Source organism: Halichoerus grypus, chromosome 11 (genome assembly GCF_964656455.1).
Source record: "Halichoerus grypus chromosome 11, mHalGry1.hap1.1, whole genome shotgun sequence".
NCBI classification, from domain to species: Eukaryota; Metazoa; Chordata; class Mammalia; order Carnivora; family Phocidae; genus Halichoerus; species Halichoerus grypus.
Window position 1 is genome coordinate 31,601,194 of NC_135722.1, and position 144,179 is coordinate 31,745,372.

Consider the following 144,179-nt stretch of genomic DNA (forward strand, 5'->3'; position numbering starts at 1 on the left):
GAGTATAAGATCTATGATAGGAAATATAGGATGTCTTTGGTTATTCTTGGAGTGTCTCATGCTCCCAAGGTTGTGTCTTCAGAGAGGCCCTTTAGGGTATCAGTCAGCTGTCCACAGTGGTTGTCATGAAGGATCCATTGCTTCAGTCTTCATGGTCCCTGCAGGTTTGTTGTTTCATCACCCATGAGAATCTTTGTTGAGGTGGGAACTCTAGCATCTAGGATCTAGATTCCCTGTATAGGCCAGTCTGCCTTCCCATCCAAGATCTCTCCACCTTCCTCCTATAAGGTGGCGGAGTAGGGCTTGGACTCTACTTCTCCCTTCTCCCTTCCCTGAAATGTCTTATGATTATTTGCTATGACCTCATCACTTCTCTCTTTCCCTTACCTTCCAGAGACTCTAATATAATCTAATGTCTTCAAAAGGTTTAGATATTTACAAAAAACTTAAATTTCTAATTTTTTCTCATCAGAATCCCTAAGGCAAGAAATTGCAAAGTTTGGTTGCTGGTTTGGAAAAGGTATTAGGTAGAAATGGGATAACAAAAAAATACTGCTATTTTGGGGAATTGTCCTGCCTTATTTGCATTGCTAAGCTGTTGGACTATATCCTGAAAGCAATAAATTTTAAAGAGAATCAAGAGAGAATGCTTTTAAGGAAGAGAGTGACAGATGAGCTAAGGTGATCATGCTCAATATTTAATAGGTGGTGTATGCAATAACCATTCCAACAACTATTATGGCAAGATGGGTACATCTTGGCTGAGGATCAGCTGGATTTGTATGTTGGAAGTTGATCTAGCTGTCAAGGGCAGAAGAGATGGGAGGCATCCCTCCAAGATTAGAGGGAGGCTAGGGAGGAGAGTATTACAGTAGTGTAGGAAACAGATGATGAGGCCTCTACTTGGAGAGTTGCAATGGGAATGGAGGGGGAGTGTATAGCAGCTAACTTGATTTTAGGTGTGGAAGCAAAGGGGTTAGGTGAATGATAGATGCTGAGACTGAGGGAGAGGGAAAGTCATGGATTGCTTATAGGGCTTGGGTGAGGGGGTGGCTGATGGAGTTAGGAGACAGTGTAGAGAAGCAAGCATGAACAGAGGGGAAGATGGGAAATTAACTTGGCTGGGGGATCACACCTTCTGGCTTACCTCTGGAGTCCTTCCTTTAAATGCTTAGTGAATGACTTAGGCATCCCAGGAAAGAGAAGACCCCTTATGCAGGAATGGCAGACATCTTTGCATCAAGGGAACCATTTCGTTCTGTGCAAGCCCAGCCCAGGGGGCTAGGAAGGGGGACCTAAATGTTTACTAAGTCATTTTTTTTTTGCCATCCTGCCAGCATTTTTGTATGTAGATTTTATTTTATTAAATATGGAGTCCTCCAGTCTGAACTCTTTCTCCTCTATTTTAGGTCCAGATAGTTTTATGTAGCATTTAAGATCACATGAAATCACACACACACAAAACCCTTTTCCATTCTGATTCTATTAGGAATTATGTTTTGTTTTGCTTTTTTTCCCTTCCAAAATAAGTTTTCCAAACCCCATAAAATACAACACACGACACATACTGGTTTCATTTACTGTGATTCTACAGAAAGATTTCCTGACCGGACAATGCAGATAAGGCATGTGGCAAAATTGACATTTGGCCTATATTTTGTTCTAACCCCAAATATCATGAATAATCCCTCTCCCATAAGGACAGTATCTGACAATAGTAAAATGGCCGTTTTTTGGCTATCAAAGTATGATCTGCCATAGAAGCAGAAGGCAAAGTAATAAAAAGGGAATATTTAAAAGTACTTTCTCCTCCCTCAGTGTCCCCACTTCCCCATCCTGTCCTTCTCTTCCTCCCTCTGTTCCTCCTCCTCCTCATCTTCCTTATTCTCATGGGAGTAAGCACTGATGACCATACAGTAGCCTAAATACGCTTTTCAGCCTAGAGTTCCCAAAATAGAAAATAAGGAGAGGTTAAGGGTTGCATTTATGATGGAAACTGTTAAAAACTTTTCCAAGTAAAATTTAGTTTTTCATTCAGTCCAAATTCTTTTTCACTTAAGTGGTTGGATACAACTTAGGATCTCTTCAGAGAGTAAAGTAAAATATTAAAAAGTAAGATCCTTCCGGTGATTTAACAATACAAGAGCCTGCTGTCTTTGTCTTTCCATTAGATCCATAGCCAGAGGATAGATGTGCTGAACGTGTAAATATGCTTTATAGACCATTTATTTTTATTTTTTTAATTAATAAACTAAATTTTTTAAAGCAGTTTTAGGTTCACAGAAAAATGGAGCTGAAAGTACTGAGAATTACTGTCGCTCCCTGTACTTACACATGAGCAACCTCCAATACCACAAGTGGTGCATTTGTTATAATCCATGAACCAACATGGAGTCATCATCACACAAAGTCCGTAACAATTTACATCAGAGTTCACGCCTGGTGTTGTACATTCTATGGGTCTGACAAATGTATAATGATGTGTATCCACCACTGGAGTATCACACAGAAAACTTTAGCTGCCCTGAAAATCCTCTTCCAGAAACACCTTCACACACTCACCCAGAAATAATATTTTACTAATTGTCTGGACATCCCATGCCCAGTCAAGTTGACACGTGAAATCAGTGATCACAACAATATTTGCTTTAAACATTTATATGTGTTTTAAAGACATTAAGAAAGGAAGCTCATTTTTCAGTTTACTCTTTTTACAATTTTGGATACTTTTTGCTCATTCTTAAACACTTGTATTTACCTATGCTACCAAATCCTTTCAGTCTGAAGAACTTCTTTTAGTATTTCTTGTGTGGATTTGCTGGCAATCTATTCTCTCTTTTTTTTTTATGTTCTGTTAGCCAACATATTGTACATCATAAGTTTTTGTTGTAGTGTTCAATGATTCATTAGTTGTGTATAACACCCAGTGCTCATCCCAACACGTGCCCTCCTTAATACCCATCACCCCCCTCCCTTCTGTAACCCTCAGTTTGTTTCCTGGAGTCCAGAGTCTCTCATGGTTTGTCTCCCTCTCTGATTTCTTCCCATTCAGTTTCCCTCCCTTCCCCTGTGGTCCTCCGTGCTATTATGCTAAGTGAAATAAGTCAGGCAATCTATTCTCTTAATTTATTTTACATGAAAGTGGCTTTTTTCACTTTGATTCTTGAAGATATGTTCATTAGATATAGAGTTCTAGGTTGACAGTTTTCTTTTAGTAATTTAAAGATGTGGTCCTTCTGTTTTTTGGTCCCTATAATTCTTGATAAGAAGTTCATGGCTATTTGAATCCTCATGCCCCTTTATGTAATATGTTTATCTCTGGTTGCTTTCAGTGTTTTCTCTTCATCTTTGATTTCCGTAGTTTATGATATGCCGAGATGTGATTTTTATTTATGCTCTTCCTGTTTAGTGTTTGCTGAGGTTCTTTAACCTGTGGATCAGTATTTATATATCCTCTACTATATTTAGGAATTTTTCAGTATTCTTTCGTCAAATAGGTTTTTCTTTCCGTTCTCTTTTCTCCTTTTGGACTGAAATGATCCATATGCTATCCATTTCCTTGTTCTTCACATTTGAATAATTTTGGATTGTGTCAGGACTCTGTATACTGTTTTAATGCTCCAAAGAGTGTTGATATTCTAGCAGGCAGCTAACTTGGTGAAACTCAAACTGGAAAGTCTGTCTTAACTGTGGTGGAAGTTTAAATCTCAGATTAATTCTTTCAGTTCTAGGTGAGTCGTTTGAGTGTGTCCAACTCATAAAGTTCAGAGTTCTTACACATAATTTGGGGCCCCTCTTTCTTTAGACTTCTTCCATCTGAGATTGCCTCTTCCCTTTCTGGTACCTGTGGTTTCTCTGGGATCCACTACTCAGTTCATCCGGTGAGCAGGATAGAGAGGTTTCTATCAGAGGGCCAGTCACCCTGCATCATGTTGTGACTGCAGCTTGTCCACAGGCCAAAGAAGCAAAAATGGAAAAACTCATCCTCTTCTAGTCCCTCCTCCCAAGCTCTAATATCCCTTCAAAATTTGATTCCTCTGCAGAGACCTTGGGTAGTTTTTCTTTTTGACTCTGTGTTTTCCCATGTTATGGTCATCTGTTAAAGAACTGTTTTGTTAGGGGCTTACTCTACCATAGAGAAACGTCACTTCCCTCCATTTTGACTACATTATGTTTTTCATTTCTTTCTTCAAGGGTTCACTAGATCCTGCAGCAGGTTCTCAGAGCACCAAGAGTCACAAGGCATAGGAATTAAAATACAGACTTTGGGGTAAAAAGACTAGATTTGTACAGTGACTCTCCACCTTAGTCACCCAATGACCTTGGGCAAGATATTTACCATCTGTTTCTTGACCTGTTAAAGAATAATGGAAAAACATAGTGTGGAATGCTAAGCAGAGCCTTTCACACTAGAGGTACTCAGGAAATGCTAGTGCATCTCACTTTCGGTAACTCCATCCACTAAAGGAGATTATGTATATCAGATAAATATAATGCAAAGTGAAATAACTTGATAGAGGGCTATACAGAGGAGCAATGAAGGACCACCTCCCACCATATGAAAAGAAATGGGAGAGCTTTCTGAAGCTGAGTTGTTATTTAAAAATTAATTTGTAGTTTTCATGTTTTCTCTGTAATGTCATTTGTTAAATCTTTGGCAAATATTTTTTCAGTCCATCATCTGACTTTTGTCTTTATTTGTGTCGATGTTTGCTATATAGAAGTTTTATGTTTTTGTGGTCCAATCTTCCCCTTGTCTTCTAGGTTTTATATCTTGTCTATGAAGTCTTCGCTACTCCCTGATTATAAAATGCTCTCTGATAGTTCTTATTGTATGTTCATATTTTGTACATTTATTATAACTCCAAAATCTGTTTGAAGGGTTTTGTGTGTGTATTTGTGCATGTGCATGTGCATGTGTGTGTATGTGCGCGTGTGCACTTGTGCGTGTGTGTGTGTGCATAGTGAAGTCTTGTGATAGAGATAGTCTGAATTTAACACTTTCAAAATGAATGGCCAATAGTTTTCCAATATTGGAAAGAACATCTTTCCCTATTGGCATAAAATGTCACTTTTATAATAAATAAAATTCTAGCTATGTTTCTGGACTCTACGCTATACCATGAAACAGTCTTCAATTCTTGGGCTAACATCATGGTTTCTGCTACTACAACATAGTTCTCTTTGACATCTGGTAGGATAGAAGGCCCTTGTTCTTCCTTTATTCTGTTTTTAATGTTCTTTGCTATTCTTACACATTTTATCTTTTATGGAATTTTAGAATAGCTTGTCAGAGTTCATAAATGGTCCAGTTGGAGGAGACAACTGGGTGGCTCAGTCAGTTAAGCGTCTGCCTGCTGCAGCTCAGTGCATGTTCCCAGGGTCCTGGGATCAGCCCTGCATCAGGCTGCCTGCTCAGCGGGGAGTCTGCTTCTCCTCTCTCCCTCTGCCCCTCCTCCCTGCTTGTGCTCTCTCTCTCTCAAATAAATAAATAAAAATTTAAAAAAAATGATCCAGTTGGAATTATGGTTCTAATTTCATTTTATTATGAATTAATTAACTGGAACAGAACTGACATACTTATCGCATTGAACTTTTACACCCAGGACCATCATTTATTTTTACATTGTTTAGGTCTTTCAAAGTGTGTTAGTAAAGTTAACATTGTTTTTTATTTGAATCTTTCACATTTGTTGCTAGATTTATTTATTCCTATATATTCCAGGTTTCCTTTTAAATTGCTTCCTCTCATTGGTATTGCCAATCTTGTTTTGGCAAGATTTTATTTGTCTCAGAGAAACTGATTTTTTTTAGTCATATAAGATTCTGTTATGCTGAATAATATGGTAACATTAATTCTAACTAGAAAAAAAGTACTAGATTTAGAATCACAAAAAGTGGGATTGTGCCCCATCGCTTCTCGACCTTTTGGCTAAGATCAAGTGAAGTGGGATTGTGCCCCACTATTTATTATATATAAATCATTTAACATTTTTTTTGTTGCTCTCCGTTCTCATCTGTAAAATGGGAGTAAATATTTTAACTTCATACAAGGTCATTATAAATATCCAATAAGTATCCATTTGGGAATATGCTTTATATTAGTGTAAGTTATCAGTAGAATTCTTACTTTTACTAAAATCCTTGGATAAAAGGTAAGAGTCAACACTTTTATGGATTTAAGAAGCTCTGGGAGATTCCTATAACTGAAACAACCCTACATGCTACAATATCCTTGTAAGTTAAAGAGAAATAAAAAATTGGCTGAAAACTTTTTCAAAAAGCCCATTAGAACCACTGTAGAGGTATATTTTGAGAGCTCCAGGTTGTAGAATAGCTCTCCTTTATTGGACACCTTCTATGCTTGAGTTTACACATATTATTTAAATTTACAAGATAGGTATTATTACCTCCATTTTAAAGATTCTTTCCTTTCTCCTTTCAAACTTACTGAAAAGTTGCAAGAATAATAAAAAGGATTTTTGTATAATCTTAACTCAGATTCTCTAAAAGTTAACATTATCTATTTATATAAATGTTTTAATTATTATGTTTGCCTTTTTATTCTTCCCCCTCCACATATTTAACCTATAATTGTTATAATTGTATTATTATTTTTCATACTTTTTTTTTTTTTTTTTAATATTTTATTTATTTATTTGAGAGAGAGAGAATGAGAGAGAGCGAGTACATGAGAGGGGGGAGGGTCAGAGGGAGAAGCAGACTCCCTGCCGAGCAGGGAGCCCGATGCGGGACTCGATCCAGGGACTCCAGGATCATGACCTGAGCCGAAGGCAGTCGCTTAACCAACTGAGCCACCCAGGCGCCCTATTTTTCATACTTTAGAGAAAGAACAAATTGAAGATGTAATGCCTTATTGCTCCTTAATGGAAGAACCTCTCCTACAAAATTGAAGAACCCTCTCCTACAAAATTACTGGACCATTGTTAGAGGCAAATAATATTGATAGAATACTACTATTCGAACACAGAGCCCTTGGCCCATTGTCTCAATAATGTCTTTGTAAACACATCCATTCTTTTTTCTCTAGGATCTAGGATCACCTGTTGCATTAAATTGTCGTATCTTTTTAGTCTCCTTCAATCAGGAAGAGTTTTTCATTTTTTTCTTTGTCATTCATGACCTTGACATTTTTGAGAAGTACAGGCAAGAAGTACAAGTGCTTTGTAGAATGTTCTTCAGTTTGGGTTATCTGATGTTTTCCCATGTTTAGATTAATGTTATACACTTTTTTTCCTTTGACAAGAATAGCACAACGATGCTGTGTTCTTCCTACAAGGAAGCAGATGGTGTCTATTTGAACCATCACTTCGGATGTTGACTTTCATTACTTGGTTAAGATGGTGTCTGCAAGATTGCTCTACATTAAAGTCTGCTTGATATATATTGTACTTTTTCATTAATACATAATTATATTAATAAGTAATTAATAAGTGTTTTATGGGCAGCTATTTTGAGACTATGTAAATATTCTGTTCCTCAACAAATTTTCACCTACTAGTTTCAATATTCATTGATGATTTTTATCGGAATCAGTTATTACTATCATGGCAGTTTAATTCCATTATCTCTTGCACATGATTAATGGGCATACTGAAAGGTGGAGCTTTCCATTCACCTCCATCTATTTATTTATATTAGACTCTGGAATTACTCTTATGCAATCTGTAGCCATAGTCATTTATTTGAGGTTCAAATTGTCCCACATTTGGCCAGTGGAATACCTTCAAACTGGCTCTCATTTATTTATAGAATTTCAGTTATAATGGGGCTTATTTTTGCCATCCTATTTTAGTTAAAAAAATTTACTGTATTGTCTTTTTTAGTTTGATCTAATCTCCCTAATGATAAATTTCCTAATCCATTCTTAGGTGAACTCATCCTGCTGTTTGTCTCATATATTTTACTCTTTATTTCAACAACTGTTTTTTATATGTTATTTTCCCTAACTTTTTTTTTAAGGATTTTATTTATTTATTTGAGAGAGAGAGAATGAGAGATAGAGAGCATGAGAGGGGGTAGGGTCAGAGGGAGAAGCAGACTCCCCGCTGAGCAGGGAGCCCGATGCGGGACTCGATCCCGGGACTCCAGGATCATGACCTGAGCTGAAGGCAGTTGCTTAACCAGCTGAACCACCCAGGCGCCCCTTTCCCTAACTTTTTAAATGAATTTTTATTATTGCTTCATATTACTATTATCTTTCCTTATCTCCTTAATGATACATTTTCATGTTTATTCTAAATTATTGGCCCCTTTGTTCTGGCTGGTTCTTTAGTTGCTGCTTTGCCTCTCTTTCACAGTGGTCATATCCTTAGGTGAATTGTTATTTTGTCTTGTGAGATCACATTGCCTAGAGGTAACAATTACTCTGGAAATGAGTGTTAATTAAAGGCTAAGGCCAGGCCTTCATCTCTGTCCACCTCAGTGAGTTTGTGGAGGGAAGAATGACGTCTTGCATCACTTTTAACTCTTAGGAAAAGATAGCATGGTGAGGAGGTGATGGTTATAGGTTGTAATATTGCCAATCCTGGGGATTTTGGAGGTAGAGGGTAGGATCTGGGCAGTGGTATCCATTTTCAATAATTCTTCACCCGATTAAGGCTTTTGAGCTAACTCCTGTCACTCTGGCTGTCATTGATTTGGGTGCTGAAGGAATAAGCCATGATTTCCCCAAGGCTAGCAAGACTGAGACAAGAAGGGAGTTAAAAAAGATTTTCCCCAATGGATCTCCTCACTGCTTTCCAGACCATTTCCAGCCCATGCTGCATTTACCCATTTCTTACACAACACTGGCCAAGATAGTCATCTTTCTCTCCAGGGCTTCTTGCGTTTTCTTGATGATTCTGGGAATCCACATTTCCCCACTTATGTCTGTGGTTTTATCAGGTTTGACATTTGGCAGGGAGCCAGCAGCAGCCCTTGCTGGTTTGTACTCAGACAAAAAACTTGCAAAAATATGCTCTGTATAGTCGAATGGCTATAATTTCTATTTTATAACTTCAGGTTTTCAGTGCAGATTGTACATGCAGTCTCCTAGGTTTATTTTCAGGATTTTATTCTTTAAAAAATATTGAAGTCATTCATCTATCTATAATTTGTTTTTGTGGATGGTGTAAGATCGGGATGGGGAAATTTCTATGTTTATTTTTCCAGAAAGATAGTCTGCTGTGTCATTATCAATAAATAATCCATCCTTTTACTTAAGAATTGAACTACCAAATTTGTCAATACAATAAATTCTTTTACATGGTAGGTTTTATTTTTGGATTCCCTATTACATTTCACTGATCTATTTGGCTATTTCAGTACCAATACCATAATGAATAGATTAAAGAGGCTTTGTTATTAAGGTCTTGAGCCACTAGCAGCTCCCCTATAGTTACTCTCAGGACTCATTCTGTCACAAAGGATGAGACACATATCCAGAGTCACCAATGCTGGCTATGGCTCCCTATTTTAATTGGAAATACTTGTTGGATCACTTTTTGTGTGTGCCAAAATACGAAGGATAAAATCTGCCAAAAATCAGCATTCAGTGTAGGGGCTGTCTGGTTTGGTTGGTTTATTAGATAAGTAAATCATACTCTTTTCTATTTTTTTTTAAATACCACACTGTTTTTTAAAATTAATTTAAAAGGCTACATAATTGATGGTTGCTGCTAAAGGAAAGTAAATGGCATCTTAGTCTTCCTTAAGAGGTTTTCCATTTGGATCCCGGTTCAGTTTCTTCAGAACATAATGCCAATGGGAAACAACGTGGTGGTGGTTTCAGATGTGGTCTTCAGACTTGAGATCAGGTCTTCCTTTGGTTCCTGGGAAAGAAGGTACATTATTCCTCACCACCAATACTTTTAGTTGTATCCAAGAAAAAATACAAGACTTTCTGCAGATTGTTAAATGTTAGCTTTCACTAGAGTTTCATAATTGAATTTTTGTTGAATCCAATATTTCAAAGACATTGCCTAAAATTTTAGAGCAAATTGTATAGGGGAAAAATAGAAACCACTAAATAAGTTTTCTTTAATGTGCATATTTATATTCATTGCATCTTTTCTCCCATCTGGTCCTGCCCTACCACTGGTCCAAGAATTAGGTCTCTCTATGCATGACTTAACTCAAAACAACTAGGATTGCAATTTTGCCCCAGTGTATTAGAAAGGAAATGCTGTGATTTATGTCTTACAATGAAACCACGTATCTATATGCATTGCATCTTCTCTACCCTGCTTCCCCACCACCAGCTGAAGAATTAGGTCTCTCTGTGTATGATTTAACCCAGAACAACTCTGGTGGTAAGATCTATAATTTTGCATAAATGTATTAAAAGGAAAACCTTGTGATTTGTGTCTTTAAATATATAATGGACACTATGCAGCTGGGTCAGCACTCTGATATTTCTTGGAGAGAAATCATAGCAGTATTTGGGTTCATCAAGCATCATTGACAGTGATTGTTTCCATATGGCTTCCTGAGAATGTAAAGCTTAGGCAGGGCCACTACTTACATCATACATAAATAAGCCAAAAGCACCCTTTTTGCACTCTTTGTAAATGTTTTCTCATTATATTCATTTCATCAATTTGAGAACATTTATAACCAGCATCTTCCTGGACACATCATAGGATGACCATTGGAAATGCCACTTTCTCCAAAAATGAAGGAAAACATTTCCTCTCTTCTACCAAACGTGAAATTTGAATTATTTTCAAAAGAAAAAAAATCTATACCCAAAGATGATACTTTGCTTGTTTAATCAGCAACTAATCATTGAGTATCTCCTGGCTCCCACATATACTGTGTATTGTGAACATAACAATGTCCAGGGGAAAAAAGATCCTAGATAATTAATTATGCAGAAAACCCTTTGATTACAGTGATGGTAAATGCTTCCAAGGAAATGTTCAGTTTTTAAGGAGAGTTGGTGACCCCTAATAATATACAATAGGGTAAAGAGACTGTTTTTTGCTACTGATGTACCAAAGGAAAAGAAGGGAAGTCTTGAGCAAGGAGAATGGAGCAAGTGCAGTGGCTATTAAAGGTCCCAGGGCCCTTTTCGGTCAGGACTGGAATGCTTCTTTGGGATCATGTGATCAGAACACTGTTTCTGAAAGTGTGGTCTATGGGCCACCTACAGCCCTATCCCTGGGATGCCTGTTAAATGTCGAGATTTGTAGACCTAGCCTACTGGAACCAAATGGAGCTATATCGGAAGTCAGCATTTTAAACAAGCTTCCAATGTTCTTTTTCTGCACTCCATAATTTGAGCACTTTTGTACTGATTTAGATTCTCATGTTTATTAAATCCTCAAATGACCTTTGTACCCTTTCACTATTGTCTCTGAATCATTTCTGGGATTACTTCACAGGGTCAGACATTTAGAAATAGCAAGTAGCCAGCCTAATTCCACATGAAATTGAAATACTCATAGTGTAGAAAAGTGGATAGAGAACTGAACCAGAAATCCAAACTTGTGTTTGAATTGTTCATATAACAATATATGAAGAATAATACATGTTGTTATATATGGTCATGGAAAGAAATTTCTCCTCTCCATTCTGTTTGCTTGTTCATAAAATAATCAGCATTTTCCAAACCTTGATCAGTGCGCTACCACCTCCAAAATAGTACCTACAGTATTAGAAATATTTTTCTTTTAATGGTTACTTAAGTTTCATTTTTTAAAAAGCTTTATACCATTACCATAAATGGAAACCAATCATCACTTACTATAAATTAGAAAGTCATAACTATAAAATATATAACAATTAAAAAAATTTAAAAAATCTATCCCTGAAGTTCTAAAACAATTGTACTTACTGTTAATGATATTGTCATGATACTTTGGGAAACAGTGAATTAAATACTATTTAAGACTAGTTTCTGCTTTAAAAATCTAAGTGTTTATTAGAATCTCATGCAAATGGTTATTTCATTATTCCTGGAAGAAAAGAAGTCCAAATTTATAAAGCAATTTCCTAAAAACCAACCATCGGCGATTATCAGGAGAAAATTCTATAATAGAAGCTGAGAAAAAATGACCTTTGTTCCTCAAAAGAAATGGCACTTAATGTTACTCAAATATTTAATTAAATGACTATATCAGATACACAGTATTTAAGCAAAAATAGTACATCTGCTAATTCCATCTGTTTCTTTTTTCAAATCATTAAAACTAGAGTAGAATTATAAAAAATATTACACTTTTAGCAGAAATGAAATTCCAAATCTGTTCACAGTATACTTATTGTACATCATTTTTTATCAGCTTTATTGAGATATAATTGACATATAACATTGTATAAATTTAAGATATACAATGTTTTGATTTGATGCATTTATATATTGTAATATGATTACTACCATAGTGTTAACACTTCCATAACGTCACATAATTGCCATTTCTTTTTGTGGTGAGAATATTTAAGATAGAATCTCCTAGAAAATTTCATGTATGTAGTACAGTATTGTTATCTATAACATAGAGTTTGTCTTTCTTTTCTGACTTATTTTACTTAGCATAATGCCCTCAAGGTCCACTCATGCTGTCGCAAATAGCAGTATTTCCTTCTTTCTCATGGCTAAATAATATTCTGTTATATATGTACAAATAATACAGATACATATATATAACATATGCACATATATGTATATACATATATATTATGTAAATGGAATATTATATATATTATAGTTTTATACATTATTATATAATATGTATGTTAATACATATATATATCATCTTTATCTGTTCATCCATTAATGGACACTTATGTTGTTTCCATAATTTGGCTATTATAAATAATGCTGCAATGAACATGGAAGTGCAGATGTATCTTTGATATCCTGCTTTTCTTTTCTTTTCTTTTCTTTTCTTTTCTTTTTTTTTCTGCTTTTATTTTCTTTGCATATATACCCAGAAGTAGAATTATTGAATCATATGGTATTTCTATTTTTACTTTTTTAAAAAAGATTTTATTTATTTATTTGAAAGAGAGAGAATGAGAGAGAGAGAGAGAGAACATGAGAGGGGGGAGGGTCAGAGGGAGAAGCAAACTCCCCGCTGAGCAGGGAGCCTGATGCAGGACTTGACCTGAGCCAAAAGCAGTTGCTTAACTAATTGAGCCACCCAGGTGCTCCTCTATTTTTAATTTTTTGAGGAACTTCCACACTGTTTTCCATAGTGGCTGTACCAGTTTGCATTCCCACCAGCAGTACACAAGGGTCCCCTTTTCTCCATGTCCTTGCCAACACTTAATCTCTTGTCTTTTGGTTGATAGCTATTCTAAGATGTGAGGTTATATCTCATTGTGGTTTGATTGCGTTTCCCTGATAATTAATGATGAGCATCTTTTCATGTACCTGTCAACCATTTTTTATGTCTTCTCTGGAAAAATGTCTATTTAGCTCCTCTGCTCATTTTTCAACTGGATAGTTGTTGGTGGTTATTGAGTTGTATGAGTTTTTTATATATTGTAGATATGAACCCCTTATATGAATCAGAGTATCTAAATACCTTAAGCAGATACTAAAAGCTCTGAAACAAGAAAGAGACAATAATACAATAATAGTAGGGGACTTCAATACCCTACTTCTAGCAGTGGATATGTCATCCAGATGGAAAATCAAATCAATTATATTCAAGTTGTAGCTGTCCCACAGTCCTTGGATATTCTGTTCTAATTCTTTTCAGTTTTTTTTTTTTTTTTTTTTGCTTTTTGCTTTTCAGTTTTGGAAATTTATACTTCCATATCCTCAAGCTCAGATATTCTTTCCTCAGCTGGTTCTACTCCACTTATGAGCCCATCAAAGATATTCATTTCTGTTATAGTGTTTTTGATCTCTAGCATTTCTTTTTGATTATTTCTTAGAATTTCCACCTCTCTGCTTATACTAGCAATCGGTTATTATGTGTTGTCTACTTTTCTATTAAAGATCTTAGCATATTAATCATAGTTTTTTGTTTGTTTGTTTGTTTTTTTAGAATTACTGGTCTGATAATTCCAACATGCCTATCATATCTGACTCTGGTTCTGAGACTTGTTCAGTCTCTTCAAACTCTGTTTTTTTATCTTTTAGTAAGCCTTGTAATTTTTTGTTGAAAGGTGGACATGATGTATAAGGTAAAAGGATTGGTAGTAAATAGTCCTTTAATAAGGTAGTGATAAAATGTAAGTGGGGAGGGGAAGTGCTCTGTAATCCTATGATTAGGTCTCAGTCTTTTGGTGACCCTGTGCTTGTCAACTGTGAACTTCAGTGCTTCTCAATTTGTTCCTTCTTTAGGTGGCTCAGGATGGCTGAAGGAGTCTAGAGTTGTGTATTTTATATCTTTCAGGTAGGTTAAGCTCTGATATAGTCTGATATGTTTTTTTTCTCTTAGACTTGTCCATATTGCGCCTTCAGCAGTTTGCCAATTATAATTCAGGTCTCCCTACCCTGGCACTGGTACCTGTAGAAGTTTCTACTCTGGTACATTGTGATTCTCTGTATTTGCTTTCTGTCTGTACAATTTTCTTTGTACAGACAGGGCAGCGATTCCCCCTATAGCCTCATTTGTCTGACAGATCTAAGATGAGTTGTTGATTTTTCAGTGTGTTCAGCTTTTTTACTTGCTGTGAGGATGGAGCGAGGACTGGAAACTGGAAGTTCCTTTTCAAAGTGTTTTAAATTGGTGAATGGACTGATTCTTGGAAAGAGTGGGAAAAAGCGGGAAAGCTTTTGAGGCTAAAATTTGGTATGTGCATAGGTAAAATATGTTACACAGTAGAGGGGGAGAAAGAAATGAGGTCCTGCCTGACACAAAAAGTTGAGACTTTTTTGGATGACTGAGATCCTGAGGATGGGACCTAATTTCATTGAGGATGTAAAATAGAGTACTCCACCACCCTAGTTCCCCTCACTTATTCCACAAACATTTAGGCACTGGAGAGACACAAATGAATATATCTCTGCCTAAAGAGTTCACAATATATTAGACACTGTTGGTTGCCTACCTGGCTTCTAGACTCATGGCCTTCCTTCATTTCTTCAAGGGCACCATGCTGCCTTCCATGTAAGAGTCTTTACTCTATTTGCTCTCACTGGCACGCTCTCCCTGCCTGCTTACCCCTTCCCCTAGACAAGTCTCTCTCATCTAGCAGAGACACTGGTGGTTGCCCACATGCCATCTAACCTTCATGTTCATCCCAACTTTTTAGTTATTCACTCCTTCTCCACACAATCATGTGCACCAGAGATAGAAATTACCTCTTCAGCCCAAGGGAAGGTCCTGGCTTAAGTTTGTCATGGAAATCCCATTTCCTTCTGTCAGTAGTTAGTTTAGGAGAGTGTATTTGACCTAATTCTGGTTGAGAAGGCATGAGGAGAAGCCTGTCAGAGGAGTTCTGGGAGGGTTTCTATGCTTCTAAGAAGGAGATGTAAGAAAAATCTGTTTCTTTCTTTCTCTTTCTGCAGTCATGTCTGAATATGAGACCTGGAACTTTGGTAGCCATTTTGCCAGCTTTACCAGAGGATGAAGCACACACTTGAAGGAAGACAGAGCCAAAATAGCTACACAGAGGTGGGAATGGGGATATACAGTATGGGGAAGCTTCTGGACTTCATGTTTTGTGAGATAAAAAATTTCCTTATTGGGGTGCCTGTGTGGCTCAGTCGGTGAAGCATCTGACTCTTGATTTCAGCTCAGCTCAGGACCTCAGGGCCATGAGATTGAGCCCCGTGTTGGGCTCCACGCTCAGTAGGGAGTCTGCTTGATATTCTCTCCCTCTGTCCCTCCCCCTGCTTGCTCTCTCTCTCTCTCTCTAAATATATAAATAAATAAAATAAAATCTTTTAAAAATTTTCCTTACTGTTAGATTTAGAGTTTCTGTTGAGGCCAAAGTATCATCATTGTATATCATTCTTCATCAAACAGCTCAAAAGCTGCTTCCTCGGGGAAGCCTTCCCTGAGCCCCCACTTTCTTCTTATTAGTCCTATCCTTTTATTTTATGCTCCTGTGGCTTCTTGGACTTTCCACCTATAGCATTTGCCATAATTCAAATTATTTATTTCTGTGATTATTTGATCAATGCCTGATATTCCCACTAGACCATTAACTCTAAGAGAGACCTTATGTCTGTCTTGCTCATCACTGTATTACCAGTGCACTAAATAGTGTCTGGTACATAGTACATGCTCATGAATATTTCTAGAATGAATGGATAAATACACAAACCTGTATGTAAGGCTCAGTGGAAGCCCGAAGAAAGGCCACACTTAAGCCACACTAGAAGAATAAGGAAAGGTCTCATAGTGGAGGTGAAATTTAACCTAAATTTTGAAGGAGGAGGAAGAATTTTCTAGGTTTAAAAGACAGTAGGGAAGAGTATTCCAGGCAGCTGTGCAGAGACAGCTGCAAGAGATTTCAGTTCAAATGTGTCCTCAAAATCATATTTAACATAAAGGGGTATTTTTGTTTATAAAATGTTTCCTGTTTCCTAGTTTCAATTCCTGAACAGTGAAATTACCCTCAGTGTCACTCAGTCTCTCCATGGAATTCCTTCTTTCGCATAAATTCCCTGTACCAATATTCACTTGCTCACCTTTTAGTAGTTGGCTGGAGGGAGAAATAGAGACCAGTGAAGATACTTTGTGACATGTCATTCTCGTGACCTGTGGAGTTATTCCGATTAACCAGCCAAGCAGCTAATATTCTCCAAGTCAAATCAGAGCAATGGAACAGGAATCCCTGCTGCCAAATATGGGTAAATTCCAGTCCAAGTTACCTCAGATCTATTATGAGTTTGGGGGAAAGTCAAATCTTTAGACCATTATATCCAGGAAACCCAATCATCTTTAGTCGGCACCAGCTGCCGTAGCCCATAATATGTCATGTCGTATATAACACTTCAGAAATTGTTGCAACTGCATCCAATACTTCTGTCCTTCCTTTCCAGGGCAGAAAAAATTTCTGACAGAGAAGGAAACAGCCGGGCCATGGGGTGCTGGCTTGGAATGCTGTCTTCTAGCAACAAAATATGATATGTAAGAGGTCTAGCTGAGTTTGAATATAAGCCACTGCAAATTCTTTATGTCTAAAGTGTAACTGATTCCACAAACTAGGCCAGTATCGCTAGCTTATCATCTTACCGTGAGGCTTGTGACCTTGGTCACAATCACTAAATGTCTCCAGGAAAACAAGTGATGATTTCATCTGCCATCTATATACTTTCCAAATGGAGCTCTCCATTCCAGGAGAGCTTGTCTGTCCCAAGCTGTGTGTGTGCATATACATCCTGCTGCCAAGTGGACTAACTCGGGGGCAATTCAAATTCAGTCTGTTCAAAAGTGGATTTGTTTTCTTGCCCACAATCTTGTTTCTGCTGTTGTGGTTTCTCTCCTTGTACTTGGAATCAATGTTAATGTATCTTTCCCAAGTAGAAACCCAGGAGACGTCTTAAACATCTCCCTCCTTCTTCATGTGCCATGGGTCCTCAGGTCCTCTAGACTTGGCTTCTAAACATCTCTCCTCTCCTTGTCCCTCTCCCAGGCATTCTCATTCAATCCTTCCTAATTTCTCATCTGACTGCTTGCAGTAAATAGATTCACAACCTCATAAGTGAATTTATGGTCTTGCTCATTTACAATTCCATCCACAATGTAGCCCAATGCATCTTTAAATAATGAATATCTGATCAAGCCTCTTTAGTACTTAAAAACTTTTAAATGGCTCCTCATTGCTTTCAAGATAAAAATATCTGCTCTTTAGTGCAACATACATTTCGACATTTCATGACTTGGCCCCATCTCTGTCTCCAGCTTCATATATCTCTTTTTACCCTAATCTACCCTCTTCCTCTACAACCTCTGTTATTATAACTGATAATAGTTAACATCTGTTGAGTACTTACTTTCAGCTAGAAACTATACTAAATGCTTTACATCAATATTTTTCAAACTTTTCTGATGAGGCATATCACCTGGGATCTTTGATAAAAATATAGTTCCTGGTCCTTATCACAGACCCACTGAATTATAATCTTTAGGGAATGAGTCTAGGCAGTTGTATTAAAATACACACATTCACAGAACTAGAACAAATTCTAAAATTTGTATGGAATCACAAAAGACCCTGAAGAGCCAAAGCAATCTTGAAAAAGAAAAGCAAAACAATTCCAGATTTCAAGTTACATTACAAAGATGTAGTAATCAAGACAGTATGGTACTGGCATAAAAATAGACAAACAGATCAGTGGAACAGAATAGAAAGGCCAGATATAAACCCACAAGTATATGGTTAATTAATCTTTGACAAAGCAAGAAAGAATATGCAATGGGAAAAAGTCTCTTCAACAAATGGAGTTGGGAAAACTGGTCAGCAACAAAAAAAAAAAAAAAAGATAAAAAGAAACTGGACCACTTTCTTACACCATACACAAAATTAAATTCAGAATGGATTAAAGATCTAAATATGAGACCTGGAATCATAAAAATCCTAGAAGAGAACACAGGCAGTAACTTCTTTGACATCAGACATAGCAACTTTTTTCTAGATATATCTCCTGAGGCAAGAGAAACAAAAGCAAAAATAAACTATTTGGACTTCATCAAAATAAAAAGCTTCTGCACAGAGAAGGAAACAATCAACAAAACTAAAAGGCAACCTATGGAATGGGAGAAGATATTTGCAAATGACATACCTGATAAAGAGCTAGTATCCAGAATCTATGAAGATGTTCTAAAACTCAACACCCAAAAAACAATCCAGTTAAAAGATGGACAGAAGACATGAGTAGACATTTTTCTAAAGATGACATCCAGATGGCCAACAGACACATGAAAAGTTGCTCAACATCACTCATCATCAGGGGAATGCAAATCAACACCACGGTGAGGTATTGCCTCACACCTGTCAGAATGGCTAAAATTAGTAACACAAGAAATAACAGGTGTTGGCAAGGATGTGGAGAAAAAGGAGCCCTCATGCACTGTTGGTGAGAATGTAAAGTGGTACAGCCATTGTGGAAAACAGTATGGAGGTTCCTCAAACAGTTAAAAATAGAATTACCCTATGATCCAGCAATTGCACTAGTGGGTATTTACCCAAAGAATACAAAAACACTAATTTAAAGGGATACATGCACTCCTGTGTTTATAGAAGCATTATTTACAATAGCCAAGATATGGAAGCAGTCCAGGTATACAAAGAAGATGTGTCTGTGTGTGTGTGTGTGTGTTTATATATATATATATAAATATAATATATATATAATATAAATATAAATATATAATATATATATATATTTATGGAATCACAAAAGACCCTGAAGAGCCATATATATTTATATATATGGGACTGGATGCCTAGGTTCAAACTATAATGATGACAGTTAACTGTGTATTTGAACATATAACATCTTCCCTGAAGCTTCAGTTATATATATATGACTGAATATATTTATAAATATATATATTTATAAATATATATAAATAAATATAATAAAAATATAATATATATATAAACACACACACAATGGAATATTATTCAGCCATATAAAGTGAAATCTTGTCATTTACAATGACATGGATAGAGCTAGAGTGTATTATGCTAAGTGAAATAAGTCAGTCAGAGAAAGACAAATACCATATGATTTCACTCATATGTGGAATCCAAGAAAACAAATGAGCAAAGGAAAAAGAGAGAGAGAGGGACAAATCAAGAAACAGACTCTTAATCAGAGAGAACAAACTGATGGTATGTTAACTGGAATTAAAATAAAAACTTAAAAAGCCAAAAAAAAAGGTGTATGTGTGTGTGTATATACACACATGCACACACACACATAAACTTAAAAAACTTAAAAACAACACACACACAAATCAACGTGTGACTCATTTGAGAAGTTTGGGAAAACATTGCTTTACATGAACTTTCATTTAATTCTCATAAAAATTTAATGAGATGAGAACTGTTACTAGTCTCACTTATAGATAGAAAAACTGAAGCTTCAGGGAAGATGTTATATGTTCAAATACACAGTTAACTGTCATCATTATAGTTTGAACCTAGGCATCCAGTCCCAGAATTTACGCCACTGTAAATGGTGTAAAAGCTGGTCCATGATTTTTCACTTTAAGTCAACACGTGCACTCTGTTCACTCTCAGTTCTCTGTGCCTCTTCTGTCCTTCGACTTGGACAACTATGTTCCCGTCTTTGCCTGAAAAACTACTATTGACACCCATTCAACTCAGTCTGAAGCTTTGATCAATCTTCCCAGTCTGGCTTGGTTGCCTTCCTGTGAACCATTCTGTTAATATAACGTATCATCATCTATATCCTTATCTGTTCCCCTACCAGACTATAAGCAGGCACGTCTCAAGTCCTTCTCTGTCCTTAGTCTAGCAGAGTGCATGACGTATACCAGCTCTATGATAAATATCTGCTGAATGAATAAAAGTATAATAAGTCACTTTAGCCTGGCAAATGCCTAGGGTTTAGATGCTGTAAATGGATGAAGCTAGGGTCACTACAGAAAATTATTTTTAGCTATTGAATGCTGCCTTTTAGAATCAGGCTGTGCCTCTGTTGAACTCACCTGTTCAATAGGAGTGCTTTACGAGAGATGGGATTGAGAACCCAACCCATTCCTTTTAGTTCAGAGACACTAATCATACACGATATATTACCATAACCTTGATCAGGACGATAGGAAAGGACAACAAAGGCCCAGAAAAAGGCAGGTTGTCAGGGAAAGGGGAGTCTGGGCTGGTGATGTGGACTCACTACCAGAGTTTAGAGAATCAGAGGTGTGTGCTGACGTGGGCTCACAGCACCTGTGATCTAGCCTCCCAGTGCCACGGACACCCAGTGAGTTCAAAGTAGAAGTAACACATGGATGGAAGTAGAGTTTTCATTTGGTCTTAAGGCAACAGGTAGAGCTCCACAGTGGTGACAGTCATTAACACTTTAAAAATAAAAGGGCTGGTTACGTCCCCACAAGTATCAACTAAAAATCTATGTATTACCATGATTTCAGTAAATGGTAATTTGCTTTCAGCAGGGGTAGGGAAGGACTGGGCTTAACAGGAGCAGGACGTTCATGGCTGGCAGTAACACCTGTGTTCCACCACTGGGGACAAGGAGTGGCCATAGAGGAAGGCAAGATCAGCCGGTGCAGCTGTTCTGAGGTTAGCAGACACCGTGTCTGTGTTTGGAGAGTTGCGTGCACCTTGGTTGTACCTTTCCTAGTTATTAGTTGAAGGCAAGGGATGAGAACTGATTCACAGACAGGTGTAAGCTATTCTGGAAGTCCTTAGGAATGTTTACTTAGGGCAAGAGAAACTTAACAAGACTAGGTTTTTTTCTTAATTTGACATGTTTGGGTTTGGTGTCATAATTCAGCTGTTAAAGAAAATGTTGAGATCACATGGTGTTGAGGTCTGAAAATTTGGATAATAGAAATCTATAATAAAAGTGAATAAAACAGATCTTTGAAAATATGAAGCCTTCTTCCAATCACGCTAGAGACAGTCACATGCAGTCATGAAAACTGAGATTCTACAGGCAACAGAGCAGAAACATGTTTTATTTGAGACAGGTTTTATTTGAAACACAACCTTTATTTGAAACAAAAGCTTTATTTAAAAAAGGCTTTATTTGAAAAAGTTTTATTTGATACAAAACTATTTGTAGGCATTCTGGAGACTCTCATATACAGGCAAAAGAAATTAGATCATACATGCAATAGAGCAGAAGAAATGCTTTATTTGGAAAGAACACTGCTAAAACATCTAAAAAATTGGCATTATATATGATTATGAAGAAGAGAAAACCTGTCCAAGAAAGGTGACATGTTCAATGTGAAAGAAATTAATATGTAAATGACATGGATCCTGGTCTGTGAAGACAACCTTGCCATATCTTATAACTGGAATCTTAACTGAAATGATAGACAGGAGATTCAGTTTCTGTTCTGGATACTCTGCCGTAAGATACGAAGCCTTGACATCACTACATCCCAGTCGGCATAAGCTCCTTCTAGATGGCGGGATATCTCAGTTCCTGCTTCATAGCTACGTCGGCCATGAAGTAAGCGCCAGTTATCGAAAGTAATCACATCACCTAGACAAAAGATTTTTTTCAACATGAATAATCATGAGTTTAAATGATTTGCAGAGCTAGAAAATGTAAAATGCAAAATAACATTGCTACTTTGTTCACATCAAGAAACAGTTATGTTTCTTTATTTGTTTGTCTGGGTTTTTTGTTTCAAGTTTTTATCTAAATTCTAGTTAGTTAACATATAGTGTAATATTAGTTGCAGGAGTAGAATTTAGTAATTCATTACTTTCATACAACACTCGGTGCTCATCACAAGTGCCCCCCTTAATACCCATCACCTGTTTAGCCCAGCCCCCCATCCACCTCTGTTCCAGCAACCCTCAGTTTGTTCTCTATAGTTAAGAGTCTGTTTTATGGTTTGCTTCCCTCTCTGTATTCCCCCCGCCATATTCATCTGTTTTGTTTCTTAAATTCCACAGATGAGTGAAATCATATGGTATTTGTCTTTCTCTGACTGAAAACTATACATTTACTTTTTCACAGAAATCAGGCCATTGGACACAAACTGCTTTAGACCTTTTGACATTTAAAGTACAGGCATCTGTAGACACTTTTATAGTGTCTACTTAAAATATTATCTTTGTGTAAAACTTTGAATTGTTCTTCCTTGTTGTTATTTAGCTCTTACTTAGAAGTGTTTATTTCCAGTTTAACAGCTTCAAATAATTTTAAGGATAGTGACTTGGTTTGTCTTCTGTGTTGCCAGTATTTTGTATACATTATTTCTAAGCCTCATAAAAATCCTGAAAAGAGTTTTAGCTCATCTTTTCGTGTGAGGAAACTGAGGCTCCAGGAAGTTGAGGAATTTGCCTGAGGCTACACTACCATTAAATAGTGGAGCTTGGATTCCAACTTCTATTTTTTTGGTATTTTTCTCTCCTGGTATTTCAATTTCATATGTTACTGCTCTTAAAATCAGCCTGTGGTGATATCCACTGCATATCAGTGGATTTATAGAGATTTCTAGTATTACTTTATCATGCCAAAGATCAATTCAAAAGATAATCAGAAGTTAAAAGTATCTCCCACTTGGCCAAATCAACAGTAGAGAGAAATCCTGCTTTTTACTAATAGATATGGAAAGGCTCAAGTTTGAAGTCGCTTCACTGAGTAGAGGTGGTCCCGAACAAATACAATGCTTTCTGTTCCTTTATTTCACGTAGCTGGACTACTTCCAATACTGCTTTATTTCAGGTGGCACTATCTCTGCCAGATCAGGTAAGTTAAATGAGTAAACGTGACTCATGTACTTCATGAGTGAGAATCATGGGGATAATTTTATTTGTTTACTGGGATAGAAGAATCAAATAGAAACCTCAGTTCATATTGACTGGCTATCAGGACAGAAAATAAAAGTCATCAGTCTTGACCTCAGACATGAGATTTCATTTGGCTTGTAGCTTGTCTTTCACATATTTCTTCTTTAGGTTGGAGGTTATTAAATTTCGGTGTGCTTAAAGATTCCCTAAGAGTTTGTAAAGAATGAGTATTTTTAAGTCTGGAGACGCAACAGAGCAGGGGTGGGGGCTGCTCACAAAGATTCTGTTATAAGTGTTCCACATGCCGCATTTGAGAAAAACTGCTCGAGATAATGCTCTACATGGTTAAGGTTGAAGAACATCCATGTTCTCAGTTGTTTAAGAAAATATGCTCACTGACCTGGATTCATCTTGAAAGTAAACTTGGATTCTTTACAGTTCATGAGATCAACAAACTCCTTCAGAGCAGCATAAAAAGGCTGAACTCTTTCAACAGGTACATCAAATACCGTGTCTCTGGTTGCATTATTGAAGTTGATGCGAACCACTTGGCCTTTATCATCTAATCTGTTTTTTAAAGAGAAAAAAGTTAAAAAGCCATGAAGTATTTATTTACATTTCTGAGGGTTAATTTGTCTTGGAAGATGTGTCTGAAATATAGTATTAAAGAATCCAAAAACATGTACAAAAGGTATTATGGCTATCTGTGGTATGATGTACTCATTTGTTCTTTATTCATTCATTTAGCAGTTTTTAAAGGATTTTAAATCCAGTATAGTTAACATACAGTGTTATATTAAGCTTTATGTGTATAATATAGGGATATGGCAATTCTATGCATCATCCAGTGCTCATCAAGATAAGTGTGCTCTTAATCCCCTTTACCTATTTTGCCTATTTCCCCGCCCCCCTCCCCTCTGGCAACCATCAATTTGTTCTCTGTAGCTAAGAGTCTGTTTCTTGGTTTGTCTTTTTTTTCCTTAGTCTTGTTTCTTAAATTCTACATAGTGTAATTACTGCATTGTGGGGTAATTCTATTTTTAACTTTTTGAGGAACCTTCATACTGTTTTCCACAGTGGCTGCACCAGTTTGCATTCCCACCAACAGTGCACGAGGGTTCCTTTTTCTCCGCATCCTCATCAACACTTGCTGTTTCTTGTGTTTTTGATTTTAGCTATTCTGACAGATGTGAGGTGATAGCTCATTGTGGTGTTGATTTGCATTTCCCTGATGATTAATGATGTTGAGTATCTTTTCATGTTGGCCATCCATTTAGCAGGTATTCTTTGAAGACTTACTACTACATAAATGCCAGAATGATTCAAATTAATTTAAAATAAATGTTACTGAAAGATTCCAGTTAAAATTTTTTTATATATTTCGGGAAATGAATTCATTCTTCATTTTTTAAAATAGTAGCTTTTATGTATTAAAGTATTTTTAATGTTACAAGTTCATGGGTCAACCACTTTATTAGGGTTTTAAGTATAATTTTTTTGAAGCATGATTGGGAAGAAAAATCTATTTTCTAAAAGTTTGAAATTCACTCTTCTAATTCAATCCCTAGTTTACAGGTAGGGAAACCAAGACACAGAGAAAAGAAGAATCTAGAGTGGGATATGTTTTTTGTATCTCTCTATCTATACTATGTATCTTAGTATATAGGATTCTAAAAGACCAATACTCTATCTCATTTAATGTTGTATTCTCAGCATTTAACATAGAGCCTGCACATAGTAGGCAGTTAGTAAATATTCATTGCATATGTGATTCTCTATACTTTTTTCAATACCGTGGGAGAATACCAAGGTCTTTTTAGTAATACCAAGGTCTTTTTACTTTTGAGATAGTATATTGTGATCTCTCTATCCTTCCTTAGAATATGCATCATGATCATGACAATGTAAGACAATATTACTTTCGATGTAAAAAAAATACCATTATTTTTTAATTTAAGCTATGCTCATTATTAGTAGCACAGCATGAGCACTGTCTATACACAGAAGCAAAAGGAAGATATATTTTTAAACTTATTGGGAAGGTAAACTTTCAGCAAGTCCTAAAACATCTACCAACTCTATCCTTTCTTTAGATAGAAAAAAGGAAGGATGGATAAAAACTGAAGGTGGGCAAGGATGGTGGCCAAGTGCCTAGAGTTGTTCCTGGGCCAGCCCAGGAGGTGGTAGTATGATCCTACAGCTCTCGGGGATCCAGACCTGATGGGTCAAACCACAGAGACAGTCGCATGTACCCAAGGGCTTGGTGACACTGATTTGGAGTCTAGATCACACTTAGCTGACCAATCACACAGAGTAAACCATTATCAACAAGCAGGGTATAGGAGGAAAATGTGATTGCCTGTGCTTTATAAATTGTGGCTCTCTGGGTCCCTGTGCTTTGTGATTCAGATTAATATTCAATCCTCTGAGCCAAAGGCAATTATAATGGTAAACTCTAAGAACTGGTCATTTGCCCCAACGCTTTGCATTTTGGTAGTGATGGAAAATTACCTATTGAACCCACCCTGGGGAAAGAAAGTGAAAGAAAGGAACAGGTTTTCAATAAGGCTCTTGGACTCTTAAAACCAGAATTTACATATATTGATTAAAAAGCCAATATGACTGAATAAGCAAGGAGTGCCCTCCCTCCTTCCCGCATCCTCTCCACATAGACAAAGAATACTCTGTGGCCTGCAGGTTGCGGCTTTATGAACAAAGAATCAAGGAAAAGGTCAGTCAGCAGAAGAGACTGTGGGCCTCCAGGTTTGAATGGCACAAAGGGCAGTACCTGACCTTTCAATTGCCCTGTTAGAGTTTACACTGCGGGTTTCAGACCCTTTCAGTTTGAGGCCATTTTGTCTTTTAATCTTAAGATTTTAGCCTTATGGTTCCCGACTCACTTTCCCTCCTCTCTCCTTTTTCCCTTATCCTATTTTCTGTACATATAATGATGACACCCTTTGTGCCATCCTCTGTGTTACAGACAAAGTTGTCATGACTTTGAAACTTCTTGGAGGTCTTCTGCACAAGCACTCTGGTGATCTGTTTCTTTTTTTATTTAATTTAATTAATTAATTAATTTATTTATTTATTTTTAAAGATTTTATTTATTTATTTGAGAGAGAGAGTGAGAGAGAGAAAGAGCACAAGAGGGGGGAGCGGGAGAGGGAGAAGCAGACTCCCTGCTGAGCAGGGAGCCCAATGCAGGACTCGATCCCGGAACTCCAGGATCATGACCTGAGCCGAAGGCAGTCGCTTAACCAACTGAGCCACCCAGGCGCCCGATCTGTTTCTTTTTTTAATTAACACTAGAATTCCTTGATGGAAATTATTATGCTAGTAATGAGCTCTCTCTTTTAGAGTCCATGTGTGTATCCTCACATATCATGAAAAGAATTTTGTGACTCATCAATTTAAGGAAAATCAGAATTGTGTGCCCCATGGACCATTGTATTACACTTTCATTTCCAAAGAGTTCACATATGTAGATAATAATAAATATTTTCTCTCTCTCTCTTTCTCTCTCTCTGTGTGAGAGAAAGAGAGAGAGAGAGATCAAGAGAGAAACAGTCTGTCTCCTTTCGCCTGGTGTTTACTTTCTATCTGAGAAAACAAGACACAAATTCATTATTTAGCATTTTCAGCAATGACATGAGGGGAAAAGAAAGAAAATTTAGTTTTGAGGTCTAGAGAAGACATTATTCTAAGGATTGAACAATGTTAGAGGAGATGATTGGTTGACATCTTGAAGATCAACCTAAAACGCAAACTTGAGTCTCAGTAAGCGTTCTGTGTGCAGCCACAGAATGAAAGGGAGGTCCCAATGCAGGGCTACATGCTCAGGAAGGGTAAAAAGCCTCCAAAGACAAATAGTTAAGTGGTTACATTCTAGCAGTACATAAGGGGCACACATTTAAACGTTAACGAGCAGTCTGCTGACTGCAAATCAGCAAAAGCAAAATGTCATCAGTGATGCCAACAAAGGAACCCAGTGAAAGGACTGTAGAATCATTTCCTGCAATCAGATTTGGTGCCGTGAATACTCCTTGTTAGTTACAATAGTCTGTCTCATTGAGAGTTGTGATATTTGATGGGACTACTTGATTTTGTTGTGGGTATGTCACTGTGGGGCTGCCCACCACATCACATTTTACTGGAATCTGCAGGAAAAATTTATTTCACACTTTAGAAGTATCTTGAATCTTGCAAATGGATTATGTTCCCTCCTTCCTTTGGTCTGTAGAAACTCAGAGCTGAAACTGAAATCTATCACTAGTACTTGTGTTGGACTTTATAGAATTTTAGCTAGCTAAAAAATTTATTCTGCTCTTTCAGAGCCAGGCACTGCGGTAGGGGAGTCTATCTATTGTCTCTATAATTCCCACTTTGGTTGTATGTGGTAGGCATTAATATTATGACTGTAGCTTAGCAAGTCTGAGTCATTAGACCATGACTGCACCACTAATGAGGCAAGGAGTAGGAATGGTATTCATGGGATTGAACTTGTAAGCATGAGGATGCACTGCTGTAGCTTAGTCTCACCATTATTATTTTTCCTAGTTTCTTTATCTGTTTATTTTTCATTATACTTCATTGTACCCTAACTCTGCCAGCAGCCTCCATCTAACATCTTTCAATTAATTGAAAACCCTATTCGTTTCACCCCCTGTTGTTAAAAATACATTTTTGAGTGGATTAACATTAACCACTTGATATTCTCTAGGGATATCCCCTGAGACCTGAACACTTGACAATGACCAAATTCTGGAATTCTACTACAAAAAATAACAAAGACAAATTATGATTCAGATGAGGAGCATTCAATTAATCTCACTCAATAACTAAGGGTTTGTTTATTTGTTTTGCCTTCATTCACTAGCCTTGCAGAATCTGCAATTATATTCTGCCACAACAAAATTATGCCATCTGTTGTGGATTTTTAAGGTAATTTTTGAATAGTTAAAACTGTCATGTTAAAACTAGAAATCCAAGAGTTATTTCTTCTCTTTTCCACCTTGGTGACTGACCTCTCAGAGAACAGCATTCTGAACTAGAATTTATTTTTGATGGCTATCTTTCTCTTACACCCTTCATCCCATCTGTCAGGAAAATATGCTGTTTCCCATAACACATCCTTAAACACTTCTCCACACTGCCTCTACCACCACATGGGCTACTCACGTTCAAGTTACCCTCACCTCTAGCCTACTGTCCTGCAGTGGCTTCCTGACTGGTCTTCCTGTTCCTGCCCTTGCTCTTCACCATATTCTGCACAACAGCCAGGGTGACCCATTTAAAATGTAAATAAATTTATATAAATATAAATGTCTCTCTTCTGCTTGAAATCTCGCAGCAGCTCCCTATTTCACTAAGAGTGAAAGGCAATATGTTTGTAAACAATGGATAACAAGGCTTGACATGAACTTACTCCCATCTGACCTCCTGTCTTAAAACTGCTCTACACCAGCCTCCTTGCTGTCCTTTGAACACACCAGATGTGTTCTTAGAGCGTTCTTAGGACACTTGCTCTAGCTGCTTCTGGAAACTGCTCCTCTTCTGGACAAACTCCTTCAGTCCTTTAAGTTTTTAAAGATTAAATTTTAAGATATGCTCAAATATCACCTACTCAGGAAATCTTTTCCTCACCACACATGAATAATGCAAGTTCCATCTTCCCTAAGTCTGTGGTTCTATGGATTCCCCTTATTCTGCCCTACTTCTTTTTTCTTAAATACTTAAAAAATGTTTTAACGGTCACTGTAATTTACTCATTTGTTTTAAAATCTCGAATTTCCTCTTCCCCCATTAGACTTTAAGCTACATGAAGGCAGGAATCTTTGTTTTGTCCATGGATGTATCCCAACCACCAAGAAGAGTAGCTGCTTTCAATAAAAACTTGCTGAATGAATAAATGAAGGCTATATGTTTATATAAGAAAGATGAGTTTGTATATTGGGGATTTCATTATTTGTTAAATTAGTTAATTTTCATATTATTTGGCTTCTACTAAAAGAAGAATACAAACTCAACTCTAAAGTTGGAAACATCCCTATGACCCAGCAACTGCACTACTAGGTATTTACCCAAAGGATACAAAAATACAGATTTAAAGGCATACATGTACCCCGATGTTTATAGCAGCATTATCAACAATAGCCAAACTATAGAGAGAGCCCAAATGTCTGTCGACTGATGAATGGATAAGGAAGATGTGGTATATATACACATTGGAATATTGCTCAACCAACAAAAAGAATGAAATCTTGCCATTTGCAATGACGTGGATAGAGCTAGAGAGTATTAAGCTGAGTGAAGTAAGTCAGGCTGAAAAAGACAAATACCATATGATCTCACTCGTATGTGGAATTTAAGAAAGAAAAAAGATGAACATATGGGAAGGGGTGGGGATAAGGGAGAGAGGGAAATAAGCCATAAGAGACTCTTAAAGATAGAGAATAAACCAAGGGTTGATGGAGGCAGGTGGATGGGGGATGGGCTAGATGGGTGATGGGTATTAAGGAGGGCACTTTTTGTGATGAGCACTAGGTGTTGTATGTAAGTGATGAATTACTGAATTCTACTCCAGAAACCAATATTGTGCTGTATGTTAACTAAGTAAAATAAATAAATAAATAAGATAAAATAAAAATTGGAAACACCCCAAAATTCATGAACTGAGGTCTGATTAAATAAATCAATTCCAAGAAAGCACAAGGTAAGATAATTCTTGAATAAAAGGATAAATCTGTGGCCTTTGTAGATACTTAGAAAAATTATGTTAAAATAATGTTAAATGAAAAAATAATAAAATGTCCTATGTAGGGAAATATCATTTTTGTTGGCATCAATTTAGGCAGACATTCCTGTTTCATTCTCACAAATGAGACTGACTTTGCTCCGGAGATGAACATGTAATCCAGGCATGGCCGGTTGAATTCTCTGACTTCCTGGCCATGGTGAGTGCCTCAAGGATGGACTTAAATACAAATCTGGCAGTGAGTCATCTAGTTTTGTTGTAACTATTGGGAAATAAGGGCTTTCTGTGTATGTGATTACCAGCTCTGAGGACAATGAAAATGCAGAGCTTCTCCTGACATCTTTGAAAAGGAAACCAACACAGAGGATGGCAAAGCTAAGAGATGAAGAAAAAAGAGATCAATATCAGATGACATTGCTTATCTATCAGCTCTACCTAATTTGAATTAGATTCTTTTCCCTTCTGGCTGAAGGATTCTGACTACTATAATTGTACTGATTATACTTATGTAGAACTTGTATGTGAAAAAAATCAAATGTATATAAAGTCTTAGTTATTTCTCTCATAATAATTAGGAAGAGAGAGAGTTCATGGAATTTGATAATGATTTTTTTATGGTGAAAATATTCTGTTTTTTCTTTTTCCCTCTAAAATTGGATTAAACTGTTAATAAAAAATAAGCTCTGGAGTTAATTGAAGCTTTCTTCTGTTTAAGTTTTAGGTTTAGGGTAATGAAGCTTTTGCAGTCAGCTATTTAATTGCTATGAGAAATGTATAAATAGTACTTACTCTATAATCTTGTGTTTAGATTGTACAGAGAAATCACAGTAATCCACTCCAATGTCTGTAAAGTCCACAAAAGTGGAGGACAAAATCTGGAATGCGTGAGGATTTTTTTCCTTGAGCTTTCGGCATACGTTAAACCCATCTACAATTTCTGAATCACCCCCAGTGACTGTTTGTTTTATGCAGTGCAGAAACTGAACCTGTAAAAAGAAATAGAGAAATGTGTTTTAAAATGGTAAACATTTACATTTTTTAACACTGTTAAAGATTCAGAAAGTTATGAATGCACTAAAGTCAAAAAACCTCTTAAATCTCTTTTGTGTCAGCAAGGAAAGGGACTGGAGAGAAAAAAGTTGCTTTTAACCAGTATTCTGTAGTTCAAACATTGTTTCAGTGTGAGACATGAACATAGGCATAATAATGTTCATTAGTAAACAAAAGGCACAGATCATAATAGCTGCAGGGAGCGAACACTTCATGTTGGAGTATTTACTCACTTCCTGTTGGTTTTACAGGGGAGGTGGGATTTCAACTGGGCAAAGGAGGATGGATAAGATTTTGGATATGCAGAGCAGAATGGAGAGAGCAAATCAAGTGCAGTGATAAAGGATGTGCAAAAATGCACGCCTCACTAGGTATCAAAAAGTTTGGTTGCAATAGAGGTTCACAACTAAAAAGAATAAATCCAGTTGAAAAGGTCATTGAAGCTTTCATCATGGAGTCTTGAATGTCAGATGAAGAATATTGGACATTCTCTTGTGCACAGAGGGGAATTGTTAAAGGGTTTTACATTACAGATGTAATGTAGCCAAGACTGAGTTGAAGAGTATCAGTCCAGTGGTGTTACATAGGATACATTTTTTTTAAAGGAGGGAATTAGTGAGACAGTGACTACTTGAGATTTTAAAGAGACAGTTCAGGTATAAAGGATAAGAAAGGAATGGAGGTTGAGTGTGGGCTATGGGGATGGATAAACCCAAGAAACACTGGGAATAAGAAACAAAAAGGATATTTATTTTTACTAAGATTTAGGGGGAAATGTTCAACATTATTTCATTTTGAAAAGCAAAAAATAGTAAAATGTAGAAATATATTTTTTGGATGGAGTTTCTATGACTCCTTTAGTTAGCGTGAGTGAGTGATTTTGATTACCTAAGTTTAGAACCAGACTTTCTGCTTAAAGAAATGAACACTATTCAGCTGTGACAACTTTATTCTGAGTTAAACAAAAATAAGAAAGAGGCAAATATGATCAAACATCCAGAATAGGGGGAATATGAGTGGGGAAAATATCCACTTGGTTATTTCCATGAATGGTCTAGAACAGTGCTGTCCATTCGAACTTTCTGTGGTGACAGAAATGTTCTTCTTATATAGCCCAGTATGTAGACACTAGTCCCACATGGCTATTGTGCACTTAAAATGTGGTCAATGTGACCGAAGAATTGCATTTTAAATTTTATTTAAACATAATTAATTTAAATTAAAATTTAAATGATCATATATGGCTAGTGACTACTATATTGGGTAATGCAGATCTAGAACACAAATCCTACCTTCTTCCCCAAACCGCACACATTTTCTCAATATTTTAAATCTCATACATACTTGTTCTCAAATTATGATTGTACATTTATCAATTCCTCACAACAGTCCTTAGAATTTCATACTTTCCTCTCCATTTTATGGTTGAAGAACCTGAGACCCAGAAGTGAGAAAGTCGGCCAGCTAGTAAGACCTCAGCTACACATGGCGAAACTGACATTCAAACCTTTGTCTGTTTGCCTCAAAATCATCGTACAGCAAGTTCTTTTCCTATAAAAGGGGGAAATTCTTTTATGGGACTCAATAGTTTAGTATCGTGTGGTGTGTGTATGTATGTGCTTTGTAAATTTAAATTCCCATTTCAGGTTGATTATGCCTTATTTTCTGATGTTAGGAGAGAACTGATCTACATTAATAATTGTTCCAACCTTAAACTGATGCCAGTTTTTTAAGCTTGAAAAAATATGTGCATAAGCTGACCAGTCACTGTAGAAAACCATCTCATCAGCAGGGTGATAAAGGGTGAAGCAGCATGATTAACAAGAGGATAAAATGGAAACATCAGCCTCAAGTCTACCAAACTCCAAGCAGGCAGAACAATGGCACAACTCTGTCTTTGAGAGAATCAGTGTTCTTTAAATCCTTAGATTTTGCCATAATGAAGTCACAGAATATTTCAAATATAAATCTTTAAAAAAAAGATCAATTGATGTCTTTTACATATATGACAAGGCCAAGTAATAATCTTCTTTTATATATTTATATTTTAATGCAATCTTATGAAAGAAAAAATATGATGGTGCTGGACAACACTTCTGTCACCTAATTCAAACAGTACATATACACCTGATATGTATAAAATCAAATTCTATTTCACGTAATTCATTCAGAACCAAAAATATTTTCTTTCTAGAAGTTACTTTATAGCAGCATGGGACTTTTGGCCTAAAGACAGTGAGCGAAGGAACATCTGTGTTTCTTTAAAGACGTGTCACCTCGGGGCGCCTGGGTGGCTCAGTCGTTAAGCACCTGCCTTCGGCTCAGGTCATGATCCCAGGGTCCTGGGATCGAGCCCCACATCGGGCTCCCTGCTCGGCGGGAAGCCTGCTTCTCCCTCTCCCACTCCCCCTGTTTGTGTTCCCTCTCTCGCTTTGTCTCTCTCTGTCAAATAAATAAATAAAATCTTAAAAAAAAAAAGTGTCACCTTATCTCTGCCCCACATGATCCAAATTGATGAAATTCAACTCTCAACAGGTAACTCATTATTCAGATCATTTCATCTGCAGTGAAAAGTGACTTATTCTATTTGTTATAAAAAAGCTCAAACTTTGGTACAAAGATCCCTAAATGATTCCAAATGGAAACTTGACCAATAGCACAAACAACTGCCTACATTCTAATTATTCTCCTACTACAATCTAGACATTTTAGGAATCATCTTTCACTTAAGAAGCATCTATCAGGTCACTTATCTTTGAATGTTTCATTTGCTGATGGAGACAGGTACAACTTTGTGGTGTTTCTTTGCCTCTTTACAGCATATTTTTGAAGTCTATTATGTGAAATGTGCTGGGCTAAGTCTTGAGATAGAGAGAAGTGGAAGATTCAGTTCCTGTATTTAAAGAGTTTGTAATGTCTGATGATGTCTATGCTCATCACATTATGTAAATTATGGTAATTAGAAAGTCCAACTCAAGACCAGCATGGTATGGTGAAAAAACTAACTAGTCAGAGGCCTGGGTTCCATTTTAAATGTCCTTTTATCCGATGTCACTCTGTGAAAGCATTTAACGTTGCTGTGTGTCATTCTGTCATCTAACATAAAAAGACACGATCAATCGTCTGCCTCACAGGAATGTTAAGAGGGATCAGACAACATAATATATATAGCAATACTTTGAAAAAGTAAAAAATACTATGAAAATGTCAAGCATTATATTGTACTTCAAGAATATTTACAAAGCCATGTAATCACTTTCCCTTAGGCTTTCAATTTTAACCTGGAAACAAAACCTAAACTCATAAGAAATAGCAGATAATTAAAATATTAAATTAGAATCTTTAGTTTTCTAGTCTATTATTTTAAAAGATTTTATTTATTTATTTGTCAGAGAGAGAAAGCAGAAGCAGGGGGAGCGGCAGGCAGAGAGAGAAGCAGACTCCCCACTGACCAAGGAGCCCGATGCGGGACTTGATCCCAGGACCCCGGAGATCATGACCTGAGCCAAAGGCAGATGCTTAACCAACTGAGCCACCCAGGCGTCCCTTCTAGTCTAATTTTTTAAACTTTATTTCGTCCATTTGACATTGTGCTGATTACTAATGTAGGTCTCAAGAGGCCTTTATGGCTTGCTCTCTGAAAATTCATGTAAGCCTGGTCTAGCCTGCTGGAGGATGACAGATCAAGTGGAGCAGAGACAAGCCACCTTAGGTTTTCCACCCAGGTCAATCAGCTCCTAGTAAGCCCAACAGCAGAACTGCCCAGCTGAACACAGCCCAAATTGTAAAAACATGTGCAATATTTTTTACATAAGAATATGTAAAAACATATTCTTCTATTTATTTTTTTAAAAGATTTTATTTATTTATTTAAGAGAGAGAGAGCACAAACAGGGGCAGCAGCAGAGGGAGAAGCAGGCTCCCTGCTGAGCAGGGAACCAGATGTGGGGTTCGATCCCAGGACCCAGGGATCATGACCTGAGTCGAAGGCAGATGCTTAACTGATTGGGCCACCCAGGCGCCCCAATGGTATTCTTTTAAGCCACTAAGTTATCAAGTGGTTTTCATGCAGTGATGGCTAACTGATAAGATTAGTGGCCATGTGACTTAATGGGAAAACCCTACATTGTGTTCCCTGGTTTCATTTTCTCTTTTAACTCTCTTGGGAATGGTAAATATGCAAAAGGACCTCAAGATGTACTGCTATCATAAAATTTGTCTAGACAAAGCAAAAAGTGCCAATAGTTATTTCCAAAAGGAAACAAAGAAATGTTTTTTAAAAAATACACCAAAATCTTCTATCCCTTGGGAATGTCAGGCTATTCAGGATTTTAGGCACAGAGATTTCGTGTTTGGATTATGCTTGAAGAAGGATCTATGTAGGACAAATTAGCTAGTGAAACATAGAGTCTTTAGACTCAAAATATAGGAGGATATTGGTCCTTGGATATTGGTCCTTGGCCTGCCTTGTGGAAAATATGTTGAGGCTCACCTTACCCCAGGTGGATGATGGAGGGCTGGATAATCAGTGTGAAAGCTTAGCTTCCCGGTTGTGTAAGCCACATTGTTTGCGTCAATTTTGTCTTGCACTTGCCAAGTATGTCTGTAAAATACAAGAAACATATGTTTAAACGGGCTGTCAGTAAGCCAGAGGAAATGTGTTAGAATGAACTGGATACATGGGGGAAATGGAAACTTTTCATTTTATGAAATAATTACCATAATGATGTGAGCCAGGAAGAAAGCCCAACCTTTCCTTGTCCAAAGTTACCATTTGAGAGTATGCACTCCTCCTTTCTTGTCTCTTCTCAGAGAAAAGTACATTTACACATTAGTCTATCCTACAGAGTTTATGAAGAGGTATGTGTGGGATTGTAGGTTATGTTTTTTAATAGCTTAGTGCATTTAAAATCATTTATTGAAGTGAAATTCACATAACATAAAATGAACCATTTAGTGGACAGTTCAGTGGCCCTCAGGACTTTCACAGTGTTGGTAAGCATCAACTCTATCTATCTAGGTGCAAAACATTTCCATCACTCCACACGGAAACCTCTTACCCATGAAGCATTTTCTTCCCATTCTGCCCTCCTCCCAGTCCCTGGCAAACACCAGTACGCATTCTGTCTCTAAGGATTTACCTATTTGGGATATTTAATATAAATGGAATCATACAATGTGTGACCTCTTGTGTCTGGCTTGTTCTACTTAACAGAATATTTCTGAGATTCCTCCACGATGGACCATGTATCATTACTTCATTCCTTTTTATGGTTGAATAATATTTTATTGTATGGATATGCCACAGTTCATTTATTGACTCATCAACTGATGGACATTTGCACTATTTCTACTCTTTGGTTGTTGTGACTAGTGCTGGCATAAGCATATGTGTGCATGTACTTATTTGAGCGCCTGTTTTCAATTTTTTGGGTAATGCCTAGGAGTGGAATGATGGAATTATATCATAATTCTATCTTTAACTGTTTGAGGAGGTGCCAAACGGTTTTCCACAGTGGTTGGATCACTTTACAGTCCCACCAGCAATATGTGAGGCTTCCAATTTCTTCACATCCTCATCAACACTTGTTCTTTTCTGGGTTTTGTTGTTGTTGTTGCTGTTGGTGGTTTTAACCATCCTAGTGGGTGTGACGTGGTATCTCATAGTTTTGATGTGTATTTTCCCAATAGTTAATGATGTTGAGCATCTTTTCATATACTTTTTGGCCATCTGTATATTTACTTTGGACAAATGTCAATTCAAGTCCTTTGCCCATTTTTAAATTGAGTGGTTTGTCCTTTTGTAATTTCTATGAGCACTTTAGATAGCCTAGATACTAGACCCTTAACAGACATATGATTTGCAACTATTTCTTACCCTTTCTTTTCTTTTTTTTTTTTTTAAAGATTTTATTTATTTATTTGACAGAGAGAGACCCAGCAAGAGAGGGAACACAGCAGGGGGAGTGGGAGAGGGAGAAGCAGGCTTCCCGCTGAGCAGGGAGCCTGATGCAGGGCTCGATCCCAGTACCCTGGGATCACGACCTGAGCTGAAGGCAGACACTTAACGACTGAGCCACCCAGGTGCCCCTATTTCTTACTCTTTCTGTAGGTTGTCTTTTCATTTTCTTAGTGATGATCTTTGATGCTCAAAAATTTTTAATTGTGATGAAGTTCTATTCATCTATTTTGGTTGTTGTTTGTGTTTTTGGTGTTATATCTGAGAATCCATTGCCCAATCCAAGGTCATGAAGATTTACACCTATGTTTTCTCCAAAGAATCTTATGGTTTTATATGTAGGTCCTTGATCCATTTGAGCCAATTTTTGTATAATGTGTGAGAAGGGCCCCAACTTCATTCTTTTTGCATGTGCATGTACAATTGTCCCAGCACTGTTTGTTGAAAGGACTGTTCTTTTCCCATTGAAAGGTTTCAGCACCCTTGTTCAAAATCAGTTAGCCATAGATGCATGGGCTCCCAGTTCTGTTCCATTAGTCTGCCTGGTTATCTTTATCCCAGCACCACAGTATGTTGATTACTATAGATTTGTAATAAGCTTTGAAATCAGGATATGCATCCTCCAACTTTGTTCTTGTTTTTTATTATTGTTTTGGCTATTCAGAGCCCCTTGCAATTTCATATGAATTTGAGCATTGCTTTTCCATTTCCACAAGAAAGCCATTGGAATTTTGGGAAGCATTGCATTGGATCTGTAAACTGCTTTGGGTAGTAATCACATCTTAACAATATTATGTCTTCCTATGAATGTGGGATGTCCTTCCGTTTATTAGGTCTTCTTTAATTTCCTTCACAATGTTTTATAGTTTTCATTTTATGTTTTTCATCTCCTTGGTTAAATTTATTCCTAGGTATTTTATTCTTCTGGATGCTATTGTAAATGGAATTTTTAAAAATTTCTTTTTCAGATTGTTCATTGTGAGTGTATATAAATGCAACTCAATTCTGTGTACTGCCCCTGTATCCTACAACTTTGCTGAATTCATTTATTAGCTCTAATAGCTGTGTGTATTCTGTGGAGTTTTTTATATATAGGATCATGCTATCTATGAGTAGAGATAGACTTATTGCTTCCTTTCTAATTTGATGCCTTTATTTCTATATCTTGCCCAACTGCCCTGGACAGAACTTCTGGTACATTGTTGAATAGCAGTGGTGAAAACCAGCACTCTCATCTTGTTCCTGATCTTAGAGGGAACTTAATGAATATTTATTTTATTTTATTTTATTTGAACTTAATGAATTTTTAATTACACTCTTGTAACTACTACTCAGATCAGGAAATATAACTTTAAGTTTATATGTCCTGTCCCAGCCAGTCTCATCTCTCTCTTCTCCAAAGTAACCATACCATGACTTCTATATTTATAATTTCTTTGCATTTTTTGAATGTGCATCCTTAGACACTTTGTTTAATATTGCCCATTAGCAACAATTGTTATGTCTTTTAAATCTCTTAATCTACAGGTTTCGCCTCCGGCCTGTTCTTCCTACAATTTATTGTTTGAAGAATTTAGGGACTTGGGCCTACAGAGTTCCTCACAGTCTGGACTTTGCTGATTGTGTATCATGATGTGGTTCAACATGTTTCTCTGTTCTCTCTGTTTCTAGAAAATTTGCAACTAAATGCAGAGGCTTGGACAAATTCTATTTCCTCTCTTTGGCAAAACTATAGATGGCATTGTACTCTTCTGTTAAAGACACAGAATGTCAAGATGTCTTTCTTTTTGTGATATTTGTACATACTTAGGCTCAGTGGCTAGATTCACTAATTCATTGGGGGTCCCAAATAGTGAAGTTAATAATTTCTTTTAATTTCTTTTTCATTTGTCAGTACTTTTAAAAATACCTACTTTCCTTCATCTAGTATTTGGTTACCCCATGTAGTAGCTACCTAGGGATACTGAGATAAATACTTGATTCTTTCCCTTTATTTACCATTTTATAATGTAATGGATTAGTTTTCTACCACTCCAAGATGAATAATTAGTTTTTTTAAAAATAATTTTATTAACGAGAATGCATTAAAACTAGATAGAGGTAATGGTTTCACAACATTGTCAATGTACTAAATGACACAAAACTGTACACTTCAAGATTGTTAATTTTATGTTATATCAATTTTACCTCCAGGACCAAAAGAAATAACTTGACTTAAAAGTTAAGAAAAAAAGGTTAATAAATGAACTAGGGATTACTTGCAACTCTGTCAGGAAACTAAATCAATATTCAGATTTTGTAAGGCTTTTCCCTCGGCAGATTGAGACAATGGGTAATTGGAAGGAAGTTGTGTTTTAAAATAAGGCAAAGCTGTTTTGAAAAATGTGTCACCATATATGCTTGTCATTTTCTTGCTGTCATAATATCTACTTATTAATTTATGTTCACTTTAATCAAATCATTTTTCAATAAATCTATATTGATTACTTATTCTATTCCAGGCATTGTTTTAGCATTAGAGATATAGCAGGGAACAAGAAAGACAAACAAGTAATTACCAAATGTAATAACAGAGATAAGTGCTATAAAGAAAATAAACCAAGGTAAGGAGATAAGGATTGGGGGCCAGGAGAATATCATGGCAGAGATAATGCTTTGGCAAGTGCTCCAGAAGACCTCTAAGAAAAGGAGAATGTGAATTTCTGGGTGATGTATTTTAGGGAGAGGAATCTGAAGTGAAAGGTAGGGTTTCTTCCCCATTCTCTGGGATTGAGGATGAAACTATTTGGCTCTGTTTTTTTGTTTTGTCTTATATTTCATCTAAATGTAAAATGGAGGGGCCTTGGGGTGGCTCAGTCGGTTAAGAGTCTGCTTTCGGCTCAGGTCATGATCTCGGGGTCCTGGGATCGAGCCCCGAGTCAGGCTTCCTGGTCAGTGGGGAGTCTGCTTCTCCCTCTCCCACTTCTCCCTCCTGCTCATGCTCTCTCTCTCTTTCAAATAAATAAATAAAATCTTTAAAAAAATAAAAAAATAAATTTAAAATGGAAAACCTGGTAAATCTTCCACCAAAGTTTAAAGAACCATCTCTATGTGGCCATAAGCTGGAAAGAGACTCCATGAAAGAAGAGTATATATAGCCTACTGCAACTAATTTCAAATATGAGTCAGACAATCCATTATACTGTTGACTGTAGCCAGGAAATACATGTTCTCTATGAGCCTCATGTCACTCCGTGACCCAAACCTAATGTAGATTCTGCCTGTTGTCACAATCAGCATTCCAACAATAATCAACATGTAGGAAAGGATTTAAGGATACAAAAAAAGTAATTCCATCAAGTTGTGGAATCTATAATGTCTTCTAAGAAGACGATGCTTTTGACATTGTGAATAGGAAATGACTATATTTAGATTTTCTTTTCAAGAGTGATGATGGTTTTGCATTGATTCACCTACATTCCCTTTCCTGGGTCCTCCTATGATCAAGGGTAAACTCACTGAATTTTCATGCGGCCAAGAGCTGGCTGAGATTCAAGGTGCATGTTTTAGCCAGGGAATGGATCTTTCCTTTGTTTGACATTAACTGGCTTGTACAGGGATGGGGCCTGTGACTTGGCATCATTGGAGCAGTTCTCCAGCCCTCTGTGCTAACTGGCAGGGAATAATAAACATTTTTAAGCCCTAAAGTGTCTGAGGCACGGTGTGGGATACATAGCCTAAAAGTCTATGCTCTCACATAATGATAAATCCCAGGAGAGGGGCTTGCCAATTCCAATCATAAAACATTCTCATAATTGTCTAACATAAGTCTGGAAAAATCCTAGAAATGTCATTTGGTCTACCTTTCTACCTCCTTATAGAAATGAATCATGCCAAGAAAGCTGCTGCTGATTGTTTATGACCCTAAGCTTTCACGTTTCCTTCTCAAATCCAAAGGAAAACACAGCAGAAATAAATGCAAATGTGATCCATTGGCCTGTGGAGAAACTGTTTTTTAAAAGCCCACTCGTGGGGCCTTAGTGAGATGAGGGTGTATTTATAAGCATCTTTCATTAGAAGCAGATTCTAATGCTCCTCCAAGTAAAGCAGCTCAAGCAGACTGTCAGAAACTGTCATGACCAAAGCAGAGGTGCAGGACCCAGATTTTTCTAAAACTCAAGAGGCAGGCTCAGCATAGCATCTTAACCCATTGGTATAGACTTGCCTGGTATTATGCCGGGACAGGCAATTGAAACTGTGCTCATAATTCTGCTTTTGCCAGAGATCCTATTTTAAACAAATCTAGGTATTTCCACTGAGCTACTTGTGTCATTCTCAAAATCGGATAAACCAAAACACAGACTCTTAACTACAGAGAAGAAACTGATGGTTATAATATAGAATTCTATATTATATATAGAATTATTATTATAATATATTATATTATTATAATATATATAATTATATATATATAATTATATAGAATATATATTAGTATAGATTATATCATGATGCACACTGAGTGATATATAGAATTGTTAAATCACTATACTGTATACCTGAAACTAATACAGCACTGCATGTTAACTATACTGGAATTAAAATTAAAAAAAAGAAATTTCTTTTATATTTTCCATTTAAGGATTTTGTCAAAAGCTCCTGTACATTAAAATCATGACTTTTAGAGACTATTTTGTGGGCTTCGTTTGAATACTTATTCACTAGATCCACTCCAGTCTAGATGGCCAGTCATAGATATTCATGATATTTCATGAAATTAATAGTGTTTTGTGACAAATTTGAATCCTTTAATGTTTATGGAATGCTTAAATATTGTTTTTGCTAGATTTGTTCTTTATACCCTTGGTGTGATAGATTTTATAATCTTTTGGTTAGCAGCTCACACCTGGAAAACCATGTTAGATTTATTTTTAATCTTTTTCTTTTCTGAAGTACGGCTTACGTGAAAAGATGTTCTACAACTGCAACCTGTATTTCTTATCACCAACAGCTACAATCTCTAATCTCAACCTGCTGCAAGCTGCTCTCATCAGGTAACAGAAGAATGCCTTCTTTTGACTATCACTATTTGTTCTGTTAGATCTAAAACATAATGCTCATACGTTATTTTTATTTTTTAAGTTCTAACATAGACAATTATCTCCTAGCGGTGCCTGGGTGGCTCAGCTGGTTAAGTGTCCAACTCGTGATTTTGGCTCAGGTCATGTTCTCAGGGTCGTGAGATCGAGTCTGTGTTGGGCTCCATGCTGAGTGGAGAGTGAGATTCTTTCTCTCCCTCTCCCTCTGTCTTTCCCCTCCCCTGGTCTTGTGCACGCATTCATGTGAGCACATGCTCTCTCTCAAATAAATAAATAAATCTTAGAAAAAGAAAATTATCTCCTAGCTAAAATAAACAAAAACATTTATAATCATCCAAAGGAATATTACACTGTATATCATTTCTTTTTAATTTTTTAAAAAGATTCTATTTATTTATTTGAGAGGGAGGGAGTGAGAGAGAGAGAGCAAGAGCAGGGGGAAGGAGAAGAAAACTACCCACTGAGCAGGGAGCCCGATGGGAGGCTCGATCCCAGGACACTGGGATCACAGCCTGAGCTGAAGGCAGACGCCTAACCAACTGAGCCACCCAGGTGCCCCTATCATTTCTAACTGTAGTTGGGACAAATCCCCATATGACTTCCCAGATGCAGTCACCCTTCTGAGCTTCAGATATTTATTTTTCCATTATCACTTGTTAGACCCACACAATGGGCCAGGAACTGAGGATGCAGGTGTGAACCGAGCAGACATGGTACTTGCACCTCATGGAACATACGATCTATGGGGAAGAAAAATCAGTGTGACTTACCTTCCAAAGCTGAAGTACAAGGTGTTATGAGAATAAAGAAGTGAAGATTAGGTCGAGACCTGAAGATTGAGTAGGATATACCTAGAAGGGGACAGGTCATTGTGGGCAGAAGAAATAGCATGTGAGAAGGTCTGGTGGAGGGAGAGAACACAGCCTCTTAGGGGAAGTGATAGAAGTCAAATATGGGCCAGAGTGGGGATGGTTTGCTCTATGGTTATTCCTGGCTTTGCTTCAAATTTCTCCTTCCCTTATTGTCCTGTAAAGTCTTACCAAAAAAAAAAAAAAAAAAAATCTCATCAAGTTAGGAACTGAGTTGAAACATACTCTTTATCTCATAGCATTTAACCCACTGCCAAAAATATTTGTTGAATGAAGGCATGGACTGTAAGACAGTAAATTGTGTTATGTTCCCGACTGTCTGGCTATTAACTTTAGTCCTGGCCAAAGCTATATGTTTTAGGTATATTTAAATTATGAATAATTTGGCCACCAATCATTCCTGTTGTCTGATTCCTAGGGGAAGCGTTACAGTTGTTTGTAAACAATACTTGGCAAAATTGCTAGAGTTGTGTTTTAAAAAGCCATTATCTTTTCAGTTCTACTTATATTGTGGACACTCATTTTTACATTGCATTTATTCCTGAAAATGAAAAACTCCATACCATTTTTGGTGAGAATTAATATCCCCACTATAAACTGGAAGAACAAAAGTAACCTGTCTGATATCTAGCATTGGTCTTACTCAATCCATTAAACTCATATGGAAATCTCCATGAAGCATAAAGATACAAAGTAAACAAGGAGGATCCTGGGGTGATGATGGTGACATAGTTCTTAATCTCTCTGAATTTTCTTCATAGGACATCTAGTGTGCAGACCCAAAAACTCAGGGACAACATCTAAACCAAAATTAGGTGACAAGATATATCCATGAAGCCCAAAATATGAGTGGGATATAGAGACAGACTTTCCAAAGCCACAATATGTGGCATCAGAAACGGTGCAGAGGAGGAAGCAGAGGGAAGCAACTAGGTACTGGATGGATCCGAAAAACTCCCAGAGCACTAATGACAGGTACTGGAACCTGTAGACAGGCACCTTGAGAATAGCAGTCAACCTGGGAGGTATGTTCACCTTCCAACTTAGCTGCCTGTGAGGGGTCCGTGATAAGGGACTGGATTAGTCTGGGCCCTCGGGAACTCGAAATACTTAACAGATAAAACTCTCATCCATGAGGAAGCTTCCTCCTGAGAAAATGACGCCAAACTGAGCATTCCGGGGACAGTAAGGACAAAGGAAAAAGAAGTTCCAGATAAAAGTAAAGGAGAGAAACCAGGAGGTCTTAGAAGGTTATCAGCCATTGTTTTGAAATACAGCTTAAAACCATAACAAAATGTTTCCGAATCATATCTCCTTTTAATAATTAAGAAAAAAATTCACATAAAAATTAGAAATAGCACATGATTAAGGTTTAGTTTCATAAAGTTATTTTAAGAGAAAAAGAGAATGAATAGCAAAATAACATACCTATAGATAATATATGCCAGAAGGATATGCCCCCCAAAGATAAAAAATGTTCTAGTTTTTCTAACTTCTATTTTTCTATTTATACCTACTTCTGTTGAGTCCAGAAGACATTAATGAAATGATACAATATATGAAAGAATAACTTACATCAGAGATAGAAACTCAGAAAGGGAGTGATACACTCAGAAAGGAAAAATTTTAAAAATCATTAAAAATGAAGACTAAGCTAGAAGGGATGCAATATTGAATAAGCACAACAGATAACACCTTTGGATGAGGAGAAGATAAAAAGGAGAAAAACTTAAATATCAAAAAAGACAAGAGATAAGAAAGATCTGAGAGAAAGTAATAAATTTTAATTAACAGAAGATTTAATATACACATAATATGAATCCTCAAAAGAAGAAATCCAGATTAAAGAGAACAATTATTAAGAACTATAATTAAAAAAAATTCTTGAAATTAAAAAAAAAAAAAAAAAGATTTGAAACATTGAAAGACCAAACCATACACTCCCTGAAAAAGTTACCCCAGAATATCCAACACCGAGATATCCTATAAAGTTACTGGTCTTTAAAAAGAAAAATCTTTTGGGCGTCCAAGTAAAAATATCAAATTATTTATAAGGGAAAGAAAATTAGATTACCAATAAAACTGTAGTGACATATTAAAGATGATGTGAGCCAAGAATTTTATATTTAGCCAAGCTGATTTTCAAGTATAAAGATCTTAAATTGCTGTCAACATGCAAGAATTTAGAGAATATTGTTCTCTTGGGCCCTTCCTGAGGAATTTACAAGAGCATAGGATTCAGACAACCAAAATGAATAGAGATACGTTCACACAGGCACTGGTCTAAGTAGTAAATTTTATTTACTCACAGAACTACTAATAGGGGAGAAAAAAATATATAAAAAATCTAAAAAATTGGGAAACCAGGGGCACCTGGGTGGCTCAGTTGGTTAGGCAACTGCCTTCAGCTCAGGTCATGATCCTGGAGTCCCGGGATCGAGTCCCGCATCGGGCTCCCTGCTCAGCGGGGGGTCTGCTTCTCCCTCTGCCCTCCTCCCTCTCATGTTCTCTGTCTCTCATTCTCTCTCTCTCAAATAAATAAATAAAATCTTTAAAAAATAAAAAATAAAAAAAAAATAAAAAAATAAAAAAATAAAAAATTGGGAAACCAAACTACTGTTAAAAAAAAAAAAAGGGATGCTCAGGAAAACAAGGTAGTGAATACCATAAAATTCAGGAGAGCTATTACATTTGGGGAGAAAAGAGAGGTTTGTGATTGCTTAGGGCATGTGGATTGGTTCCAGAGTGACTGGCAATGTTCTATTTCTTGACGTGGATGGTGTTTCAAGAGCACGTGCCTTACAAAAATTCATTTAGCTATATATTTGTCTTATGTGATTTTTCTGTGTCTGGATTGTATTTTACCATGCGAAGTGCTTTTTTTAAAATTTATTTTGAAAGGTTAATAATACTCCCAATAATAAAAATAAAGACGGGTAGTGATAGAAAGATGGCAACCACCTCTAAAAACATAAAGAAAAAAGTTTTAGCAATTTCCTCCAAAGTTCTAAAGTGTTTCATTATGAAAAACTAAGAATGCAGTGCATTGCAGAAGAAAAAAAAAAAAAGCTTATGAGAATTCCACATTAAGCATATTTAGTTTTTTGGGGGTGGTAGGTCAAATTGTGCTTAATTTATTTCAACAGAACAGGAGCTAGATGCTGGTTTAGATTTTTGATGTGCAAGGTTAAAATATAAACTTCATTTTCTCTTGTCACAAGTTATTTAATTCCTTGTCAATTGTCACTTTCCCTTTGCATGAACAGTTGGCTATAATTTGAACTTAATAGATGGGATGGGAATGAATATTCTGGTGCTGTTGTTATGACTTAGTTTGAGAAATTTCTATATAATCCTGTTAAAGTGTTCCCTTGCATCTGAGCTATAAATATGTGTGGAAGCCACATTTGGTAGTTAATAATTCTTATGGCATTAGGAACTATGGGGGGAATGCTAGATAAACCACCATACAAGTACAGTGCCAAGGAAAGACTGCAGACTGTTGAATCAAGTAAACTTGGGTTTGAAGCCTGATTCTTCTACCTCAGTTTCCTTATCTCTAAAATGGGAATAATGGTTCTTATTAGAATTGTGAAGATTCAAGATAATGACTGTAAAACATTGAGTTCAATACTTGGCACATAAAAGGTGCTTAACAGGAAATTATTTTGTCCCAACCCAATGCTCAGAGGAAAATCGAGGAGGTAAGGGGGGGTCAGGGCTTGTGGAGAAGCAAGTGGTTTACTAGGGTCTCAAAATTTCTTCAAGTGATTTCTAGGGGAGCATGAGACACAGAAATTATTTTTCCTTTCATTCATGAGATGATCTCATACTCAAGTGGTTTTGCTGGCAGCAACTTTAATTACTGCGAAACTGAGTATTACAAAGGGAACCCCAGGGACTTTCTCTTGGCTGATAACATAAGCTGGGGTTCACAATGGCCGAAAGAACACAGCTTGTTACTTTGCTTGGGAAACCCTAAAACTCACAAGAATACACATTTTAAAGGTTCTCCCCACCCCTACTCAAACACTAGGGTCAGTACTAAGTCTAAAACAACTCATTAAGAAATCCCAGTATGAAGTTTTTACAAAGTAGGATGGAATTACAACTAGATTCAGAACTCAGACAGGTTTTCTTTGTTTTCTTCCCAAGTCTAAATTGCTTTTAGGTTGGTTTTTCATAACTCAGAGCCATTTTTATTCAAGAAGGGCTATGTGGTTTTCTCAAACAATTTCTTGGCTAGAAACTTCACCAAAATGGATAAACTTGTTTTTTCTTTCCCTGTTAAGTCTCCACACTTCACAAATGTTTTCTAGTAACATGTATATCAAACAAGTAGCTGTTTCAAAGTCAGGTTTGGAGGCAGTGCTAATGGTAGGAGCAAATTCTAAGGGGCCGGAAGCCAAGGAATAATAATATTTTTCACTCATATACCCTCAATCACTAATACAACCGAATGTGTGAAATGCTGCTGGGCTGGCTTACAGAAATACTAGCAGAAATCCAGTGAATGCTGGAAAGGATATATTCTTGCACTCCCCAGAGGCCATTTCAATATTGTTAATTCTTAACTGGCCTGGCTGGTGTATTTGACAAACAGCCCACTAGAAACATTTTTGGTTTGACATGATTTTATTCATCTGATGAAGCCTGCATGCAAGGCGCTCATGCAGATGCAAAACTGGGCAGCAGGAGTAGCCTCTTATATTTTCCAGCAAACTTTCATCTAAAGGTTTCAAAGGGCATGCCAGGTATTAAAACGGTCCTGTAGAAAGAGAGAAGCAAGTCCTCAGTAGAGGAGAATCATAGAGCTCCAGGAAATTACATGAAAAGCTTAGATCACCTTCTCACCTACAAATAGCCAGTGGTGGAGCCATGATTCAACTGTGTTTCTCTATTGGTCCTACAGGCAGCTCTCTGGGCAGTAATGTAATGCAGATGCTCTGGGGCGTTGGGTTCTCAACTCTCCCCCCATTTTTTAGGAATGAAGTGTTCCAAAGTATTTATTTAAATTTCCCCACTACCATTTGTAACCTTGTAAGTTTTATTCAGTAATTGTACAGCTTCCATGCTTGTCTCCACAAGATAAAATCTGACTACTACCAGGATCCATTAAGTTCCTTTTACCCCTTTTTCTCATTGTCGCTGCCTATTTTATTCCTGATGTTGGTGTTTCAGAAAAACATATTTTTCATTTTCACCTCATTATTCTTATTAATCTAATAAGAATATGGTAATGTGGTAATGCAACTTGCTTATGCCAGCAAATAAAACATTCTTAGAAAGAAGAAAATCTGAAACTTCTGGACTGTATTCTAGGAAGAAGGCAGTCTTGCTAGCTAAGGTTGAAATTTGTATTTTCTTCTGCTTGACTTTCTGACGAAGAAGGGTCGCTCAGAGTTGCTCACAAGGTTAATTTTCTCACTAAGGGTTTACAATGCTGGGGCGCCTGTGTGGTTCAGTCGGTTAAGTGTCTGTCTTTAGCTCAGGTCATGATCCCAGGGTCCTGGGATTGAGCCCCACATTGGGCTCTCCGCTCAGCAAGGAGTCTGCTTCTCCCTCTCCCTCTGTTCCCTCTCTCTAGCTCTCACTCTCTCTCTCAAGTAAATAAATAAAATCTTAAAAAAAAAAAAAAAAAGTCGACAATGCTAAGAAAGAATTTTTGATGTCTTGACCAAATGAAGTCCTCAATATCTTAGCATACATTCCCTTTTATTAAAATTCCCTGAGTGCTCACTGTGTGCCAGGCACTGAGCTAGTACTGAAGATATCATTCTGATTAGGCCACCATTTCAGTCTACAAGGAGCTCGATATGACAGCAATGATGGCAATGAGATATGCATGCCTTATTTTCAGAGATTATCCTGTTACAAGCAAAACAGCTAGTTAATACACAATGCTGGTGGTAAATACTTTAAAAAATCGACACTGAATCTCTTCCTTCTCTCCGTGTCACATGCATGTACACACACACACCATTACATGAACTTATGTAAATAACAAAACCCTGACCTGGCCCATTTAATTCGTTGTCCAACCAATTGGAAAAGGAATATTTTCATAGTATGATTTTGCCCTTTTAGGGAAGAACATTTGATCTTCTCAATGTTTTCTTACCAGAAGTATGGTTTCAAAAGCCCATGACCAGTAAGCATTACTAAAACCCAGTAAACAGACAGTAAGGATATCTTACAGCAGAGCGGTTGATTTTCTTTCACACTGCATGCATCTCTGCTAGAAGCAGAATCTTAAAAAAAAAAAAAAATAGAAATTGCCTTACTAGATGTTATGAATATGCAAGAGAGAGGAGAATTTACACTTCTCTTTTTGGCTAGGTCATTCAGAATGCAAAACGGGGTCATTTGAGTGAGGAGTAAAATGCTTATTTTGTTTTATTTATTTGCCTGGGCTTGGAGATGAGGTGCTGGTAGTGATCTCACAGAGGGTAGTGATCTCACAGAGGGAGAGGGTTATCTTTCCTAGAGCTACAGAGGCTTTTTCGTAAAGTAGAAACCCAAATCTAGGTCAGAACAAAATGCCTAACACAGTGCCTTGCACAGTGTAGTGTACAGATGGGTAAAACAATAATACTGCCAATCAAGACATTCAGTGTGATCGACAGCGACTGTACTTCCTTTCGGATTTATTCTGCTGGTAGCATTCTTGAAAACATTCTAACTTGGTATAATCATTGAGGATGGCAGTGTATAGAAAAAGTCTAGTTTACAATGACTATTTCCCATTGGGTTAGATTGTGTCATAAATTCAGATAATTTCTTCAATTAAAAAATTATCATAAAAACCACAATGAGATATCACCTCACACCTGTCAGAGTGGCTAAAATCAAAAGCATGAGAAACAACAAGTGTTGTTGAGGATGTGGAGAAAAAGGAACCCTCATGCACTGTTGGTGGGAATGCAAACTGATGCAGCCACTGTGGAAAACAGTATGGAAGTTCCTCAAAAAGTTAAAAGTAGAACTAATTCTACTACTGGGTATTTACCCAAAGAAAACAGAAACACTAATTTGAAAAGATACATGCACCCCTATGTTTATTATAGCATTATTTATAATAGCCAAGATATAAAAGCAGCCCAAGTGTCCATCCATAGATGAATGGATAAAGAAGATGTGGTGTATATACAGTGCACATAAAAAAGAATGAGATCTTGCCACTTGCCACAACATGGATGAATCTAGAGGGTAAAATGCTAAGCAAAATAAGTCAGTCAGAGAAAGACAAATACCATATCACATGTGGAATTTAAGAAAAAAAACCAAACGAACAAAGAAAAAAGGAGACAAAGAAACAGAGTCTTAAATATAGAGAACAAATTGGTGGTTGCCAGAGGGGAGGCTGATGGGGAGAGCATGAAACAGATAAAGGGGATCAAGAGTATACTTATTGTGAGGAGCACTGAGTAATGTATAGAATTGATGAATCATTATATTGTACACCTGAAATGAGTATCACTCTGTATATTAATTAAATGTAAATTAAAAAATAAATAAATAATTAAAAAAAAAATTATCCAGAATGATATTTTGGCTTTTGGCCCCACTCTGTAAAAACTATATCGATCCAAATGTAAGATCTAAATCCTTCTGAAAATGTTATCTCATTACATACTGTTCTACATGTATATATCTGACAAAATTGACAATGAGAGCTTCTTTACCAAGTCTTATTCTTTTCTCCCAGGAGTGCTTTCATCATCAAGGCAGTAAGGTTGCTGATCATTTCACAGAGTTGCATGAAAAAAATATTGTCTAGATGATGCACTGACAAAATAATGATAAGCATCTGAGAAAATATAGACATGGAAATGATATATACTTTTGTCCTCAAAGCTATTACCATTTTGATTTAGTATTTTAACATAATTTTATGATTATGAAATGCTCTGATAATTTTTGCATTCACCTGTTGCTTTATAGATTTTTGAAAACATCTAGGTGTGCATCTATTATTAAACATTTATTCCTTACCTACTATATGCTAAGACTGTGCAAAATGCTGGAATCTACTGTTTTTACTTCTCTGACCAACACTTTAACAATTGAGATGACAGCCAAGAACCAAAAATAGATATTATAATTCTCACTTTGGACCCATGCATTCAAATTCTCCAAACTAGTAATCCTATTTGAATGGAAAAGTGCTAGGTGGATATTTGTTTCCCAAGGGAGGCATGTGTAAAGTGGTATTATTTTTGGCATCTAAGCAAGAGTAGAAACCAGGCTCCTTGAAAAATCTACATGGAATGCAAGGTTAGCCTTTAGACTTCCTCTTCCCGCTTTCCTTTCCCTATCCTTCTATGTCTGGCAATCCCTCCTCTCCATTATTTATTGCCTTCATTTATTCATTGCATTCGCTCACTCACCTGTCAATTATTTTTCAAACAAGAATAAGGCTCTTTGCCAATGGAGAAACAAAGCTATGAAAGAAAGGGACCACGTTGCAGGCAGCTGCTGATTCTGTTATAAAGATAAGTCATGTCCAGGCATTACCACATCACAAAGAAGAACATGAAAAATGCCACTTGGTGTATATAACTATAAGAGCTGAGAGGATGTAAAGCACCCAAATTCTACACCAACTGAGACCTGCCTTCTCTTGAAGTAACCCCTCCTCTCAACCAGAGGTTTGTAACCTTAGCTGCACACAAGAATCACCTGCAGAGTTTTTAAAAGTCCTGATACTCAGGTCAAATCCAAATCCTGTTTTGAAAAATCTCTGGAGAATGGACCCAGATGTCACCATTTTTTAAATTGGCTATTCCGATGTGTAACCTCAGTTGAGAACTATTGCTCTAAATATCCCTTCTTCTTTTGAATCTCATGTTACAGAAATTTTAATATCACTTTCCACATTACTGTGGAAAGGGGCAGAAAAGGGAAATCACTTCAGGAAAACATTCACTTTCCTCATTCTCTTAACAAAAAACACATAAGCAAACAAAAACAAAGCAACAACGGCAAAACTGTCCTCTTCTGTAAGTTCTTGAGGTAATGAATTAAAAATTAAAATTAAAACAAAAAACAAAAAGCCCACAGAGATCTTGGTAATCAGTTGTGGAAGTAGCAGTAAGGTGGCTAGAGAGGCCTTTCTTGGCATGTGGTATAGTTTGAGAGATTCAGGGAAGAGATGTGATCCTCTGCATGGAAGATGAGATTGAGTAGGTTAAACCTGTCTGGTTAGATGTAAAGGTCTTGGAAAAAGGAAATACAACAGTAGTGGGAGGTCTGATTTGTTTTTGACAACAAACCTTGAGTATTTATTCCAGTAAATTTCACAAGATTAGATCAATTAGATCAGTGGTCAAATTATCAAGCCATTTTAGGATTTGTGACAACAAAACAAAACAAAATGCAAGTCATAAATCAGGACTAAGAATCTGACCCTAAATATGATGGGTGGGGGTGAGCATTAGGAAACTCTAACAAAGAGCCCCCCAAATTTGGCTGCTGTTGTGAAATTGTGACATTTGTTGCATAGATACAAAAAGTCTGTTGTCAGCAAATAAAAACTAGGTAGAAGAATATAGAAGAGATTTATTTTGAAGTATTCTCTTTACTTCTGGTGCCTAAAAGCATCCTTTCCATGTTCTTCCTTAATATCATTGATAGTGACGTGGATTAGGAAGCCCATGGATAAAACAGACCCGGATTCTAACTCTGGTTCCTTTTCTACTACCTGTGAAAACTTGGGTTATAGTTTAATTCTCTGGACTTCAGATTCCTTATCAGCGAACTGGGGGAAATTACCTATTTCAGAAAATTGTGAACATTAAAGAACAAATAATTAGATTGAGGCTCTTAATAATTTCAAATCTTTTTCCAACTCTTTGTTTTGTCTGTTGTTACTGATATAATCTCTAAAACAGCTTCAATTTTTTTAAAGGTTTATTTATTTTAGAGAGAGAGAGAGAGAGAGAGAACAGGCACGTGCAAGTGCGCACACATGAGTGGGGGAGGGGCAGAGGGACAGAGAGAATCTCAAGCAGACTCATGACCCTGAGATCATCACCTGAATCAAAATCAAGAGTCAGCTGCTTGACCAACTGAACCACCCAGGTGCCCCAAAACAGCTTAAATTCTTGCAGATATAGGGGAGATAAAAATTATGTAGGACACAGTGTGCTAATGGTAGCAGTAAGTTCTTGGGGTGGGGGTGGGGGCTGGGTCATCTAAGCCTACACGTGATAGAGTCTTCTGCCATGAATAAACTTGATCAAATCATTGGGGGCAAGAGATTAGTTATTTTTGATCCTCTGTTTATCTACAGACAGGTTCTTACTCTAGATCAGGGGTGGCAAACTCAAGGGCAGGCAGGGCCCTTGCAGGTCTGGGGGGTGGTGGGGCCACAATTTGAGCAACTGGAGCGTGAGAACATGCTCTCTTCAAGGGGCAGCCTCTGCTTACATCAAGCAGGTTCCTGGCACACAGGGATTTAGTCTCAGTTGTTGCCAGATTTGATTTTTCAAGAAAAGTCAGATCCATATTTAATGTAAAATCTCCCAGTTTTTAAGTGTTGACAACTAATTCTGTTTTCTTTCAGCATCCTGTGGGCCAACCAAAACATATCTGAATACAGCCTGTGTGCTACCTGTTTTGCAACCTTTGGATTTTAAAGGTCATTTTCACTCCCAATGCCCTCTGCTCCGTGAGCCCAAGAATCATTGTATACGTCCCGCATGAAAGGTTCACCCTACAGATTAGAAATACAGTCATACCCCCCACTTCCAAATAAGTATTTCCTGTTGTTAGTGTTTCATTATCCATAATGAATGTTACCTCCCAGGCAATTCTTATGCAAACAGCTTCTTGTTCCAAAGTTAAAATCAGATACATTTCCTGTTACTTGCCAAAGTGCATAGACCTAATTTTCTGCATGTTAGTTTTATCTTTTTTAACACATCTGGGGGCTGCTTTCACTTCCCCAGGGCCCTACTTTATTTTGCGCCAAGTCTTGGGCGGTAAAACTTTAACGAACTTCAGCATTTATAAAAGTCTTGGAGAAACACAGTCTTCCATCCTACCTGCTGTGAACTGAACGGCGCTCTCCCCAAAATCAAGTGATGAAGCCCTTACCATCAGTGTGACTGTATTTGGAGATGGAGCCTTTAAGAAGGTGATTAAGGTTAAATGAAATCGTAAGCCCTTCTCCAACAGGACTGGTGTCCTTATAAGAAGAGGAGGAGACACCAGCAGTGCAGGGGCAGAGAGGAAAGGCCATATGAGAACCCATCTCCAAATCAGGAAGAGAGCTCTCGCCGGAAACCAAACCTGCAACCACCTTCATCTTGGACTTCTGGCTTTCAGAAGTCTGAGGAAATGAATTTCTGTTGTTTAAGCCACCCAAACTCTATGGTACTCTGTTATGGCAGCCCTAGCAAACTAACACACCCTCTATAACTAGCCTGTCTTTGATGTCTGTTGCCCTTGGGCTTTTAGAATCCTTTAAAATCCCAGTTAGGGATTTTAGGCACGTTTTCCCATTTGACTTCCTGCTCAGGGCATTATGGAAATTTTGTATCTCCAATCATAAGTGTCTCCCTTCCGGGAAATATATCAAACTTTATATATAATGGCAGAATACAAACTATTTGGTGACTCACCCATAAAATGTGAGATAAAGGAAACCAATCCTTTTCCCAAGTTTTAAAACTTGTCCTCGTTTGTCAGATGCTCCTGTGAGTCGTACTATGCCTACTTTCTTGAGGCTGGAGAGCCACTTGTAGGCATGTTCATCATTTTTTAAAACATCTTCAAAATCCAGTGTAGGTAGCTGGAGCTCTGTGCCCCAGTACTGACATTCTGTGAATAAGAAAAAGAAGAAACCAGATGGGATTATGTTGCTTTTATATAAAATGAGAACCTCCGAGAAGGGACTAGTTCATTGAAGTTGACCTTTGATTTATCATGGGATTTACGAAATTTCAGTCACATTCGAATTGCCCAAGCCACTAGATTTTCTTCCCTGGGGCCATGCCAATCTACTATATACCTCCTGCCCACCACTGCCTGACCCATGACAGGTATTCACTAGACCTTATTTGTCGAGAGAATGTTTAGCTCATGGATAGCTCTTGATCTGTACGTCCTTAGGGCTTCTTTGCCTGGACTCTGCTTAGAAACGTCTCCACTGAGACCCTGTGTGTTTTAATGGCCGTGTTACATTGCTCAACTCCAAATAGATGATAAAATCTGAATGAAGGACTTAGAACAGCATATGCACATTCTTAGAGGTGGGAGGAGTGTTTGCCTTGGTCGGTACACCTCCTTCTTCCTCTTATTTCACCTGATAAGAAGCTTTCTCTGAGGTCAAATCATTCTTTGGAGTCAACAAAAACTGTCCATGGGGAAGAAAAGATGAAAGGTGTGGTCCTGGGATGCATAAAAAATGCATTTTGCATAGATCCTTTGATGACAACACCACAGTAGATAAAATCAAATGCCTTCATTAGCTTTCTGATTCCTCATGATCAAATGCTCATGAAAAAAGTTTACTTGAAGAAACAGAAAGGAAATCAAATGGAAAAAATAATTTGCTTTGCAAATCGGGCTCTCCCAAAGGAGGCAGAACACAGAGATGTCATTTTGCCAAGGGAAATAACTCAGATATTAACAACTGCATTCAGGAGAGACCTAACTCGATCTAATCCATTTGATTTCTTCAGTTTTGGAAGAAAGAATCTGCCTTAGGAAGGCAAACCTTCCCAACAAGTGACAGAATGAGATCTTATAATCTCAGTATCATCCTGAGCCATGCCTCACTTCTCAAACGGGGGAATATACATCATGTTATGGAAAACAGCCCCAAGCCCACAGTTTAAGAATGAGGACTGGATCAATGTTCCTGTGTAGTTGTTGTAGACTGGAAATCATGGCTGTTTCTGCAGAAACGGAGATTTCTCAGGAGTCAGATAATAGCCTTAGAAGTGAAAAAGTGCCTGCAGGTTGAGGAGGCCACCTCCTGCTCTCCCACCAGCTGATCAGCCACATGCAGCTAGTACTGTATGAAACAGGATATGAATAGGGTAAAGAATGGAGGCACAGGGCCTGGGTTTGAATCATTGTCCTGCATCTTACCAGCTAGTTTCTTGGTGTCTTTTCTGAACCTCCATCTCTTAATTTATAAAATAGCCACAATTATATTTACCATGCAGGTCATTTGTTGACCATGCAAAGAGCCTAGAATAGTGCTTGGCACATGGTAGACAACTGCTATTCCAACCACCTATAGTAATAGCCAGTATTTGCTGAGTCCTTTCTAGATGGCAGGCACAGTGCGAGGTGCTTTCCATATGTTATTTATTTTAATGTCCACAATAAAAATAGATGCTTTCAGCATTCCCAAGTTATAAAGAAGGGAGGAAGAGAGATCCAAATCATGCAGAGCTAATGATTTGCAGAGCTAGTTAGTCAAATCCAGGCAACCGATTCCAAAGTCTATAATTTTGACAACTACACATAAAATAAACAGGTGATGCCTTGAAATACTGTTGTCACATGTGTTTTTATGCCCTATGTCTGAATGTCCATTTCTTATTCTGTCCCTTACAAAGGAAATCTACTAGATAAAAAAATAAAGCAAAGCAAGTTACACTTAGGACCACTTTGTCCGAACTTGTTCAAGCAGGGGTGTTTAAAGATAAATCTTGAATATAACACTGTGTGTCAATTATACTGGAATTAAAAAAAAAAATTACTACACTTGATCTTAGCCAAAAGGCCAAGAAACGATGGAATTAAAAAAAAATTAAAGATAAACCTTGACTCCTAGTCAGGATTTTATATGCAGAAAAAACGTGATGAGTAGGTTTCATTTACAACGACATTGCTGTCCACTTTTGTGAAATGAACCAAGGCTTAAAAATCAGCGAGCTTCTCTTCTTAATTTATGCCAGTGTATTTCAGGGGTCCAAGTCAGTTTGCTTTAACTTAGGGCCATTATCACTTTCCAGAGAGTGTCAGTGACCATGTGTCAGGGAAATAGAATACACAGAGATTGAAAAAACATTTTCCAAGATGTAAATGTTTTAAAAACTTCGAGTTCATATTTTGACTACTTTGTGGATTTAAGGAGGCCCTCCTTAGGGCACATACCATATACATCTATATACATTTATAGCATGTTTTAATGAGTTTTTTTTTCCACATGAGTCATTTTCCCATTATATAATAACACATGTGTGTGCACGCACACACACACACACATGGGCACACACACTATTTTTCGTTCTAAAAACACAGAACGAGTTAGGTTCTTTCAATAAATCTGTTACTCGTTACATGTGTAAAATTAACCATGTTCATGCTGAGACTCCAATATAAACCAAGGCTCTCAGTACTACACATAGTGTAGTCTCTACTATAAGTAATCTCAGATTTACAGGATTTTACTATCAGAGGGCGGTTACAATGCCTTTTAAGTTCTGTAAAGTTCACTATTTTCCAACTCCAGCTCTCATTCTGGCATGCCCTGGCAAGGACTTGACAAAAATCAGCAACCAAGGGCCAGAGCTCATTATAGAACCTGTGTCCTAATATGAGCCACTCATACACTCAGTTATGTTACAAGTGACTTTCCGAGATAGCACTGTGACTACCCAGTTTCTAAACTCATCATAACATCCACAATATAAAATATTCTAATTTGTGGGGAGAAATAAACTACGTTTCAATAAATCCACTAGTAAAATCATTTCATGATATCTGCACAGAAACTTCAACATTGAAAAAGCAATTTAGAAGCACCTCCCCAGTCTCCCCCAATCACAGAACAGAACTACCATGGACTCAAGAGAAAACATGTTTGACTAGAGTAAATCATTTGTCAGGTGAATACATTAAAAGCAAATTTAAATTTCACACTTGGGTCTGGAGACATAAACAGTATGGAAAATGACGGAATATTTAAGGCATGAACCACCCTTTCTAATTTAACTTATGGCCTACTAATAAATACTTCCTTGAACATGTGCTTCACACATCATAAAATTTATGAACATGCTACATGCTGGCTTTCAAGGAACTGTTTGTACAAGATTTCCTTTTCGGGGTTAGGCATCACATTCCTGGATCTTGAGTTGTATTTCAAAAAAGGAAAAGACACAAAGAAGCTCTTTGGTTAAAGATTCCTGAGTGCAGCATCCTGGGTTGCAATGTGTTATTTTGGGTTTAGAACCTTCCGTCCACCTGCACTGAACTGTTCTTGGCTCTGAAATACCAAGTCTAATGTGCTTCAGATCAGCCAATCACTTACTGTCTCTTCCAGTGAATACTTAGCAGGGCCCAGACAAAGCCAAAATCTGACCCTTGTAGAGGAAACGTACCTGGGTGTAAATAGGGCTTTGAGTCTCTTCCCTGGGCTAAGGGGATCCTGCCTCTCTGGATATTCTTTAACTTCTTGTCTAGTGAATTTGACATGTCTCAAGAATCTGATCACTGCTCTCTCTTAGACTGAGATCTTCCAGAAGCTGACCTGAGATGAGGATCTGAATGCAAGCCATGTATTAAGGAGGGATCCCTGGGAGAACTAATAGGAGGTGGGGAAGTAAGACAGGGAAGGAAGCCTCTGGAAATCATTTTAATGACTAGTTAAATGAACTGCTGGGCCTTATGGCAATACTGTAGACTATACTTCAGGGTTGTCCCACCCAGGGCAAGGAAGCTGGGGTGCACATGCCACCCATGCCTACCTTTCTTTGGCCGCTTCTCTAGGCACTTGTGGAGACCAAGGCAGAGAAACCCCTTCAGCCGAGGGGCAGTCTGTGCTAGAAAGTGGCTGGCATGCATGGGAAGAGTACTGCAGGGCTGTGGGGGCAGTGGGGGGAGGGGGCACGGCCAGCCTCTGCAATGCCCTCCTTTAGGGTCTATAAGACTGAGCTAGATGGCTATCTTCTGTGGTCCCCCGGCACTGAAACACACCTCAGCCTCAGCGCTTGCCACATTGTGCTGAAATGATCTTGCACTTATTCAAACATACTTGTGGAAAGCCTTGCTATTCAAAAGAGATCACATTCGTGAATAAAAATGATGTGATCGCACATCTGTTTTGTGAAGGGAAAAGTGAATAAGCAAGGAAGCAAACAAGTAAATACATAAGAATGAACATTGTAGCAAGTGCTCCGAAGGTAACAAATGGGGTGCCTCTGCAAACAATTATTGGGAGCCAGATGGGGAACATATTTAGACATGGCAGTTAAGAACTATCTAGCTAAAGAGACACTACTGAAGCCAGACGCCAGTGGGTGAGAGAAGGCGAAGACGCAAAGGGCAGGGAGAAGAGTGTCTTGGCAGAGAGACCGTAGGAAGAGGGAGAATCTCTCATCTTGTTGGGGGAACTCAAAGTTTCTAGGGCTAGAACCCAGGCAAAGAGGAGGGTAGCAGATGAAGTGTAAAAGTTAACAAGGGTCAGTCAGGCAGGACTTATCTCTCTTTCTTCCACTAGATTACAAGTTCCTTGCAAGGGACGGAGAGCATGTCACATATCTTTAATTCCTCACCTCTACTGCCTCCTTCTCCCTCCACCCTCCAGCATAGAGCCCAAGGCTGGCACGCAGTAGATTTCCAGAAAACTAGTATGTCTGTATCCTAAACAAATCTTCGCTTATTTTCTAATGGGGACTAGAGACTGGAGGCACACCCTGAAAGATGAGATTGTGTCTGAACACTCTTTAGTATTTTAAAAGATGGAGAAATCTATAAAACCTTTTCCCTAGGTGATAATCCCACCAAACTCAAAAAGTCTCCCCAAGGATGTATAAAACACACTTCTACACAAGTTTATGTTGCTTGAAATGAGAGAAATACATTTTTGGACTATTAGGTACTTGGTATATTCTATATGCTCAGTCCTATGACAACAGTGACCTTCTTGTTGGAGAATCCAAGAACACACAATAAAACAAGGCAGGGACATGAAAAGGCAGGGTGTGGTGAGTTCTTGAAAACGGAGAGCTAACATTTATGGAGCGCTTAGGATTCTAGGTGCTCTTCTGAGCACCTAATATGGATTAATTCATGTAATCCTCACAACAATCACATAACAGGTCCTAGTATTGTTCCCATTTTATAGATTAGGAGACAGGCCTAGGATCTTAGATAATTTGTGTAGAATCACACAGCTAGTGCTCGTCAGAGCTGGGAAACCACACAAATAATTTGATTACAGTTTACAGAAAAAAAGCATATGTTGAAGGAAAACAATCACGTAAGGTGTCAGAAAGGGAGACGATTATCTCAGACTTCCTTAGAGTTTCAGGGCAAATAGAAAATTCAGTTTTACCTTCTGTTCTTGCTGTGACTGTCCCCTAGGATATCCATGTAAAGGTTATGGAAAACCCTCTTGGTCACTTTCAATTATGTACACTGCACACATCTTCCTATGGAGCAGCCCTTATTGGTTCCAGAAAGCTCCAGTTTTCATAAGCTTCCTCCTTATGCTAAGATACAATCTACCTCTGTCACCTTTCTTTTAGGCCCTAGTTCTGTGCTCCATAATGCCATAGAATATGACAGTCTTGGAGATGCATATAAGCACAGCAACTGTGCTGTTTTTCTTTCTAAGTCCAAATAGCCTTTTTATTCCCCATGTTTTTTATGTCTTATGGCTTCCAATCCCTGCCCTAGGCTGTCTGCTCTTCATTGTGTGATGTGTTCAAGTCTGCTGATACTCTCTAACAGCAATGATATCTTGAACCAGACATAATACTATAGATGTGGTCTGGCCCATGCCTGCATGGTAGGCTCACTACCACATTTTCATTCATGCAACCTAAACCTAATTAATCTTTTTTGGCTGTCTCAACTCTGTTGACTCAGATTAACTTTTCAATCAGTGAAAATGTGTAAAAATTGTCTATCAGTCACATCTTCATTTCCGAAGGTAGTTCATTGAGAATGTGTGAAGCATGTGTGGAGATGGGGATGCAGGTCCAATTTGATTGTGTCACACATTGTGTCAAAGTTAATAACTCGAGGTTTGAGGGTGACAGATCTGGATTCAAACCTGAATTCTGATACTTCCCATCTGCAAGAACGTCAGAAAGTGATACACTCTCACAGTTCAGTTACTTCATTCAGAAAATACAGGATGAAAATGACTTTCAGGGTTGTTATGAAATTTAAATGATATGCTACCTGTAAGCAATTTAACACAGCATACCTGATTAAATCTGCATGTGAACCAGAGCAGCTGAACATGACTGAAGGAAAACACACCATGATAACTGATCTTATTGCATGTCTACTAATGTCTGCTTAATTCTCTCTTACCAGCTGACCATTTCTCACATTCTCTGTCCTCAAATCTTCCACCTCCTCCTCCTCCTTATACTCAGCTGACAGCTTTGTCTCTTATTTCCGTGGAAAAATAGAAGCACTCAGAAGGGAACTTCTATACATTTCCTCCACCACATCCACAAACCTGCCTGTGTCCATGTCCTTCCTTATGGCACTTGATGTGCTGTAGATGTACTTGTAAATTTATATATATTATATATGGTGTGTGCATATATATATGTATATATTTTTAATTTATTGATCTCTTTCTCTAATAGAATGTAAACTCCCTATAGATAGAGTCTTTCTGTTTTGTTCACCACCGCATCCCCAACACCTAGAAGACTGCCTGTTCTAGAACATAGAAGACACTTAAATATTTGCTGAATAAATTCATAGTGCATGGTAGGTACTCAATAAATGACACCTTTACTAATATTAGTTATTCCTCAGACTGGGGAAGACAGTCAAACACACAATGACCATTCAGTGCAATAATTGCATTGACACAGAGACAGAAGCCCACACAAATTGCAGCAACCACCTAGAAGAGGTGAGAGTGATAGAATGGTATTTAATAGAACAGATACTCTTTAGTCAAATCTTGGCTTCGCTATGTATTGTCTCTTTGATTTTGGACTACTTACTTAATTTCTATCATGTGTAAAATAGTTATAATGTAATGCTATTATGAGGTTGTTGCTAGGATTAAATAGAGCAATAAATATTAGGTGCTGAGCTCAGTGACTGACATAGAGCAATGCTTTTAAAATGTGAAGAAGAAGATTGGTGAAGGAGTAGGAGAAGAGGTGGAAGAAGAAGAGTGTGAATGACATTGGTAGTTCAGACAGAGATTGGTGGTGGAGGTAATAAGATGTGGATGGATTCTAGATTATTTTGCTAATAGGGCTAATAGATTTTGTTGATATACTGGAGGTGTAGTAAAAGAGATAAAGAGGAGTCAAGGATGATCCTGCCGCCAGAGAGAAGGAATTGTATCAACTAAGATGGGAAAGAGTGGAACAGGATTCCCTAAAATCATCTGTTCCCATCAGGGGGGCTGTCTTTCCTCTGGTTTCCTCATTTTTTTTAAAAAAAAATTGCTCCAAACAAATAACTTTATAAATCCCCTTTTGGTTGTCCATTGTATATTTGGCTTGATGAATTTATTCTGGGCTAGAAACTTCTATTATGCTCTATTAAAGTTAGAGCTTAGAGACTCTGCACTTCCTTCTTGCATGAGCACACCATTCTCTTTCGATAGCTTCCCTTTATCTTTGTTACTGAGATTATCTGCTTTTATGTGATCATGAGCTTGCAGCTAGTTTGGGCCAGGGATTTTTTCATTGAAGTATTTAGCTTGTACATGAAAAATATGTCACCTGATGGTTGGTATACTCATCTGTAGCAATCCTTAGCTAATAGATAACACAGCCATTTTCCCCAGAGTTTGCTGATCACCCCAGCCTCAGCAACACATTTCTATATCCCTGATTGGAATTAGGTTCATAGTTGACCAGCCCTTTCACTGACTTCCTTAAATTTATTTAAATGAAACTATCTGCCAGGTAGGTGAAATTTTGGTTCAGACTTCAAACCAGTGTCTGAGCGATTAAAATCCTTTTCATGGCGACAATTCACCTCCAAGCCACTCTCATGTTTTTAGTCAGGAATAGAACATGATTATTCTCCACGTAAGGGGAACTCAAGCATAAGATATTGTCATGTCACTGTTGTTTATTTCTCCTTATGTCCTTGCCCAAATACTCTTTGATATGCCTCTGCTCCTATGTTCATCTATGTTCATGGCTGTCTAAATTGGAGGAAAAAGGGAGCAAGTACTTTTATCATTTACTCTTCACATTCCAAAACTGAGAGGCACTGCCTTTTTTTACACATGGAGAAGGTGAGGTTCAGATCATTTATGAAACTAAGTCAAGTTCACAGAGCAGAGAGCCAAAGCCAGCTCTGCTGACTCCAAAGCCTGTTCTCATTCCATAACACAAAGTTGTTTCACAGGTGAAGAGCTTTCTTGACATACCACACTTCACTTTCTCTCCTAAGGTCTGTTTTCTGGGCTTTCTTTCTTATTTGTAGTTTATAATTTGGCTTAGGGATAATATAAATATAGGGTGGAATTTTTGGCAAAGGGCTTCACTGGGATGTGAGGTGGGCCTTGCAGAATGGATAGGTGAAGTCTGGCCGGACAGAAAGAATGGAATAAGTGATCCAGGAAACAGGCAGGGTTTGGACAAAGTCTACATGTTCGTGGAAGGGGCACCAGGCTGTGGGATGATTAGAAAGCTCCAGTGAAGACTTAGGACTTTATCATGCCACAGTGAGACAGCAGAGCAAGGGGGAAGAGAGATCAAGGTGGGCATCAGGAAGATTACCCTGCAGGGTTGTGCCAGGCGGGTGGGAACAGAGGCCATGTTATTTCAGTAATCTAGATATGAGATGATAAAAAGCTCCAGCTAAGTTGTTGGCAAGAGGGACAACCCATACAATCGTTTCTCCCTATAACCTGTTGAATATCAGTCTTTGGACAAGCAGGCCCTGTGCATAGAAGCCTGACAGCCAGTGGGAGTAAAGGAGAAAGAATTTCACTAATAGAATTCTGCATTTTTAATTTTAATTTTTTTTGTAAACTGATACACTGTTCAAGAACAGCTCAGAGCTGTTCTCTGGTTATTTATAGTGCTTTCGAGGGAGTGGTGTAAAGATGAAGTGAATTTATATGTATAGTGCGACAGTGCTTTTCACCCAACCTGACACTACTTAAAGGTAATTAGGTGCTATCTCTATCATACAGATAAAGATTTGGGGGTATAGAAAAATAAGTTGCTCAAAATCGCAGACCTAACAAGGCCTAGGGTCAAGAGCACTCTGATTTTAGTGCTATATTGTTCTTTTGATTAAGAGCAAAGTTGCAGATTGAGAAGAATACAAAATTTTGAGAAAAATAATAAAGTTAGTGAATCCACTGAATGGAGTAGAGCTTAAATTATTTTTTTTTAATTTACTAAATTCGAAATTAGGCAAATCAACAGAATGTGTAAATAGCAACATCATTTGTTTTAACCTTTTTTTTTCCCCTAAGGGATAGAAACATTGAAAAAAAATTAATCAAATTTTTTCCATGGGCACATTTGAAAGTTTGGGGTTGGAATTTTAAGGAAGAAATTTAAGTATAATGAAGATATCTATTATCCTGGAACTAAAGTTGTGTATTTCAATGGTCTGCCATCTTGAAGAAGCAAAGTGAAATCAGAAGTGAGAAGTAACAATTTTTAAATCAGTCGTCCTCCATTTTTTTTTTTTTTTTGACTGGTGAATCTCCTGGTGTGTAGGCCCTAGCAAAGATGACAGGTTAAATATATAACTCATGTGTAGGGTTGGTAAAAATGAAGTCAGCATATAAAGCAACCCAATTTTACTTCTTGAAATTGCTACCATTTGGAATTTTCTAAATTTATAAATTCAAAATTTACAATCCAGCTGCCTTATGCTATAAAATTCATTCCCAGGCTGAAAGAAAAAGCAAGACTAGTTTTTGAGAAACAAGCTTTTCACTCATTGAAGAAAGCCCATTCTACTTTTATTCTCTTTGGGGGAAAAAAAAAAGAAAAGGAAAGGAAAGAAAAGAAAAGAAGAGAAAAGAAAAGAAAAGAAAAAAATAAATATACTTTGGCATAATAACAGAAAATTACTTTTCTAAGAGTAAAAAACGTTAGTATATTTTCCTTAATTTTGGATGTGGTAAATATACTGAGAAAATATGAAAAAGAAACATTCTGCAATAATTCTTCCTTAAGATACATTTGCTGTAGGTTCTCAAAAATATCCTCAGACTTTTTCAAGACTTTTAAAGACACCAGCTTTTCAAGGTCCTGTTTAGCATTAACATTGGATGATGCAACGATACTTTGTTTTATGAAGTTATCATTTTATCATTTTTTAATTAAAAAATCATTTCTTAGAAAGAATGTAATTAATGTTTCTTATCTAAGAATTCTTAAAAGGAATAAAAGAAGATACATGCTTTTTTTTTCTTTTTCTTTCTGCATTTCTGTCATGTATCCAGTTGTAAAATAGACTTCTCTTTAATATTTATCTCTGAGAATGTGGTTATGTGTTTTCTTGCTGGAAGTACGGATGGAGATAAGAAAGCGTGAAAGGAAGCGGATTTTACCTAAAGTTAGAAGTGATCCCAAACTAGGCAGATGAGTGTGGGAACGACCTCCAGGTCAGTGGCATCTGCTGCAGAGAAGGCGCTGCAGGACTCTTCTCAAGCTGTGAGTCTCCCACCTTGGGCTCACCAACAGGACAAGGGAGGCCCCATCCCATGTAGGGACGTTACATTCTTTAGCTATTATGCCCAGGTTTGTCAAGTACAACACAGACATTGAGTGGGCTAATAAATGACAGGTAATTCAGAAAAAAATAGGGCACATTGGAAGACATCAATATGGCACAGAGGAAAAATGAAGCAAAATACACATTTGTCAACTCACAGACATTGAAGATACCTGTATTCATTTCATCAAAACCCCAAAGACATTTCTCTGGAACTCAGTAGGTCCATTTCAGATAGGATAGGCAAAACAGAACAGAGACTTGCTTCTTAAACACACAAAGACTTGGAGCTAATCTCCCACCTGTGCATCAGAGTGTGAGCCTGGATAATGGCAGGCAAGGGATGTTGACTAGGTCTTTCTTGGGAAGGCAATACATTTGGGTACATGACACGGTGGCTAGATTGTTCTGAGGCAGTGGGTTGTTTTGTTTTTGTTTTTTTTAAAGATTTCTTTATTTATCAGAGAGAGAGAGAGAGCACATGAGCCAGGGAAGGGGCAGAGGGAGAATTTCCAGCAGACTCCCGACTGAGCGAGGAACCCCACAGCCCCAAGACCACGGCCTGAGCCTGAAATCAAGAGTTGGACACTCAACCGACTAAGCCACCCAGGCTCTCCCGATGCAGCTGTTTTCACAGAGCTGTTCCAAAGCCATAAGGACCTGGCAGCCCTGATCCGGTTGGGGCACTCTGAGGCAGCCTGAAAAAAATAAGCTCCCAGCCCTTTTTATAATTACCAAGTAATATATGAAGCAAATACCCTCACTCCATCCCTGACTTGCACTGCAGACTCCCACCTCTGGGGGTTCAAGAATGGGTGAAGTGTGGAGCAAGGCTTAGGGACATGGGTGAATTATCAGTTGGAGTTAGACATACTTATTGTGTTCATTACTTGCTAATTAAAAAAATAGTGATTTTGCTTTTTTTGACAAATTTCTGTAAACATAGCCTCTGCACTAGACCAACCCTGTTCTTCGTGCCATAATAAAAATTTTCATTTTCAAGGAAATGCATGGCAATAAAGGGGGAACTCTGCTTCCCTACCCCTGCCCCCCCGCTATGTGAGAGGCACAGAAATTTTAGAGGGCCCTGACAGTTACATGAGAGTTTTGACTCCCTCTTGTGTCATGTGCCTCTTGAAACAAAAGAGGGGCTTATAGCTATGAAATGATGGGTGGTAATCCAATTAAATAGGCAGGTGAAGATTTGTTCTGCTATATCGAATTGAGAGGAAATGTTCTTTTCTGACTATGCAATGTATTCAATCTCTGGACTGCTGAGAAAAGTGAGTAGACTGCTTCCATGGAAAAAAGATTTTCTTCAAATTACAATCTTTTAAACCTCAATTTGAAATAACAAATATTATTAAAGTCAGAGAATAGTATACAAATACTGTAGTACCAATTCAAAGAGATAGGAAAATGAACATTCATTCTGACACTGAATGTTAATAAAAAGCACAAATATTTAGGTTCCTATATATAAGACCAAACTATATATGGATTTTTCCCATTTTAGTCCTATCAATTATATTTTGGGAATTTTGCATCTCAAAGTTAAGCACAAAAATGAGAGTATAATCATTCCAATTTGACATGGAAGCTAAAATATAATTACATTAATAAAATTCTTCATATTTCCAATGTTTTATTAGAGTTTTCAATTTTCATTCATATGTTTGGAAACATTTACATGCTAGGCTTCAACAGTCAGCTTTTAAATTGGTGGAGAATAGAGAACAAGGCCAGCAACCTCCTATCCTACAGGCCAATATTGTTTCTTTGAATACAAATTCTTCCGCATCATCTCTGCTACTTCCCTAGCTTACGTTCTCAATGCCTCTTGTAGGACTATTTCTAGGCCATGCTACGGTCACCCTCTTCCCTGTCCCACTCTCCATGTCAGCCCATCCAATACAGATGACCATTACCAAGAATTTCCAACATAGATCCAATCACTCCAATCTCTTTTGGAAAATAAATACAAACCAAGAACCAAAGGGACCTACTGGGGCAGGGGAAAATGCAACCAGAGAAAGAGGAAGCCAAGAAGATATTCACAAGCTTGTAAGCATTTGAGAAATTATATGCATCTGGTCAAAATCAGAACGATATAACTCTGAAGATGAAAAATGCATTCGAAAGAAAATAAAGCATCCTTCTTAAACTTAAGATATTGAACTCATTTCTTTGGTCCTATAGGAAGAGAATGAGCATGGAAAACAAATGGAAGGGAACATACCTGAGCTCTATGTTGAGAAAATGTCCTTGCCACAGGGTTTTGGATTGAGCTCCTTAGTAGGGCATGAAGTCGCTTCATGGTTTGGCCCCTTCCTTCTTCTCTGTTGCCTTAACAATTTTAACTTCACCGATATTAAACAAATTGCAGTTTCCAAGCCTACCCTCCTATTTTATACATCCATGATTTTCTTCATGCCCTTTCCTCTGTTGAGAATTTCCTCACTATCTTTGCCTAACAAACTGTTTCTTCAAAATCCAGCTCACAGTATCACCTGGCTTCTGAGGATTATTTTCTTGTCTCTTCAGATTCCTTTCTCTTTGTTATAATTAACCTTCTCTGCATGCTTTCATGCACCTAAAATAAAATATTATACTTATTTGTTTTCATGGCTCAGGTCCCCCTCTTAGACATGATAAATGCTCGAGGACAGAATCTGTGTCTTTTTATAACTTGGTATTTCCTTAGAATTTCTGGCACAAAATAGATGCCCAATATATGTGCAACTGAATAGAAATTTATGAGGGAATGACTATTATCCATGTCTTTCCTTCCAGCTGTGGCTGTCCATGGACAAGAGTCTTTTTCTGGCTGATCATCATATGTCTTTTCATTTTTGAGTTCGACAGCTAGTGTCAAGGGAAGATCAAGGAAAAGTGATCTGCATCTTGATGCCAGATTTTAAGTTTTTCCTCACTCTAAGGAAAGAGCAGTAAAGGCAACATGGCCACTGAGGACAAAAAACAAAATCCCTTCACAAATGTAACTGAGTTTGTTTGCATGTTCTGGAGTATAAATGTTTGAAAATATGTGACGGGAGGACAATAAGGTGTCAAATTCTGCAGGCAAAAAGCCATAGAAGCAATACTCCAAAAATGGCCTGTTGCTTTCTCCTTTACCCCACCAACTGCACAGCTTGAGAATATATTTTAAAAATCTGATCTTGTTTTAAACCATTAAAGTATTTTCCAGTGTCAAAATAGCAGCCAGGTCTCCTTATATTATTCATGACCGCAGCCTGTCCGTGTGACTGGTTTTTTCCACTACTTAACTGAGTGTAGTATCATTTCCCTTTTGCTACTGCCTGATAGTACTGAGAAATGTAAGCTATAAAACTGCATTCGTCAAGAAATATTAATGGAGGAGGGTGGCTGTATCTTTTTACAATGCTTAAAAGCTTAAGCTGTAATAATAAAAAGTTGGCTTTTGTTCCCTGAAGTAATCAAAAGAAGAACTTGAAGGAAATGAAAGCAAAATCCAACAGGATTACAAAATTAGGGCAGAGTTAAGGAAAAATATTTTGAGTACCAGAAGAAATCTAAAATAAATAAAAAATAATAATACATTCGTGAAACAGCTATTTGACCCAGACAATTGCTACTCAGTTATGTAACTGGAGACTCCTTGAAGAATCTAACAGTACACTCTCTGGGGAAGGGCAGGATAAACATCTTCCCCTGGATGCCCATCTGGATTCCACCAGCTAGCTAGGTAAAGAAGAAAGTGGCTTCCTGGCAGTTTAGACAGAAAGCACTAGAGCAAAACCTTGTCCGTTGTCAGAATGATGAGACTAAGGACATAGAGGAACCTAGTTCCTGACAACACGGCCTGTGCCTAAACGGGAAGAGGACAATATCATGCCTATCTGCTGATAACCATAGGACAAGGTGGAGCTGTGTGGTTCAAGCTAATTAATTAGTAACATCTCCATACCCAGGAAACTAGCATTTAAAACCACTTACTATACATGTTTGAGAATTTCAGATCTGAAAGGAGTAGGTGAAATCTCTATCTTGGTGTGTGACCCAGAATCCTCAGAAGGGGTGTTATAGAATTTAACAAGGCTGGTCCAATATATCTGGTTAACAGTGGAAAAGAAAGTTCAGGGAGACTTGCCTTGTTAATGTGTGCGTAGAAGTCAAAATTCTGGTAAACACATAAGAATCATGATATTTTTAGAATCTGCCTTTGACCCACATAGTCTTATGATACAAATGTTCAAGTTACACAGAGTCAATAATTAACTTTTTACCTGTATTAAGTATTTCTTTTATTCTGTCTCTCAGCTCAAGAATAGAGTCTTTTTCCACCAAATCCAACTACTGCAGATTTTCTGAACATTTTTGTGGTTACAGATTTTCTTGAGACCCATTAATCTCTCCCCACACAAACGTGCTATGCACACACATGCACACATGCACTCACACACACACTCCCCGTGCTCACTCAGTGCCGTGTATACCATCCCATGGGGTTCGGGGATCACATAATTTTATTTGTGGATACCAGGTTAGGAATTCCTGCTTTGTTGATTTTGTGTTGTTGTTGCTTTAGATAAAATTAAGAAGTCCGCCTCATTCGCCCTACTCCTTTGCAGCGGTCACTTAGGGAGTATCTGGTGTGCCAGGATTCGTGGTAGATGACAAGGATACAAGTTTGCTGCACTTTTGTCTCTTCCCGGCTCTTTAGAATGTCTAGAACTCCTCTATATTTCCTTTCATCTCTACCCAAATGATCCGTGTTGGTAAATCATTAAACATACCGCATAAATTACAATAAGGTTTTAACCAAAGCACAAGGGTTTGAATTTGCTTCTCTGAGCAAATTTCTTACCATACAAGTTTTAAAAGACATTGACGACCACGGCAAGGTTACCTGGCAAAAATAACTCTCTTTGGAGTTTTTCTCTGGCCTGCTGTGAAAAGCATCTTTTCTTCAGCCAGTCAGCTTCAAATTCGCTGTAATGCTCATTTGGCCACGTGATACAAACCTTGTAACACAGAAAGCAAATATCATATGTATATGTATATTATGTATATGTATAGTATGCTTCTATGTACTTTGGTTTATTATTGCTTTTTGTTTTGTTTTATTTTTTGGTTTTTGGGTTTTTTAAAGATTTTATTTATTTATTTGATAGAGAGAGACACAGCAAGAGAGGGAATACAAGCAGGGGGAGTGGGAGAGGGAGAAGCAGGCTTCCTGCAGAGCAGGGAGCCAGATGCGGGGCTTGATCCCAGGACCCTGGGACCATGACCTGAGCCGAAGGCAGACGCTTAACAACTGAGCCACCCAGGCGCCCATACTATTGCTCTGTTTTTGAATGTCAATCTAAGATATTCAGGGGATCCAATTAGCCCTTAGTCTTTTATTTTTATTTTATCTTATTTTCACTTATGTACTCACAGGCATAGAATACACTTTTGGAAAACAAGAAAACTGAAGGCCAAGGGGATACATCTGTGGTCTGAGGTCCCTTAAATATCACACAAGAAATAAAAGCTGGCTAGATTGGAAGTTCTTTTCTTGTTCTATGTCCTCTAAACCTGTTGTTTCCAAACTTTCTGTGATGACTTAAATTCAGGTATCACTGGATTTAGTATTCCTTCCAAGAGGATCAGAACTAGGAATGATGATGATGAGACAGATTGTCATCATAATAAGTAACAATGACAACAGCACTTGGAGTGCATCCTGTGTAATGAGCACAGCAGACATAACTCATCTAGTCCTCATACAAGTCTAGAAAGAAGGTATTGCTGGTATTCATGTTTTTCAAGTGAGGGACGTAAGAGTAAATAACAATTCTAAGGTCACACAGCTCGCAAGCCGTGAACCCTGGGAGTAAAGTCCTTGAGTCCAGGTGAAGACAAGAAGGGGGGAGAGCCATGACCTCGCTGGTCACACTTGCTCTTCTGATAACTATCCTAGTGAATCTGGAAGAGAGAAATGCAGGCTGGTGGCCGCATCCAGTTTGTAGTTTTGAGAGCTGTGTTTTTGGGAATCCTAGAACAAGCCTTGCATTTGACTAAAAATACATTAATCAATACACGTTTCTGAGTGCTCACCACATGCCAGACACCATGTTGAACATTTTACCCATATTATCTCACTGAATCCTCATGTCATCTCTACGAACAAGTTCTGTTAGTATCCCTATTTTACAGGTGAGTAAACTGAGGCCCAGAAGCATTCTTTTTGTTATAGAAATCACCTGTGTCTTCAAGGCTGTCCACGTACTGAAGGAATAATGAGCAATACTGCAATTATTCTTCAAAATAGAAGTAATAAAAATAGCAGTAACAGTAACAGAAGCTCCCACTCACTGAGCATGCTTACTTTGCACCAAGCCACGAAGCACATGTACTTCCAGATGGGGCTATACATACGATCAAATGAAAAGTAATTCATCGTGTAAGTTATCGGAGACCAGCCCCTTCATTGAACTTGGGAGAGAAAGGAGAGATCATTGAGAGCGGATTACCTTTTTTCTGTCAAATGTCAAGCTTTTAATACCGATGTTCACATCAAGAGCTTCGATGAGAAGTTTCCGCGCTTTTGCAGAATCCAGGTAGCAGTCGGAGCACGGGCAATTGTCTCTCAGCCATACAGCTGGGTAGAGAGACTCTGAGCTGTCATGCCAGAAGATCTGCATCAGATGAGCCCCATCCAGCACCGCTGCATTTTGGATGGCACAGTGCATGTTGCCGGTCCTTGCAGGGAAATCTTGTCAGCTACCTGCTCTGACAAATCCTGGTTGAAAGGGATCTCAGGCAGATCAAGTCTGAACTTGACTTCTAAGCCTGTGAACAATTCAAGTGGACTCTGGCTCCTGCCGTTCGCTCAGCTGCCAGAGTTTGAGGTTTGCCTATCAGCACTGGGACCTTTGTTCTGGTGAGAGTATTTCATATGCTGTAAACAGAAACACAGTGACTAAAAGTAAATAAGATAAACATGCTGAATCAGGATCCGGATGAAAAGAATGCTTTGTTTTTTTCCAGAAATTTTAGATAACGAGTTCAGAACCAATGACACGGGCACTTTAAAATTATGTTGGCATAAAAGCTCTGAAAATTTTTTAAGGGAGAAAAATGCTCCACAAATTGAAAGTATCACTAATGATAACTGTGCTATTTTAACTGACATCCAACTGCATGTGCCTTTTGGAAAAAAAAAATGTTTTTATGGCACTAAATTAGTAACTTGTTCTACTGAGGGAAATTTTAATGCAATTTATTTATTTTAAGAGGTACTATAATCCAGTACATTGTGCTATTTCTATTCTATCATTTACTTTTTTACTTATACAATTCATTTTCTAAATGCCGTATAAAAGTTCCCAGACTCTGCAAGCTTCCCATTCCTGTCTTGCTTGATTTGTTCTCTGGGATTTTCTGTTTATTAAAACAGAAAATAGTTATCTATTAAGAGTGTGCCTCGATATTGTGGTTCGTTTAATTTAAACCTTCACTGAGTATTTTCATGAACCTTCACCTTACTTAGGAATAATGAATTCTTTTCATTAAGAAACACACCAAATTTTGAGGGCATGAAGTATTTATAAGAGAGGAAATCAAGTGAAAAGAGAGGCACAAGGTATCACAGACTGAACACCTCGGTGTTGATTATGATTCCATTAATGACTACATGCGGGGGGGGTTCTTCTGAAATTGTGTCAATGTTCTAAATCTCACTTTTTTCATGTATAGTTTGCCAGGACTCTAAACTTAGATTGAAGAAGTAGAACTTAGCTGGAAAATGTAGAATTTATATGGAAGAAGTAGAACTTCTTTTTTTTTTTTTTTAGAAGTAGAACTTCTTAACCTGTTCCATGTAATGATTAGCTCATTAACAGAAGGTGACATGTGATGATAGAAACAAGACCTCACTGTCTTGGGATGAAGGGGAGGCATGCACACGTGTGCACGTGCACACATACATATGCGCCCATGCGTGCGCGTGTGTGCGCACACACACACGCACACACAGTGACTGCTAAACAAATTCCTTCTGTGTATTAGGCATTGCAGTAGACACTGGAGGGTTCAGTGACAAGCAGGACAAAGCAGCTCCCTGTCTTCCTTGAACTTACAGATAGGAAGACTTTATGTACCATTAACATAACTTTCAAAAATACTTTACACTACATTAAAATAAAACAACTTTTAGGTGATTGTTTTACATATACTTCCTCAAATCATTAACTTGGATTATTTAGTCAGGTTATGAAGCCGGGCCAAGACAAGAAAAGATTGCTTTCTCCAGTTAGCTCAACCACACTGAAGTTACCTAATGATAAAAGAGAAACACAGTTCACAGGGCTTCATGGTGATGCCTACTCAGGAATTCTCATCCATTTTTTTTCTTAATAATTTATATAGAAACAGGGCAGCACTACTATTTAGAAAAATCATCGGAAATATTATTAGTTCAAACTTGGGTGTTTACCTCATAGATTTCGAGTAAGGGGCCCTCAGAAAGTTCAAACATAAGTTTCAGTGCGGAATGGGTAGAGTGCTTAATTTCTCTGATGGGAGAAGGGGAAGCTGGCAGGTTTTTTCTATGTGTGGTTTCAGAGGACAGTGATGATTCCAGTAAATATAGAATAATCTAACCAGATCCTTAAATAACATGGTACACACAAGGGCAAAAAGGAGAACTGTAGTAACTCTTTATCTAAGTCAGGGTTGACACATATTTCCTATAAAAGGGCAGACGGTATATATTTTTGGCTTTCCAGGCTATCTAGAGTCCCTAGCACATATTCTTTTTAATTTTTTTAAATTTTTGTAAGAATGTAAAAAGTAGTCTTACCTCACAGGCTGGAGAAAGCAGGCTGCAGGCCATACTCAGCCCGCAGGCAAGAATTTGCTGTCCTTGACCGAGTGATATAAGGCATGCTTTTATTACAGTGGTAGACAATCATACTTAAATACAGAAAATAGTTCTCTTCATTTCTCCTTATATATAAAGTTAAACCTATTCAAATAATACTAAGCATCTTCTTTTTGCCTGAAATGCTGTATCAGAAAGTTCAGATTTCACCATGGAGCTCCAGAGTTCAAGAAAAAAGTGAGATAATTATGAACGTAAACAAGAAAATAAGGCTGGGGACAAATAGCACTGAGAGTTGTCTGAGAAGTTCCAGGACACCTGCTTAGAGAGGATGTCTATTTGAGGAAGTCTTAACAGGATGTGATCAATGCTTCTGAATGCATATGAATTCCTTGTTCCTATAGATAGCCATATGGAGATGTGGATATGTTTACCAGACATGAAGGTGTAACAAGTCTTCTTAGTACAAGGCTATGTTTTTTCAGTGGGTGGCAAGCAGATGAGAGATAGAAAAAGTTCTGGTTTCATAGCAAATAAATATCAACATGGGTAATGGGGAGTCCACAAGAAAAATAGAAGCGGGAAAAAAAAATACATGCATGTATCCTAATACGTTTTTCTTGTTATTTATTCATTTTGGTACTTAACCTGATCTATTTATAAACTGATGGATTATTCACTTGCTAAAATTACTTGCCAAGAATCAAAGGCAAAAGATACCTCAAAATATCAACACACACAAAATAAATATATGTAGCTTTCAAGCTCACCCTCTTTATATTGAGAACATAGCTATGTGTTGGGGGGGCGGTCGGGGGGAGGGCAGAGAGAGAAGGAAAGGGAGAGAATCTCAAGCAGGCTCCACCCCCAGTGCAGAGCCAGACGTGGGGCTCAATCCCACAACCCTGAGATCACGACCTGAGCCAAAATCAAGTCAGGACATTTAACCCACTGAGTCACCCAGGTGCCCCAACATAGCTACCATTTAAAATACATTTGACATATTGGCCCTGATCTGATTTCAAAATGGTATAGGATGTATTTATCCCACTGTAATAGTCCTTCAGATAGAATGAACTAAAATCATGTGTCTCCTTCATTCCCTCTCTTCTCTAAATCTACTCCATTTTTCAGCCTATTCTTTATAATATGTGATCTCTTGATTCTGTACCTTTCAGGATGCATGGTTACTTTCCAGTTTTAAATGTCCTTCAAAATGTGAGACTTCAAATTATACAATATAGCACAGATGTAACATTTCTAATATAAGGAAAAGAGAAATTAGTACCTTAATGAGGAAAGAAGTTTTTTAATTTTTAATTTTTTTTTTACCTTGAGAGTTTGGAAGAATAGTGGTAACTGTTTATAGGATCTTAAGAAAGAATAACTAGTTTGGTTGTACAATAAGAATATTGGTTTTAATTATATTGCTGGTAAGATTACAATATTAGTAATAACAGTAAAAGTTTACATTTACCAAATGTCTTCTTCATGCCAATCATATACTAAGTGCTTGACATACAATAACTCAAGGAATCTTCATCACAACCCAATGAAAAATGTATTGCAATTACCTGAATGAGCAGCAGAAGAAAGAGGCTGGGGAATATCAGCATACAGATGGTAGCAGAATGCATCTTAAGTTCTCCAAGGGAGTAAGACAATTAAAAAAATAAATTCTTTTCATTTATTTTTATCATCAAAATTCCATGAGTGTCAGTGTATATTTCAGACTCCACTCATTTTTTTTTTTAAAGGTTTTATTGATTTATTTGACAGAGAGAGAAAGAGCACAAGTAGGCAGAGCAGCAGACAGAGGAAGAGGGAGAAGCAGGCTCTCCGCTGATCAGGGAGCCCAATGTGGGGCTTGATCCCAGGACTCTGGGATTCTGACCCGAGCCGAAGGCAGACGCTTAACCGACTGAGCCACCCAGGCGCCCCTCCACTCATTTTCTATAATGGGTTCATTAACGGGTTTGAAAAGGTTTTGGTTGAAAGGATTTTTATAAAACTTGAAACTTGATACATTGATTCTAAGTCAACACATTTTTTCCACTATAATATACATTGTCCCTGTACTTAAAGATGGCACTGTGCCCATATCCCACTTACTGTTAAAGTGATCACGCCTTATAGACATCTGTACCAACCAACAACAATTACATTCCAACCTGCCATCCGAAGCTTTCCATTTCTCTCTCTCTTTTCTTTTTTTCTTTCTTTGTTCTATCTAACATGTTTGAACTGGAAAGGAAAAACCACACTTCCAGATATAGGGGAACCTGACTCTTCCCCCACCTCCCCCCAAGCCTGTAGCCTGCTTGGCCGAATGGAGATCCTGGGGAGGGTATTTCAAGAGAGGAGGTGCTTTCGGGACCAGAGGCTGATGGGAGCTGCCCGAGGCACCCGGGAGAATGTGGAAGAACTGGAAAGACTTGGGTGTTGCTGAAGTTAAATTGTTTGGGTATCTATGAAGGAGCTTCTCAGGTCATTTCTATTCTTCACAATCCCTTTCTCAGTTTATGACAAAATGTGATTGGTAATCCAAACAAAAACAGAGAGAAATGGGAATATGGTTTCCCTCTTTAACTCATCTTGTTTTACTTAAAGCTCTATTGGGGCAAATGTGATGAACATTCAAAAAGAAAGGAAGATCAAGGATCATCAGCATTTAAAGGCAAATTCTTTCTGAAAGTTTGTAGGCTTGTACATAAGTGTGATTTGTTGAAATCCGTTTTTCCATTTAGTCCATGTGACCTGTTAAAATTGAGCCCTGTTGAAGCATCATAGACTTGTAGCTATTAGATAAACTGTTTCTTTGAAGAAGAGAAAAAAAGAGAAAAAGAAAAAAAGTAGTATTCCTAGCTCTCTCTATATAGCTTCTCTATATATTATATATAATAAATATATATATCTCTATGTATTATATATCTTTTATATATAATATATAATAAATATATATATATTCATATATATATGAATATATTTCACCAGTGGGTCCTCTTTGCTAAATTAAAGGGCACCTATAAAACAAAAATGTTTATTTATTTTAGGACTTAATTATTATTTGACTTCTTACAATTATAATTTGGTTTATGAAATATCAGATTGGTTTGGGTGGGAGGGAGTAGATTTGCTTGTCCTGGAAAACAAATCTTGGATTAAGGGGATTTCAATCTGATAGGACAGATTTCTTTTAATTTAATCCCATCACTTAGGGGGGTGGTGTGTGTGTGTTCCTTCCTAACTGACTCACCATATTTTTCCCCTTCAGAGTTATGGAAGTTTATTTGGGACTCCTGTTTGGCACAACTAAATGGTCTATTTTAGAGATTATCCTACTTCAGCAATGGGTGTGGTTTTGTCTTTTTAAAAATTTTATAAATTCAGGTTCTTTCAGCTGGTTTTCTCTAGCACTGTTTAGAAACTCAAGAAAGTAGCTCTGAAAGTTATTTCATGCATTGATCTTGGAAATAAAAGAACTTAGAACTAGAACTCTCAGAGCCTGAAAGAAACAACTCATGATATCACTGGGCTCAGTGCCCTCATCTGATATGCAAGGATAATGGAAGCTCAGAGATGCTGGGTGTGATTTGTCCAAGCCCACAATGCTGGCTAGTGGGAGAGGTGCTCCAAACCTAGGTTTGCCAGTTCACTGTGCACATAAAAAGTAAACATTTCCTAGTTCTAATAAAAGAGAGTGCAAAATTTCCTCAAACACTAATTAATTATACTAATTTGTACGATGGGTTTTGGATAGTATTCTCAGGAAGTTGATGTAGAAGCTCCACAGTTACTATACATAAAATTTAAATTGATGGAAATTAATAATATACATCTGAGAAGGCTGATTCATCTACTAGATTACTGACCCCTAAAACAAAAGGCTATAATTTTTGACTGTTTTTTTTTTTTTTTTTTGTAAGAGAAGGAAAGAACAGAGTGGACTCATGTTATCAAATGTCAGTATCTGTTAATTTCCATCTTCTCTTCCTTAGGTTAAGTCATCAGACCTGCTATGATCAGATATCAGGATTCTCTAGTGTGTCTGTCCTCCTGCTTCTAGGTGGTAGGATCAGAAAGTGATCACAATGCAAGAAACATGCAAATTGTATGGGAATGTGTGTGTGTGGTATATGTATAAAATCATTTATTTAGCACTTATTATGTTCTGGCCCCTCTGCTAATGCTTTTGATTATATTAATTATTTAATCCTCCAGAAACACTGGGTTCAGTGCTATCACTTCTATTTTACAGGTGACCTTGATTTTGGACAGGTGAAGTAACTGACTTGAAAGCAGAGGAAATAGGAACCCCACCACTACACCGAACTACATCATGGACAACCTGTGGCTGAATAATTTCCCAGGTAATAATTTTAATTTACCAAAAATGTACTATTAAAATAGTAGCCAAATCTCAAGTTTGTTGGTCATTAGTTGACCTCACCATCTGACATTTCATCACTGGAAGAAGAGGACAGGAAGTTTTCCAGACATTACACCATAAAGGCTTAGGAAGTATTACTATTCTTTTATATATCAACCTTTAAATCATAAAACTCAACTCATTTCCGTTTGGTAAGGTAAAGGTCGACCAGACTGTATTTGGGTGTTTGAGTGTCCGAACGTTAGTATCATTTGAATACATCCACTCATTACACCTGCTACTTAAGGGCCTTCAACTTAGAGCCTGTGGTTTTTAATTTTTTTTATATTGATTTAGTAAGTGGCTGAGCTACTTAATAATTCATGAATATACTCCTGTGGATAATGAATTCTATAAAGCCATTAGAAAAAACAGTCTCCATTCTCTTGAGTAGGTTTACCATTCTGCCTGCTACCTTGTTTAAAGTATCAAATTTTGTGTAAACACTTCCTTCCTAAATTATAAACAAGAAAACTTTTTATAAAAAGCTTCACTCTGGTAGAACTACCACATTCAGATTGAAACTCCTATATCAAATATAATGTAATTATACTTTACATTATATATATATAATATACATAATACATTATACTATACATGTAATGCAGCATACTGGGTCTATATTTTAAGATTTCTAAATCATTGAACCAGGACATATATTTGTTATGAGAAATCCTATGTTTTATAATAAAATCAATTCAAAATATCTGTCATGTCTCTTCTTGAGCTACATTTGGGGAACAACTGAAAGCACACACAAAGATCGGTCTTAACTGACCAGTATTCTAGAGAAGCATGTTCCATTAAGTTTTTGGACTTAACAAAGGGCCAAGGTATGATACGCAGTCCCTGTCTTTGGGCTGGGCTGTGGATTATTCAGTGACTGTTTCCAAATCCAGCCAGAACCCTCCCTTTCCCACCACCCAGTCTGCTTTTGAGACAGTATCCTCTCTGTCCCCTCTGTAGGTTTTCTGGATCAGCGTAGGGACTGTAAAGTAACTTGACTACTAGACTAAGCCAAACATAATTGGGAAAGGAAAGCTGCCAAGAAGCAATCAGATCCACTGCATTCCAAAATCAAGCCATTCCAAATGCCTGATGGACCATCCCCTTCGCAGCCCACATGGCTGTGAGACACATGTGCCTGGATTTCCAATTAGATGTCCGCCCCCCCCCCCGCCCCCAATCCACAGACCTGAAGCTCTTCAAATAAGGCAAAGTTGAGCTCAGTCCTACCTGTTCTCAGATGTGCTTTAGGCGCCAAACCATGCAAAATTTACCAAGGAAAGAAAACGGTCAGCTTTGATCCTCAACGTCCTTTGGGGCGGGAGGCTTCTGGTAACCGGCACATCCCAGTTGATCTGCCCGCAGTTTCCCTACATCTGACATGTGATGTAGCACTATTACTTGGGAGCCTTTCTTTCTGCTCCTGGCAGCTCCACAGAAGCCCTGCCCCCAGACACAGCTGAGGTTTGCCAATGAGGAAGGATGTCCCAATCTGAAGGTGTAGCAACTCCTGAAAGGAGCTTGGAGGTAGAAAGAAAAAGAGAGAGAGAGAGGTGGTGGGGAGGGAGAGAGAGATAGGGAAGAAAGGAAGGACAGAAGGAAGGGAAAGGAAAAGGAAAGAGTTTTTATGGCCTGGAGGAGAAACAGAAAGAGAAAAGACTTGATATCATATTAGTGCCTGAAGCCACAAAACCCCAGGGCTCAGTGCAAAGCATTGCCTTAGTTCAGTCTTTCCTGGTAGAAGGAAGAGCAGTTCTCACCTGTCTGTTCTTCTGACCCTGAGTCAGCAGCAGCAACGGAAGCCAGTGAAGGAGACTTCTGTCTCACCTGTTCACAGTGACAGTCCTTTTACTGTCAAACTCACTTGGAGAAAAGACATTGAGATGCGCAGTTCACAGGGAGGAGCCACCAGCTCCCACCTCAGCAGAGGTGAGGTGGTATTTGCTTGCCCATAGAATATTCCATTTGAGCCTTTCTGAAGGGAGCTTGACTCTTTCTGGGGCTGGGAGGAAGGTTGGGATGGGTCCCTTTCAGCCTGATGCCCTCCTTTCTTGGCAGCTTTGGCTGAAATGAACAGTAGCTGCCAGAGAACATGGGGCTTTTCTGAAGGCACCTGGTTGCCCAGTGACTTGACTCACAATTACACAGGCCTGAGGACAACAAAAGGGAAAGGCCGGAGTGGGCGGTAGGCCAGGGACCCAAAGCCTGGCTGCCAGGCATTCAGATGGAGAGTGCCCAGTGCAGGGGGAGGGCTGGTGGACAAGTCTCAAGTCCTAGTTCCTAACAGGGTGGGGGCTTCCACTAAAAGAAAGTCTGCAGGTGGGAACTGAGGTCCAGGAGAGAGCTGCACGAGCCCTCTGCCCTCCTCCCCCAAAACCACCCTTCCCAAAAGACACTGAAGCAGCCTCAGCCTGCAACTTGTTGCTTCTTGCCTGAAGGACTCTCACAGCTGTGAGACAGACAGGCAGGAACAAAAGAGCTAACCCTGGAGAAAGAAAATGCAGCCCAACTCTCCCATGGCCTCTGCTGTGGGTTCTTGCCCAGGACAACTCCCCCTCCCAAAACCGCAGCGTCCCCTCCCTCCATGATGCCCTGTCATCTCCTTTCACAGTAAAATCTAAATGGTGTCTCTTCATTTGTGGTCCCCTCCCCCATCTCCCTTCTTCCTTTCCCCAAGTCCCCAGGTCAAATTACTGACACCCAGCGTCCAGTGAAAATAACAGCAGGTTTTGTTTCCTAAGGACAGGAGGAGGGTATGTGCATGTGAGGTGCCCTCATACACGTTGCCAGCGTTTTAAAGCCCACGGTAACTGAGGCTATAGGTGTGCCAGAAGCAATCAGTTAATTATATTCTAAACATTTAGATGACATCATAGAAATACATTCAACTAATTTTTATTTCACACTTTGTGCTTTCATAACCATCACTGGAGTAAATTAGGTAAATTCGGCTCCAGCTTTAAGAAAGTTGTTGAAAAAAAGTGTTGCACGTACATGACTTCTAACAGAAGAGTAAAACAAAACAAAACAACAAACAGACCTGTCAGTAATTCTAGATTTAAATTCTGCATTTAAAGAATGAATTCCCAGACTGAAAACAAACAACAAACAAACAAATCATACCCTTGACTGTGAGAAGCCTCTTTAAGATTAAAAAAAATAAATAAATGAGCATTTCTCTGAGGGCTCTCTCCTATCTGTGTCAATCTTTCATAGTCTTCAGCTTGCTCTCACATATGGCTGTTTAGGGTACTATCCAGGAAGTAGCAAACCACAGCACTATTCTGGATTTTAGACGGAGAAAATGAGACCGCAGAGGTTCATGAACTACAGAAGGTAACCAAATGTGCAAGAGGTAGTATTGGGTCCAGAGCCAGAAATGTTGACACTTTGCCCATCTGTTTCTTTCTTTCTTTTTTTTTTTTTCAGATTTAAGAAAAGTTTATTCTTAAAATTAAGTCCATGTTAAGTGCAGCGAATTGAACTTAAGTACAGTCAGTGTGTTACGCAGGAGAAACACAGAAATATATGATGAGCGAGCACCAACAAGAGCGGCTCTGGATTTCTTGAAAGCCTTCTTCAGTATTGCCCTAACAGAAAGAGTGGATGAGATTGAGCAAGACCCCACTCAGAGATTTGAAGGTTGGTGGTGTCTCTGGAGGAGGAAGCCTGGTGACTTCAGCGGCAGCACACGTACATCCTATTATATTTAACATATGGTGATGCTCAGGGACTTGTCCTGGGTTTAAGAAGCTATTATAGATGGCAGGACTAGTTAGCCTCAGTGAAATCTAGGACTTATGGAAAAATTCTGCTGCTTACACAATTTCCTATTTTGAAGAAGGAAAAACAATACGATTTACAAAGAATATTTACCATATAAACAGTTGATATATAGCAGCATTCTTTTTGTTTAAATTTTAGTCATTTTCAAAAGGTTTAAGAAGTTCAAAAAAGACTGGGGGCACCTGGGTGGCTCAGTCAGTTAAGCGTCTGCCTTCAGCTCAGGTCATGATCCCAGGATCCCTTCTCAGTGGAGAGCCTGCTTCTGTTTCTCCCTTTCCCTCTGCCCCTACCCCCGGGCCCCCTGCTCCTGTCCTTTCTCTCTCTTGCTCTGCACTCTCTCTCTCACCAATAAATAAATAAAATATTTTTTAAAAAGACTCTTTATATAATTTTATATAAAGGAAACCAAAATGGCCCATAATCCCATTGTCCTCACATTATTAAGAAAAATATAGAAAGATTAAATGAAAAGTAAGTCTTTCTTCTCTTTCTTTTTTTTTTTAAAGATTTTATTTATTATTTATTTGACAGAAAGAGAGATAGTGAGAGCAGGAACACAAGCAAGGGCAGTGGGGAGGGAGAAGCAGGCTTCCTGCTGAGCAGGGAGCCTGACGCGGGGCTTGATCCCAGGATGCTGGGATCATGACCTGAGCTGAAGGCAGACGCTTAACAACTGAGCCACCCAGGCACCCCTTTCTTCTCCCTCTTTTGGGTTCCTTTTCCCAAATATAATTACTGTTCATATATATATATATATATTTTTTTTTTGGCCTATACTGAAGTATTTACTATACAAATGTGAAACCCAGCGCTGTGCTGGTAAACAATGAACAAGCAGTTCTTGGTGCCCACATGGTCCTAATCCTCAAGTAGATAACGAGAAAGTGTTTTTATCACCCATGGTGACAGGTCCCATGAGTAAGGAGCAAGCCCAGTCTGGAATTTGCAAAAGGATTCAGCCAGGTAGTTTACAAGGAACATTTGCATTGAGTGGGAAGCTGTCCTGAGTCTGTCCCATAACAAATACTGTGATGCTAAATAAATATTAGTAATCATTTTGCTACCTAAAATCAGTAGCTAGAAGATGGCAGAGGAGTAGGAGACCTTAGTTTCGTCTGGTCCCAGGAATTCAGCTAGATAGCTATCAAACCATTCTGAACACCTGAAAACTCAACTGGAGATCGAAGAAAAGAATAGCTGCAACTCTACAAATAGAAAAGTGACCACTTTCTGCAAGGTAGGACGTGCGGAGAAGTGAATCCAGGGTGATTCATGGGAAGATAAACCACAGGGGGAGGGAGCTTCTGTAAGCCGGTTACCAGAAAGTGATAGAGCAGCAGAGCACAAAATCGAAACTTTTAGAAGTCTGTTCCAGTGAGAGACGCCCCTGCCTGAAAGGTGCTCAGGTAGTGAAATGGGGGTGGAATCATAGGTGGGACAGTGTGGTCTCAGGATCCTCAGGGTCACAGGAAGCCTGGGGGTGCCTAAGTATAGCAGAGCTCCCAGGCATCAGAGTGGGGAGCCAGCTGCAAAGAGTGAGCCCAGGAGTGGGCTCTCAGCTCGGGGTTGCCATAAACCGTGATCCACGGCACAGTTGGGTGACTACTCTTTGAGCAGGGGCCCAACACAAGGCAGAACCAGTGAGACCCCCCCTTCCTCCTTAGGGAGGAGTGGTGCGGGAGCACACCACAGGAGTTTGCAGGGTTTGGAGACTCGAAACAGGATCGTGTGCCAGATATAGAAATGCTCGGTCACAGGCTGGGTGAACATGGAGTGTGGACAGAGACCAGGGAGACAGGAGTGATTGACTACTTGCACTGAAGAGTGGGGCCATGAGCTTTTGGCTCCTCCTGGGCCAGAGATTGGGAGGCCACCATCTTCATTTTCATCCTCTAAAGCTGTACAGAAAGCCTTCAGGGAACAAAAGCCACGTAGAGCAAACTGGAGGGGATTACTTAGCCTGGCCCCTGGCAAGGGCGGTGCAATTCCACCTGGGGCAAATACATTTGGGAATCAATGCAACAGGCCCCTCCCTAAGAAGATCAGCAAGAACATCCAGCCAAGACCAAGTTTACCGATCAATGAGAATTGTAAAACTCCAGCGCTAGGGGAATACAGAACATAGAATTCATGGCTTTTCCCCCATGATTCTTTAGTCTTTCAACTTTAATTTTTTTTAAAATTTTTTCAACCAACTTTTTATCAACTCTTTTTTAAAATCTTTTTAAATGTTCATATACATTCTATCCCTTCATTGTATTTATTTTTGTTTTTGTATATATATAAGTTTTTCTTTCTTTACAATTTTGGGATGCAAAATCTAGTGTATGGCTCTGTTCTATTCACCTGTCTGATCATATTTTCTTTTTTGTTTTTTTATTCTGTTAGTCTTTTTTAATTTTCATCTTTATAGTTATATTCTATCCTCTCAATGTATTTAATTTTATTTTTGTATATATGTTTTTCTTTCTTTACAATTTTGAGATGTAGTTTCTTCTAAGAAACTGACCAAAATACACTCAAGAGATAGTGTATTGATCTGTTCTATTGACCTGTCTGTTTATATCCCTTCCTTTTTGTTGTTGTTGTTATTTTATCTTTTGTTTTTTCTTGTCTTTTAATTTTCATTTTTACAGTTGCAGTCTATCCTTTCATTGTATTCATTTTATTTTTGTATATATATATATATATATATATATATTTTATAATTTTGGGATCTAGTTTTCTAAAAAACAGACCAGAATATGCACAGAATCCAGTGTGTTGCTCTATTCTGTTCACCTGTCTGATTATATTCTCTTTCTTCTTCTTCTTTTTTTTTTTTTTGGCTTTGGATCCCTTCTGATTTGTTTAGTCCATATTTCTCTGGGGTCATTGTTGCCATTTTAGTATATTGTTTTCTCATTCAACTATTCTTCTCTCGACAGAATGCCAAGATGGAAAAACGCACCTCAAAAAAGAGGACAAGAGGTAGTACTGACTGCCAGGGACCTAATCAGTATGGACGTTAGTAAGATATTGGAACTAGAGTTCAAAATAACGATTATAAAGATACTAGCTGGGCTTGAAAAAAAGCTTAGAAGACACTAGAGAATCCCTTTCTGGAGTAATAAAAGAAAATCTAACGAAGTTGAAATCAAAAAGGCTATTAATGAGATGCAATAAAAAATAGAGGCTCTAACTTCTAGGATAAATGAGGCAGAAGAGAGGATTAGTGTTTTGAAGACCAAATGATGGAGAATAAAGAAGCTGAGGAAAAGAGAGATAAACAACTACTGGATCATGAGGGGAGAATTTGAAAGATCAGTGATACCATAAAGTGAAAAAATATTAGAATAATTGGGATCCCAGAAGAAGAGGAAAGAGAGAGGGGGACAGAAGGTATATTGGAACAAATAATACTGTAGAACTTCCCTAATCTGGGGAAGGAAACAGGCATCAAAGTCCAGGAGGCACAGAGAACCCCCCTCAAAATCAATAAAAATAGGTCAACACCCCTACATATAATTACAAATCTCAGAGACAAAAAGAAATCCTGAAAGCAGCTTGGGACAAGAGGTCTGTAACCTACAAGGGTAGAAATATTAGACTGGCAGCAGACCTATCCACAGAGACCTGGCAGTCCAGAAAGGACTGGCATGATATATTCAGGGTGCTAAATGAGAAAAATATGCAGCCAAGAATACTTTGTCCAGCTAGAATGTCATTCAAAATGGAGTGATAAAAAGCTTCCAGGACAAACAGAAACTAAAAGAATTTGTGATCACCAAACCAGCCCTACAAGAAATATTAAAAGGGATCCTCTAAGCAAAGAGAGAGCCCAAAAGTAACATAGACCAGAAAGGAACAGAGACAATATACAGAAATAGTCACTTTACAGGTAATACAATAGCACTAAATTCATATCTTTCAATAGTTACTCTGAATGTAAATGGGCTAAATGCCCCAATCAAAAGACACAGGGTATCAAATTGGATAAAAAAGCAAGACCCATCAATATCCTGTCACAAGAGACTAATTTTAGACCCAAAGACACATCCAGATTTAAAGTGAGGGGGTGGGAAACCATTTATCATACTAATAGACATCAAAAGAAAGCTGGGATGGCAATCTGTATATCAGACAAATTAGATTTTAAACCAAGATTGTAATAAGAGATGAGGAAGGACACTCTATCATAATTAAAGGGTCTATCCAACAAGAAAATCTAAAAATTGTAAATATTTATGCCCCTAATATGGGAGCAACCAATTATATAAGCCAAATAATAATAAAATTAAAGAAACACATAGATAATAATACAATAATAATAGGGTACTTTAACACCCCCCTCACTGCACTGGACAGATCATCTAAGCAGAAGATCAACAAGGAAATAAGGGCTTTGAGTGACAGACACACTGGACCAGATGGACTTCACAGGTATATTCAGAACATTCTATCCTAAAGCAACAGAATACACATTCTTCTCAAGTGCACATGGAATGTTCTCCAGAATAGATGACATACTGGGTCACAAATCAGATCTCAACTGGTACCAAAAGATTGGGATAATTCCTTGCATATTTTCAGACCACATTGCTTTGAAACTGGAACTCAACTACAAGAAGAAATTTGGAAAGACTCAAATACGTGGAGGCAAAAGTGCATCCTACTAAAGAATGAATGGGTCAATCAGGAAATTAAAGAACAATTTAAAAAATTCATAGAAACAAATGAAAATGAAAACACAACTGTTCAAAATTTTGGGGATGCAGCAAAGGCAGTCCTAAAAGGAAAGTATATAGCAGTACAAGCCTTTCTCAAGAAACAAGAAAGGTCTCAAATACACAACCTAATCTTACACTTAAAGGAGCTGGAGAAAGAACATCAAATAAAGCCTAAACCCAGCAGGAGAAGAGAAATAATAAAGATTAGAGCAGAAATCAATGAAATAGAAACCAAAAGAACAGGAGAACAGATCAACAAAACTAAGAGCTGGTTTGTTGAAAGAATTAAGATTGATAAACCCCTGGCCAGACTTAACAAAAAGAAAAGAGAAAGGACCCAAATAAATAAAATCGTGAATGAAAGAGGAGAGATCACAACCAACACCAAAGAAATACAAACAATTATTAGAACATATTATGAACAACTATATGCCAATGAATTAGGCAATCTGGAAGGAATGGATGCATTCGTAGAGACATATAAACTACCAAAACTGAACCAGGAAGAAATAGAAAACCTGAACAGACCCATAACCAGAAGTAATCAAAAATCTCCCAACAAACAAGAGCCCAGGGCCAGATGGATTCCCAGGAGATTCTACCAAACATTTAAGAAGAATTAATACCTATTCTTCTGAAACTGTTTCAAAAAATAGAAAAGGAAGGAAAACTTCCAAACTCTATGAGGACAGCATAACCTTGATCCCAAAACCAGACAAAGACCCCACCAAAAAGGAGAATTACAGACCAATATCCCTCATGAACATGGAAACAAAAATTTTCACCAAAATACTAGCCAATAGGATCCAACAATTATGTTAATTAATTGAATTTAAATTTTAAAAAATTTTAAAAAATCTAAGTTAAAAATAAATACATAAATAAATAAATTTTTAGGAAATAAGATCAATAGCTAAGCTCTGAGTTTTTAGTTATTTGGTTTCCAAGAATTTAGTAATTTCTGATAAATAATAAGATATCAATAAATGGTAAATATTAATATTTTTTTTCACTTGGGCTGAAAAAAAGGGTGGTAATATAGCCAATTTGACCTTAGAAATAATTTGTTTTAAACAATTAAACTGTTATATTTCCTCTTAGTGGAACATGAATTCCATGAGGGCTTTGGGACTTCTGTATTTTGTACCATTCTTAGAACGGGCAATAGTGCCCTGTGTTTTAGGGGGCTCTACTCTGATGCTCCTTCATCTGTACCATGTGTGATCCATCTGTGAGACCAAGGAACCCACCTAGAACCTACACTATCCCTCCATCCTAGATAGTGCTCTGCAAGCCCAGACCCTTAAATTTCAGAACTGCAAAGACTTGTGCCTGCTTCTAGGGTCTGTGAGTGATCTCTTCTCTTTCTCCAGGCTACTGAGGTTGTACTACAGCCCTAGTATATACACACTGAGGCCCATGGGATGATCCAGGGGCAGCAGTGTATGTGTGTAGGGTGTATGGATAGATGAAGCATGGATGTGTATTTTGGAGTATCCACACAGTCTCCCTCCTTGTGCAGGATGAAACTGGGATAGGATGAAAAGTGGAGGGGTCTGTGGCTCTCAGCCTGCAGGCTGGGAACTACAGTCTAGGGACTAGCCCTCCTTCCCCAAATTCTGGTATGGAACAAGGCATCTGGGAATTCTATTTTTTTGTTGTCGTTGCTTCAAGTTTTTATTTAAATTCTAGTCAGTCAGCATATAGTATAATATGGCATCTGGGAATCCTAAGTTTTTTTATATTTTTCGAGGATGGAGGATGGAACATATTTTATTTAATAGTTTGTTATAAGCAGTGGTATGCTGGTAAGTGTTCAACAAGACACTCCCTGAAAGCAACACCCATCACCACCCAATTTGTAGCATTTGCCGTTTGTTGTGGTGTATAAATGTTCCTGCCATGGCTAATTTCAAGGTACAGATGCAGCATTACTGAATGTGAATTTGGGAAGAGATAAATACAGTTGGCTCTTCTGAACTGCAAAAAGCTGGATCCAGCACATCACTGTTTATAATTTTAAATACTTAGACATATGGTATAGGGGCTTCAATTTATACTCTCATCCTTGGCCCTCTAAATGTTAATGATACACCCCAGTGCATCAAAAAGTGCTGGCATGTAGTAGAGCCTTAATGAATACCTTTTGAATAAAAAGTCCTATTAGTTGTGTGACTTCAGATAAGCCATTTATCTATAAAGTAATCCGTACTCTACAGAGTTCCTGACCAAATTATGCAGTTCATGTGAAAGCATCTGGCATAGTTCTTGGCACCTTATATACAATCAATAAATGTTGTTGAAAGAATGAATAATTGACATTCAATAAATTTTAATATCTTTTATTATCATATTTGGTAAAAATTCAAGTTTTTTATGTTAAGCTATTCTTAGGTGTTTGTAATTTTCTGCAGTTGTCTCTAGGTCAAGACAAATGTCCATTTCTTTAAGGATTTTTCTTGGAGAACCCTTTGAGATAGACATCTCATTTTTACACAGTTCCCAAGGGAACAGTGCTCACACAATGTTACTCATTTTAGAAAGTTTGGTAAAATTCCATTTGGCTACAAGTCTGTTATCTGAGCCTAGGGGAGAAAGGCTATGTTTTTTCATGCTCTGACTTTGTTCTCAGCTGTCTTTTGCATCCTGGGACAGTGGAGAGAAAAAAATGGCTTTGAATTAATACTTAAGATTTAGTCATTCCATATGTTACTCTCAGTGAGGAATATATTGAGTTTTCAAGATGAATACATGAGAAATTGGAAGCCTAAAGGGTTCAGCAGTGGCATTTTCCCTCTTACCTGTTTGGTTAATTGCATGAAGCTTAATGATGAGTGATAATTTCTACTTGAGAAAGCTGTCACTCACAAACATATTCCATTGGCTGGTAATTGATACATTTAGTATAAGAATTATTTCTTTTCAGTAATTCCTAAATAGCAGGTATCTTATTTCTCCTGAGGATGTTTTCTTCCTCCCCAAATATTTCAGCGTTGCTATCATGTGCTCAATGAGCCATTTTTTCCCTCTCCTCAACATGTTTTTAGCAGTTAGACAGACATCTTTTTCCCTTTACAGGGCCACAAGGAGTCTTTTGTTTTACCTACCAATTCCTACCAAAAAGTTGCTTAGCTGAGCTCTGTTTCTATAAACTCAAAACTTTGGAAAGAAATCTCTTGTAAACATAGAAAAGATCTTGTCTGGGAATCTTCCCTTACACTATTAAAAAAAGATCTCCACAAAGGAGTATTCTATGATCAGATCACAGAAGAGTTGAAACTCTTCTGAAAGGCTGTTAATGAAAACACAGATTCATCGATATGAACATCAACTTAAAGGCAGAGCTCAGGAAAATTAGTAAATGCAGAGTATAATTTGCCATTTGGAAGAATCTTAGACATCTTTTGATCTAATAATCTTATTTTATAGATGGTGAATATGAAACATTTCTAAGCTAAAAAAAACAAAAAGAAAAACAGAAAACCCAACAACCCAGATAATCATCAGGGGATACTCTAGAGATTTTCACTTCTTTATTAGTGAGAATAGGTTGGGTTATCATGCATAAATAAGTAACTCCAAAAGCTCCGCAACTTAAGACGTTAAAGGGATGGGCATTTCTTACACACATGACATGCCCATCATGGGTGGGAGTTGAGATGTGCTCCATGAGCTCAAGGATCGAGATTGATGAAGTCCTGGAACATCACCAGATGCTGTGGCAGAGGGAAAGGAAGAATGGCTAATCATGCCTAGAATTTAAAGACTCCCACCTGTAGGTGTCACATATCAATTCTACCCATTTCATCAGTTAAGCAAATCAACAGTCATGTATCCCTTCAAGGAGGTAGTGAACTGCAATCCAGCTATGTTATTGGAAGGAGGAAACGAATATTTGTGAACAGCCCCAATGTGTACAAATCCTTATTACTCCTATAGTCATTGACAATTTTCAAAAGTGTGAACTCAGTCATAGTATGTGAACTCAGTCATTCCATAAACATGGAATATACTAAAGCATAATAAGACCTTTCAAAAGATGCTTAGAGAATGCAATTATAGAAAACTAATTCTAGAAAATTATAATGGAATTTAATGGCTATCTGGCTGAAAAGTTTCTTCCATCTCTCACCTAGCTAAATTAGTAAGACAAGCAGTTGGCAGGAAATTGATGTTAAGATATCTAAGGAAGGGATCAGTTGAAAGATGAGGGAACATTAAAACAACAACCACAACAACAGAAATTAGAAGAGGAAAGCTGATATTGTCCCTCCAACTCCATCAAAGGATCTGGCAGTACAGATGGGTGCCTTAGTGTCTGGTAGCACATCCCTGATAACACTTAACATGCACAAATAGTTTTCTTGCTCACCAAGCCATTTTTACATCAAAATTTGATTTTCATGGATTTTTTTCTAAGAGGGACTTCTTGGCTAATGTGAATATTTGACATTTTGAACTTAAGAGTTCTTATTCTTTTTTTCTTTTTTTTTTAGATTTTATTTATTTATTTGAGAGAGAGCGTGTGGGCATGTGAGTGGGGGGGAGGGGCAGAGAGAGAGAGGGAGAGAGAATCTCAAGCAGACTTCACCCTGAGCAGGAGACCCAAGATTGGTTGGATCCCACCACCCTGAGATCACTACCTGAGCCTAAATCAAGAGAATGCTCAACCGACTGAGCCACTCAGGTGCCCCGAGGGTTCTTATTCTAATTCAACAAGTTGGTCTCTAGTTTATACGCTTTAGTTTGGATATTGCAAGGCAGCCTCACTGAGTCTTATCAACTCTGGAAGACTGACATTTCTGGATCTACAGGGCTAGTAACTGATTGTGGGAAATTCACTCAGGAAATGCTGCTGGATACGACCTTCTACTCACCAGTCAAGTAATCTTCTGGCAGCATCTGACCTGTCTCAGTCTCCCAAAGACTGTTCTTGCCTTCTCCATTGGCAATGTTCTCTTCCAAGTATGATGTGAAAGGTGCTAGTTAACTTGCCTTCTTAATATGATCTCATTTTTGCCCAAAGAAAGTCCAGTTGTGGTGTTACCAGGTAGTGAATTGTACAATTCCTCAGCCCTTGACTTCTTCAAAGAAAGAATCCAGTGATGAGACTTGATAGAGAGTTAAACCAGTGAAGGTTTTATTTAGCAAAGTGAAAATACTCTCCACAGTCGTAGGAGCAGCCTGACCGGGGGGTAGGTAGCAGCCTGCTGAGTTCCACATTGGGTTATTTTCATGGGGGGTCTATTGGGTCTCCTCCTTCCTATCTTGTCATTGCCATGCCACCCTCTGGATCCGCCCGGGTCTCCTTCCCTCCAACCTTTGACGCAGGTTCATGTACACCGTCTTCCCACGAGCACCTAAGCAAAACCCACGGGGCAGGGGAGGGGTGGCTAAAACCACAGTGTATACGATATTATAATGATATTAAAACAGCATTAGGGTTACTAGCAGACACGGTTTTCCTTAAGTGCGCATGCTCCAAAGTTGGGCCAGTCACTGTGGTCCGTATCTCCTACTTACCAGGCTGTGCTAAACCGCAAAAGGGGTTGGTCTAAGGGAGACCGGGTAGTCTCTGGGCAGAGACTGGGTAGTCCCTGGCAATCTCCTATCTGCCGTCTGGCTTTCTTCCCTCCTGCTCAGGTCTAACTGCCTACTCTAGCAGTGGTGGGAGGTGTCCTACTGTCGGCAAAGCACAGCATCTCCTCCTTAAGATTGAGTCTCTTCCTGATCTTTTCAAATATAAATGTCCTTTGAGAGAAATCCATTGCTGTCACTAATGTTTACTGAGCATTTCTTATAGAGCAGAAACTTTGGTCCGTGTTTTATGCTTTATTTTGTTCAATTTTCACAAAACTCAGTGAAGTAAATGCTATTATTCCTACTTTACAGATGAGTAAACTGAAGCTCAAAGAAACTTGGTAACTTGTCCAAGTTACTAAGCTGGTAATTAGCAAGGGTAGAATTCGAATGTAGTTCTGAGTTCAGAACCTGAGCTTCTCATTGCTATGTAGCAATGTAGAGACTAAAAGCAACTGCAATAATCATTTACTCATTTATTCAATAAGCATGTTTAAGAGCCTACTATGAACTCTTCAAGATTCTCCTCAAGGAGCTATTATTCCATTGAGGAACACATGCAATAGCAAATAAGTTAATGAGATAATTTCAGTTAGTGATAAGTGATATAAAAATACTAAACAGGGTAATCAGATGGAGAGAAATTTGAGTGAAAGGCTATTAGTGTGCTGGTCCAGGGAAGCTTTTTTTTTTTCTTTAATTTTATGGAGAAAATGCTGGAGCTGAGACCTGAAAAACGAGACAGAATCAGCTTTTGGGAAAGGTTGAAAAACATTCCAGGCAGAGAGAACAGAAGGACAGGAGACAGTGTGAGAACATTCCACGCAGGGAGAAGAGCAATGCAAAAATGTTTGAGATAGAGGTCAGTGTGGTGCACTTGAGGAACAGACAGACCCTTGCAGATGTACAGATAAAGGGAAAACCGAAAGAGTTAAAGTTAGACAGATGGGCAGGACTCAGTTAAGGCAGAAAAGAGGGGAAAACCATCTACTCTTGGATGTAAATAAAAGGCTCAAGAGGAAAAGGTGAAGAGTCTTGGAAGACAGAAGTTTATATATATACCTATATTTCTTTCCAGGGGCTAGACCTGCTCCTAGGAATTCTTAACTTTTATCCCTCAAGGCTCAGAGGTATATACCACAGTTTTGGTTTTAGATATGCAAACCATTGCATTCCTTTAAACATCTGTTGAACACAAGACAGGAGATTGTCTGTAGTACTGACTGCAGTTGGGTCCAGCAAACATTCTGTTTTTTTTAAATTTCTTTTTAAACGATTTTATTTTTTTATTTGAGAGAGAGAGCATGAGTGGGGGGGAGGGGCAGAGGTGGAGGGAAAAGCAGACTCCCCGCTGAGCAGGGACCCCCCCCCCAACGTGGGACTTGATCCCAGGACCCCAGGATCATGACCTGAGCTAAAGGCAGATGCATAACTGACTGAGCCACCCAGGCAAACCTCCAGCAAACATTCTTACAAACAGCTGGGCCTCAGATACTTCCACCTCTCTGAAAGTTAGTGCTTAGAATTTTTACATTTAGAAGGGTATGTAAAAAACTGATGGTGGCTGAGGTTAACTCAAAAAGCTGGAAATAAGATTAAATGAATGTTACCTGCGGATTTGAGTACATAAACTGATAAACTATTGCCTTCCTAAGATTATCAAATGGTTCACAAACCAATATTGTAGCATTGGTAACATTGGTCTGAATCGTATTGGTCTACCTTGAAATTAATGGATTTCTTTTGAGTCTCAGTACAAAGGTTCAAGTGATCTCAATGATGGACCATGTCTTTTATCCTTTAGCTAAATTCTAGGAGTCCCAGTGGGACCCAAGGAAAGTTTCCATACTGCTTTCTTGTAAGTGTATCTCCTGCATGAACCTTTTCTGGAAACCAGCAATCAAATTACTTCAACAAAGTAAAAAATAATTCTGTTTGTTGAATTGTTGTTTAACAAATGAAGTACTCTCCAGGCTGTTTGAATACCTCGACAAAACACTTCAACATATGCCTGGGAAAATGGATTTAGGATTTGATAATATGCTTTGGAAGATGAATTTAGAATGTGGAAGATGAATTTAGAATGTGACTGGGAAAAAAAAAAGCTACATTGAAATCTCTTCAAGAACATTGTCCAAATGTGTGTAATTCATGGGCAAACTTGCATTTGGGAAAGCATATTAATGTCTTTTGCGCACTTGAAACTAGATCCTAAATCTTATATTCTTATCCAGATGTATTTACAATATGTTTTATTTGTTCTTAACTTTATAGGGTTCTTTGTTTCTCTTTCGTGATCATTTTCCAATTAGCTCACAAGGCTCTGATTGCATTTTTGGCTTGCAAGAGTGTAACTCCGTACTCACTGCATGACTGGAACAATGGGGGAAGAGGACACACTGTTTATATAAAGCATTTGAAAAACAATGATTTGTATGTTCATTATTTGTCTAGCCAAGTATCAATTCCTCAAAATATTTGATTTTTTTCCTACTTCAGAGAATATGTCATCTTGAGTATCAAAAGCCACTAAAAAAATTCTTCATCCGGACATGTGTACTTGATTTGCAAATGTAGGAGTAAATTTCAATTGTGAGATTCTTTTGGGTAGATAAATTGGAGATATAAAAACATCTCAATGGAGAAATTGTTTTACTCTTCTAGTAAACTAAAGGATTAGGGTGGTCCATTAACGGCTTTAAAAAAAAAATGATAAATCCAGAGCTCTGAGACTAACAGACTCCTGAAATACAAGTGGAAATCTGGACTCATTTTTCATTTTTTTTTAAAAGATTTTATTTATTTATTTATTTATTTATTTATTTATTTATTTATTTGAGAGAGAGAGAGAGCATGAGTGGGGATAGGGGCAGAGGGAGAGGGAGACGCAGGATCCCCGCTGAGCAGGGATCCCAACTCAGGGCTGCATCCCAGGACCCTAGGATCATGACCTGAGCTGAAGGCAGATGCTTAACTGACTGAGTCACCCAGGCACCCCTGAACTCATTTGTTTTAGAGTACATTAGCACTACTTTGTTACTCCCATATGCCCAGTCACAGATATATCTAGAATAAGATTTTTAAAATTTCATTCCTCTGTAATTAATAAGAAGATTATTATTACTGATTGCCTTATCAATAAACAATTTTTAAATATTTTTGATTTATAACTTGCCATATTTGATATGTTACTAAGTTAAATAACATTAATGTAAATGTCAAACACACAAGAATTGTGATATATCACATGACTCTGCTAACTTATTTCTCAGTGAGGTTAAAAATAAAAGAAATCATTAAATGGAGATTATGGCTGCATAATTTGGGAAAATGAAGATTTTTGTTTTGCATTCAAATAAACATTTTTATCTGTATTGCTTTCTTTTATTATAAAATCTTACATGATCATAAAATTTTAAACAATACAGAACTAATAAAGTGCACAGCTAAAATTCTCTTTTTATTTCCTTGTCCTCAAACTAGATTGTAAGAGAGAATCATGGTAACAGTTTGGAGAATATTTTTCCAGATTTAAATGTTTATATAGACTTACATAAAGGTATGCCCACACACGCACACATACACGTGCACACATTTATACACAAGACATGTGTAAGTTCATATGTGTATACAAGAAATGGGATCATATTACATATAGTTTTTTGTTTTTTTTTTAAAGATTTTACTTATTTATTTGACACAGAGAGAGAGAGAGCAAAAGCAGGAACACAAGCAGGGGGAGCAGGAGAGGGAGAAGCAGGCTTCCCGCGGAGCAGAGAGCCCGATGCAGGGCTCGATCCCAGCACCCTGGGATCATGACCTGAGCCGAAGGCAGGCGCTTAACGACTGAGCCACCCAGGTGCTCCTACATATAGTTCTGCAACTTGATCTTTCACTTATGTTGTAGAAACCCTACCACGTGTGCATACATAGTAATGCTTTACTATTTTCAACCAATGATATTGAAACAATGAGATTTTTTCCCCCCTCAGTATGGTAAAATTGTGAAAGATTATTAAGGCCTGTCCTTGGGAGGGCACGGACAAATAGGCCCTTTTATAGCCAGTGGGAGGGAATGTCAATAGTGATGATATTAATAGTTACAACAGCTTTCCAGGTAATTTTGGCAGTGTAAAGCAAAGTCTTAGTGTGCAATACCTTTGACCCAGAAATTCTTTTGCTAGTTATCTAGCTTATAGAAATAATCCCTCATATGCACAATGATACATGGAAAGATATGTTCATTGAAGCAAATTCTGAATTTAAAAAAATTGAAAGGATAAAAACCTAATGCTTATCAGTATTGTAGAATGGCTAAGTTAACTCATATCTGTCCATTTATTTCTCACATTGTACCAGTCGGCTGGGCTCCAGCTGTTCCAGACTGGGCTTGGCTGTAGTTCCTGAGTTGGGTTCATGTCCTCTTCAAGTGTCTCCCATTCTTTTCGGACCAGTGACCAATTGAGGCATGTTCTTCTCATGGTGAAAGGCAGGAGTGAAGAGGGGCCAGCCAACCCACATAAATGCTGTTTAAGTTCTTGCTTATACCAAGTCTGCCAACATCCCATATACCAAAGCAAGTGCCATAGCCACGGCCTACATGAATGGGCAGGATTCATGCTATTCTCCTCCAGCCTATGGAGGAGGTCAAGGGGGGGGGACTGACCATTTGCAAATAATCTAATGACATCTATTATGTTAATAATCTAAACTATTTTAGGCAGATCTGACAGGTTTCCAGTAAATTTTAGATACAAGGAAGTTCAGTCCAGTCTAGTTGAATTTAATGCCTCAATGTCATAGTCAATTTATTGCTTTTGTCCTGCTGTTTTGCACCCACTTCAGATTGACCCAGGGTCAGAGACCCTTGGTCTCTCTAGTATGGAAGAAGATGGAATAGGACAAGTGTCTTTAACTTAGCAGGTCACTTCAATTCTGCATGTCTCTTGGCAGTCTCTGAGTCTCTGGCTAAGACCTGTTGGCTGCTGATGCAAACATTCAATGTTGGCTCTATTGTGGGATGCGAGAGGGCCCTTTGAGATTTCCTTATTGCATAGTTTTCTAATATGAGATTCTTTCTAATTTAACTTTCTTGAAACCATTCAGTTTGTGCTCCTGGCAGTTTATCCCACAGCTTCTTGATGCTCTTGATATCTTACTGAGTGCCCAGCCTTCTTGGACATATATGTTACCAGCAAGATATTTCCTGTTCAACTACCTCTTGCAATGTCCACTTAACCTTGATATTTTCACACACCTCTGGAAGTCTCACCATCGATGCCCCTATCTGCTTGTTGCCATCTTTCCTTAGTCCCTTTCCCTTGTTGAAATAGGTAGATTAGCATGTGTATTGCTTAAGCAAAAGTCCAACTGAGGAATGAGATGATAATTCCACACTACTGCAGGCACCCCCAGGTTCTAATGTGGTTCCCCGAGTGCCCTCTTGACTTGGTTTGGGGTGAAGTTAGGGGGCACCATCCCCCAGCCTAATGACTCCTTACTCCTATATACCTCTGGCTCTTTCTCTTTATTTAGGCTGGAGGTTAGAGGGAATGGGGAAAGGAAGATGAATTCATGTAGCTGAAACATGGTTGGGTTTGGAAGAGCCAGGTCTATTGCTTTTAAATAAGTCTTAGAGCCTGGCTCAACTTTGCTTTTTATTCTTCTAAAAATGTCACTTTTTCATTGTAAGCATTGGGTCTTAAGAGTCAGTTCTAAGGAAACGGGAAAAATTCCATTCAATTTCATATTACAGAGTGCATGTGAAATGGATTTCCAGTCAAGAGCAGCCATGCTACTAGGGAAATTGTTCATCCTGCAGGATATAACTTGAGTGCCATCAAAAAGATCCTGTATTGGTTAAAAACACACACTCTTAGGGGCTCCTGGGTGGCTCAGTCTTTTAAGTGTCTGACTCTTGATCTCAGCTCAGGTCTGGATCTCAGGGTCAGTGAGTTCAAGTCCCACATTGAAAAAAAAATACACACTCTTAATATTCTAAACTGATGGGAGAGTAGGGGTAAGTGTTGTTTCCATAAGGACTAAACCAAGAGAATATCTCAATCTCTTCTATTTTCAATTCAGCTGTCAGGCACCCTGTATCTTGGGTAGAATTGGGTAGATAATTGTAACCATCTTGAGATGCAAAGTGCAAGGATATTACTTATACTCACCATATATATAGTACCAGCTGTAGCCTTTCCAGTAGAAAAACTCGCATCAAAATAAGGGTATTGTCTACATTGTGAATAACATTACTAACTCTGAGCTAGACTTCTGGCTGCTTATCATGATGGGGAGGAATAAGGGGTGCTGGAATGAGAGAAATCCACATTATAACCCTGATCTACCCTACTTCCTAGCTCTGTGATTTTAGGTAACCTTTCTAAATTCAGTGTCTGCATCTGAAAATTATGAATCCTAATAACTACCAGATGGCATCATTGTGGATAAATGGCGCAGTGTATATAAAGCTCTTAGCACACAGTACGTGCTTAACAAATGGTTACTATTATTATTTATAAAAGTAAGAAAGCAGATAACCGATTGAGTTAGTAGGGCATGTACATGCTTGGCTAGACAATATCTGCTACTGTCTCCTAGTAACTTAGACTTCAGAAATTGTTTGAAAAGCCCTCTCTTTTTACAAGTCTTAATTTTTAAGAACCTACAATTAATATTGATTATTCTTGAATGCATTAGACTCTAATTGACTATCTGGCCAAAACTAAAAAAGAGAAAATAAAAATTCTATATTTGGTGAAGCAATTCCCAGGAAAGGTGGTCTTGGATGACAATCAACATATACTGATTTTCAATGTTATGATTGTTTCCATTTTTCATTGTTTCCCTGTGTTCATTCCAATGCGCACACACATACCACGTCAGTCAGTGTAGTTTCTTCCACAGGTTACTAATTCAAGGATGATTAGCTCTTTGTATAATACAGTTGCTTAGTGGGAATCCATGGATACAAGCATAATGAAGAAGCACCTCACAGCTTTGCTTGGGTTATGTTTTTTATACTTTAACAAATTCAGTACCCAAGGAGCACATGTGCCCTAGCATCACAGAACTTGTTCCTCATGGCCTGCCATTATCAAGTGATTGTCCAAAGTCAATTTTGATCTCTGGCACTTATCTTTACAGGAAGCAACCTACGTTACATTGGGAAGACCCTGATATTTGGAACCTGTGGTGGAAGTCACCAGCTGTCCACTCAAATTTACTCTTCCCACATTTGCCAGGCTCCGCCACAGTTAAGTGTGCTCAAGTGACACTTTCTCTAATGCAACTTGAGTAGGAATAATGAATATCACTCTAAACCTGGTATACAGCTCCCTAGTATGTTCTTTCATGTTCTTTCCTACATACAATGGTAAGGATCTAGAGGGTTATGGAGACACAAGTGGAAGGTGTTTAGGCCACTGGGTGACCACACAGAGCAGAGCTACTCCAGTGACGCCTGGGACTCTTAAGTGGATACGTGAATATATATTGTGTTAAGCCACCAAATGTTTGGAGGTTAGTGTCACTGCAACATAATCAAACCAACACATAATCAGATAGAGTTACATCCAAATCTGATATTTAATTTTTATTAGATACTTAGTATTGGGCTGTTGACTTATCCTCTGTGAGCCTGTTATTTTGTGCAAAATATGGATATAAAAGTAGCTACATCACAAATTATTATTAGAATTTTAGATGAGGTATATAAACCATCCAAGTTAAGGGTATATAAAGTCATTTTTTCTTTTGTGTTGCACCTAGGAGCATAGCATTGGATTAATCATAGTCTTTGGCCATGAAGCACTCTTATCACTGACTGATGAACTTGTTTAGTTGTTTGCTTATTTGTTCATAATTACTTATTTATTTTCAAAAATACAACAACCACTTAAGGATTCACCACTCAATATAAGAACCAGAATTTTACTTGCAAAGTCCACTTTGGCCACTCCATATGGGGTAGGTCACAGTTATCTGGCATAGGCAGATGTCAGGCTATAGAAGAAGATCCTGGTTCTTGGGTTGTAGGGCTTTTAATCTGTACAGTTAGGTCACAGTTATCTGGCATAGGCAGATGTCAGGCTATAGAAGAAGATCCTGGTTCTTGGGTTGTAGGGCTTTTAATCTGTACAGTTAGGTCACAGTTATCTGGCATAGGCAGATGTCAGGCTATAGAAGAAGATCCTGGTTCTTGGGTTGTAGGGCTTTTAATCTGTACAGTTAATGATACTCCAGCTCCTCTCCCAATGTGATTAGAATACAAAGTACAATAGCCAAGTGACATAGCAGAACTTTTAGTCCAGCCCTGTCTTGCTGGTTGAGTGTTCCTAGTAGATCGTATCATCAACGCCTCTCCTGCAGTGATCAAGAGGTCAAGTTCCCAATCTATCACTTGTAGCTGTATGATGATGTGAGTGAATGGCAGAATTTGCTGCCTGACATGAGTGTCCATGTTTCCAGAATCACCAGTCCATCACGGGGCATAATCAGGGTGTTGTGGTCTAAGCCTTGAGGTTAACTAGAATCAGTGTCACGTTAAGTATTTGACCAATGCTAGTTTCCATGGTGCTTTGCAGGAGGCCAGCTCCACTTCTGGGAGATCAGCTTGTGGTGGATTGGTCTTTGAAAGTTAATCTTTACCTCTCGATCCTATTCATCTAAATTTTTCTCAACACTTGGTAATTGCTAAACATTAGCATTAGCATTTTCATTATTTTGCCAGTCAAAATGGTCTAAAATGGTATCTTACATTGTAATTTGTATTTTCCAGATATCTGATGAAACTAAATCTTTCTTTGTATATATGTTGGCAATATGTTTCCTTTACCTCCAAGTGCTTGCTTGTGCATTTGACCATTTGTTATTGTGTTATTTGTGCTTTTCTTATGATTTCCAAATGTTCTTTATATGTTGTTATTAATCTTTTATTGGTTATACATATTAAAAATATCTTCCAGTTTAACAAGAATTTTCTTTTTTCTTTAATGTGTCTTCTCATTAACAAAGTAGTCTTGATTTTAATATAGTCAAATTCATCCATTTTTTTTTTCACCCACATTGGCACATTTTGTGTTTTAAGAAATCCTTCTCTCCCTTAAGGCCAGAAAGAAACTCACCTATATTTCTCACTAAAATGTTCACTTTTGACACTGAGATCTTTAATCCATCTGGAGTTGATTTTTGTGGGACTGGCAGAAATCTAATTTTATTTTTTCCTATATGAATAACCAATTTGTGGTGGTTTATCTATTACATCATTGGTAATCTCTGGAATTTGGGTTTGACATTCTATGGGTTAAACTCATGCATGGCACAGAATGGATCACACAGCCTTTATTCCCTGAGACAAAGTCTCCATCATTACTCAACTAAGAGGGGGAAGGTTGTCTCCTCACCAAGGCTTTTGTTTTTTCTTTAGCTAACCCAGTTTAACTTTCTTTCTTACATTTTTCTTAGTGGCGAAATTATTTGATTTGCTTTGCTCTAAGCCATTTCTCTTAAAGATGTTCTTTCAGGGTGATTTTCCAGGAATCTGGCCATATATTATTGCCCCCAAAACCTCCCTCCCTGATCGTAATCGGTGACTAAAGATGAAGCATGCGTGCCTTGAGTGTCGCCATCTCCCTCCGTCGAGGTTTCATCAATGACATTCCAGGGTCATTTTGACACTTCAAGGCTTGAGTGTTCTGCAAAGTTGGGGAAGGACACACTGGGTCGGGAATGAAAAACTGCTGAGATGGTATTGTCTCCACCACATCTGTGTGCCCGGTAGAAGTGTGGGGTGGTGTTTAGTGAGTTCTGTGGCCTTATTGATGAAATTCAGATCTCTGTGGATAGCAAGAACTAGTGGTTTTCTATGGCAGCTCTTTTCAGGGAGAGGTTCATTGTCAGGAAGAAGTAAAAATACTCCTTGACAAAGTTAGCACATAGTCTTGTTTTGGTAAACCTTTGAGTCACATAAATACTGGTCGTTTTTTTTTTTTTTAATCAAAGTCGATTCTTGGGTCCTGGGTGGCTCAGTGGGTTAAGTGTCTGCTTTCGGCTGAGGTCATGATCTCAGTGTCATGGGATGGAACCCCGCGTTGGGCTCCCTGCTCAGCCAGGAGCCTGCTTCTCCCTCTCCCTCTGCTCCTCCCCCCCCCCCCCCGCCGGCACACTCTCTCTCTCTCAAATAAATAAATAAAATCTTTTTTTTTTTAAAGTCGATTCTTAATATTTTTAAAATATATTTTACTGAATAAGTTGCTTAAGAAGAAGTTTCCCAGGAACACGACTGCAATCTCTCATTTTTATTTAACAGACTTTTGCACAACTGCCAAATAGAATTGATATCATGCTGGATAAGGGAGGTACTATAGAAACCCTGTAACAGAGAGAGAAAACACTTTTTTTCCCTGTGCTTCAGAAGGCAGAAACCATCCCACTCTATTATCTGCAATTCCGATTCAGCATACATTCTTCCATCTGATTCTGCAAACCAGTGTTGCTGTTGAGTCGGAGTCTGGTGAAACCGGAGGCCCAAACCAACAGCACAGTTCCTTACAGCCACTTCACAGTGACACACTGCCGACAAACACACGCGGTTGCTTTGGAACAACAAGACTTGTAGCTCCTTGCCAGAACTCCTAGTAACAGTGCGACACATAATTTGTCTAAGAAGTGTTTAAATAAAGAGTTGCTGAAATCTTATTTGTCAAGATTCCAGAATATAATCTTGTGAGTACAGTTTTCTGAATGGTGGTGAAATAGTCTAGTTTTGTAGCTGCTATGGGTCTGAGAAAAGCCCGTTCAATTCATTTCAACTCCAGTTGCTGAATACCTGATAAACAATAGGTTGATTATACAGACTTTATTGAGCACCTATTATATACAAGGCCCTGTGCTGGGGAGGTGATGAGGAGCCATTCTGCTGCTTTCATAAGGAGACTAAACACTTCTTGGCAGCAAGCAATAAAAACCCACTGCTTGAAGCAAATGGATTTAGTAGAAGAATTTCAGGAGATCATAAAAGCAGAATTATTTTCTCTTGTCATTTATAATGCCCGTAAGAGCAAATAGCCATATAAACAAAATTCATATAACCACTAATGACTTAAATGTACACTTGTCATTGTACATCTGTCCTTCTCTCCATATATTTGTTTGTGTGAGACGTACGACAATATAAACATCAAAAGTTTATAAAAACAATTTTGACTATATGCATCGTTGTTTATATCTTTCAGAAGCCAGATAAAAAATTTGAGAAAAACATAAGTAATGGTATATAAATGTTATCACCTTTGAAATAACCTGAGTAATATTACTAAAGATCTAGCAAACAGGGGACATGTGTAGAAAATTAGTCTTTTGTTGTTTTATTCTGTGAAAAAAAACCTATTGATTTGTACTATATATTAAGCATTTATATTTGGTGTTTTTCAGAGCTAATGAGATTGTTAGATAGGAACAGCTGAATAAAGTGTTGAAATAGTCAATATGCTGGAATTTATAGTTTTGATAAATCCCATAACTGGCAATGGGGTGCAAAAGGACTACCTAGCCAAGGCTTCAAACTCAAGATCTTATTGAAAATGTCCTCAAATGCAATGAAAGTGTTTTCTAATATTTTTTAAAAAGGTAGTAGAAAGACAAGGCTTAGGAATGATAGAAACCAATGTATGATATACGACATAACCTAATGTAATATATAGCGTAATAAATATAATACATAATATATAGATTGTATAATATAGTATATATTATATACTTTACATTTATTATATAAGTATATATGTGTGTTTATATAATACCCATTATATATATGTGTGTCTATATAAATGTCGATCTACATACATCAATCCAGAGGCCCAAAATGCAGTACGCTTGGGCCATTTGGCAAAAATCTGTAGCATTCTGTATGCTGGTGTTATTGTAGTGACAGCTACTCTGTCCTCCCCTGTTATAAGAATGACTGCCCCTCAAAATCCCAAAAGCTTCTGATTGATTGAGATTTGGCCACAGTCCAGCACTGGTTGAACCAGAGTCTGGTCCACAGTTGGAGGTAGACATTTGCAAGCCAGGAATTACATTTCCACCGACTTTAGATATAAGGAGGACAAGGTAATTCCCCCACAAGAAACTGGGGGACCATTGAGAAGAGAGATAATGTTGGGAAAAGTCTACTGCAGGCAAGGTGGACATTGTCATGTTGCATAGAGAAGGAAGATGAGAACAAATAAGGGGCCATCGATTCAGAGATGAATTAGAAGACCATTGCTGTTGGTGAAAAATGAGGTAACAATGAAGGACCCTCTAAGAATACACAGAAAATGAAATAGGATGGCCATGGAGAGTTAAACCATGAAACGAGCACTTGAGGTTTGATGGAGCAGAGACAGGCAGGGTTACATAAAAGACAGTTGCTGTCCAGGCCAGTTAGACAGGATTGAAACCTGATTGAAGGCATTACCTTATCAAAGGAAAGAACGTGTCATTCAGAAGGGATGTTGGCCAAAAAGAGAGAAGCAGACAGACACAAGCCAGAGAAATGAGTGCCCTGATTAGATGGTATAAATATCCATTTTTTCACAGGCAGATGCCTCCTTATCCTGGAATCAGACACACTGGAGTCATTAAACATTCCAATCACCAGAGTTGACTACAAGAGATCCAGTTCTTTGCCTACTTAGGTACCTTCTGATAAATTGGCTTCCATGTGACTTTTCTACTGGGAAAGAAGATGCAACAGAAATAGTTTGTCTATTTCTCTTTTTAAACATATACCCCGGGTTCTATATCCAAATCAGCACGAGTCATCATCGCAAATGTAATCAACTCTGAGAAACTGATAAGACCAAGTTTATGAGTAACTTTTAAGAGAGGAGTCTCAGAGAAGTGTTGGTTGGGTAAAGCCAGACTTCAGGGGGTTAAACCATGAAAACATCTTAATAATAACACTCTTGTATGCTTTTGTGGTGTCTTAAAGTTTTCAGAACACTTTCACTTATTTATCTCATTTCACTATTTTGTGAGGGAAGCAAGAATTCCAAAACTCTCTTGAAAGTAAAGATTCTGGCCTTTAGAGATTATATAATTTTCAGGTGAGTGGTGTGGAGAGAGAGCTATTTCTTCTACCATTTTAGTGTTTTCCCTTTGGTCTACACTTCCTATAATTTCTTAAGTATTGTGGTGATCACCGTGGGATTGTAAAAGGTGGGTGAGACACTGTTCTGGCCCTCAAAGAGCAGGCGGAGCTACAAAGCTGCATGCTTACAAAATTTATTTTGTATTTAAGCCTTAAGAGGGATCAATTCAGTCATCTACTAACCCAGTCTAAGCACCAGAACTGTCATGGGGAATACACAGATAAGAACTTGCCCTCATCAACCTTTCAAATATGGAAGGTACTGGGTGTCTACTTTCTGTTTGCTTTAAGGCCAAGGGGCTTGGAACTCTAAATTATTGACTGTGTATGACTACACACAGTGCCAGGGACATTGCATGAATTATTTCGCAAAATTCTCTTAACCACTTGATAAGAGAAATTTGCTAAATGAAAATCTTTTGAGAAGATTCTCAGCTCACTTATCATCTTCTTTGCAGATGTCTCTTTCCCCGGACAAACTATAAACTCCACGAGGGCAGTGGCGAGCTGTCCTGCCCACAGCTGTATTCTCAGAAGCTAGCAAAAGCTAGCAAGGAAGGTACTCCATAATATTTCTTGAATTGAAGGGAAAGAACTTGTGTTTTAGAGATAAATAGCTAAATAAAGTTCCCAGTTTCTAGAGATTGCAAGTGGTGAATCAAAGATTCAAACAAAAATCCAAATGAATCCAGAGTCTGTGTTTACTTGTTGATCTGAATCTTATCTCTCTGTATATCGAGTGATAGTATTTTTTGCTCAAACTCAACTCAGAGTTATATAACCATGAATATCCATTTCGTTTATGCTAACAATTTACCTAATCTTCTGTTAAGACAGACAAAACTAAGCATTGAATAAAGATCAAAATGGTGATTTAAAGAAAGATTATAAAACAGATAGAAACCCAAGATGCATATATATATATATTCATAGATTCACATATATATGCATGTATATATTTATATATATGTTCACATGTATTTTATTTATATAAATATATATGCATAGATAAGTATGTATATATTTATATGTACATGTATATATATTTTTATATCTATGTATTGTATGTATGTGTGTATGTGTATAAAACCAACATTTATGGGGTGCCTGGGTGGCTCAGTTGGTTAAGTGTCTGACTCTTGGTTTCAGCTCAGGTCATGAACTCAGGGTTGTGGGATTGAGTCCTGCATTGGGCTCCACACTCAGCATGGAGTTTGCCTGAGATTATTTCTCTCCCTCTCTCCCTGTCCTTCCCCCTGTTCACACTCTCTCTCTAAAATAAACAAATAAATCTTAAAAAAAAAAACAAAAACCCAACATGTATAAAATATATAAAAGTATGAGGAAGAAAATAGACAATTTTACCACCACCCCAATATATATTTTACACACACATCTAAATTTACATTAGCTGCATTATTTCCTTTTCACTTTTATTCTTTTTCTCTTTTTGATCTTCATTTTCTTATCTTCATTGTTTGGCTTTAAAGGAAGGGTCTTGGTTGCTTACTCACCAGCTCACTCACAGCCCTGAGACAATGTGTCCACAGCACTCTGGCATTTGGGTCACACAACTTTGGACCTCTTCTGCCAGCAAAGAAACATTTTCTAGGAGGAAAGAGATATTTCCATGTTTCTCTCTTGCTGACTTCCCTTTTTAAGAACACTTTCTTTTTCTATGTGAAGAAATTGCCAAATGAACTCTGTGCCTAGGAAACACGAAATGCTCTTTTAAAAATTTTCCTCATATTTAGAAAAAAATATTTCTTCAAATTAAGCAAGAATTTTCCCTTTAATTTCAATTTCTAGCAGAGGAATAGAGCAGATTCCACATCTTCTTTTCCTGAGCAATTTTTGCAAAATGAATTTCTGATAGCTCAGGGGATTCCTTAACTTCTTAATTAATTAGTAGATGGAACCTTAGAAGGTTGCTTTAAAAATTGTTTGAAAAATATTCTATATTCTGCCTCCACAAAAAGTTTAAAGTGATAATGTCACTTACGAGAGAATAGTTAATTGAACAGTAACTAGAAAGAAAATAATCCCCACTCTCCTGCTGGACATAATCATGTGAAGATTTTATCAAAACAAGTCATATCTTCTCTGACTTCCCTCACCAGTTCTAATCCCTTATTTATTTATTTATTTTTATTTTAAAGATTTTATTTATTTATTTGAGAGAGAGAGAGAATGCACAAGCAGGAGGAAGGCCAGGGGCGGAGGGACAAGCAGACTCCCCACTGAGCAGAGAGCTCTACACGGGGCTCCATCCCAGGACCCTGAGATCATGACTTGAGCCAAAAGCAGATGCTTAACCAATGGAGCCCCCCAGGTACCCCTCTAATCCCCTCATTTAGAAACCGTTACAGCAATATCTGCTTCTCATTTAACTCATCTGTCCTAGTTGCAACTATCCATCTATTCACTTAATTTACAAATATTTATTGAGCATTCTGCTCTATGTGAGGCATTGTTCTAGGCACAAGGGTTACAGCAAGAAGCAGTACAGGCAAAGTCCCTGTTCTCACTGTTTTTCTCCTGTTGGGGGAGACAACAGAAAGTAAAGAAAATAATTTTAGGTAGTGATTAGAGCTTTAAAGAAAATAAAAAAGAGTAATGTGACAGAAGGAGAATGTGATAGAGGTCTACCTTAGATATGACCTATTTTTGCTATCACTGTGTAACAAATGACCTGCATACTTTGTGGTTTAAACCAATGGCCATTTAAATTTCTCACAATTCTTTGGGTTGACTGGGGTCAGCTGGGTAGTTTTCCTGTTCTACATTGTGAGATGTATTTGCTGATGTGGCTACATTCAGTGGGGAGATCTGTTGGTCCTGCTGTGATCATCATGGCCTCTCATTTCCCCGGTCTCTCTCCACGTGGGCTCCTTCATTCAGTGGTCTAGCCCAATGTTCGTCACTCCTTGATGGCTAGCTTCCAGGAGCAAGGGTAGAAGCTGACAGACCTTTTAAAGCTTGAGTCCAGACCTGGCACAGTGTCACTTTCAATGCAGTCTATTGGTACAAGCAAGTCACGAGGTCATCCAGATTCAAGGGGAGGGAAGTAAATGCCACTTTCTGAGGAATGACGTAGTAAAGAAATGGGACTATTTCTAATTCATCAGAAGGTATATGATTATTTGATTACTAACTTGTTTTACTAGATTTAAGTTCTAAGAACACAGAGATAATATCTATTGTTGCTCACTGTTGCTACACAGGTGTCTGGCACTGATACCAAAAATGAACGACAATGTCAATAAGTGGCAGGAAAGGATGAGGAAAGCAGATATTTGATTAATGTTACCTCCTCCCCATCTTGTAATCATGAAAGGCACTACATTATGAATCACAGAATTTTTTCTCCTTGAGCTTTAATAAGACTTTGAGGCAGTGACCCCGGTAGCTTTTACCAGTCAAGGTTCTTATGCATTATATATATCCCTTTTGACAGGATCCTCAGAGAAGACTTTAGGGAGGTAGAATGAGCTGGGCTTGGAACGATATATAAGATTTGGAAAGGTAGAAAAAAGACCTCCATGGTCAATAGTGTTCCTTTAGATGAATTAGAACAAGGTGTTCCCTCTTAACAGATAAATAATTAAAAAAAAAACCACCCAAATAAAAAAAGACAATATCCCTCTTCTGGATGGACACATTGCCTTGGGTTTGTGAGCAGACAGGAACATATGTGTGAAGAAAAAGGAGCCCCTTTCTTCAGGCAGATATCTCCTGGTCCAGGGAATATGACTAACTTAATGTTTTTATGGGTTGCACAAACTTCCCATGAGTATAAGGCAACTGTGAGAGGGTATTTGGATAGGAGCAATCACAGGGAAACATTAAGGTTATTCCTGAGTCCTTCATTCTCAATTCTAGAGCTCCCCTTTGTTATAAGCAATGGTCTTTCAGATTGAAGATTCATACCTACAATTCTTTATTTTAGGACCAGTTGATTCTACCCTGTTATCAGCTGGGTTTACAATGATGACTAGCAAGTATCCAACAATGATTATGATTCTTCCTTGTCAAAACCACCATGTGAAGAATGAAAGCGCCAATCAACCAGATGTTTTGTCTACATCATGTCAAACTATTAGTTAGACTAAATCAACACCTTTCATCCCCTTTAATTGTCTTGCCAACGTGTAGAGGAAGCCCTAATCAATGGAAAGAACAGAAATCCAGCTTTTTTGTCTGTGGAGGCCAAGGAGATAAAATTAGCCTGTTGATAGATCCTTTCACTTTTCAGCCAGATGTTGGGGCATTATAACCATAATAATATATAAAATATATGAATTTGCATCGGGATGCCTGGAACTCTCTGGTATCTCTATGCTCTAATATATTAGACAAACCTTTGTAATACACATCTTGCTAAAATTCTATTTTCTTCATGCCTTGAATCCTGTAATACGCCCATTACCTTTAGGAAGGATTTTAGTCTGATATTCAAGATCCTCAATCTAACTACTACCTCCCCCTGATCCCACTATATCCTTAGGTTTTACATGTTATAAGTCAGGGTTTCTCAACCTTGATATTATTGACATTGTGGGCTAGATAATCCTTTGTCGTGGGGGTTGTCCTATGCACTGTAAGATGCTTATCAGCCTCTTTGATCTCTACCCCCCCCCCTTTTTTTTCCTGTGTCACACTCTATCCCTCAATGGATGTGGTTCTTCCACCTTGATAAAATTTTTTTGGGAAGTGGGGTAGATAATGTGTCAGTGCAGTATTTTCTTTACTACCAAGAGCCAGGGGAGAAAAAGGAGGAGGAGGAGAGGCCAAAGAGGCAAGGAAAAGGAGAAGGAGTATGGACTCTAGGTATTAATTATTTCAAGCCCATCATACTAACAAAGACTGATTGCTCTATGTCACTTTATACCTCATGAAATGGTGTAACACCTGTGCCAGACCATATACCACGCTGGAGTCTTTTATTTGGTCTTCTTCAAAATCCCAGGGAGTTTCAGTCATTCACCACAGATAGCCCTGATAACAAAATGATGAGCCATGATCAATGCAAGTCAGGTTGTCCGTCGGTCTCTCCTATATGCTATGCTAAAGTTTATAATTATTTAGGAGATATTATTCTTGAGATAGTTTGCTTTGGTTTCATCTCCCTGTTATTGCAAGATGGATCACCTGGAGAAAAAGCCAATTGAATTCCCATCTTCCCTGTGTATTTCCATTCCAGGGCTTTCATTTGCTTTTAATGACTTTCTCAGGCCTTCCTCCTGAGAGTGAAACCTTCCAGGGCTGAGCTCAGCCCAAACATGAAACTTTTGGGAAAGGGTTAGGAAAGTCTGTTCAGCTGTTTTTGTCGAAGGGAGAAAAAAAGATATAAAGTACCTTTTCTCCCATTCCCAAAATAACTTCTTGTTTGGGCTTTCAAATTAGCATGTGGTCAGACCTTTATGAGAAAGTCCAGAATTAGTTTAAAAAGACTCTTCCCTCCTCTCCCCTTACTGAGCAGAGTCATGAGCATGAAGCACACTGCTCATCAGATGGTTGATGAACTTGTGAAAGAATGGCCTGCACAGAAAGCTTGTCATCCATGGCTGCTTTGGATTCTCATTTAGGTCTTTCTCCTTCATTTTTCCTTTGGCACTCTCCTCTACAGGGTCTTCTCCAGGTTTGCTATTCATTCTATAAAACTCCCTTATTAGCACCCAACCAGGGGTTCATTCAGTCATCCATTTGAATAGATTTTGAATTCCTATGAAGTGCTAGATAGGATGCTTGAGTTTTCTTTCATTTATTCACCACAACGCCCTTTGAAGTGCGTATCATCATCACCAATTTACATAAAAGTAACCCAGGGTGTGGTCAGAAGAAGTAAACTACCCTTGGAAAATAATGTTGTGAGTATAGAACAGATTCAACCCACAGGTTTATCTGTTTGCAAAGCTCATGCTTTTAACCATCATAAATCATTGCTTCCTGTAAAGCTAGGAGAACCTGGTTATTGTTAAATTACAAAAGGAAGGGTTGGAGGAACTTGGGATATTGAGCCTAGCCAAAAGAGCTGCTAGGTTTTGATTAACTTGATGTGAAAAAGGGATAAATGGGGGCTGTGGGTTCCTGGGTAAAAAAATTAAAAAATTAAAAAATTAAAAAAAAAAGAAAGCCACATGGAGAAAGATTTCAGGTCAAAATATGGAAGGCCTTCATAAGAGTTGGAACTATCCAACAGATGAATGCACTCCTCCAGAGAGAAGGGAGTGCCCCATAATTTTAGGAGTGCAAGCATGGGCTCTATAATCACTTGGCAAGGCTGTAATATTATAGGGAAGATTCAGGCAACTGATGACCTGGTGAATATTGAGCTTGGCCCTCTGAGTTGTGATTCTGTGATACCCTGGCCTTAATACCATGAATTTATCTGAACTAGAATAGGTTTCTTTTTTTTTAAAAGATTTTATTTATTTATTTGAGAGAGAGAGAATGAGAGAGAGAGAGAGCACATAAGAGGGGGGTGGGTCAGAGGGAGAAGCAGACTCCCTGCTGAGCAGGGAGCTGGATGCGGGACTCAATCCTGGGACTCCAGGATCATGACCTGAGCCGAAGGCAGTCGCTTAACCAACTGAGCGGCCCAGGCGCCCCTAGAATAGGTTTCTTTCTTTTTTTTTTTTTAATTTTATTTATTTATTTAACAGAGAGAGACACAGTGAAAGAGGGATCACAAGCGGGGGGAGTAGGAGTGGGAGAAGCAGGCTTCCCGCCGAGCAGGGAGCCTGATGCAGGGCTCGATCCCAGGACCCTGGGATCATGACCTGAACTGAAGGCAGATACTTAACGACTGAGCCACCCAGGCGCCCCTAGAATAGGTTTCTTTACCTGTTTAGACTTCAGATTCTCCATGTGTGAAGGTTATTTCTAGCTCTGATGGTCTCAGCCTCCAGGGCCAAAACTATATATAGGGATATAGTTACAAGTACAGTTTTATTACTCTTTTAACCTGACAGAGGTTAACATAATGTTGAAATCTTGGGTTTCTTTCTCAGGCTGGCTGCCTCAGTCCTAGAAACTTGAGCCTGGGGTCAAGGTTCTCTCTTGCTAATTTCCTCACATTTTGTTCTCAGTTAAATACAAAGTTTGTTTTTTTTTAGCTCCCTGGGTCACTGAGGAAGAACTTTCTCCAAATATTCTTGAACTCCTGATTTAAAGACTTCCTGGTACTTCCAGAATTAGGGTTCCATTAGAGGACAGGATGGACCAGAAGAGACTGGTGGTCAGAGAAGGGACTGTAGCAAGGCTGGAGATCGGGGAAGAGACAACAACAAGAGTTGGTTTAGGCATCAGGTGATATTCTAGAAAGGTAGCTGAGCAGTTTGCAAGCAACACTTGTGAAGGGTTGTTGCAAGGATTATCTGTGTTAAAATATATGTGACGTGTTCAGAATAGTGTGCTGAGCACATGGTAAGTAGCGTAAAAATATTGTCTGGGTTTTATTGCTATTGTTATTGTCTTGTTTTATTGTTATTACCGTTATTATTGCAATTATCACCCTCTGAATCTAGTCTAGTGATTGCACATAGTAGGTACTCAAGAAATAGTTGTTGAATGAATAGAAAAATTAATGAATAGCCCCTTTGAAAAATAATTTTTTAACAATGGTTGAAAGGCAAAGTGGTGGCTGCATGTTTTGGTAATGGTAAGGCTTTTACAGAGGAAATGGGAAAGCTCCGTAAACTCTGACATCCTGTTAATATTATGTTGTTATTGTGAATTGTCAGTCCAGAGTTTTCACTGTGATTCTTTTTATGGTAAAACTCTTGGAAATTAGAGGGTCTATGGAAAATGTGATTTGGGATAAGTATTTATCATTAGTCTGCCCTTTGCCAATTTCTAAGCCTGAATGAGTTTTTGTTTGAGCCAAACAGTGAAAAATTGTTCTACTTCTGAAGTTTTCCAAGTGACGAAAATGCCTCTAATTAGAAAAGAAATACTGCTTATTCACCCCCTATATTTATTGCTCAATATATGCACATATTAGTGCTCACTGGGTCAACATGTCTGCTTTCATATTGAAGAGGACGTAGATTCAAGTCTCTTCTGGGCCTGAGCTGCAGGGGTCACCGTGCCTTATCCTGAGTCCATGTTCAGTTGAGCCAAGGTCTCTTCCCTTGCAGCCCGGGGAGAGGTTACCCAGGAACAGGAGCAGGTGAGTTATAGAATTACGAAGCTGCCTTCTTACTTCAGAAAGTCTGCAAAACTATAAATGCCCCAAGTACTCCCAGTGAAGCCCACTTGGATCATTCCATTCTATCAGCGCTGGCAAGCTCATGACCTAGAGACTCTAGAGGCCTATCAGGCGGTTGGGGACAGCAAACCACACAGAGAGAGTCTGGGGTTACATAAAGAGACTCATGTTTTCACCCCCCTGCTTTCCATATTGAGATCACTGCAAATAGGGGCTGGCCTTCAGGCTTATAGGCCTAACTACTGGACTTTTCCAAGGTATCCAGAGCCAAGTATGTAACTGATGCTCAGTAAATATTAGGAATTAATATTCTTATTCTTTCTCACCTGGTAGCCCTGTTGCCAAGTTTTGAGAGTTCTCTCACGGTAGCCACCTACGTGCTGAGCTTCCCGTTTCATGTACCTCCCCCTCATGCTAGAGGCGAAGAGCAAAGGCACTGTTAACATTTGGGAAGGAAGGGTCAGCGAGATTCCTAACCTATTTCCTGCTGCAGAATTCATTCTCCTGGCCTAAATGGCGAGGAGTGTTTGCAGGGCCGACACGCGCATAGGAGCAACTCTTAGACGAATGGGAACCGATGCATCTTTCGCTTCTGAGGTGCCTGCCTGGAATGGGAAGGAAGCCCAATACTGGTTTGGGGGACATACATAGAATGTCCACGGCTTATTTGAAATACATTTTTAAAAAAAATTTCAACCTTTTTTTTTTTTTAAGATTTTATTTATTTGACAGAGAGAGACACAGCAAGAGAGGGAACACAAGCAGGGGGAGTGGGAGAGGGAGAAGCAGGCTTCCCGCCGAGCAGGGAGCCCGATGTGGGGCTCGACCCAGGACCCTGGGACCATGACCTGAGCTGAAGGCAGATGCTTAACGATTGAGCCACACAGGCACCCCAAATTTCAACCTTCTTAAAAGGCTGTCCCTTCTCAAAAGATTGTCCTTTCCCAAAAGAGGATTTTCAATGAGCTATGCATGGTCAAACGTTGTGGGATGAGTGGCACTTGCTGTTGTTCAAGATTATGGTAACTCCTTTCCATACATGGGCTCATCAAATCCTCACAAAAACCATGCAAACTATGTGTCACAATCCCCACTGTACAGCGGGAAGAAGAGAGGCTCTCAGAAGTTACACAATTTGCTTAGGTCCTGCAGTTAATAAATTACAGAGGCATTACGGGGAACAGAGTTTTCTGCCTCTACTTTCCATGCTCCTAACAGCAAGAAGAGGGGCAGAGAGAGCAAAGGAGGAAACAGGGAGAAAGAGTTTGGCTAAGGCAAGAAGGAGGGGGGGAAACCAGGGCAAGAGAAAACTGACACTTGACGGGTAGGCAGAAATATAATTCAGAGCAAAGCGAACCCACTAGGTTTTCTGCTCTTTATAATTTAATTCATAGTAGAATCATGTGGAAAATGTTAGTGGTTGACTCAGTGGAACTGCCAGCAAAGCATACATTTTGAAAGTTGAGTGGAGCGCCCACATTTGCTTGGTCTTGGAATGAACGCTGGGCAAAGATCAAAGCAAGAGAAGACGTTCAGGAAACACACTTCTTTAACTGCCTGCAGGAGGAAACTTTTCACAACTGGAAAATGCACGCCGTTACTGCCAACCTTGGAGGATGGAGGCTTTACCTCATTAATCATAACTGTCAGGTTCCTCTTTGTAAACAGCAAGCTGTTGACACAAAATATCTTTTAGTGGTTTTGTGTGTGTGTGTGTGTGTGTGTGTGTGTGTGTAATAGCAAAAAATGGGAAATGGTGCAATGTACAAGCCTTCTGAGAAAATGCTTCTTAGAGTCAAAATAGGATGCTCTGTATCTTTACTGAATATATGGCAATGCAAAATTCTGAAGTCATCAGAAAGCCTCAAGAGAAAAGTTTTATCTTTAGATATAGCTTATCTACTTAAAATGCCTGTGAAGAAAAATGCAGAAATACAGTGATGCTGCTTGAGATCATTAATAAAGGGAAGATAGATATCTAAGCTTTAGTTCAATCACAGTTATTTTTTGTGTACTAGTCAGCTATGTGAGGCATTCCTGTGGTTGAGTGCAAATCTCCACCTTCAGAGCAGTGTCATTCCAACCCATCAAGTAAGTTAGACTGGGTGTGGGCTGGTCGGCCCCAGTTGGGGCTTTGAGTCAGAGGGGTCAGCTGGAGTCCATGTATTTCCTGATGTCGTCAGGAAAGCAGCTGAATTCAATTCGCATATATCCAACAGCCTTGGTGGGGGAGGGGAAGGTGGTCAAGAATCTGAGGGGGGCAGTACTGTCAAATCCAAAGTCGGAGGAATAGAAGAAATGGAGCCAAGAGTTAGGGAATTGGAATAATACATAAGAAGATTAAGAAGAATGACTCACATTCTTCTGGGACAAAAATCAACAATGGGCAATGTGGAAGACTGAAGTCCATTTCTGCCACCTTCACCACCACCACCTTAGAGCAAACCTCCATCATCTCTCATCAGATGGCCTAGTAGTCACCCAACCACATGGCCTTCCTGCTTCCATTCTTGCTTCCGTACAGATAATCTTTCCCAGAGTATCTTTTTTGGGTAAATCAGAACAAATCACTCCTCTCCTTAGACCTCTGGTGTTTGAAATTCAAATGGAAATGAGATCATTGAAATTTGAATAATATCCAAATATTATTCCTTAGTACCCAAATATATTAGTTATATATATTATATAAAATATATTAGTTAGTATCCAAATATATCTTCTCCTTAGAGCTCCAGTGCATTAAAATTAGAATTATATCCAAATTTCTTTTGATGGCCATCCAGTTCCTATATTACCTAGCCTGGATCTCCTCTCTGACTTCAAATTCTCTAATTCTTTCTTTGATTTGCTCTGCTCTAGGCCCATTGTTTCCCCTTCCGCCCCCCTCCCCCGCGCCTTCTCAAACTTAAAATTATCTCTTCCTGAAGGACTTTGTACTTACTATTCTTTTACCCAGAAATGCTCTTTCCTCTAACATTTACTTTCTTGGTCTTCTACTCAATATTTAAGGTTCTGTTCTAATATCTCTCACTTACCCAGTGAGGTCTTCCTTAACCATCTTAACTAAAATAGTACATATCACTGCCTAATATCCCATTATATATATTTTTTCATTTATTTGTTATCACCCCACTAGAGGAGTCCTAATGAGTCATTAAACTTGCATATTTCAATATAAGATCAAGGGGAGCATGGATTTTGTCTGATTGATGTATCCTGAGCAGGGCCTGATACCTAGTAGGCATTCAATGACTGTATTTTGTTCCCATTTTTAGTATACATGCTGTTGAAGCAAGAACTCGGTGAATGTGTTTTGAATGGATGAATAGATGCATGAAAGGCAGACCTGTAAGGTAAGTGGTGCCCGGACAAAGAATCTTTCCATCTGGCTTCAGTCCTGACTGAGTAACTTTTCTAGATGTGAACATTGGGCTCCCATCACCAAATGCTGAACACCACGAGCTGTCCTGGCTGGTTCAGCATCGATAATCATGTGTTGTCAAATGTGATAGTATGAGTGAAAGTGCTTGGAAAATATAAGATTTAGCAAGAAGCCGGTTGCTCTTAGGCAAAGAATCATGGAGCCCCACACATATGTGTAAGGAGATTCTTCACCCAACATAAAATCAAGCAGAGAAATAAGTTCTTTGAGAGAAATTGGGTTTGCATTTTTTTCAATTAAAGAAATCATATAAGGAAAATGTTCATTTCACAGGCCATTTAGAATAGCTAGGGAGCTAAGAAATCTTGTGTCTCCTGCCTTCCGAAAGGAAAAGCATCATTAGTGGTTAGTAGGGTGGTAGAGGAGATAGACCGCCTGCACTGGAATCTTGAATCCATTTCTGTCTGGCTGTGAGACCTTGGGTAAGTCACTTAACTTACTCTTTGTGTCTCAGTCTCTTTATCCAAAAAGTTCAGAAAATGTAACATCTACCTAGAATATAACTCTGGGAGGATTATATCAGATAATACACCAAAAATACTTTGAGCGGTGCTTGTTTAATAAATATCGGCTATTATTTGCATTTTGCAAACAAAGGGATGGAATTTCAGAACACTTAAGGGATTTATTCAAAGCTGTACAACTAATACATGGTGGGGCAAGATCTAGAACCCAGAACCTCTGCCTCCTGGAGTACCGTGGGGAGATTTAAGCATTTTTAAAAGATCTATGCTACTGAACATATTTAATACCTAAAATAGACAGATGCTACAAAACAAGGTATTACTAGGATATCATTTTTTTTCACAAAGGAAAATATAGTTACATAGTAGATTTGTATTAAAAATACTAAAACAGTAAGTACACTAAAATGCAAATAGTAGGTGTATGCTGGGGGAGTTTGAGACTATGAATGATTTTGTTTTCTTTATGTTTTGCTGTTTATATGGTTATTAGAATACAACAGTTACAGCTTATATAGTTGGAAAAAAATGTTAATATTTAAAAGCAGAACAACAATAATACCAGCAGGGATGAAACCCTTGTATCTCTTAAATGTGTGATTATACCAAATCCTTATTTTATTTATACTGCTTTACATTTCCCAAACAATTCTAGTTTAGATTCTTGCTAAGCTCCCATAGAAGCTTGTACTTTGCCAATCCCACATGATGCTCTGATTCTTTGTCTAGGTGTCCTTTTTCTCATGTGTCTATATGCCATTTTCCATCGTGGGTACCTCATACGGGGGCTCTTTAAAAATGTTGGATGAATGACATACCTATTGGGATCTTGACTCTGGAGATAATATTCCTAAGGATAACCCCAATTCCAAAATTGCTAAGATGATTCGCAGAATCTCATTCTCTATATCAGCGAATTATTGTTATGCATTTCTGTATTCTATTTCTAACCAACACTTATGTCTCCAGTTGTTTTTTTATGAAAACACTGATTTTATATGAAAACACTGACAAACCACAGTTAGCATTTATATTTCACAACCGATTATTGTTTCTTATCAAGAAGATTTTAATAATGATCCTCTGAAAAATGTCCCAAGGAAATTTGAGCATACAACCCATTTAGAGTGATTTCATATCTTTGGTGGTTTTCATGGACATTTTTATTACTTGCTAAAATAGTTTATAATCTAAGTTTCAAGGCTTCTCTCAGAAAGCTTTGAGCCTATTTCCTTAGCAGAGTTATAAACAAGAATTTAAAAGGCAATGAAAACTATGTGAACTATGGAACAGCCTCTCCGTGCTGCCTTTCATAACATACCTACACCAGCAGGCTTCTGCCGGCTTCTAGAAGTGTGGCTTTGGTGGTTGCAAAGGCTAACATGGCCTGGTGTCCTTTATCAACAGACTCTAGATAGACAGATACCTATGGAATGTTTCAAAGTAGGTATACGGAAATTTTCACATGGTCAGATTGGGAGAGTGAGGAGTAGTGGTATTTAACAATGCATCACACAGAGAAAGACTCAGCGAGAAATTCGGTAAACACAGGAGCCACTCAGCTTCTGATGGACAGAGATCAGACATCTGAATTGCTGTAGGAAGTCAGTTGACAGGCCTATAGGGACAGCATGTGCAGTAGACAGCTGGTGGCCCCAGGGGACCCCTACCCTCCACAGTCTTCTTTAATTTGATCTATACTCCACTAGATAACCATCAGTTTAAAAAGGGAGAATATAGTGAAGTATGTAAGACATCACACAGTTCTCACCTTGGGAAAATTCCCTAGGCTTTCTGGGCCTCAGTTACCAAACTAACCATAATAGTAAGTAACATTGATTGAGGATTCACTCTGTGTCAGGTACTGTTCGAAGCACTTGGCATGGAATAATTCCTTTTCTGTGATACTTCCCTCACAGTTTGTTGCTAGAATTAAGGCAAAGTAGTTCAGGCAAAGTTCTTAGCACAGGCCCTGAGTTCTCAAAAAAGTTAGCTGTTTTGTTGTTATAACTAACTGAAACTTGGGGTGCCTGGGTGGCTCAGTCGGTTAAGTATCTGCCTTTGGCTCAGGTCATGATCCCAGGGTCCTGGGATGGAGCCCCACATCAAGCCCTGCATCAGGCTCCAGGTTCAGTGGGGAGTCTACTTCTTCTGCCTCTTCCCCTACCCCCGGCTTGTGCTCTCTCTCTCTCTCTCTCTCTCACTCTCTTTCAAATAAATAAATAAAATCTTAAAAAAAAAAAGAACTAACTGAAAATTATAGCAATAACAAAAATGTCTCTTACTCAAATAAAACTCCAAGAGGCTTTTTAAAACTCTTAGTTAGATTAAGTCCCAAGGCTTTGTGAATCCCAGAATTACCCACAACCTAATTCCATACCTGATGCATGTTAAGTGATTGGTATTTATAAAAATAATGCATATCCTAAAATGTATGGATATTTTTGTCAGATTTCTCAGGGAAGAAAGTATGTAGTTTTCTTCAGATTCTCAAAATATTATTTCATGGTCTGAGAAATAAAGAAGCACTATTGAAAAGAATTTTTCACCTGGCAAGCAAGGAGGTCCCAATAAGCATAACAAGGAAGTGGGGAGGAAAGAACTGAGTGGGTCTGTTTCTCCCCATAAGAGGATTTGGAAAAGCTTTGTGATGTTAGCCTCTGGGTTGGTATCTAGGACGGCTCACTAGCCCCCCCCCCCCCCCCCGAAATTCTCATTTGCCCTCTAGGGCCATTTACATAAGATTCTGTGGGATTCCTGGCTGTACCTCTAGCCTTGAATGGATGATTCAAAGTCAGATAATTTCGTTCTGGTTTTGCAGGATTCATAGAATGTTCGCCCTAGAAAGAACCTCATACACAATCTGTTTCAGGGTTTTCAAATTTGTAGCAGATGCACCACTGGTCCTCTTTCTGCACCCATGGAAGGCATCTCTAACTGGGGACAGCCCTCTTTACATCTTTAAAAGGTGCCTTATAAATCCTTCCTAGCCTAATAGTGTATGCAGCCATTATGGATTGATTGAAATTAGCATGCACAGGGAAGCCAGTTTTCTAGCTGCGTCATGTGCTTAATATTCTCCTATTACAGATGGGAAAATTGAAGAGGTGACATTTAATATGTCCATGGATTAGACTTCAGTCCTGTGAAGTGAGTGATAGGAAAATTTTGAGATATTAAGTGTTGTGACTACAAACTATAATCATTTAAGTGCCAAATATCATCTCCTTTGCCTCTGCTGTTTTTCCCTCATCTTTCTTTTTTTTTTTTTAATTTTTTTATTGTTATGTTAATCCCCATACATTACATCATTAGTTTTAGATATAGTGTTCCATGATTCATTGTTTGTGCATAACACCCAGTGCTCCATGCAGAACGTGCTTCCCTCATCTTTCATAGAATAAAGAAGGAAACCCTTTTCAACAATCATTTACCTTCCCCCCACACACCAGTATCGAGGCAGCTAAGAAATTACAAACAATTATTTTAAGTATTATTCCATGTGTTGTTCTTTTATATTTTAAACAATGAGGTTTATGCAAAGGTTTGGGCCTCAGCATCCTTGCAAGGAGCAATGTGGGAAAGTTCTGTACTGTAAGAGACCAGGAGCTGTTACAACAAGGGTCAGCCACTTTCTGGGCCTCAGTTTCCCCTAAAGTAATAGGAGGATATACTGGACACATCATAGGAATAGAAAACTAGATTCTTTGTGCATGGGAGAGAAAAAAATGCTTCACTGTTGAAGAGTAGATTATGAACATTTATTTATTTTCCTCTGTGTGTGTGTGTGTGTGTGTGTGTGTGAAAGAAAAACATATTTAAGGTGAGAGTGAGGGGCTGGGGGAAGACATGAAATAAAGTGAATTTCCACCTTTTGAAATCATTAGTCAATAACATAGACCTGGCTTCAAAATTATTAAACATCATTATAGTTCTTATAACTTAGAATGGAACCCTCCGTCTGCATTATGAGGGCATATAACTTAACAAGCCTTGTCATAAGATTTTCCAGTTGTTTCTATGGGAAAAACTGGGGAAAATGGAGTTTTTAGGCAGACCAGCAGAGATCAACTTCTGGCTAGACCTAGATTTTTTCTTTTGAGGATGATAAGGGTGGCCAGGGAAGAGAGGATTGCCAAATACATAGCCATCCCTCTGCCTTCTTTATCATATACTCTGAGTAAACTGGCTTAAATCCCACCCTTCTCTTTCCTCTTGCACTGTACTTCTCTTTGCAATATGAAAGTTATGGATATCAATTAGAAAATAAGCCAGTATTATACGAGAACATATTTATTGGCTGAATAATAAAACTTAGTGAAGGAGTTATTAAAATTAGAATCCCCCCCCCCCCACTTGAAGTACAAGTTTCCAATATGCAAACAGAAGCAAAACCCCCAAACCCAGAACGAATACATTGGTAACCTACATCATCGGCATTCAGGGGTGTGTTCAATCTATCTACTTTTTTGTAATGGACTGCAGCTCTGAGGACACAGGCATACAATGAGAGACACAACAAATCAGCTTAGCAACATGAGTGTGTACCAACCACAAAGCTTGGACTTCTTAAATGTGGCCACTTCAGCTTACACTCACAGAGGCACCTTGGACATCTCCCTGCAGAGGACGATTTGCATATTTCTAGGCAATACTCTTACGAAAAAACAAAAAAAAAACCCCGAAAAACAAACAAAAAACCCCCAAAACTAAAAACAAAACCTTGGAGACCATGGTTAATAAATAAGAGAGAAAAGGAGAAGAAGAAACTGGCGACTTCCATCTGCTGGCAGGCAGGCTGAGCAGCACCTGGGACCTCATCTGAAAAACAGACAACTGACAACTTTCAGAGTCCAAGAGCCAAGGCTGAAGGCGAAAGGGAACTCTGCACTATCCTCTCTGAGTATTTTCCCATAATCTCCAGGGTGGGGAAATGTAATCGCTCCCTACTGCATAAACTGTGTCCTTCTAGACATGGCTGAAACAGGTGTCTCTGCAGAGTTATAAAGTCCTCTAGGGAAGGCAGGAGGCATGGCCATAAGTTGTTCTTTCCAAGTAACAAATCAATAGCAATTCCATAAATAATGTACAGAAACGAAACAACTCGACTCTCACTTATTTCCTTTAAAGTTCACTTCAGATCATTCTCCAAGTGCAAATCCAGATATAAAAAATAAGAAGTATAAGGGAAATGTTAGCCCTGTCTTCTGCCCCCACCCTCCACAACGGGGCTGACTTGATGCCCTCTCCCTGCCAGTGTGCCCTTTCACCTACACTTTAAGATAATCATTTTTCAGCCGACCTAGCCGGGTCCCATGGCTCCTGATGGTGAGGGCCAGCAGCTCGTATTTGTCCCTGAGCCCCATGGAGATGTCAAGCGTTTCCTTCAGCAGGGACCTGGTGTGGACCAGCATCCCCAAGAAGTCCTCGTTGAGTCTGCTCTCTTGCCTGCTGTCCTGTTCCTGGCCCTGCTTAAACTTGCTTTCCAGCTCAGTGAGAGACTTGTCCGAGTTGGAGTAGGCATCCCCGATCTGGTGGGACTCCCGCCGCAGGTACTTGCCATAGCTCTCTTCCCCGTCCAGGTCGTAGGAGATGCTCTTACTGATGCCCTCCAGGACACGCCCAGCATCCTCCACCTGGCGGCCCAGCACGGTGAACTCTTCCCGGAGGGTGAGGCTCAGCAGACTGCTGGCCTGGCTCCCCTCCCCCTGGGAGCAGCGCCGGTGGTCACTCACCCTGAACAGCAACTGGCACTTCTCAGGGTCATCATTCTCTTCATAGTCCCCGTCGGGCACGAAGTAGTGGTGCAGAGTCCCATTGGACATCTCCGGGTAGAGAGGGCCATCGAAGTAGCCCTGACACAGGCGGCAGAAGAAACCTATCCAGAGGAACTTCAGGAACACCATCCTGGAGAGTCAGGATGACCGGGGACCCCTGGAGAAGACAGTTCGCCCGGGCACGAAGAAGGGGGTCCCCCTGGGAGTCAGTGCCTCCCCAAGACGGCGACAGCCTCAGTCCCCGCCGGCTTGCTGCACCCTGGCCCCCCCTCCCCAGCAGGCTTCATGTGGCTGTGTCACGGGCGCCTGGGTAGCACGGCCACACAGCGCAGGATGCACGCAGGCTCTGGCTCCCGCGCTCCGGGCTGGAACTCAGCCGGCTCCTTCCCGGCGGCCGCGGCGGCGGCGGGATCACCGGCAGGAGAGGGAACCCCTCCTCCAGGGCTCGGTTGCCCCACTCTCTGTCGGAGTTCCCCCTTGCTCCTGAGAGATGGAGCCTGTAGCTGGAGAGAGAGGCTCTTGCGCTCTGATACGATTTCAACTTCTGGACTGGGTGGGAATGTGGAGCTTTTCCTTTGGCTAATGATATCCTGAGGATCTCTCTGCTCTCAAATTACAGCTGGTTTCGTCACTTGGAAGCCAGGGAACAAGTTTGGAAAGAAACCTCTCATCAGGTCTCTGCTATTAAAGGTACAGGATCCTTTTTTTTTTTTTTTTTTAAGACTGGAAGGGGGACCTTGCAAAATAGAATTTAGCTTGAAGGAGGAAATAAGAACAGGGTAAACAGGATGCTCACAACAGAAAGACTGATGTGCTGTTAACATACTGGAGGGAAGAGTGATTACTCTGGAGAAATACTACTTCACATTTGAAGTAAGTACCAGTTCGATTGGATTTGTTAAGTATGTCTATATTTATCATTAAAAAGTTTGTGACTTCGAAGGCAAATTTGTAGTGTAAGACATGGCAATTTTGTTTGGAAATGGTTAGTTAATTAAAAATGTTAATAACAATACATTGAAAGCAATAGCAATATAGAAAACTGATTAATGCATGGTTGCTGGTATGTACAGGAACAAAAGCTGAAAATGGAATTTTGCCAGTTTAATAAGTAAGTGGACAACTGAGATAATTGTTTAATCCTATGCAAAACCATCCGTGCTGAGCTTCGGCAATGCATCTTTAGCCTGACACCTTTGCAGCTATTGTCTCTTTTGAGATACTTAAAAGTTTTTGAAGAATGTAGGGCTGGGACTATTATCTGGAGAAACCAAGGGACACGATGAGAAACAAATTGTTTGTAGTCACAAAGTTAGGCTGTGGTGGAGCCCGCACGGGGTCTTTTCATTTAATTTAGAAAAACAAAGTTTTTTGGTTTTTGGTTTTTGTTTTTACCAGGCCTTTTTAGTTTCTGATCTATGAGTTAATTAACAAATTGCCATCCATCGGGCCAACTCATTTGTCCAAGAAATGTTTACTGAGCACTTACTATATGCTAGAGTCTATTTTAGATACCGTTACCAGAGCTGTGGAAAAAATGGAGACGAATACTTGCCCTCTTGGAGCTTACATTCTAGGAAATTGAGAGAAAATTAAACTAATATAAATAAAGAAGATACATTGCATGTTGACAGTGAGAGGGTTGGAGAAAAGACGGGGAAAGGATGGGAAAGTGGAGGCAGAATTCCTGTTTTCGTAGTTATTTCCTTTCGGCCTTGAAATGTAGCTGAAATACTCATGTGATCTGCCTGTGTTAGTACTTATCTTCCTCTCCAAGTCATAAGGGACTGGTGTCATTCAGAGCTACAGTGCCATAGAGTTCTGGGATTGTCATACTTGTTACCGTCACTTTCTGACATAAACAACCCAGACTTGTGGATAGATGAGAAGTCTGGTTAAGTACCTGGATATTTTGTCACTGTGGTGCCACATGCATAGATTTTGCAAGACATGTTGACTGCACATTTAATTCTTATCCAGATATTTGACATCATGAAAACATGGACAAAAGGGGTCTTCTTAGCGATTATGCTAACCAAAAAGATGATGACTTATTTTCACTGCATTCCAGCAGAGAACTACCACCTTCTCCATGGAGAGACTGGACTGTTGGACTCAAGAGCCATATTACTTCATTCTTTTTTTGCTGGGACATTCACAAATGACAACAGATGGATTCAAATTGGCTGCTTGGCCAAAGAAGGGAAGAGGAATTTACTCGGATTCACTCCACTTCTTGCACAATCCCTCCCTGACTTACGAACCAATTCAATTAAGCAAACCTAAATTAAGCACTTATTACTACTTGCCCCCTACTTTATGCAGGGCACAGTGTTAAGTGAGTTGTAGATACAAAGATGTGCAGTAAGAAGTTTCAGCCTACAAAGAGTTTGCTCTCTGGTGAAGAGTCAGGCCTATATACACAAACAACCATGATACAAATGGCTTAAAGTATTTACTTTTTCCTACAATTACCTCATCTAAAGATATAAACTCCATGTCATGTATCAGGAAGGCATCACTTTGGCACAAGTAACTGAAAGTCTAATTCAATCACACTGAAGTCAAAAAGGAATTCACTGACTTACAGAACGTCTATAATTAGATTTTCAGTCTGCGCCTGGTCCAGAATCTAGTTTCTTTCTCACCATTTTTTGGTTCTACTTCCTCAGCTTAAATTCATTCTTGGGTAGTCTTTTTCATTTGTGGTTCCAGGACAGCTACAAGTGTCTTTTGAGCTACAAATGTCCTTGTTCCTATGTAGTAGGAATGAAAGGTTATGAATGGCAGGTCCTTCAAATCAGCCTCAGTAGCCATGTTGGTTTGATTTGGACCATTAATTCATCCTTGAACCAGGTTGACTGTAGTCAGAGGTTTGGGATTGGCCACTGCGCTTGGGACAACAAATGAAAAAGGACCCTGTTCTGCAGCTGAAGGCAAGGTGCCATGCAAACTACATGGATGAAAAATTTAAGGTCTTATTTAGGAAGGGGACAGTATGAGAATGGATTCCAGGGAAGTAACTACAAATATTCTCCCTACCCCATGCTTTTGTCTTTATTAACCATTTCTGAAAGACACCAGCACTCTTGTAGTTGTGCGCAGTCAACTATTTAACAGCTGGCTCTATGGGAGAAAAAAGCTCTTTGTAGCATTTGCTGATTTCCATGGTGTGAATACACTCACCATGCCTGGATCACTGAATACAGAGTTAGGAAGATGTGTGCAATGACACACCATTATATAGCATTTCCATTATACAGATACATTAGATACAGATAACCTCAAGAGCAAAGAAAATAGTAATTTCAAAGTGATGAGTTTTACATATGCATTCCCTTTATTTTAATATAATTTATTTAACTGCAAGTATAAATAACAATTTTCAATAATGACTGTTTAACAACTGACTTGCAAAATTCCTAAAAACCTAACAATTAGTTCTCACGAGCCAGTGCTAGTTAGCTCCAGCACACCATGGCGTTTTGCACTAAACACTTCATCTTGTTCATTTTTAAAAGTTGTTTATTTATAAGGTCTTCATATGTGCACAATCCCGTCTTGGGCTGATCTACTAGAGTCAGAGTTAAGGTGGGCTTCTAATGATTGGCCTGAAGTGAATGGAGCCAGAGGAAATGTCCAAACCCAGATATACAGGACGGAGAACTTAGAGAAGTAAAATCGAGAAGTACGATCCGCTGATAGGGACAATAGTTGAGTCTAGGGCTGAAAACTAGAGATGAAGTCAAAGGGCAGGAACTGGATAAAATTAAGAATAAAGGAGGACCCCAGCAGCAGTGGCCGGAGTCATGTAAGTAGATAAGCACCCTCACCCAGTACCAGCTGCTTATTTGCAATCCTTGCCATGCAACGCCAGCAGGGTTGGCTAGCTTACAGCTCGTGTATCTTTTCTTCTTTTCAGCGCACTTTAAATCTTGTTGTTCCTTTGGTCCAGTTACCACTTCAGAGAGGGAAGCAGGAAATCAGGCTGGCACCATGAGCCTAAAGACCTATAAGATTTCTTAAGCTCCATGATTTCCCCCTGCCAAAGACTTTTGTGATCCCCTGACTGTTTCTGATTATGATAATAGTGGAATTTTTATAGACAAAGAGGCTTGTAAGAGATGAGGTCCCACTACACAGTTTAGAAATTCAAAGTGTGTCTCTGGGAAGTGGAAGCTCTCACTCTCAACAGCTCCTCTCCCCCAAACGGGGGGGAAGCTGAATTCAGGCTGAATCCCTAAACCATGTCAGAGAAGAAAAAAAACAAGGAAGTTAGCTTGGACCAGAGTAGGGGTTCTGGGGTGGGAGAAGAAAGAAAAGGAAGACAAAGGGGAGAAGATAAGAAAGCCCCAGTATTTAGCACTTTGGGTATTATTTTATCAATTAACAGGAAATCACTAGCATTTGTTTAGCAACCATTGTTTACAGAGGGTGGGAAGGAGAAAGGAAAAGAAATGGATGAGTAAGGAAGAAAGGTAGCAAGTAAAGAAGGAAGAAAAGACAGAAGGAGGAAAAGAAGAGAGAGTGGAATAAATTTTGATGATCTAATTTATTTGTCACATTAATTCAGTGAAGTGGTTATTATTATTTGCTATAAGAACATTGGTTAGGGGCAATTCTTAACAAGAACAATCACAAAGTTCCCATGAAATATAGGGAATACAACACACCCATGGAAACCTAATGAGAATGCTTACAAGGAAATAAGTATAATGTGGGAAGAGTTTGATCAGTTCTCCCAGTCTGTCTCCATTAGTGAGAATAGGCTGTGATATGCTGCGGTAACAAATATCACCAACATGTTAACACCAAATTCAAGTCCACTGCAAGTCAGGGTGACTCAGTAACTCTCTTCTATGACTTAGCTATAATGGTATTTCCTCTAAAAGCCCTTCCTTGATTTCCCAACTTTAATTAGTTCTCCCTATCAGTTCCTTTTATACCACTCTGTTTCTTCCCTCATGGCACTTTCTATTGTTTATGATTGTACTTTAATTTAGGTATTTATTTGTTCTAAGTTTGTCTCTCCAGCTTGGTTTACACTACAGAAAGACAGGAGCTGTGTTCCCTTCTATATCCCGAGTGCCTAATACAGTCATAAGAAGTGCTTAATGAATACATGTTAGCACCCTAGGTGAAGTTGGTCACTTCCTGGTTAGTGTTTCGGCAAGATGTTTTTTGCAACTAGTGTTTTCTTTCTTTTCTTCTTTTCTTTTCTTTTCTTTTTCTCCTTTCTTTTTTTCTTTTCTTTAAATTTAAATTTAATTAATTAACATACAGTATATGTTATAGTTTCAGAGGCAGAGTTTATATAGAGAGTTTATAACATATAGTGTATATTAGTAGTTTCAGAGGTAGAGTTTAGTCATTCATCAGTTGCACTGGAGTTAGTGTTTCAATGGTACTTTTTCTTTGTTCTTCTGTTATGTGTGTTGCATTGCATTGGATTATCTATGAACTAGTCTGTCTTCCCCACTTGACTGTGAATTCCTCAAGGGTAAGAGTGTATTTTATTTACCTTTGAATTTACCTTTATATTCTCTGTGATTAGCACAGAGCCAAGCATATAGCAAGAGCCAAATATTTGTTGTTGTGATAGTTAAGCTGTAGAATTTAAGGAATTCTGTAATTTAATGATGGTCAGATAATCTATCTATTTGAATACATATTTTGTCTGGCCAACAGTCAGCCAGTGATGTCTCACACTTAATCTGGCAGCAGAGAAGGGAAAAAGTCCTGCGAGTTCCAGTATTCAGAACATTCAGAAGGGAGTATCGCTCAGAAGGGCGACTTTTGACCTGTCCTGAGTAAACTGTGCAGCAGTCTGTATATATGGTCCTAGAGTGTTCTGGTTTGTAAACTACAGAAGCATCAGACCACCCTGCAGGGTACTTTATTAGCCTGGTGAAGATTTTCACTTTACTGCTATCGGAAGTGCATGTCCTGGGTTATAATCCAGCTAGGTCAGAGAAGAATCAAACCTTGTTTGTTTCCCCTCTCTGAGCAGTGTTTTATTTTCCCTCATCATTTTAATTATAAAGACCAATAGAATTGGGGGAAATGAGAAAAGGCAGAGAGATAGAGTAAGAGAGAGGATATACCAGTTTCACTTTGATACTGCAAGCCCTTTGTTCAGCAACCACATGGGAAAACAAGGAGGAACAGAAGCAGTTGTATCATCTGTTGAGGTTGTGGGGGACTCGGGGTGCAAAGAGTCTGCAGATGGAAGTATACAAGAGGATCAGAGGAGAGGGACCTGCAAAGACTGTGATGATTTGACAGAGTGAAAGCTCACATCTGAGCTTGGGAACAGGACAAGTGTCATGAAATTTTTAGGCCAAGAGCCACTGACTGAGGTTACTGAGGAACAATGGGGCTGAGTCAGTCCCCTTGTCAAGGAACTCTGCTAGTTCTGGTCTTAATAAAACTTATAAAGGAGTCCACAAAATGGCCAAACAGATGCCCCTCAGAAATCAGTTAGGGTGGGGAGTGGAGGGATGTGGCAAGATTAGTAATAGCATTTCACTTTCTTTGTCAGAAAACAGGAATATCCTCCATGCTTGTGTTTCTTGGTCCTTGGCTGCCTTTTTTCAAGATCTTGGAGATTAAAAATTGTCTTGCAGTGAAAAAGTCCTTGATTATGTTTTGAATCCAAATCCAAATCCAGTTTTTAATTCTAAAGAAATGCAGTTGGAAGAGGATGATAGGGGCTATTTTGAAGATGAGTCAAAATGGGCTTGTCAGTATTGCCTTTGGGAGGAAAAGTCTGAATACTTCAGAAAGCCTATTCGCAGATCCTGGTTCCAGGCTGGACTCAATTTCCTCCACTTCTTATTTTGCAGCTTTGTTTATGCTGCCTAATGAACACTAACACTTAACTTTTCACTCCTGTTACCTACTCCTCATTTGGCCCTTATTACTGATGACCCTAAATGTCGAACAGATGGAGGCAGAAGAATAGGCTCATAGAGACATTTGAGATATAACAATTTACTTAAATATGCTCTTTAGGTATTGAATCTGTTTAGGGTGTGCTCTTGTTTTAAAACTGGGATGCTCTTCAATCTGACCTAGTTCAGAGTAGGTGTTCAGCAAATATTTGTTGTTGGAAGTTATTAAGCCAATGATTGTAAGTGGGGTTATCAATTTAATACTGACCATATGTTTTGAACCACGGACACAAGAGGGCTCAATGGGACAGACTTAAGACAATTTATTAGCAACAGACTACGGATCACGTAACTAAAGATTCTTTGGACTGGGGAAATGTACTCATTTGCCGATGACCTTTTCTGGCAAAATTTTTGTTCATAATAAACAATTTGTCAGCAGTGAGTCCGGGTTACAGCCTGCCTTGTCTTTAGCTTGTTATTGCAACTCTGCAAAGAACAAACAGCAAATAAAACAATGTAAAGATCTATAAAAAGAAAGTATGGTAGATTTGGTTACATACAAAACATATGTGAAAATTGTTATAGTCACGATTGTGAATTGGGATATTTGCAACACATTTTGATAAGAAATGTTTAATATTCTTAGTGTATACTGAGTTCTATGAACCCAAAAAGAAAAACACTAGAACCTCAGAAGATAAATGAGCAAGTGACACAAGTAGGCAGTTTTCAGTAGTGAAAACTACATTCCTATTTAACATATAAAATATGTAACCTTGTAAGTAATGAAAAACCAGAAATGAAAATAACAATGAGATAGGATTTGTCCTAATATTAGTATAAAATAGTTATACTTCTTAATGCTATAATGACATAGACAAGTGTTCTCATATATTAAAGATGGAGATATTAATGGGTTTGACCTTTCTGCAAAGCAGTATGGTTATTTGTATTGAGCGATTTAAAATTTTTCATATCCTTGGACCCGGTAATTTTGCTTCTAGAATATATGCCAGAAACATAAATACATATAGAAATACATAGAAAGATTTATAAACAAAGACATCCACTGCTGCATTGTTTTTAATAGAAAGGTAGAAACAAGCAAAATCTCCCAAGGAGAAAAAAAAAAAAAAAACAACTAAACTAAATACATAGTGTATCCTTATACTGGAAAGATTTTACATCTTTTGAAAATTAAATTTTTTGTTAAGATTTATTTATTTAAGAGAAAGAGAGAGCGGTGGGGGCGGGTAGGGGCAGAGGGAGAGGGAAAGAGAAACTTAAGCAGACTCTGTGCTGAGTGTGGAGCCTTAACATGGGGCTCGATCTCATGACCGTGAGATCATGGTATAAGCCAAAACCAAGAGTAGGACGCTTAACTGACTGCGCCACCCAGGCGCCCCTGAAAATTAAATTTAAGATATTTTTAATAAAAATGAGAAAGTATTGTGATACAATACTATATGAAAAATGATTACTAAGGAAAGCAATAAAAACAATACAAAGCCAAGATGGTAATATGACAAAAGGTAGCATGCTTACATCTATGGAGGTAATAGCTATGTTATTCTTTAATTTGGTCTGCCTTTCTCATATTTTCCATAATAGGGTATAGTATGAAATTTAGGAAGAAAAAGAGAAGCAAAGAAAGGAAAATAGTACCGAGAGGTAGAAAATCTTGGGCTACATTCTGAAAGCACCCGCTTCACAGAGCTCCTGACTTTACATTCTTCAGGCAGAAAGCTTCTCTGACATCCTGATTCTGGGTCTGCAGACAGCAGACATTCATTTGCATTAGTCTCCTAAACCGCTTGGCGCTGGAGCCAGATACCCAAACCCTTTGGATTTGGTAACCTCTGGTGGATTCATTCTACTGTCAAAATAAAAGCATGTTCTCTGACTGTGGACTCTGAGGTTAAATTCCTAGATTTTTTGGATCAGAATTTTCATTGCTAGTATTAAGGGTTGGGCTGGAGGGCAAGGTGAGGGGGGATGCAATCCCTATGTTGTAGAGGGTTATTTAATGATAAAGCTTCTCTACACTTGGGTAGGATTTCTAACCAGAAATCCTAAAATCCAGGAATTACGGTCAAGCCAAATAATTCAAGACAACTGGATTTTAATTTTTTTCCTTTCTCGGGTCCAGGTCCCTTGTATATTTATTAAGACTGCTGCTTCCCAGATTTTGCCTCATACCACCACCTAAATGGAAGGAATTTCTATTAGGTAGCTTCAGAGACTAAATTATATCCTGTAATGTACATGAGAAAATGAAAAAAATCTACATCATTAGATACTTACCATATTTTTTCTCTTTCATTTCTTTTAATGTAAATGATGTTTTCCTTCAGGCATAGTTGAACCAAGTTTGAAAGATGTGTGGTTGTCTACATGCAAATGTTATAAGGAAAATGGGAGAAAAAGTGTAATTTTCCATTCTCAATGATGAAAAATAAAGAGGGCAGTTTTAATAAAATATAACAACAAAATTTGTCTTGGTCTTAACACAATTCAATGAAAATATCCTTTGAAGTATTTTTTTTTAAGCTGCATAAAAATAAAAATGAAGTTTGGATTTTAAGAAAGTTTAAAAATAGAGCATGTGCTACTGGGGAGGTCTGTCAAGTAACCAAGTAACTGATGATGTTTAGAAAGACTCTTAACTGTATTTAAAAAAATAGAGAATCCTTTTTTTTTCCCCCCAAAGTAGGCCAGTGCCTGGTACAAACTGACAGCAAGCTATAACTTATGAATAGTGGAAAGACTTGTGACTTAGAATAACACTGTTGTGACAGCACAGTAATATAATAGGATTGAAGGTATTTAATAGAGAGAGAACACAAAATAAAAATGCTCTCAGCCTTAGAGATTTTAGTTAGTATTAGGTATACTTTGCCACTTTGCTGTGGGGTGTGTCCCTGGGTCCATGCATGTTTGGATAAGATGAGTATGGGGCTTTCTGCCTGGGATAAGCTATCTTCCTTTTTTCTCCTCCCAAATGGTTTATTGATAATGGCTTTATCTCAAAAGTAGAAGCCAAATGGAAAAGGACAAAATGATCCCCAGAGAAGAAAAATATTCCTGTCAAGAAGAATATAAACAAGTTTAAAAATAACTAAAAAGTGATTTGTCATTAAAAAGTTACTTTCCACTTGTAGAATGATTTTTACAATCTCCAATTAGAGAAAAATATTTCTTATTTTTAACCTCCTGGACCCTCCTTGGCTCAGGTATGGCTACATTCCAAAGCTGCTTAAAGAGAAGAAAGGGATTAGCTTTGGAATGGTGAATTGTCTGTAGTTTGCACTCATGGATACTGAGCTCCAACAGCTGACAGGAAAGAGAAAAAGTAAGCACTCACATATTAGGTCTATATGAAATCAAACATCAGGCTACTTGGATACATCTAGATTTTAGATACTTGGCAATGTGTAAGCAAAATGTTTTTGTGGTTTGCTCTTACTCTAGACATTTTAATACATTAGGATCTTAGCTTTAGAATCCTAAACAAGGAGATGTTTATAGATATTTTAATTTGAGGAAGAAAGACTGTTGATTGAAAACTGCCATCCCAGATCACCCCAAACAGAATATCATCAGAATATATGAACTCAAATATTACCAGTAAACTTAAGACACTAGAAAAAAATATTACACTATTTTGTGCTTCTTGCTAAGATGAGATGACAGAAGATGAATATACCCTCCAACCTGAAATGACTAAAACACCTGACATAGTACATTAAATAAGAATTTCCAAGGGGCACCTGGGTGGCTCAGTCGGTTAAGTATCTGACTTTAGCTCAGGTCATGATCTCAGGGTTCTGATATTGAGGTCTGCATTGTCAGGTTCTATGCTCATCAGGGAGTCTACTTCTCTCTCTCTCTCTCCCTCTGCCCCTCCCTCTGCTCGTGCTCTCTCTCTCAAATAAATAAATAAATAAAATCTTTAAAAAAAAAAGTTTTCAAGACATTGGGCATCAGGCAAGGAAGACAATGACCCCAGAAAGTTGGAAAACCAGAGATGGTATAAAGAAGGGTATACCAGGTGGAGAAATGGGGCTGGAGGTCCAGGGAGGCTAGTTTGGCTAGAGTTCACAAAGCAGGGTAGTGGAGAGGAACTCCAGAAATCTGTAGAGGGTCTTCCTCAAGTCTTCAGCTGAGTAGTGATCAGCGCATGCATGAAAGGAAACTACCAGAAGTGGAGAAAGAACCACTGGAAGGATTAGAGGGAACAATCTCTAGAGCTCACACAGGGCTGAAAAGAGGTCCAATTCCAACCAGGCAGAGTAGAAAACTTCATTATTTACTGAATGTTGGGTAGATTACATGAAAGAATTTTGCCTCAATAGTGGGGAAGTATTAGCCATATTCTAAATGCTGCTCTGATCCATACTAAAAAAGCTTATAAACAAAACCTATAAAGATCAAATTATCTCCAGGTAATGTACCTATATCCCAGAAAAAAACTGAAGAATATTTATAAGAATACAAAAATAGCTAACACACAAGTTAAAATTAATAATGTCTAGTATTTAATTAAATATTACCAGGCATTCCTCATCTAGGTAAACAGAACCCATGATGAGGAGAAAAATCAATCAATCGCAACTGAACTAGAATTGACACAGATAATTGAATTATTAGACAAAGACATTCAAGTTATTATAATTGCTTTTCATTTATTCAAGATGCAAGAGGAAATATTGATGATATTAAGTAGAGACATAGAAAGTATAAAAAAGAAACAAACTAAACTATAGAGTTAAAAAAATGCCTGAGATGTAAAATAAACCCTATTGGATTAAAGGTAGAGCTAACTCATGGCAGAAAAAGAGATTAGCGAACTTGAAGACTTAAAAAATATCCAAAATGAAACACAGAAACATAAAAGACTAAAAAAGCATGAAGACAGTTGTCAGTGAGCTGTGGAATGACCTCAAGCAGGCTTATGTGTATGTAATTGCAGTTCCTGAAGGAGAAAAAGAAGGATAAACAGAAAAAGTATTTGGAGATACAATAGTCAATATTTTTCCAAATTTGATTAAAACTGTAAAGCCACAGATCCAAAAAGCTTAAAAAAAAAAAAACCAATAAAATAAACATGAATCAAGCTACTTAAAACTAGTAATAAAGAGAAAACCTAAAAGTCAGCTGAAGGAAAAGGACAAATGGTGAACAGAGGAACAAAGATGGCAGCAGATTTCTCTCGTGGTAAACAATGTAAGCCAGCAGACAGTAGAGAATCTTTAAGTTACTGAAAGAATAAAAACAAACAACAACCCCAAAAAACTATCAACCAAGAATTCTGTATCCAGGACAAGTATCTTTCAAAAAATGAAGCCAGAGATGATGTGGTCTCAAAGGAGGATCACTCTTGCCATGATGGTATAAATCACTGGACCCACCAGACATACCACATGGTAAATCCCGCAGTAGGATGTTGGTAGAGTGAGAGGCCAGCCATGGTAAGGACACTAGAAGGTCAGCATAAAACTGGCCATTTACCTAGCCATCTTTCCTCCCCTTTTATATGCTCTGGTAGCATGGGAGATTGTGAGGGTCTTGCTGTCCTTCAATACCTCCAGATTCAGTGGGTCCCCTACCACAGCTACTATAGTTGTCCTGGCAAGTGTGAGATATTTCTTTAAAGTGCTTTTCATTTTTCTGGGCTGCACGCAAGAAAAAAGGCCCACAAGTCTTCTACTTTGGGATTTGAGTTTATATTAGGGGTTCTATTGTTTTCCCTTACTCCTACCCCAGGGCTCTATTCTTGGAGTCAGAAATATGCCGGCTTACCAAATTCTGTCTAACTCTTTTACTTTCTCTGAAAATCTTCTTCCTATTTCCTCCAGCCCATAGAAGTTGTGTGTATTCTCTCTGTAGTAGGAAACTGTTTCGCTTCCTGCAAATCTATTATTTATGCCAGAATCTGAACTATTGGGAGCTTAAAACCTTCAATTTGAGTTATTTTATTTTTATTTGCATTTCTTTCACTGCATCCTTTCACAAATAGACTGTAGGAGACCAAAAAAATACCACATGTACTCAGGTTATCACTCTGTTAGAACTGAAAATATTTTCTCCTGGCACATTGCTTATGTTTAGCTTTCTTTATTCTGCTCTTTCATAGCCAGCTGAGAGTCAGAAGAGTACTGTGTGTGCATGCATGTGTGTGCACACCTACAATGAGTTATTAAGGGGAAAAAGGCTAACACTCAAGACAAATTTAGATGATGGGCAACATTTCTCGAGGGCTAGCCCTGGTTATGATATCGAGAACGCTCTCTAATGCCTTCTATGGTCTATAGACTATTATTCAGATTGGGAGCTTACAGCCCTGGCAGGAAGTTCACTGGGGAAAAATCTATTGAATCATTTCTTGGATTAAACAGGCAAATCAGTCATGTGTCTGAGCCTAGAAGTATTACCAGAAGTTCCCCAGGAGAAAAGTCACAGGAGATTACCAAACCTTACTTGAGATGGAAGAAATAGGTAAATGACTGAATTTTTAAATTTTGTCTAATGCTTGGTCATTGTTGTACATATTGTAAAATGGACCCTGATAGTCATGGAGCAACTTTAAAGATTTTATTTATTTATTTATTTGACAGAGACAGACACAGCGAGGGAGGGAACACAAGCAGGGGGAGTGGGAGAGGGAGAAGCAGGCTCCCCGCGGAGCGGGGAGCCCAATGCGGGGCTCGATCCCAGGACTCTGGGATCATGACCTGAGCCGAAGGCAGATGCTTCACGACTGAGCTACCCAGGCGCCCCTGGAGCAACTTTAAAAGTGTAAAGTGGCACTGTCTTCTATCGATAAATATTTTTGAGAGAAATCTTGCTAATGTTGCAGAGATATGGCTATAACAATAGCTAACCCTTATCACATTTCATCCAGTCTAAGATGTTATCAGCTTTAAGATGTACCATCATTTTGTGTACCAAAAGGAAAAAAAAAAGTCAATAAAACTCTAGCAGAATGCTCTTAGAGTATTTTTTATTTTTTTTAAAGGGTATTTTTTTTTTAAAGATTTTATTTATTTATTTGACAGAGAGAGAGAGAGCACAAGCAGGGGAAACTGCAGTCAGAGGGAGAAGCAGGCTCCCTGCTGAGCAAGGAGCTTGATGCGGGACTGGATCCCAGGACCCTGGGATCATGACCTATCAGAAGGCAGACGCTTAACTGGCTGAGCCACCCAGCCACCCCTCTTGAGTATTTTTTAAATAATTTATTGATAAAGCCCCTTTAGACTTATTTAAACATAAACTTTTATCATTTATCCATTTTGGGAGTATATTAAAAGGAAAGTACAAGAGAAATTAACTCCTTCCTTCCTTCCCTCCTTCCTTCATCCCTCCCTACTTCCTCCCTCCTTCCCTCCTTCCCTCTTTTCCTTCCTTCCTTCCTTCCTTCCTTCCTTCCTTCCTTCCTCTCTTGTTTTTGTCTTCATGATCCTATAGCTCTGGAACTTAAGTTCAAAGTTGGAAGGAATTTTTTTTTTTTTTTTACAAATTCTTGTTTAATGCCCTATTGTGCTATGTAAAATATGAATTTGTCATATCAGCTTGTCATTTCCTTTTACCTCTTCCCTATATCAGTTTATCCTGTCTTCATTTCTACTGCTTGGTGTGTTATAGATAATCTTTTTGTAGATACCTAAGTGAGAAAATGTTAACAGCCTCATTTACTTGCAGGTATCGATGTGGTTTGGAATTCTGGGGTCCAGAGCCGATGGCCAAGAAAGAATTCTTGAGATGTTTTGGTGCAAAAAGGTGGTTTTATTGAAGCGCGGGGTCAGGACCCATGGGCAGAAAGAACTGGTGCCCCAGGATTATGAGGAGCAACTGATTGTATATTTTGGGGTTGGGGGGAAGGAAAGATAAAGGGAAGTTTACACAAGGATTTTCAAATGCTAAAGAAGACTCACAGGATCCTGGAGGCCTAGCTATTGTCAAGCTAATATTGTTTTTCCCTCTAGCAAAACATTAACATTAAGACAGTTGGGAGTTTCCTGAAGGAATATTATACTCCACCTGCCTCAAGTATTTGTCAGTGGCCTGCAGGTTATAAGGAAATTTAATTTTACTTGCATTTCTTTCTGCCTTTGTTCTCCCCGTCAGGTATCTTTCTTAGGTCTTGATTGTTGCTTTGCAAGAAAATACGGAATTTTGTGATTTTTCAACAATGATATTTGTCTCCTTAATATCAAATGTCACAATATTCATTTTCTGTGACCTCAAGAATACATTTTAACTTTTGTTTCAATTGGAATCATAGTGCTATCTTTTTAAAAGACATCGAAAAAGCCAATGACACTCGGCACATATACAAACAACTATGCACATACATCAATTGAAGTGACAATAATGTGGGCATCCATCGTTGAAATCACACAAGCACAAAGGATGACATTTACCTCACAGATGCTCCCTAGTCAACAGAGACTACAAATTGTTCTCTTGTTTTGGGTTGCTCTGAGCCTCTTGATTATGACGCTGTAAGGTAGAAATGCCTGGGGGCACTCACCTGTGCCCGTACTAGTTTGAGCCCTAACAGACATTTCCTGATTGGAGACAATACTCTTCCTGGACTGAACCTTGTGGTTCTTACTATGATTGCAGAACACACCTCAGCGACAACCATCAGGAAACTTTGAAACACTCTTACTCACAAGTCCTAGAGGATGCATACCACACCCAGGGCCACAGATAAGGTAGCAGTGAGAGAGAGAGAGAGAGAAAGAGAGAGGCAAAGGGAGAAAGAAAGAGACAGGTTCACTATTAATTGGGGAATTTAAAACATAAGAGTGGGACGTAAGCCTGGAGAAGGGAAAGCACGGTTACTCAGACAGGGCTTTTTAAAAGGGGAAACTCATGGGTGGGGAGGCCTGGCTCTTTATCTAGTTGTGTAGCTGCCAATGTGTTTATTTGAGATGGATGTCTTTGAAATGGATGCCTTGACAACAAAAGCTTAATGTCAAGCACTGACATTACAATAAAAAAAGCTAATGGTCACGCATTTACACTACACATCTATTGTAAGACACTTCCCAGTTTCAGAACTGTTAAAACATTATAGAAAATGCATTTTGGAACTAAAGAAATTCAACGTTGAGCATTTACCACTGGCTAAGTGCTTTACATAGAACTTAGGTAATCATTGCAAATCAGGATTACCACTTTTCATCTCTATTTTGCAGATGAAGAAATTGAAGCTCACGGAGGTATATAACTTGCCCTTGGTCATAAAACTGGCAAATTGAGGAACTGAGATTTTAACACAACTCTGCCTGATAGAGCACCCAAGCTCCTTACCACTGTGCTATCCTTGCTTTGGGGACTGGAATGAAGGAGTCCAAAGCTGCTTTAAAGTTAGTATGGCTCTCCAAAATCACTTTGACATTATTTTTGTTCTAAACTATTTGCTTGCTCTTCAAGCAAACTTCACCGTATGATTTAGAGTAAGTATTCGCTATACATTTGTAGAATGAATAAAAGCTGTTATAATCTGTTCTGAGTATTGAATGTCCATAATATGCCAAAGTTATGTTATGGGAAAATACAACTGTTGAGAAAAGACTTGTAACGGGAACTTACTTTCATAAAGATGCATGTAAAAGTCCAGATAGTTTGGATAACTCTCCAGGGTCCAACAGTGTTATCCATTACTGCTATATTAAAATGTATTAAATACCACTTAAAAGGTATTGACAGTCAACAAATAATAGACCACTTTGTGATCATTCTTATTTTGAATACATATTTTTTTCTGTTTGGCTATTATACCAAAGGCAATGAGCATAGATTCTCATGCTCAAAAGGGAGTGGGTTGGGCGAAGGAGAAGAGCAGAGTGAAAGGGAGATCCACATTCACCTGTCGGAGAACATCCATTTCTGGGAGGCCAGGTGGAAAGGTAGAATTGATTGGTTTAGAGAAAAGAGGCCTATCAGGTAGAATTAATATTGCTTCCTATTATTTTAATTGAGCCTTTCAATATAGGTCTATCTCAAGAGTATTAGCAAAGTATGAATGATATGTGATAAAAGAATAAATTTCTTGCTTTAATGGACATCAAATAAAGCAGAATATAAATAACATCCTTTATCTGGTCCATTTGCTACAACAAGTATTAGAATAGAATTGTCAGAAGTGTCCTGCCCAGGTCTTGCCTGACAGGGGCCAAGGGCTGAACCCCACAGAATGTGACCTTAAGAGGCAGTATATTGGTCTTTGGAAGAGAATTCTTGAAGAACTCTTTGGTCCTGGAAATTCACATTGAAAGCCATCCCTTCCAGCTGCTGAAGTGACTATGGAAGCGTGTATTAAGGTGGAGCCTCTTTCAGCCTGTTTCTTCCAGTGATGCCATGAGCAGAAGCCACTACCAAGCCAACTAGACACTGAGCATGAGTGACAAACTTTTGGTCTGCTTGCTGCTGAATTTTGCAGTTATTTGTTACCACACCATAACCTGACCTATCATCAATGACCTGAGAGAGGTCAATTTCTGCCTCAAACTTTGTCTTCGTTCAGTGCTCTGTATGAGAATGTGAAATGATTATAGAGTATTCTGAGAAGATTACGGACTCAGGTACTCCAGTTAACATACCCCAAGTGCAAGATAAGTTAGCTGTAAATATTTTGAATGTTTAACTTTACCGGGTGAAATTGAACTGAGACATCCATCTCCAGATGGGGATTTACCTGCCACAAAGAGGACTGGAGAAGCCATACCTTTAACTACCGCACCATCTTTGCTGAATTGTCCTTAGTTGGCACTGTTAAAAACTGTCACTCTGACTCTCTCTTTTTCCATATTCTTTGTGGACAAACCCTTGATCTTCTACCTCTTCTGTGTTTGAACAGGCTGTGACCACGAGTAAACCAGCCAACCCTTGCACATTTCAATCTCTAATTTCCTATTTTGTCTTTATTTTGGAATTAGACTCTTAGAGGCCAATCTATTTACACCAATTCCCACATGTTTTTTAACCTCATTTTCTCCCATATCTTGCCTGTACTACTAAACCAGGGGATTTAAGGATAAATACATCTTGCCCTCCAGGACTGACGTCCGACTACAAAGATGGAAGTTCTGTAACACAGGCTGTGCCACCCCATGGCACACATCACAAATCTATCACAACACACTGTCTATCTTAGCCTTACATCTTTCTCAGCAGGGCTACCAATAAATTCATTCATTCATCTGTATGTGGATTACTTCAGCAAGAATTTTTGTTGTTGTTATTCAAAGATGTTTATAATTTTTGAACCTCAGCAAGTATTTATTGAACACTTGTTATATTTCAGGTCCTGCTCTAGGCATTGGAAATAAACTAGAAATTATAATACTGAACTTGAGTCTCCAAGATGAAATAAGACAATGCGTATAAATACCCTTGTGAACTCTAAAGCTCTATTCAAAGAGATTAGAAAGAAGTTTCCATATTCCTCAATATCAAATTTTCTCTTTTAGTAACATTTTTGTAAAGTATGGTGCCTAATTTATCATTGATATTTTACTTGTTAGTAAACCACAGGCAGAAAGTTGCATAGGCTCAGTAATCTAATAGACTTGTTTTAAAAAAGCTGGCTGTAATATTTACATGGTTAAGTCATTTAAGTTCTTTGGGTCTCTGGTTTTTTATTATGGAGATACATAACACAGTAATAGATACATAAGGACTCTTTACAAATATTTGTAAAGCATTTGGCATTGCAATTAGCACATGGTAAGCTCTCAATAATTATGTTGGCTATTAATACCCTAAAGTCTAATAACAAGCATTTTTTCCCCGTGAAATTCAATAAAGCTACTGAATTTTGAAGAAAAAAAGTAGCTTATAAACCTTTTTATTTTCCTTAAATTATCCCTTGTGCAAAAAAAAAAAAAAAGTTGTTTACCAGCGATTAAGCATTGTTATCACCTGGAGATTGCTACAAATAACAGAATTTCAGAACCCTCCCGAGGCTCACTAAGTCAGAATCTGCATTTTATCAAGGTCCCTGGGTCATTGGGATACACATTAGCTTTGAAGAAGCTTTCACTGGGTGAAGGGGTGCATAGAAGTTGCTCAGGACTGATCAGATTCATTTTCGTTCCTGTTCAAGCTTCCAGTTTCAGCTTTTCAGTTTTCCATAATTAATGTCCAGAAACAAACAAACAAACAAACAAAATGAAAACAAAGAAGAGTAGAGTATAGAATGAACTTTAAGTTGTCATCCATTTCATTTGGTGTTAAGTTCAACCATGACTCTGCATATGAATGCTTTATCTAAAGTCTATTTAGTCCATGTAACAATTATCCAAGGTAGGCATTACTATCTTCATGCAGAAGAAGTGAAAGTGAATCTTAGTGAGATTACAAATGCTTTAAAAGGACACAGAGCCCATAGGTGGAAAAGCTGGAATTATATCTTCTGTTTTGTTTTCCAATACACCAGTGTGCCATTACATCAGTTGCCTTGCATTTCTGCTCTGTAGGTAATTGATCAAAGAGGAGGCTTTCCTCCTTTCCAACAGATGGGAAACACAGTATCTCCATCTATCCAAGAGTATTTATCCTGCTACATTAGTCCCCTCCCCTCTGTTTTTACTGGGTCTTAAAATGGTACACATTTTGCGAATGTGAATTATCGAGCCAACATATGGTTTCAATTGAACAGTGCCAATATATCATTGTGAAAAAAAAAAGAAAGAAAGAAAAAGAAAACACAAACTAACCCATGTACTTTTGCAAATGTGTTTTAATAAAAATCTATAAAGTGAAAGTTCCAGAGTTAAGTAGAGACACATTTATATTTGCTTATTTTTACCTTTATTGTTGATCATGCCTAACAGCCAGAGCACTTTAGACACAGCTTTCATTCATCTGCTTTTATGATTTCCCTGAAATTTGGGGCACTATTTACCAGAATTCAGACTATAGCTTACTGTGCCTGCCTATGGCCTTGTGGTGGCTCAGGAGCTGCAAACTTGAGTTGGATATTTGTTCCAGAAAGACTGTAAGGATTTAACACACCACTCCCATTTTACTGAAAGAGAGATTCATATCCTTGGGTAGGCCTTGCCTCAGAAACGTTTTAGATTAGGAATCACTGAATTTCAATTAGATTGTGGTTATCCACACCCGAACC

The 144,179-nt window shown here is 38.3% G+C and overlaps 2 protein-coding genes and 1 pseudogene across 3 annotated transcripts; all 3 read right to left on the minus strand.

Annotated features, from left to right (window-relative positions):
• Positions 1 to 21,565: 21,565 nt before the first annotated feature.
• BBOX1 (gamma-butyrobetaine hydroxylase 1) lies at positions 21,566 to 81,096 on the minus strand. 2 transcript variants are annotated; one of them, XM_036100904.2, is made up of 8 exons: positions 80,792 to 81,096; positions 72,246 to 72,673; positions 70,637 to 70,751; positions 54,720 to 54,918; positions 35,684 to 35,789; positions 30,926 to 31,122; positions 23,780 to 23,946; positions 21,566 to 22,120 (listed from the first exon to the last, which is right to left on the minus strand). In XM_036100904.2, exons 2-8 carry the CDS (start codon positions 72,462 to 72,464, stop codon positions 21,960 to 21,962), a joined length of 1,164 nt encoding a protein of 387 aa, XP_035956797.1. In that variant the 5' UTR covers positions 72,465 to 72,673; positions 80,792 to 81,096; the 3' UTR covers positions 21,566 to 21,959. The 2 variants fall into 2 exon arrangements, with proteins under 2 accessions (XP_035956797.1, XP_077914411.1); XM_078058285.1 differs by lacking the exon at positions 80,792 to 81,096 and adding an exon at positions 80,262 to 80,477.
• LOC118541307 (U2 spliceosomal RNA) lies at positions 56,719 to 56,848 on the minus strand (annotated as a pseudogene).
• Positions 81,097 to 122,639: 41,543 nt separating the features above from the next.
• On the minus strand, positions 122,640 to 124,835 carry FIBIN (fin bud initiation factor homolog). The gene has a single exon (XM_036100908.2). The coding sequence runs from the start codon at positions 124,266 to 124,268 to the stop codon at positions 123,633 to 123,635; it is 636 nt and encodes a 211-aa protein (XP_035956801.2). The 5' UTR covers positions 124,269 to 124,835; the 3' UTR covers positions 122,640 to 123,632.
• Positions 124,836 to 144,179: the final 19,344 nt, after the last annotated feature.

What these genes read in the sequence shown, in the direction of transcription:
- BBOX1 (XM_036100904.2), bottom strand. Translation starts at nt 72,464, where the DNA reads ATGCACTGTGCCATCCAAAATGCAGCGGTGCTGGATGGGGCTCATCTG. An exon ending in CTTTATCTCACATTTTATGG is followed by an intron (nt 35,790 to 54,719) that starts GTGAGTCACCAA and finishes TGTATTTTACAG; the next exon opens with ACATACTTGGCAAGTGCAAG. An exon ending in CCCTCCATCATCCACCTGGG is followed by an intron (nt 31,123 to 35,683) that starts GTAAGGTGAGCC and finishes TTCTTTTTACAG; the next exon opens with GTTCAGTTTCTGCACTGCAT.
- FIBIN (XM_036100908.2), bottom strand. Translation starts at nt 124,268, where the DNA reads ATGGTGTTCCTGAAGTTCCTCTGGATAGGTTTCTTCTGCCGCCTGTGT.